Here is a 144,179-nt window from a genome sequence, read left to right on the forward strand (position 1 = left end):
ATCCCAATCAGTGGTGTCACCTGCAGCCATTCAATACCATCAATGTATCTCGTGGAATTACTTCCTCTACTACCCGCACCAGCAGAACATGAGGAGATATTCCATTGGGCGTGACACCTCCTATCACCAGAGCCAGAGAAGCCGCAAACCCTGGCATCTCTTCAAGTGTAACGCCTCCAGCCGTCACTAGAGCAACTGCCGCTCCTCCATCGGAATGAGGAGTTGGAGGAGCCAGAGGAGGACAACCCCCTATTACCATGGTGGATTTGATGGAGAGACAAGAAGTTATCGCTAGGGCCCAAATGGACGTGGCTACAACTCAGAAAGAGGTACTCACTTTTCTTAAGACATTAACTGATCGATTTCCACAAGAGCCGCGACAGCCCCTGGAGCCAACAAGGAACGCATTCGACGCACCCGGAGAAGGTACTTCAGCGGCGCGGGCCTACATGGACCGGATCAAAGAAGCGATGAACGGCATACTCGATCTCCTCAACAAGATGACATCAGATATGAGAGGTCCTGTCATGGAGACTCCTACACCGGGGACTGATCCTCACAACGATCCTTCTCAAGTCAATAGTCTCACTATGAACCAGAGGCCGGTGGATTAGGAAGCGACTTCTCTAGTGGAAATTTTATGCGAACTTTTACACCTCTCGAAGAATTAGCGGGCGGAGACGTTTGCTGCAATAAACCAGAGGAAGGTCACAACCGTGCCATACATGTTACCACACGCATCAAGGATTCAGAGTTCAAGAGGGCTGTCATCGACACAGGAGCGTCTTCGAATGTGATTACTCTCAAGACTCTCAGGACGGCCAAGGTTCGCCCAGGAAAGATCGTACGGAAGCCTACTACAATGACAGACTTCGAGGGAAACCAAACCAACACGTAGGGGTATGTCAACCTGAATTTATTTGTAGGACCCGTCCAATCAAAGGTGAAATTCGAAGTCATAGAAAAAGAGCCAAACTACCACATGATATTGGGGAGACCGTGGCTTCATGACAGTAGGATTGTCCCTTCGACATATCATCAGTGCCTGAAGACTATGCTGAATAAAGAAGTCATTCGTATCCCTGCATCGTTGTCTCCCTATGCACCGATATGTGGAGTGGAATTGTTTGAACCAAGAGAAGCTCCGCGGGAAGGATCGGACAAAGTTCATTGCATCCTACCCCCACGTGGGCGTCAATTCAGGAGGAGGACCGACTCGCATCATTGAGGGATAACCCCCACGATGCATCTTTGCTGACAAGGCGTTCTTCTTCATCCGGTGAAGCCGCAACCCACGCTCACGCTAAGAGGGAACGAACTTTTGTGGAAAGCCGTGACCAGAAAAGAAAAACTGACAGATCGGGTGCTGCGTGGATTTCAGAGACTTGAACAAATGTTGCCCCAAAGACGATTTTCCTCTACCTAACATTGGCATGTTAGTAGACTCTATCAGCGGACACGACATGTTCTTCTTCATGGATGGATATAGCGGGTACAATCAGATAAGGATGTACGAGCATGACGCAAGTAAGACAGCTTTTCAAACTCCTCTCGGAAATTTTTACTATACTGTAATGCCATTTGGTTTAAAGAATTCCGGTGCAACGTATCAACGCTCTATGACGGAAATCTTCCACTGGAGCACGATACCTCAAGGGAAGCAGCCTCAAGAAGATAACGATGTTCGCGCGTCATGTCGAGAAAGATCCGGGCGAATTTACTCTATCAGACAATGGTGCATGTCTATCGTGTTATGTTGGATAATCTGCGCTTTTGGTCATCCTCTGGACTTCGTGAAGCTGTTGAACGCTCATCTACAACAGCATCTGCCCTGATAGAAAGAACCAGCAAAAGGAAAGCCACCGAGATACAACATCTTGCGCGTCCAAAATTGCCAACTTCAACTCTAGTACCACATGCACGACTGCCACAATGTTGAAACAACGTCCAAGAGATTCCATATCTGGATCGATGGTAACTACATCAATAAGAGACGCTTTCAGAATTTGTCTCTCGTAGAAGAAGTAGTTGCGTTACCAAAGGAGATTGCACATGGGACTTGACAGGTACATACAGATCCTCCACGTCAAGAGCTTCATCATATTTGCAGAACCTATTAGTTAACTCATTCGCATGAAGGAACTTTCCTACTCCTCAAAGACACGATCCAAAGATGATAATGGCAAAGGAATATGACTGAGGACTGCTTAGCACTTCCCATCTCAAAGATGGTGAATTTATAGAGATGCAAGCACGCTATCACTATGATTCCAAGATGTCCAAAGACGAGGATATACTCAAGTGAGCATACGTAAAGACGGCCTCATGGACTTAGCGTGACAACATATATCAAGTCGAAAGCTCAGTGGATACTCGTGGGCAGGGGATTGTCTCCCTCTTCTCTATTCCATGAAGAAACATCAAGAAAGCCATCGGTTCCTGCTTCTCCCTTTAATAACGAGACGATCTCTACCATTGTATGAAGGGTGCCAAGTTTGTGCAAGTTTCCACCACGCCTCTCCCTGCCGGTCTCTTATGATCACAGCTGCTGCCAAGAACCGTTGTTGCTCGCCGATTGATACCATCCAGAGCTTCACCATATCAACGACCACTACGTACAAAAGGTAATCTAAACTTCTGCATATTTTCACCCATGGAGAAGTAATATGATTACTAGTACGAAGGCTGGATGACGATACCTTTATTATGGTAGACCCATCGGGCATACAAGATAGATCCACGTAGACCACGCTTGGGGACTGAGGCTCAGCATGAAATTCCTTCGCCGTCAGTCAAGAACTTCTTCAACACAAGAGAAATGGTCAATCAAGAAGCATGTAATTCTCAAGGGGAAACCAAACTGAAGAAGAAGTCGCTTCAACACTCTCTCCAGCAGAAGCCGCTTCAATGCTCTCTCCAGGAGCCACCTCGACGTTCGCTCCAGAAGTTGCTTCAACGCTCCCTCCATCAGAAGCCGCTTCAATTCTCCTTCTCCAGAAGAAGGCGTGTCAGCTCTCTCTCCATAAGAAGTCGCTTCAACACTTCAACGCTCTTTCCGGGACCCGCTTAGACATACGCGCCAGAAGATGCTTCAATGCTCTCCAGACCTGCTCGCTCCAGAAGCTGCTTCAACGCTCTCTGTAGGACCCACATTCACATTTGAGCACACAAGGTTCATTTTTGAGCAAAGCAAGCACGCGGTGGGTCCCACGTTCGAGCGAAGCAGGCAGCAAGGCCGGTGTTTGGTCAAGATAGCAGGGTCGGTGTTTGGTCGAAGTAGCAAGGATGACACTCGAGCAAGCATATCAACCGTACGGGAAATGTTTGAAACATGTACATGGTGGACCCGTGTTTGATCGAAGCATGCACAGCTTCCCATGTTCGAAGCAAGCATGCTCGCATCGGGTCCCACGTTCGACCGAAGCAGGCACGCAGTGGACCCACGTCTAACCGAAGCAGGCACATCAAGCCTACGTTCGATCAAGCAGGCGCATGATGAGTCCCACAGTTGAGAGAAGTAGGCGGGCCCACATGCCTATCAAACAGGTGCAACAGGGTGACGTTTGGTCGAAGCATATACATGGTGGGGTCCACATTCGCCCACGATTACATGCACGGTTTTCTGTGGGAAGAGGAGCATACAAGTTCTATTCCGTTCTTGGCTCAAATACCCGTAGGAGGAAACCGGTCCCACCAAGGTCGTGGTCACACCCAGCATACCCAAATGGATGATTGCAGGGATGGTCAGAACTCCTCCAGGTAAACTTCATTTATCTTGTCTTCTTACGTGCATACTGTCACCATTTCATGCCTACCCCACAATGATGCAACCATTGTGTGCTAGGCAGGGGACTTAATGTTGATGGTGGATTTTTGTTTAAGGCTAAAATTGTAAAAGCCGAATTTTAATAGGCTGGCATCCTGTAAAGGATAAAGGCATTTGAGTGATGAATACTTCTTCGCTTTATTAATTCACCTATAATGGAGCATGTGGCAACAATCCCTGTGAATTAGATACACCCAGAACGGAGCATGTAGCAACAATCCCAATTTTCTGTGGATTTATAGCATTATTAATTAATGCCTTATTAGCCTTGTATTTCATGTGTTGTTCCCAGGAACCCTCATTATTGGTGTGGCATGAGGACTGAGTGTTGCTCCTAACAGAGTAACACGAATATCCGAGTGTCAATAGTGAGGCATGCATGAAATGCCCGTACAGGCTATCTCTCGGTGTGTTATACTAGCCCGATTGAGTAATGTGTCTCGGTGTGTTATACTAGCCCGATTGAGCATTCCTCTCGGTGTGTTATACTATCCCGATTGAGTATAATCTGGATTGCCCGTGCCAGTCTCAGAAATAATCATGACCACGCAGGTTGGCCGCATGATTCGATAGCCTAGACGATTCTCGGCAAGAGCAGGCTATCACCACAATGACCACCAGCGGGCCCGTTTTTGCCTTGGTCGGTCGAATACATACCACGCCCTTCAAATAGCCAACAAACGCCATCCCAGAGTTGGATGTCCAGGCTGGTGTGGAGCAGAAGGATCGTGCGACAAGGGCTGAAAAAGGCAGACTTAAAAACAGTCACGGCCGTCCAACTTCCCCGGCACAGTTGGACGGCGTAGATTGTTCCAAGTCCGGTCGGACAAGTACCATGGTGTACACTGGAGGGCCCCTTCCTACCTGCATAATCGATCCTCCCCTGACCTAGCCACGGAATAACGTGCGGTTGCCTGAAGTTGGGCCGACGTGAGGCTCAAAGGGTCGCAGGAAATTCCACTAAGGGTCTCAAATTGATCACGACCATCCAACTTCACCAGCATGTTTGGATGGCTTAGATCAGGCCTATGACCGTAAGTCAGGTATCACCATGTTCACCACCGTCCCAATATGGGTGCCACGTGGTCGGCCAATCCAAACGAAGAACATAGCATGCAAACTCATCCGGCCAAAGTAGCATGCGCGCGACCAACATAAAACCCTAATTAGGGTTTGCGGCATATTACATGTGTCGTAAATCGATCACGAGCGTCCATTTTCGCCAGCCTGGATGAAGGGTGCAGGAATAGACTAAGGAGGTCCAGAGAGTATCTACATGATCACTGTGGGCTCGTCTACCTCTATGCCCAACCTACCAGAGCAAGGCAGGACCAGACGCCTCGATTCGTGCGCCCTAAAGGTGGCATGCCGCGCCCATTTGGAAATCCTTTGCGGCACAGGATTCCTGCCGCAAATCGATCTCAGCCATTCCTCTTTACCGGTAAACTTGAGTGGCCTAGATTGCATCTTCATGGGGCAGTGAGGTATGGACATGCACACCGGCAAGCCGTCTACACGCCTGCCCGGTCGGTCATGTCAAAAACAGCTCTCATGCTTGGTTTCGACCAAGATGAAGAGTGATGCTTGCGCACCTCTTAAAAACCCTAAAACTTCATCAACGGTCGCAGATGAGCGTCATATATCATTCTATTCGTCCAACTCTACCAGCTTGGTTAGGCAGCCCAGGCTAGGAGTTAAATGGCCAATAAGGTGTCGTGGTGATTACCATCCGTCACTCTACCACATCATGTGATCGGCCAATAAGGTGTCGGCCAAGGGAGGGCTTGCATGTGCAACCTCCAAACTATCATTCGAAGATAGTTAAGCATGCATCTGTTCTACGACGCTTAATCCGCGACTTACTCCGTTAAGCCTTAAAACAACGATGCTTCATACACATTGATTATATTCGATGCATTACATGTATAGAGTACACACGATATTTCATGAGTATCGACTTCCAAAATAACTTAGTTATTTAATCTAGCATCGTATGCTACCTTCTGTGGGTCCCACGATCCACACAATCGAGACATCAAGCATGTCACAAACTGAGGGATACATATTGGGGTATTGGTCTGGAGGTTTACAGCGTGCAGCGTGTTAATAGGTTCTCCTCCATATTTCCAAGACAGACGAGACAGAAACCAAGTGTTAATACAACGTATTCAAACACCCAGAGCTGATTTCTTACATTATTGCAAGTTAGTTCGGTATTCTGATACAAGTCATAAACAACCAACACCTCCACAATCTCAACACCTTCTTCGCTTCCCTCCCTAAAATCAACCCCATCTCCTTCACTTTGTGACCGAAGTAAGTCTGGAACGACCATTTCTTGGTTTAGGCCAGAATTGTACAGATTGATCTCTCGAATCAAAAGCACTCCCGTGCAGTGCATTTGTTTAGGGTTTAGATTCATTTCTCATCCGCACACCCCAAATTACCAAAACCAGCAGAAATACTTTTCACCCATAAACAACTGCGCACTTCATTTCCTTAGCTGATTTCAGCCACAACCAAGAGTTGCTGCAACCCAAAATCACAGACTTGATAATAAACAGATCTGTCTCACACAGAAAAGTCTATAAAAGGATAAATTTATCTCCCAAAGATAAACCCTAGGTTTTGTTCCGTCTTTTGATATGAAATCAAGGTGAACATGAACCAATTGATAATACGGTCTTATATTCCCGAAGAACAGCCTAGATTAATCAATCACCTCTCTACAATCCATCCTGACTACACAAGAGGATTGTCGAGGAATCACAAACAGTGAGATGAAGATGTTTGTGACTTCTTTATCTTGCCTATCGGAGAACTCTCACGATCTCAAGACGATCAATCGATTGTACTCGTACGATAGAAGATGCAAGATCAGATCACACAACTACGATAAAGTAGTATCGGTCTGGCTTCACAATCCCAATGAAGTATTTAAGTCGTTAACCTGATTTTAGAGAATAAAATCAAAGGTTAATGGAGATCGACTCTAGCGGGCGCACTAGTAGCACACAGACGTGTGGGGCTTAGTTTTTCACAATGCTAGATGTCTCCTTTATATAGCCTTCAAATTAGGGTTTTGCCTTAGTTACAAAGCAATCCTTATTCACCGTTAGATGAAAACCTGATTTAGATTCAAGCTAATATTTCTCAACCGTTAGATCGAAAACTTAGCTTGTCACACACACTTGGGTAGACGTTTACTGGGTTCGTGAAGACCATGCCCAAATGTCTACGTGTATGTTGGTTCAACATAGTAACCCAAAAGTTTAACCATATGAGCATTTCATATTAACCTTGTTCTTCTTCAACATAACTAGTTCAATTGAATCAAATGAACTAGTTAAAGAGTTGCTCAATTGCTATGAGATCTTATGTAACTACACAAGACACAATTGAAACAAAGATGATTCGATTCGATTGAATCGGCTCATGAACATTATAGCCATGGTTTGCATAAAGCATTCCTTAGTAATTTAATGTTTCATGTTCAGAGCATATCTTTAGATCATAACCTCTTAAGTTCACAAACAAGTTCGCGGACTTAAGTTAATCGGTTGAGTTTTCCAAACTTAGCAGAAATTCTCGGAAAGAGAACTTCCGCCAGTTCGTTGACTGGGTTCGCGTAATGAGTTCACGGACTTAGCACACAAACGAGTTTTGGAAAATCCAGCAGAAATTCTCAGTCGAGAACTTCCGACAGTTCGCGGACTGAGTCTGTGAACTAGGTTCGCGGATTTGGCAAGCCAATTCCACAATCCTCCCGATTTCTCTTGATCAACAAAGTTCTAAAACTTCGGCTCAAGGAATACATGGTTATGTAATCTAAACTCTTATTTCAATCATTGAGACATTCTCAGAGGATGCTATGTAGCTGTTATTCACAGACCGATTCACGTCAGAGCAATTCTCAAAGTGATTGGAACTTTTCATGACTTTCGTCACTAGGTGAAGATAAACTTGATCAAAGTGAAACGCTTTACCAACACACGATTTCGAGATAAAAGATAAGCAATGAATGCTCAACTCGAAATGTCAAATGTGTATGATCTAGTCTATATAGCATACGACTTTTGTCTCATAAGAAGTAGGAGATAGAAGAGATATACTTTTGAGTGATAGATAAGTTCAAGTCTCCACATACCTTTTCGTTGATGAAGTTCAACGGTTCCTTGTATAAATCTTCGTCGTTGTATGATGAATCGCCATGAAGTCCTTGAGCTCAACTACACTTTTATATCCTAGTCCGAGACTTATCTATGTAGGCTAGAAATCAGGACTTATAGTTTTGATCACTAACATTGACAAACATGCTTGAGATAGTAACGCATGCGAGGTTGACCAAGCTATGCTCTAACAGTCTCCCCCTTTATCAATTTTAGTGACAAAACTATTAATACATATGGAATACAAAAAAGATAAACGTTAGTGGTTCCTATTCCATAGTCTAATCTTCAACGTTCCTTGAAATCTTCATCCTTCCAAGTACTCCAATGATCCCAAAGGTTGTAAGTTTAGCACCATCGTTGTTGAAGATCCGTAGTTATAACAATGAGAGAAATCGAGATTCTCAATCATTATTATACAGTGTCATAGTATTATTATATACCATCAAGTCCAATTGTATCACAACTCTAACAATAATACTACGGTGATATGTATCACTCCCCCTTAGTGAATACTCCATCTCGATCATGGAAACCACTCCCCCTTACACAATGATCCGAAAACCATATGTATTTTTAGTGTGAACTACAATATTTCTCCCCCTTTTTGTCAATAAAATTGGCAAAGGTGCAAGAATGAGATCATAATGAAATTTCCACAAGAGACATTTCATGACCAAAAGAAAAATACATACCAACTTAATTTAGATGCAATCTAATAGCCGAAGCTAACAACATTCATCAAGGAGTTTTAAGATACAAGATAACCCCTATAAATTTCACAGCCGCACTGCCCGCAAGATATTACCATTAATCACAAGTTCAAAATAACTCTCCCCCATTTGATGTCATTCCCGAGAGAACAACAAGAGCGACCTTAATTTCGAAAGAAAAGAAGGATTTTTTATTGGACACCAAAAACCATAGGAATGATTTTCTATATCCAAAGCTCAACCAAATTAACCACAAGTAAACCCATGATTAATTCAATTAGAATACGCAACTAAATCAAACCACAAAAATGATCAATTTAATTGAAAGTGCTCAACATAAGTAAACTCACGGAGCTACGACTAAGTCAATCACACGGAGATGACTAACTTAACCGTTCAAATACTCAACATAAGGAAAACCTTGCGGAATATATGACTACATTAACCAAAGAACATGATAGTGTAGCCTTTCATATACTCAACACAAGAACTTGTGGAATATATGAAAACTCAACTAGATTAATTACAAGAGAACCTATAATTAATCTAATTGGAATACAAACAACCAAACTAATCACCGAAGTAATCAATTTAATTATTTTGGGCTCAACATAAAAGAACTTATGGAACCCCGACTAATTTCATCATAGAATATGACAACCTTAACCGTACATGTACTCGACATCAGAAATAAGACTTATGGAGTACTAACTAAATAACCAAACTAGTTGATTAATTTAGTTCCTAATGCTCGACATATAGCATCTTATGGAACAACCAACAAAGCCAAGGTAAATCGACTTAGTTGTAAGGTGTTCAACATAAGACACAAAATGGATCAATGAAGATCAATACCGTGGATAACATACAAGGATTTATTCTATTTTCCATCATAACGACATAATAGACTTTATCCTTGTCAAACAAAAGATTTTATCCTATTTTCCATCAAATATATGATTGCATAGGCATAACTTTTGTAATTGTCAAAAGTCCATTCGTCCTTTCATTAATACGAATACCAATTCATGAACGACTTTACTTTTGACGGCATATGAGACCTTCAAGTTCACGGACGCAAACAATACATATCCCATAATCAAATTGCAATATCATAACGATCAATACTGCAATAACATCATCCTCCAAATATTTTTAGAATTTAAAAACCAATAAACCTAAAAAACATGAAGATGAAAAAGTTGGACATAACTATGTGTAATCACAATAATGGCTATTCCAAACTCTAGTAATCCTTTTCAAAAACAAGAATAAATTCTCATAAGAAGTTTCCTAGGCATCAAGACAAACTCGTAATGCACATATAAGATGATTTGTCCTTAGAGGGTAGAATCAATATTTTCCACCCATATTTACACCAAGAATAGCTACCCAAGGCATATAAAAATATTTTCACAAAGAAGAACATATAAAGTCACGAACGACCATGCACTATAGTTCACAAAGGATGATTGTGAACGTTCAAGAATCCCATAGAAATGCGTACTAATTTCCATTCTTGAACTTCCTTCTTTGTGATTCACCAACAACATTCTAGTAAAAGCTACAAATTAGCTTAGAAGAGTATTACTCCAAGAATCCAAGTTCCCAAGTCCAAGAGAAGTGGAACAAGTGCGACGAAATGGAGCAAAACACTCAAAAACAAGAGACAGGACAAATACCAATCTTAACTCATCCAAAATCAATAATTCTCATCTCCATTTGAAGAAAATTCAAATAGGAAGAGAATGCAAAAAGAATGAGTTCATTCCGAGTTTGGACGAAGAAGTTACGTCCAAGACAAGTTTACCGAATATCGACGTCAAGTATGCATACGCGTTTGCAAACGAATTTTCATGACAAAAAAAGTTTGCAGACTGGGTTTGCGAACTTAAACCCCTAGATTTTGATTTTAAATGATGGTATGAATCTCTGGAATGTGTACCATGAAGTCCAAACATCCCGAATAACTATTTTCAAACCTAAACATATAAGAACCTTAAACACGGATCAGGTTAGGTAGAAATGAACGATAAGCAAGGTACATGGATCATAATAAGTACTTAAGCAAGTAAAAACACAAATATTTCTCAATTTTATAGACATACCTTTTTATAAGAATTCAATCGAATTCTACATCCTTACTGAACACAATATGTGTGCCCCAATTCTCGTGCTTCCTTTACCGTAACAGGGCATTCCTTGGTGAGGATGCACTTTCAACACAAACAAGTTGTGTTGAGATGAAAATTGTCTTGCTCACCATGGCACCAAGAGAGAGTTTCTTTCCAGCAACTCTTACATCTTGTAGTGTTGAGAAACACCCAAGGAACTGTTTTTATAAGTCTATCAAAGAACTTCAAGAGAACCCAAAAGGATTTGTGTTTCTGATTTCTTGTTTTCCAACTTATAAAAAACAGTTTTTGCAGATATTTTTTAGTACTACGAGGGGAAACTATTTTGATAAACAGAGACATCCTAGCTTCTTCATAAAAGAAGGCAATACTACTATCTTGATATGAAGTATCAGGAATTGAGCAATGAATCAATTCATGCTTTGAGGTGATACACTCAGATGACTGAGATTTAAACTCCTCTTGTAATTCGTTTAGTTTGTTACAACTAATTGGATTACGCATAGGAGGAGCATTGCTCTCACTGATTAGTAAATCAATATCAACCTCAACATAAATATTATTCATCATAACTTGATTTATCCTTTCAAGAGATTCTTGCTCTTTCTGGAGGTATAACTCAACATCAAGAGATAAACTCTCAAGCTTCTTTTCAAGCCCTAAAAACACTTCAAGAGATTTTAAAACTGGTGGAGGTTTAGATAGAATTTCTTTTACAGATTTAATTAAATCATTCATGGAAGAGAATTCTGAAATTCCTGGATCTGGTGGTGCATTTATTGAGATAGCACTACTGTCCATAGAGTCAGATCGCTTACAAACACAGATTTATAAGGTCTTTAATGTGTTTGTCTGCTCTGATACCAATTAAAAAAACGGGGGTCTAACAACACCACCTAATATTTTGCTTAGCAATCTGTATGGATTAACTCTGAAATACTTTGCTAAAGAATCAACTAGACAGTCAGACTCAATCTAGATAAAAGTATCTCAAGGATTTAATATCTCTCTCTTGATTTGATTTTTACTCAAGCTAAAATCAATAGCGATGCTTTATCAAATACAAGGAATAACTTGGACGGTACCAAAGACCAATGTCCAAAGATCAATCAATATCAATCAACAACCAAAGGTTGGATTTCCAATTGATGATCACGAACGCACAACCTGTATTATTTCAATTATATAAAATATAATGCGGAAAATAAATAACACAGACACCAGAAGTTTTGTTAACGAGGAAACCGCAAAAGCAGAAAAACCCCGGGACCTAGTCCAGGTTGAATACACACTGTATTAAGCCTTTACAGACACTAGCCTACTCCAAGCTAACTTCGGACTGGACTATAGTTGAACCCCAATCAGTCTCCCACCGATCTAAGGTACAATTGTACTCCTGCGCCTCTGATCCCAACAGGATGCTGTGCACTTGATTCCTTTAGCTGATCTCACCCACAACCAAGATTTGATACAACCCAAAATCGCAGACTTGATAATAAACAAATCTGTCTCACACAAAAAAGTCTATCAAAGGATAAATCTGTCTCCCATAGATAAACCCTAAGTTTTGTTCCGTCTTTTGATATGAAATCTAGGTGAACATGAACCAATTGATAATCCGGACTTATATTCCCGAAGAACATCCTAAATTAATCAATCACCTCTCTACAATCCTTCCTGACTACACAAGCGGATTGTCGAGGAATCACAAACAGTGAGACGCAGATGTTTGTGACTTCTTTATCTTGCCTATCGGAGAACTCTCACGATCTCAAGCCAATCAATCGAGTGTACTCGTACGATAGAAGATGCAAGATCAGATCACACAACTACGATAAAGTAGTATCGGTCTGTCTTCACAATCCAATGAAGTCTTTAAGTCGTTAACCTGATTTTAGAGAAGAAAATCAAAGGTTAATGGAGATCGACTCTAGCGGGCGCACTAGTAGCACACAGACGTGTGGGGATTAGTTTTGCACAATGCTAGATGTCTCCTTTATATAGCCTTCAAATCAGGGTTTTGCCTTAGTTACAAAGCAATCCTTATTCACAGTTAGATGAAAACCTGATTTAGATTCAAGCTAATATTTATCAACCGTTAGATCGAAAACTTAGCTTGTCACACACACTTGGGTAGACGTTTACTGGGTTCGTGAAAACCATGCCCAAATGTCTACGTGTATGTTGGTTCAACATAGTAACCCAAAAGGTTAACCATATGAGCATTTCATATTAACCTTGTTCTTCTTCAACATAACTAGTTCAATTGACTCAAATGAACTAGTTAAAGAGTTGTTCAATTGCTATGAGATCTTATGTAACTACACAAGACACAATTGAAACAAAGATGATTCGATTCGATTGAATCGGCTCATGAACATTATATCCACGGTTTGCATAAAGCATTCCTTAGTAATTTAATGTTTCATGTTCAGAGCACATCTTTAGATCATAACCTCTTAAGTTCACAAACAAGTTCGCGGACTTCAGTTAATCGGTTGAGTTTTCCAAACTCGGTAGAAATTCTCGGAAAGAGAACTTCCGCCAGTTCGCGGACTTAGCACAAAAACGAGTTTTGGAAAATCCAGCAGAAATTCTCAGGCGAGAACTTCCTACAGTTCGCAGACTTGGCAAGCCAATTCCACAATCCTCATGATTTCTCTTGATCAACAAAGTTCGAAAACTTCGGTTCAAGGAATACATGGTTATGTAATCTAAACTCTTATTTCAATCATTGAGGCATTCTCAGAGGACGCTATGTAGCCGTTATTCACAGACCGATTCACGTCAGAGCAATTCTCAAAGTGATTGAAACTTTTCATGACTTTCGTCACTAGGTGAAGATAAACTTGATCAAAGCGAAACGCTTTACCAACACACTATTTCGAGATAAAAGATAAGCAATGAATGGTCAGCTCGAAATGTGAAATGTGTATGATCTAGTCTATATAGCATACGACTTTTGTCTCATAAGAAGTAGGAGATAGAAGAGATAGACTTTTGAGTGATAGATAAGTTCAAGTCTCCACATACCTTTTTGTTGATGAAGTTCCACGGTTCCTTGTATAGATCTTCGTCGTTGTATGATGGATTGCCATGAAGTCCTTGAGCTCAACTACACTTTTCTATTCTAGTCCGAGACTTAGCTATGTAGGATAGAAATCAAGACTTATAGTTTTGATCACTAACATTGACAAACATGCTTGAGATAGCAACGCATGCGAGGTTGACCGAGCTATGCTCTAATACAAGTGGTTAGCTAACCTTGTGTTAGCATACTAAATGTTCGCATCGACATTCCAAAGTTTTCAACCAACTAAGCAATACAAATGCGATCCCTCGGTCATCACAAGTACCCATGCATAACAACATATATATGCGACCCGTCGGCCATCATACTAAAACTTATGTAATTCGAACTAAAAACATACAAACGCAAGCAACAAATCACACTATTCACTACTTTCACATAAGCAAACCTTAAGCAGTCCACTTAATCCTCTTACCGTGCGTAAGAGAACTAGGTGTTGTCGATCCTAATACAAGATAATAGAGCCATATCTTTTAAGAAACCCCTAGGTCATTGCCAAGCTTATGGGTGTCGAGCCAACTACAGGGAATGAACACGGTATACCAGAAATATCATCTTCACATAGTTTTCATGAAAACTATATTCTCCCTACTATGACTGACAAGAAAAAAAAGTAGTGGCGAACATCAAATAGACCATTACGTCCATCAACAAGGCAAATCCTTTATTTTTCCATAAACTCATTTTGAGTATACTACTATTTAGAGTCATAGTGTGAAAAGATCTCAATACTTATTTAATTACTATAAGTCTCAAAAAGGTCAGTTGGGTATACTTAAGGTTCTTATTGTCAATAAAAATGAAAGGTCAACTGGCATAAATAGATGTGGTAAATCAAGACGGTCACCCATACGACCACTTAATAAAATAGAATCACTGTAAAACGTAACCCCTAAAGAATTTAGCATGATCAAATTATTTTAGTACACATCAGAACAAACAAAAGATTTTACAGTCCAAGTATAATTACTCTAAATTTTAAGTAACGCCTTTATGTCCTCATTCATCCAAGTCTCTAGATAGTACCTAAGAGCAACTGCAGTGGTGCGAGTATAACCAAAGACCAAAGAGGGAAAAAAAGATCAAATTTTGGGTTTAGTATGGTGTGTGACGCTACGGTGGAAAGACTAAATTTGATCAGACGTACATTATACGTTCGCCTGGTGTGGGGCGTAGACTATACCAACGCCTGATTGGGACGTGCACTAAAAAAAAAAAAGAATAATGAAAGAAGTGGGGCGGAGGTATAATGCCCGCCCCACTAAAATGATTTTGGAAACAAAGAATGGGGCGGGGGTATAATGCCCGCCCCATACAAAATAATTAAAAAAAAATGGGGCGTAGACTTTACGTACGTCCCATGTGAAGCGTAAACTATACCAACGCCTGGTGTGGGGCGTAGACTATACCAACGCCTGATGTGGGACGTGCACTATATGTCCGCCTGGTGGTGGGGCGTGAAGTATATCAACTCTCGACTATATCTGGGTTTAGTCTTGGTTCCAGATCAAATATACTCTGGATTTTAGTCGTTGATCAAAATTTGATCGATAGTACGTTCCACTACGTCTGTTCAAAAGACCAAATATTTGGGTTTACTCTCCCACTGTGGACGCTCTAAGAGGTTTTTCAGACTCACTAAACCGACTATAATATTTTAAGAGCTAAAAAAAATGCACATCATTCACATCCTCAAACTAAAAATGACCAACAAGAAACAATCAACACAAAATTTCATAAAAGCCAAAACAATCAATGTGCTCTTAAAATAGTGTCTATGTGGTAAAACAAGACCCTACACCCGTTCCCAAGGAATTACGTTACCAGGGTTCTGATACCACTTTGTAACATCCCCACTTCGATTTCTAGGTCGGCCGCCCTAAAACTTAAAGTGCGGCATACTGATGGATCACTTTACACACTCAAACTGTCAAGCCAACAAATGAAGATCGGGTTATTGTATGGAGCACATTGATAACCATCCATAAATAGATGAATTTATTTAAAGAAGTTGATAAGGAAAGTTATAAATTTAAAATGAATCTTTTAGAAATAAAAAAAATCCTCGACTCGCAAGTCGGTCCCCAAAATAAACACTAAGAATATATTTAAAAGAAATAAGAATATGGTCTTAAAGGAATAAATAAATCATTTAATTAATTGAACACCTTAAAATAATGATGAAGTAGATTTCCGTAAAGGAAACGCAATCTACAAATTAGGTTACTCCACGGTCACGGTCTCCTGAAAAAATGTAAGTTGGGTCAGACTCCAACTAAAAGTAGGTTTTCACACCCTTATAGCCATTATATACGATTTAACAAGGCCTAAATAATTCGTAGGCATTATCTAAAAGTAAAAATAATTTTATGAAATGAAAATATTTATACTGTAACATAAAGAGTAAAGTGAACTAAACGAGAAATAAGTCAGCAGGGATAAAACTAGTTGTTAATTAATACAACCAATTTAGTGATAAAAATATACTTATAAAACTTGTCCATTCCCTGACCCTATGATACTTGTTGACTGCCCCCTCTAATTTCCTAGTCTTCGCCTCGCCGACCAAAAATAAATAAGGTGAATCACCCCTTGTGTAGTCCACCTAGTTCTCCTACCGTGCGCCGAAGAATAAGGTGTTGTCGAACCCATTCAAAGATAATAGATCCATATCTTTTAGGCGACTCCTCGGTCATCGTCGTACTAATTTGTGGGTATCGATCCAACTACGGGCGATATAAACAAAAAGAACCACACCATTCAATCCCACTAAATGATGATAACACGACTGGCCACATATAACTAGCAGTCACCAACTAGCACAACTGTCATCCTCTTTGTTAGAGCATTGCTCGGTTGAACTCGCATGCGTTGCTATCTCAAGCATGTTTGTCAATGTTAGTGATCAAAACTATATGTCTTGATTTCTAGTATACTTATGACTAAGTCTCGATCTAAAATAGTTAGGAATAGTTGATCTCCAGACTCCATGGCGATTATCTTACGAAGACGAAGAACTACTCAAGGAACCAGTGGAACTTCATCTGACCAAAAGGTATGTGGAGACTTGAACTCATATGTCACTTAAAAGTCTATCTACTCTATCTCCTACTCTTGAGACAAAAGTCGTATAAGTATGATAGTTTTCATACATACACATTTTCTATTTCGAGCCGAGTTTACTCGCCTATCTTTTTCTCGAAATATGTGTTGGTAAGCTTTTGCTTTAACCATTTTCATCTTTACCCGTGACGAAAGTCATGATGACGTTTCAATATTGAAAATAGCTTTGATGACGATAGTCGATTCTTTATGTCTAACGACTATTATAACATTATAGAAGAATGTTTCAATGATTGAAATGTAGAGTTGAGATTGCGTAACCAACTATGGATATAAGCATATATAGTATGTTCACACATTAGTGTATAAATCCATGTACCGAAAACCAAGTGTGTGCATACAGTATTGGTGAAGGAGCCAGGTTGGGTACGCGCACCCGTACGCATACTGGCGGAACTTTTCCTCCCGGAAAATTCTGTTGAGTTTGGAGTTTACGAACTCATAAACCAGTCACCTTAGGTATGCATACTGGCGGAACTTTTCTACAGGAAAAATTCTGCCAAAAGCCAACTCAAATCTGGTAGCTAAGGTACGCATACCCGTACGCGTACCCAAGATGGTTATTTATCAAATCGGTAGTTTCATGAACTTAAACAATAAATCAATAAGGAATGCAATCTTTTCAAACCGTGGCTATATTGTTCATGAATTGATTCAAGTGAATCAAACCGATTTTGTTTCAATTGTATCTATGTATAAAGATCTAAGCAATTGAACAAATCTTGAACTAGTTCATATGAGTCATTTGAACTAGTTATGAAAAAGATGAATACGGTTAATATGAAAGTCCTCATATGGCTAACCATTGGTTAACTATTTGTGAACCAACTAAGTGTACACGTTTAGGTACGGTTACTCAAACCTAAATGAATACATTTTATTTGTGTGTGACAAGCTAAGTTTCGATCTAACGGTTGAAAGATATTAGCTTGGATAAATCAGGTTTTTCATCTAACGGTGAATATTGAATGCTTTGTTACCAAGGTAACTTGGATTGGAAACCCTGATTTGAAAACTATATAAGGTAGACGTCTAGCAACTAGAAAAACTAATCCCTACACCTCTTGTGTGATACTAGTTGGTTTGCTAGAGTCGATTCTCCTTTAATCGTAGGTTTCTTCTCGAGACCTTGTCGGTTAACGACTTAAAGACTTCATTGGGATTGTGAAGCCAGACGAATCTACTTCTCTTGTAGTTGAGCGATCTGATCTTGCCATTTTCTATCGTACGAGTTCAATTGTAAGATTTGCTTGAGATTATATCTCTGATAGGGCAAGATAAAAAAAAATCACAAATATCTTCGTCTCATCGTTTGTGATTCCGCAATATCTAGTTTCGCTACCATACGATTTAGATTATTGTGAGGTGATTGATAATTCTAGGCTGTTCTTTGGGAATATAAGTCCGGGTTATCGATTGGTTCCTGTTCACCTTGATTTTATCAAAAGACGGAACAAAACTTGTAGGTTTATATGTGGAAGACAGATTTATCTATTATCGTGGACTTTTCTATGTGATACAGATTTGTTTATTAAAGTCTTCGACTTTGGGTCGTAGCAACTCTTAGTTTTGGGTGAGATCAGCTAAGGGAATCAAGTGCGTAGTATCCTGCTGGGATCAGAGACGTAAGGAAGCAACTGTACCTTGAATCAGTGTGATATTGATTAGGGTTCAACTACAGTCTAGACCGAAGTTAGTTTGTAGTATGCTAGTGTCTGTAGCGGATTAATACAGTGTGGTGTTCAATCTGGACTAGGTCCCGAGATTTTTCTGCATTTGCAGTTTCCTCGTTAACAAAATTTCTGGTGTCTGTATTATTTCTATTCCGCATTATATTTTGTTATACTGTAACATAAAGAGTAAAGTGAACTAACCATAAATAAGTCAGGCAGGGATAAAACTAATTGTTAATTAATACAACTCATTTAGTGATAAAAATATACTTATAAAACTTGCCCATCCCATGACCCTATGATACTTACTGACTGCCCCCTCTAATTTCTTAGTCTTCGCCTCGCCAATCAAAAATAAATAAAGTGAATCACCCCTTGTGTAGTCCACCTAGTTCTCCTACCATGCGCCGGAGAATAAGGTGTTATCGAACCCATTCAAAGATAATAGATCCATATCTTTTAGGCGACTCCTCGGTCATTCCGTACTAATTTATGGGTATCGATCCAACAACGGGCGATATAAACAAAAAGAACCACACCATTCAGTCCCACTAAATGATGATAACACGAATGGCCACACTATAACTAGCAGTCACCAACAAGCACAACTGTCATTCTCTTGACCATCGAAAACACTACGAAAACTAAAAATTTCATGACCATGAAATGAGTACAGAACTTTTCATACACATCACCTAAGTAAGAGAATCAAATCTACTGACAAATCAATCTAATTAACAACAAACATCACACTATTTCGAGACCATGTCCTGTAGCTAAGTCCCATAATGATTCTAAACTTCTAATAATACTTTAGATACATCCATGCATAATCTAAGGGATTAAATCTTTTGGTTTGGTCAAATTAACCAATTGCAAGAGTGGGAGCGCAATACCTCTTGTACATAAATATTAAGATCTCAAAATCTCATTCCAAACAGTCAACAAAGCATATCACTAGGATACAACTTATCACGAGATTTATAGGTATTACCATGGGTATGTAAAGGATAGTCCTAGAAGGTGGGGTAATCACCTAAACCATGTGTACTAATACACGGATTATCTACTCGTTAAATCAAAACTCCATGTATAACCATCTACATCACGTTTTAGTCGCACAATCCGTACTCAAACTCTTATACAATCTTTCTCACAAAAAGATCCTAAGGCTTAAACCAATAGGAATTACAAATATAGTTTGTTTGTTTTTTCTTCTATTTGTTTCTTTGGTTTACAACCAATTTTATAGAACTTCTCTAAACACATTAAACCGAACACAAAAGGTATAAGAGATAGAAAACCTACCTGATATCACAGCAAGAAAAACTCCCCCAATCGTACTAATCTTTCTCCCCGAATAATTGATCGTTGTCGTATGCGTCAAAAATAAATTACACTTTCTCACTACTCAAAATATATAATATAGCAAGGGTAAGAAAGGATCGTTCCCACAGAGAGGACTTGGGTTGTCAAGATGTTTCGGTTTCCTATATAAAACAATGGGGGATTTTCTAATTTTTCTAACTAATTTATACTAAAAACAAATAAAGCAAAGCAAAACACTCAAATCAAGATGTAAAGATATTAGTTAAGGATTTCGTTTTCATTCACTAACACGTTCTTGTCTTAATAACTAGAATTGATATTTAATCTCTCATTATCAAAAGCCCTAAGATATCTAGTCGAAAGAATATCCCGCAATTTCCTGATTTCATCACACATACATGTAAAACGATGCAAGTATGAATTCTACCAAAAGAATAACCTAACGCCTTGCCCTAATCAAGTTAAATTCCCATGGAGCATTAAGATTCATGAAATTAGGCTAATCAATGCAATTGAAATACATTGCGCAAAAAATTCGAACAAAGGTCATGGTTCACATAAGACTATAAGGATAAATCACTACAACCTACAATCATATTTATGCTACTTGTGTTCAAGGATTATCGCTCGATGAAAAATCCTAAACTAGCTATAGGTATGAATATGAGCTCTACCAATTTGCAACTTGACAAAACAAATACTCAAATCATGTTGCAATAATCAATCATGCAAGTATATTTTCAGAGAATCATGAACGATAAATATGAGACAAAACTAATATATTGAATCAAAAAATCATGTTATGTGAAATCCAACTCAAACCTTAAACCAATAATAAAAACTAGTTCATGTTCATAGAGTTCATAACAAGAAGAAAAAGAAAAGCTTTCATGTTTCTAAACCCTAAAACAAAAGTAGAAGAAGAGATTAGCCCCCCCTGGAGAAGTAGTTTCGGCTCCTATATAAACTTTCTCTTATTTTCCAACTTCTAAACTAGGAATTACTAGGTAGTCCAGGAAACCCAGTACCGGTTACTCTCTAATCCACCCCTAGAATAAAATTATCCGCTGGTCCAAAAACATGTTTTGGACCAGAATATTTATTCCCTAGTCCAAAACGTGCGGGTCACACAAGACAAGTTTTTCAAAAGTACCAAAAATACCCTTTCTGCAACTCCACGAAAAAATCAAATTCAGTTTCTTTCTCTTTTTTTTCATCTCAGATTTGTTTCTCTTTGGTTTTCTCTGCTCCTGCGTTTTGGTTCATCACAGTATCTGGTAGCGTCTTTCAATTAGGCTCATCACAGCTATTATCTCGTAAATCATCTGTGCTTCGAAATCAGATTCGAACAAGGTATTTATCTCGTAAATCATCTTCCTCTGCTGTTGTTCTTGGAATGTTGATGAATAATTACGTTTATTATGATCCGATTTCTATCAGAATAGTTGTCTATGATGTACATTGTTATCTTTCTTTTATGATTTCAGTTTTGTGATGATTTACATTGTTCAATTCAGTTTCCGTTCGATTTACATTGTGATTTTTGTGTGTTTCAATTAGGTATCTTAAAATCGAATTAGGTTAATCTCAGATTCGAACAAGGTATGTTACTATAATCACCTTTTCTCTGCTGCTGTTCTGTTTTTAGTTTCTTTGTAATCTGATATAGGTTTGTTTTACTGTAATTTTTGATATAGGTTTGTTTTGTTAGATAGATCGTGTAGTAATTTTGTATTCTCTTTTTGATATAGCTGCAGTTCTTCTATTTATAGAAGATGAAACTCAAAACATATTGATATGTTGTAAAATATATTCTACATGTTACATACCAATACGTACTGCATATAGCCTGCAAATATATCTTACTAAAATACAGTATATGCCAATACATATCAATATGTATAATGTATAGGAATTCAGAGACTTAGTTATTCTACATGTTACATACCAATATGTACTACATATAGCCTGCGCTCTTAGTATGTATCGTGCAATACAGTAGATGCCAATACATATCAATATGTATAACTTATATCCATTCAGAGACTTAGTTAATTTTTTGATCATTTACAGGGTTAACATGTCTGACGTTGCTCCCAAACCAGACTTCTCCATCTATTCTCATGTATACCATAAGCAATATCATTTTGCATATGAGGTTACATCGTTTTCAACTTTAGAGGATTTGAAATTTTGCATCTGTAATATGTGGAGCTGGTTGACTCACCGACAGTATGAACTTTGCATGCAATCTTATCCGACAGTATGAACTTTCTGAAGAATGATTTTGTGTCAGGTATGTATTTCAGTCAGATACATATTAATGTCTTAATTAAGTAAGTTTGATACAATACAATGTACTTTTAAGCAAGTAGTGTTCTGATTTCTCTTTTTCTTTTATCACAGGCTTTAACGTGCAGCAGAATGTTATATCGATGATGTTGCCAGATTCCTTTTCCACAATTCTTTCCTCTAGACCTTGTTCTATTCTACCGTTTTTCTTTTTGATTTTGTCAGTACCAACTGAATTTGGTTAATAAGCATTTCATTTACAGTACATACATTACAAGTGTACTGAAAATACTGTTTTTGTTGTTTCTTAGAACATCTTTTGGTTTTTGAAACATTATAAGTCTATCAAAATGTAGTTATTGTAGTTATTTTCGAATAATGAAATATGTTGTTTAGTCTATCAAAATGTCAGTATCTATCACCAGTAGTGAAGTATTTACATACTGAAGTATTTTCTGGTTATGCATCAGTTTTTTTTAGATGCATAATACATTATGCATTATTTTTGTTTTAGCTGCATAATGTCTTATGCATTACTTTTTTTCACTTTTCTGGTTATGCGTCAGTTTTTTTTAGATGCATAAGACATTATGCATTATTTTGTTTTAGCTGCATAATGTTTTATGCATTACTTTTCTCACTTTTCTGGTTATGCATCAGTTTTTTTTTTAGATGCATAAGACATTATGCATTAATTTTTTTTTGCTGCATAATGTCTTATGCATTACTTTTCTCACTTTTTCTGGTTATGCATCAGTTTTTTTAGATGCATAAGACATTATGCATTATTTTGTTTTAGCTGCATATTGTCTTATGCATTACTTTTTTCACTTTTCTGATTTATGGATTTTTATGCACGTGCATAATGTCTTCTGCATCATTTTGTTTAGTGCATAAGACATTATGCATTATTTTGTTTTAGCTGCATAATGTCTTATGCATTACTTTTTTTTCACTTTTCTGGTTATGCATCAGTTTTTTTTAGATGCATAATACATTATGCATTATTTTTGTTTTAGCTGCATAATGTCTTATGCATTACTTTTTTTCACTTTTCTGGTTATGCATCAGTTTTTTTTAGATGCATAAGACATTATGCATTATTTTGTTTTAGCTGCATAATGTCTTATGCATTACTTTTCTCACTTTTCTGGTTATGCATCAGTTTTTTTTAGATGCATAAGACATTATGCATTATTTTGTTTTAGCTGCATAACACATTATGCATTATTTTGTTTTATTTTGTTTCCCTTTGCTGGTGGTGAAGGAGTAGCAGCCTTTGTCACTTTTTTTCCTTTTGCTTTAGTAGTTGCCGCTGCTGTTTTTCTTTTTCTTTTTGCTTCAGGAGCATCATCTGCTTTCTTTCCCTTGGTTTTTGCTGTTTTTGTAAACCAAAAGTTTTGTACACATTACATATCAGTATGGTACAACATATAACTTGTAAAAATGAAGTACAAATTGCAGACAACATATTGATATGTAGTACACATATAAATTGACATACTAAATTTTAGTATGTATTAGTTAAACAACAATACATTTCAATATGTAACAGTACATATTTTAGGTTTTGGGAATATTGCATGTCAATATGAAGTACATATTAGGCTTTGTTTTTGATTTGATTTACTTTTTTCCTGAGGAACCTTACTCATATAACTTGTCAAAATGAAGTACAAATTGCAGACTACATATCAAAGAGTTTTGTACACATTACATATCAGTATGGTACAACATATAACTTGTCAAAATGAAGTACAAATTGCAGACAACATATTGATATGTAGTACACATATAAATTGACATACTAAATTTTAGTATGTATTAGTTAAACAACACTACATTTCAATATGTAACAGTACATATTTTAGGTTTTGGGAATATTGCATGTCAATATGAAGTGCATATTTGGCTTTGTTTTTGATTTGATTTACCTTTTTCCTGAGGAACCTTACTCATACTTCTTGTTGTTGGAGATTTAGCAGTAGGGGAGGTTCCTGTTGGTGAATCATCGGTAGACTTCCTTCTTCTTTTCACTGGTGTACGAGATTTAGCAGTAGGGGAGGTTTCTGTTGCTGAATCATCGACAGATTTGCTTCTTCTTTTCAATAGTGTAGGAGATTTAGAAGCAGGGGACGCTTCTGTTAGTGAATCATCGTCAGATTTCTTTCTTCTTTTCACTGGTGATGGAGATACTTCAGTAATTTCTTCTGTAATCGTCCTCTTAATTTTTCTACTTGTACCCATTTCTTCTTCAATTGAATTTAATGAAAATTAGGTCAGATACTGAAAGAAGAAGCAGTTTCTGTTTCTGATAATGGTGATTTTTCGATCTTTTTCTGATAATGGTGATTAATTGAGTTAGGTTGCAGAAGAGAGACTGGAGCAGTTTTCTGAATGTGAAGAAAGACGAAGCAGTTTGCGTTTTTCAATTGAGAGTTAGGTTGCAGAAGAGATAGAGAATGCAACTGGAAAAAAAAATGAAAAGAAAACGGACGGAAACTGTACACATCACGTGGTCCAGGGCATATAGGTAAAATAACATGTTTTTAAACTTTATTGGACTAGCCATTAATTGTTATATCCCGCTGGACCAGCCAGTAATCCGGGTCGGGTTTTCTGGACTAAATAGTAAAGATCTCACTTCTAAATCTCGACCAAATGTCCAGCCCATAATCGCAGCTACAACTCTGGCCTCTAACCAAGCCCAAAAGCCCATTAGATATTTGGCCTGCCAGTTCTTTGGAACTGACAGCCTATCCTAGCCTTCAACTGCACCTCCAGGCCACAACAATATTAACTCTTCTTCCCTGTAAAATGCACATACAATCCATTGCAATCACCACATCCGTTCTGCAGCTTCAATCATCAACACAGAAACAACCAAACTGTCACAGCTATCCCAAAACCATCAGCAACATAACCTGCACTACCTCAATCTGCATCATCCACTGCATTCACTGTAGCTCATACATCCATAACCCTTGGCAATCGGCACCAAAATTAATCATTTGCTGTAGCTTCCATCATTCACCAGTACTCTTCCTTGCTGCTCCATCATCAATACCAACTATTACAGCTTCCTGCAAAAACTTCACACATTGCAGTCCATTCAAATTCACAACCACTTCAGACCAAGCCAATTCCATCTCAGTCGCAGCTTCAACAAGATTGTGAAACATTAATTCCATAACCCCAGTTCAAATCACTCATCTATTCGCTTGGCAGCAACACGGAACCCGTAATTCAAACCCATTCTTTCTGTCCTTCTCAAACACCAACAGCACTCCCATTCTGCTCTGTATACCTTTATGAGCTTCTCCCGTCAAACGGCAATCGTACAGCCGCAATACCAGCCAATGTTCCAGACACCAGCAACACCTAGCCTTCATATCTCCATTTCAAGCTGCACTTACTCAGCACAACCTGCACTTCTGCAACATAGCCAAACTGCAGCTTCAACTAATGCTGCACAGTACCAGGTCACAGCCAAACAACCTCTTCCAACCCATTTCAGCTCAATTGCACCTCTACAGTCACCACCAGCACGCTTGAAGCAACAACAATTCTTCAACTTCTTCCTGTTCTTCTCCCTATTATCAAATCCACCTAAACTGCATCTTCTCAAGCTAGTACTGCTTCACCAGCACCACCAGCGTACCTGCAACAGTTGTTTGTCTCAATACATTGGCATGACTGCATCTTCAACTGTAATTCCACACATTCTCAGCTTCAACAGCAGCAAAACTACAGGACTGGGTTTGTTTTATTGGCAGCAACACAGACTCATTCCAGTACCATTCTCTCGGGTCAATTCATTCCCATGACCTCACCAATTCGTGCATTTCTCAATACTGCTCCACAACCCGGTTGATCAGAAGCAGCAACATCACTTCCATCCTCGAGCTCAGCTTCATCTTCTCAGTCACCAAGCCTCAATCCCGATCACCATCAGTTTGAACAGCTGCAATTTATTCCAATTCACGCCTGCACAACAATCACTCAATCTTATCTGCAGCTTCAAATATCATCAAAACCCATGGCAATCCACATCAACAATAGTGCAGTCGACTGCAGCTTCATCCAGGCCTTTTTACGAACACTTCTCGTGCAATTTGCTGGTAATGCAGATACGGAGCTTGCTGGTAATGATACTTTGTAAATCTCCTTTCCTGCAGCAGACACACAAACCCATTCATTCTAACCATTTCAGACTCATATTTATCATCATCGTTCATCACCTTGAACAATGACAACAGAATTACTTTCTTGGTTGTTTTCTCGACCTGTAACCTTCTCAAGTTTGAGTATAAACCCAATTTCTGATCCAATGAAACTCTGAAATACCAGTTCAATTTCCTTCTTCTTACCCAAACCAAATCCACTTGGTCTCTCGGTGATGGTCTTCTCGGTGAGTAACTTGTCTGCCTGAACTTCTAACACTTCTGGAATTCGCGGCTAAACACCCTTTAGAGCTAATAGCACGAATCGAACGATGGCAGACTTGGAACTGGGCTGCTCTCAGTTGGGTACAAGAAGGGCTATGTCGAGCGTGCATAAGCTGGGTGAACTGAATTGGAGAAAACACATCGACCTGGCTAACTTTTAGTTATAAAGGGGAAGGTGTCCCTTAACGAACTTCAGTCTGTCTTTAGAGAATCTCTCAGATGGTTGTCCCTTATCCTCGGAGGGCTCCAACTATCAGTCACCTGCGAAATGACGACTTTGCTCCTTTTAGCTCCAATTGAATGATTTTTCCTTCTTTCGAGTTCTTCCACCAACATCATCCTTTTCTTATTTCTCAGATTCACTTCTTCTCTTCAACGTTTCTTCATCACCAAAGTTGTCATGCTTTTCAGACAAATGATATGCATCACTAAAGCTGACATACTTTTCAGACAGAGATGAAGAAATAAAAGCAAAGAATGAGAAATAATCCGCCTCCAAACAGCATTTGCATCTTTTCGCCTTTTAAGCGACGTTTCCTCTTCTTTTGTTCCAAATGACTCCAAAGTACCTAAATACTCAAAAACAAACATAAGATACATAATTTACAAGAAAACTTAGCAAAGAAAGCATAAACAATAGATAAATATTAAGGTGTTTATCACACCTATCAATAATCATCTTTCGGTTTTCTTTCACAACAGCTAGGTTTCATAGAGAAGGAGGTCTTAGTGCGGCCGTTTTGAGAGAAAAGAAAAGACATTAAAATCCTAGTCTACGGAATATACTAAGTATGCATTTCTTTTTAGTCAAAACTTGCCAAAAATTAGCGATATTTCCAAAACAGCCGAGATTCTCTTCACAAAAAAAAATCTCAGGATATTACTGCTGGTGAGACAATTATGGAAACCCAAAACCAAGGGTATTACTAAACAACATGCATTTTTAGGATAAGGAGATTTTACAAGATATAAACTTAATCTTCAGTACGTCTCTGAAATGGAACATATAACGAGTTGTTGATATGTTAGCATATACTTATGGAATCGAAGAACAAATTATGCAAATGTTATAAAGAACTTTGTGATGTTTATCTTGACTTGTGTCTTACAATTAGTTACTCAACCCTGTTAGAGTTGACCGGGTTTTCAGACTTCAATTTTGCTGGATGTGCGGATTCTATAAAGAAAGAATCCCTTAACACTAGTTCCACAATTGAGTTTGAATATTTATGACTGCGAGGCTTATAGATTTAAGTTTATCTCTATACAGCTGAAATTTATTGCTTCGCAACATTAAAGCATGTTACGGATACAAAGGGAACAAAACACACGAACCTTGAGTATTCATATATGAATTATGAAATTCAGAAATAGAAGTTGTTTATTTACCATTAAGCACAATTAGTTTTTTGCAAATGCAATTACGGAACAGTTACCTTTTAAGACCTCTTAAGAAAAGATTGAATCTTAGGTCTGTGGGAGTAATTGATAATTGAATTCAGCTAATTTATGTGCTTATTTTTAAACACTTATTGAGCTCTTATTAATGTCATTCTAAATTATTTATGTATTCATGTTTAGTATACACTTATGTGAATGGATGAATGTCAACAGAAATAGTCTTTCGTTTGAAGACATCAACGGACCATTATGATATCCCAATTTAAGGCCTGGTTAAGTCAGTTATTTGTGTTGTAGTACATGGAAGGGAAAATGTTGATAACAAGACAATGTGCAACCGCCATGACTCGCATGAGTAGTTTGCTTGATCAAGGTATTATGTTTGAACCATTAAATTTTATTTAGCAATTATGCGCGCTTATGTTTTTTCTACAATTAACTGTTAAATAATTATCACATGGACCAGTGGGAGAATATAATAATATTTATATACATAGGAATATTCCTTTGGTCCATGTAATAATTGTGTTAATTATAGAATATTGTTAAACTATGTCGGTTACCATTTCTGAGATTATTTCCTTTATATGCCTTCTTTGATGGACGGTCGAGATCTAATGATATAACTAAAACCTTAGGAACTTGGTCCTCTCTCTACCTATGAAAGGGAAACAATAACCATCACTATTGTATCCAATCCAAGGAATAACTCATTACGGCTAAGGTCAAGAGAGAAAAACCATGACCTCCACAAGGTATTATTGCTGCTCCAAAGATGATCGGTAACATACAATGGATTAGCGCTACAAGGTATTTCTCATAAACCATTCTTTCATATTGATTGTGTGATTATCATGAAGTTCAACGATCCTCTATTATGTATCTATAAATTAAAACTTATAAGAAGGTCATCATGTAAAGCGCTAAACCGATGAAGCCAGAAGCACTTGCAACCATGGAGGCAATAATTTGGGCTAAAGATAAAGGCATCGATCAATCACATTTGGAGGGAGATAGTATGAGAGTTATCAATGCGATATACGAGAAAAAAAAATGCAGTCAAATAGACCAATACAATCGTAACACAAGCAGTACACGAACCGTCTCCAAAATCAACATAAAAACTACCCTCTCACAAGAGGGTGGCCCCACCCCCTTGGAGTTAGCAGGGACACTTTTGGCCCCACTATCCAAAAAGATGTGAGGGACGGTTTTTATGGAGTCTGTTTCGGCGGTTCGTGTTGAATCTTTGTAATTCAAGATAATATTTGTTTGCTTAGTAGTTTTGTTACATGGAAATGCAGTTTGCTCCAACATGAAGCTACTAACGCAGCTGATTTGATTGCGAAACCCGCTTTATCAAATCCAAGTAGAATTGAATGGAAGAATAATATGCCAGGTTATCTTTAGCTCTCGCTGAAGACATTTTTAGTTTGTAGTGAAAATAAAAAAAACTTAACCTCTGCCGCATGAAACTCCTCTTCCTATTAGTTAAAAGAAAATAACTTAGCCTGTGCCGCCAACCATTAGGCCCAAACCATAAAAACCACCCCACCCCACCCCCACCCCAAATCAATCCATTAAGGTACAGTATTTGATCTGGGTTTTCCATTCTTATGGAAATGGTATTCAAATTTCCAACGGCACTAGGTCATCCCACGAGGTTCATGCTTTGCCTTGTCGGCTCAATCTTGGGTATGTTATCTTAAACTTCCATCTAGAAAAGAAAAGATTTTTAAGTATATCACCTAACACTAATCTTTTTATTTTTTCTACAGAAAGAATGTTATGTTTCTGTCTTACATATACATACATCATCATCGCTTCCTTCACTTATTCTTATTTTCCTTTCTTTTAAACATTTTCACTTGCGAATTAACTTGCCCATATAAATTCGATGAAGATGTTAGGAATAACATTTATCCTTCTAATGATCAATACTGGAACTACTGCAGTTAAGGAACCTCCATTTGCTTGTGATGCATTAAATCCATCAACGAATTCATATATTTTCTGCAACATTTCACTGCCCATATCTGAAAGAGTTGCAAACCTCATCTCGTTTCTCACTCTAGAAGAAAAAATAGGACATCTTGGTAATAAAGCTCCAGCAATTCGTAGACTTGGCATCCCTAGTTATGAGTGGTGGTCTGAAGCGTTACATGGTGTATCTAATGAAGGACAGGGTATTCGATTCGACAGACTGATTCGTTCAGCTACCAGCTTCCCTCAAGTAATCCTTACTGCTGCTTTTTTCGATACCCATATCTGGTATCGAATTGGTCAGGTAAACCGCAAACGAACAATCAAATAATGTTGGTTAAACTTCAACATAGAAACCTAAGAGAATTAGAAGTCAACTAGTTCTAAGAAAAGGTAATACATGTAATAAGGAAATATGATTAGAAAAGGAAGTTCTAGTTCTATATATATGATCACTAAAGTTGTGGTTTGATCATATGAGCAAGATTAGAGCTTGTGTTTAGTTTTGAGAGATTTTCTAAACATTAATAAAGAGAGTTGTCTTTATATAAGCTAAGTTTCATCTTACAGTTTCCATTAATTGGTATCAGAGCTTGTTTCTGAGCCATGGAAAACGAAACCACCATTGTGGGTGCAAAACAGTTCACGCCACCATCAATACAAGTTCCAATCCTCGACGCCACAAACTACACAGTATGGGCCATGAGAATGAAGGTACTGATGAAAATCTACAAAGTTTGGGAAACAATTGATCCTGGTACATTGGACCCAGACAAAAACAATGTTGCCATTGGATTACTCTTTCAAGCAATACCAGAATGTCTTGTTCTACAAGTTGGTGAACAGGAAACTTCAAAGAAAATTTGGGATGCAATAAAGGCACGTAATCTCGGAGCTGATCGAGTTAAAGAAGCCCGTCTGCAAACCTTAATGTCTGAATTTGAAAGAGTGAAGATGAAAGACACTGATACTATTGATAGATTTGCAGGAAAGCTATCAGAGATAGCCTCAAAAGCTGCGTCACTTGGACAATCCATTGATGAAGATAAACTGGTAAAGAAGTTTCTCAATAGTTTACCAAGATCCAAGTATATTCATATCATAGCTTCTCTCGAACAAGTCTTAGATTTAAAAAAGACTAGCTATGAAGATATAATTGGAAGATTGAAAGCATATGAAGAGAGAATCCTTGATGAAGAAAACAATGGAGAAACTCAAGGAAAACTCTTGTACACAAACTCTTACCAACAAAACTCTGCGACAAGAGGAAGAGGTCGTGGAAGAGGTGGTAGAGGAAACAGAGGCCGAGGAAGGGGAGGAAGGTTTAACTCACAAGATAGAACAACAAGTCAGAATGATCAAAACCAAGGGAAAGAAAAGAAGGATAGATCAAACATTATTTGTTACAGATGTGATAAACCAAGACACTTCTCCTCTGTATGCCCTGAAAGAATACAAAAGATGGAAGAAACAAACAAGAATGAAACAAGGGAAGCAGATACAACTCTTTTCAAGCACGAAGTTGTATTCTTAAACGAAGGGAAACTAATACCAAAGAACTACGAATCAAAGGATGGAGAAGAAGGAATCTGGTATTTAGATAATGGAGCCAGCAATCACATGACTGGTAAGAGACACTATTTTTCTGAACTCAATGAGAAAATCAAAGGACAAGTGAAGTTTGGTGATGGATCTTCTGTAGAAATTGAAGGGAAAGGATCAATTCTATTTCAGAGCAAGACCGGAGAACAGAAGCTTGTCACAAACATCTACTTCATCCCAAACTTACAAAGCAACATTCTAAGTTTAGGACAAGCTACAGAAGTTGGATGTGATGTTAGAATGCGACAAGATTATCTAACAGTTCATGACCCAAGTGGAAGACTTTTAGTTAGAGTCTCACGCTCACAGAATAGACTCTACAAGATAAGTCTCATGATTGGAAGGCCATTGTGTCTGAATATGAGACTGATGATGTTAATCAAGAAGAAGAAGAGAATAATGAAAACACTGAGAATAACGAAGAAGTAGAAGTAGAAGAAGAAGAGATCGATGAAATAACTCAACCCATTCCACTGCGAAAATCAACAAGACATATACAAAAGCCACAGTACCTGGAGGATTATGTTCTTCAAGCTGCAGAAGAATGTGAGATTATGCTACTTTCTGTTAATGATGAACCAAGAAATTTTCAGGAAGCAAAGGTCTCACTAAATGGACACAAGCTGATAGACGCATTTTCGTGTCTAATTTGTCCTCAATGTTAAGTATTGTTAGTACTTGTTTTTGTCCTTATTATAGTGTTTTGTGTGTTTTTAGGTATTTTTTGGAAATAAACATTTTTGGAAAAATCAGCTCGAAAAGTTGCCCGGGGTACCCTTGAAGGACAATTGTTATTCGGACTCTCACTATCGGTTAAGGGGCACCTCAGTGGACACCTGCTATGCGCACCCCAGTTCAGGATAGGGGGACACCCTTTCTTCTTCGTTTGAAAACTGTTTTTTTTTGGCGGGAAATGAAATTCTCAACTGGCAGAAGTTTGATCACAAAAATGAAGGGGTTACGGGTCGATTCAATGGCTGAAATTTGATAGAGAGATGTGATATAGGTTAAGGAACACATTTTGGGCAGTGGGTTCGATCGGAATTGACTGGAAAACGCGTGATGATTCACACACCCAAAACAAAGCACGTGTACTGTAACACGAGCAAAATTGAAGTTCTTGTGTGCATGGAGGAGTTCTACTAGCATTGGAAGAGTTCTGAGACGTGGAGAAGGCTAACTAGAGCGTGCATGATCAAATCTAACGCGTGCATGGGATTAAAAATGGAAATTATCGTTATTATGGGCAGCAAGGAATATTCGGATTAAATGGAGAATATACGCAATAAATGAGGGAATTTTTGGTCCTGAAACACTATAAATACAAGGCAAAACAGTTTGGGAAATGTTAGAACGGGATTGGGAGAGATTTAGAGCCGAGAGAATCACCAGAAGAGTCGACAGAGAAAAAGTTCTGCTGCTGTCAAAGGAAGAACACGAAGAACATTGTACAATCCAGGAAAGTCGTTGATTAGTGTCGCATATTTGCGAAAATTCTCAGTTCCTTTCCTGCGACGAGCTTACAGCACTTCTGAAGTGCCGTTCTTCCCTACGTTTCCTGTGTGTCGCAAAGGACAGTCTTAAAACGATTTCTTTTTATTTCATCATTTGTACTCAACTTTTGAGCATTAATAAAATCTTTTGAGTATTTTTCCAACATGATGAGAGGCTAAATTCTTGGTGATTGAGGCAATGGAGGATCTATTCACTCATGTTTGATTGGTAATATTTTTATTTATAATTTCTTTAATTATTTACTTTATTTAATTCACTTGGATAAATATAAAAAAAAGGATAAAATGGTTTTCTTAATTAGTTGTGAATCAGTTTGATGTTTTATGCTTAGAATAATTCTTTGATAAATCATTCTTAAGGATTACAACTTAATATTTGGACACCTTTTAAATTAAAAAGTGATTTAATAAGAAAAAGAGCTTAATAATAATTTCTGAAATATTATTTATAACCAATCAACTTGAAGTGGTAGTGAATCATGAGCCTTAATCCTTCTAAAATCTTGACATTACTATCAAAAAATTAATTTCCTTCATTTATTTATTTATTTAAATCTAAAAAAAAATTACCTTCACAAGTTCGAAAAGAACCAGTTTTCACCACTATCTACAACAACATTTAAAAATACATCAAATTTTTGGCGCCGCCGACGCGGACCTGTGCTTAGGTAGAATTTTTTTTTTTAGGTTTATTATTTTTTTTCCTTTTTACGTTTCTTTTTGTCTTTGATTTGCAGGTTCGAAGTGGAGTACTAAGGACCTTGGAAGGAAAAGCTTAAAGCGAAAGGAGCGAAAGAGGATTTTTTTTTTTGTTTTATATATAGAAAAGAGAGAAAAAAAAAGAGAGATTTTTATATTTTTTTTTAGGTTATTTTTTCTTTTTATTTTGCACTTTACTTATTTGGACTTTGGACTGGACTCTTGGACTTTATTATTATTATTTTTTTTAAAAACCCTACGGAAGGGTAGTTAAATACAAACTGTGTGCAGGGAAGGACGGTGATTACAATATCACCTCGGCCCCTCGGGTTCGCACACGGCATAGGAGTCGTGGCCCGAGTCGACGACAACGGTTCATCCCCCGTCTGGTACGGGAGGTAAGTCCAATCGAAACACTCGCGAATCTCCTGTAAGCGAGTTATTGTATTCCTTAAGGTGATCATTGATTGAGGACGAATTTGGACTGTCTTTATTTTCCTAGTAAAGGGCAAGGCCTGGCCTAAACAAGATAAGGGTTCGGATTTCATCACCGCTCCCTTCTTGCCCGCTTTAGGAGAACAAAACCTAACGCGAACTCAAGCTTTAAAATCTGATTAGAAAGAGACCTATAGGGTATCGAGCTAGTTAGGAAAAAATTTCGAAGGATATTGGTTATTCTTTTAGCATACTTCGAAGTTCATGACGGTTTCTGTGAGTTGAATGCGTGACTGCGCCGCCTTGTACTGCGGTGAGGCCTTGGGTATCAAAGCTCCACTAAGCTTCCCTCGCCTCGATTCAACTTACTTTGACTCGGATTGATTCCAGAGGGGTTTGATTAAATTGTAACGAATTCCCTTTCGAGATATAGAAGCTAGTCTAGAAACAATCTAAGTGAGCCATCATGGTTGTTGTTTGCTAGAAATCTCTAGGTTTGCTGTGGTAAAGTCGAGTCAGCCTGTTGTGTGATTGCTAGAACCTTCCTGTTAGGATTTTTATTTCTTTTTGATTTTTTTAGTGTATGCCCGATTTTGTTAATAGGGCTTGGAAAAGAGATACTCTAGGTCGATTGATTAGCGAAAAACCTAGTAGTTCTTATGATATAAGCAGTGAGCTCGAAGATTGTTCTTTTGAGAGCCCTCTTTTTGGAAACTTCAGTTTTGAGAATCTGCGTCTTTGTGAAGAAAGTTCTCCTAGTCCTTTGGTAGTGCCAGAAATGGCAACTTTAAAAGCTTTATTGAACCCAACTAGGACCTCTCGTCCGTCTTGTATCAAGTTAGCTGAAACCGAGGCAAATTATGAACTCAAACCTGGGACTTTACAGATGCTCCCAACCTTTTTAGGAAAAGAGAATGAGAACCCCTATTTTCATGTTAGGGAATTTGAGGAAGTATGTAGTACTCTGAAAATTAAAAACCTTAGTGATGATGCACTGAAACTTAGGTTATTCCCCTTTTCCTTAAAAGATAAAGCCAAATCTTGGCTGTATAGTTTGGATTCTGGGTCAATTGAAACCTATGAACAACTAACATCTGCCTTTATACATAAGTTTTTCCCAAGGCACAAAACATCGTCTATTAGGACACAAATTTGTACTTTTGCTCAACAAGAGGGAGAATCTTTATATAGATATTTAGAAAGGTTCAATGACTTAATTTCTCAATGTCCTCATCATGGTTTAGAGAAGGTTAGGTTAGTTCAGATCCTCTACGAGGGTTTAGACTATTCAACAACGACCATGGTTGAGTCCTTATGCACAGGTGGGTTTGAGAATAAAACTGTTGATGAGGCGATGACATTTTTGAATGAAATCGCCAATAAGACCCAACAATGGGAAAATAATAGGGAACCCCAGAAAACAATTCTTCTAAGTAGAGGAAATGTCAATTGGGTAGAAGGATCCTATGAGTCAGATGTTAAAATAGCAGTCATAGCCAAAAGGTTAGAAGCGTTGGAATTAGGTCATTCTAGTGGTACTAGTGGTAGAATAGAGACTTTTTGGGAAGACCATATTGTTGAAGAGCAAGCCAATGCTCTTTATAACAGCACTAAATTCGATAACCGTCAGAAGTTTGACCCTTATTCAAAAACCTATAGCCCTGGCTGGAGAAACCATCCCAACCTTTCTTGGTCTAAGGGCCAGAATCAAGGTCAGTCTATTAACTCTCAAGCTCCCACAGGTTTTGGCTATCCTAAGAATTCTTCAGCCCCGGCACAGTTTCAGAACCCTTCGGATAAGAAGATTATGAGTTTAGAAGAGTCTCTTGCTTTGTTAACTCGTAACACTATGCAGTTTCAGCAATCTGTTGCTCAAGGTATAGAAGAAAATAATAGAATAGGTCAGGCTAACTCTCAGGCTATTTCCGAGTTGAAAACCCAGGTTAGTCATATAAATGAGTCTTTGAGGGAAAAAGGTAAGTTTCCTAGTCATACTGAACCTAATCCCCAAGGGGAGAAATCATACAATCATGTGAATGTTGTCACAACCCTTAGGAGTGGAAAGAAAGTTGACAACAAGGTTATCATGCCTGATAGTGAACATGTTGTAGTTCACCCGTCTGAACCAGAGAATGAAGAGACTGATAGAGTCTCTAAAGAGACCAATGAGGGTCCTGTTGAGCCCGTCTTTGTCCCCCGAGGACCCCATTTCCCCAGCTATTAGTACCAAAAAAAAGTGAATCCAACTTTAATGATATAATGGAGGTTTTTAAGAAAGTTACCATAAACCTTCCGTTACTAGAAGCAATTAGGAAACTACCAGCTTATGCCAAGTTCCTCAAAGATATGTGTACACGAAAGCGAAAGCTTAGTGTCCCTAAAAATGCCTTTTTAGCTTGTCATGTAAGTTCGATTATTCAAAACACCACAACTCCTAAGTATAAAGACCCAAGTGCACCTACCATTGCTTGCACGATAGGAAAATACCGGGTAGAATAAGCTTTACTTGACTTAGGAGCCAGTGTGAATCTACTACCATACCATGTGTACTTAAAGCTAGGACTTGGTGAATTGAAACCTACCAAGATAACACTCCAGTTAGCTGATAGGTCTGTTAAAATTCCTCGTGGTGTGATAGAGGATGTTCTTATTGAGGTCGACAAGTTTATTTATCCTGTGGATTTCGTTGTCCTAGATACCCAACCTGTCCCTGACCCAGAGAACCAGATACCTGTGATTTTAGGTCGCCCATTCTTAGCTACGTCTAATGCAATCATAAACTGTCGAAATGGTATCATGAATCTATCTTTTGGTAATACGACTATTGAGCTGAATATTTTTAATATCAATAAGCTACATTCTGAGCTAGATAACACGTGCATTGAAGAGGTGAACATGATAGGAACCTTAGTTCAGGAGCCATTACCAAACATTGTATCGGAAGATCCGTTAGAGAGTTGTCTACCCCATTTTAGCCTGGATTTCGACGATGATAGCAACATTGAACAAGTAAATTCTCTATTGGATTCTATTCCTGTGTTAGATATTGATATATGGAAAGATAGGTTTGAAACATTGCTAGCTTCTAAGTCTACCTTAATACCTTGTTTAAAAGAGCCTCCTGAGTTGGAGCCTAATTATACATTTTTAGGCCCACCCGAGTCTTTTCCTGTGATTATAGCTTCCGATTTGGATAGTGAACATGAGAATAGGCCAGAGACCATGCTTCAAGAAAATAAGGAAGCTTTAGAGTGGACCATAGCAGATATAAACCAAGTAGAGGATGAACCACCTGATCATAACTTAGAGAAAGCAATCGACCTTTTTCAAAAACCCGATGGTCTAGAAATTAGGAATATTGTGACCAGTCTATGTAGAGACAACCAAAATCCTAAGTTTTGGAGTAGAGAACTAGAAGAATCTCTTGAGTATTTTAAGGACTGGGATGATCCGGAAATTCAAGCAATAATCAGAGGTTTGTCTGAGAGTGGCCAAAATCCTAAGTTTGGGGGTAGTGATGATTCTTGTGATCGTCAAGTGTCCCTAATTCGAGTCCCTAACTTGGGACTCGAACCTTGTACGTCTGAGATACTAATAGAGTCTGTTCAGACTCCGCAACCCGATCCTCCTGATACTGTCCAGGAGGTAACCCAGGTATTAGAGACCCATTTTGCGGATGACTCTAGTTATCGAGACACACATATGAAGCTCAATCATGCAAACCCAGTTGTCTTGACAGAAACCTTAGATGAGGACGTGCTCCTTCTTTTCATTTGTCTAAACCAGTGTAGTTGTCTCATACTTGTGTTAGCTCTATTTGGTCTTGTGGATCCACAATTGTTTCGACTATTGGTATACGACTTTGGAAGGTGACAATTCCTTTAGAGGTATTTGATGTCTAGCTAATGACTATAAATTTAGCATTTATTGGGAGGCTCCCGCGCTCATGTGATACGGTAATATCCTTCCTTATTTCTTTTCCCTCCAGTGGTATCAGTTTCTCCTTGTTCATGCTTTTAACTTCATCTTTAGAACATTGAGGACAATGTTAGATTTAAGTTTGGGGGTGGGGAAGAAACTTTTTGTTAGCTTAAACTCCAGAGCCTAGAAATTTATGCTTACTAAGGTTTGCACTAACCAATCTAAGTGGATGGGAACATCTTGGTTGTAGGAGTTGAGGAACCAATCTGAATAGATAGAAACATCTAAAGAGTCTATTCATAAAAGCACAGAGCTCAGGTGTTAGAAATAACATGATAGTTTCACCATATCTCGTTCAGTCCTTTTCACTTCTATTTTTATTTTATTTTATTTTGTTGTTAAACTATGTACTCTATGTGATTAGGTGGGGCTCACCATTCAAGTTGTTACCAATGTTAGGGTGAATTAGAGTGATTGAAATAAAAAAAAATTGAAAAAATGGTAGTTACCAAAAAAAAGAAAAAAAATTGAGACCAGACCATTTGACCAAAAGGAATAAATTCAATAAAGTCGACCACTGGTACCCTTGTATATGCCAGTTGTGTTGACCTAGAGTTAGGTTATCGACCACTGGTTCCCTTGTATATGCCAGTGTGTTGATATTAGTCAGACTAGTATCTCAATCCATTAGGATAGGTTCATTTTGGCGGAGGCCTTCAGATAGATATGGGAAACGCCGTTCACTTAGTAAACATCAAAACCATCTATGTTTTTCTATATCCATCTCTTAATATTTCCATGTGATTAGTTTGACTCCGAATATGATGTCCATAGTGCAACTATCTGAGTAGAGCTCTGTCACTTATATATGAATTTTAGTATGCTTGAGTGCAAACTCGTGTACATCAATTGGAATTTCGCATCAGGGTACTTCCTCTTGTAGTCAATAAGTATGCCAACCAAGGAGATTCTTTAGTGCCTTCCAAGGTTCGTTGTGGATAGCTAGGGTCTGGAGTATTGGTTTTGTGGGTACACCTCTGGTAAACCCTCCTGAGTTTATAAATCGGTCTTTTTATTTTCTAGATTTATTTTTGCTCGAGGACTAGCAAATAATAAGTTTGGGGGTATTTGATAGACGCATTTTCGTGTCTAATTTGTCCTCAATGTTAAGTATTATTAGTACTTGTTTTTGTCCTTATTATAGTGTTTTGTGTGTTTTTAGGTATTTTTTGGAAACAAACATTTTTGGAAAAATCAACTCGAAAAGTTGCCCGGGGCACCCTTGAAGGGCAATTGTTATTCGGACTCTCACTATCGGTTAAGGGGCACCTCAGTGGACACCTGCTATTCGCACCCCAGTTCAGGATAGGGGGACACCCTTTCTTCTTCGTTTGAAAACTGTTTTTTTTGGTGGGAAATGAAATTCTCAACTGGCAGAAGTTTGATCACAAAAATGAAGGGGTTACGGGTCGATTCAATGGCTGAAATTTGATAGAGAGATGTGATATAGGTTAAGGAACACATTTTGGGCAGTGGGTTCGATCGGAATTGACTGGAAAACGCGTGATGATTCACACACCCAAAACAAAGCACGTGTACTGTAACACGAGCAAAATTGAAGTTCTTGTGTGCATGGAGGAGTTCTACTAGCGTTGGAAGAGTTCTGAGACGTGGAGAAGGCTAACTAGAGCGTGCAGGATCAAATCTAACGCGTGCATGGGATTAAAAATGGAAATTATCGTTATTATGGGCAGCAAGGAATATTTGGATTAAATGGAGAATATACGCAATAAATGAGGGGATTTTTGGTCCTGAAACACTATAAATACAAGGAAAAACAGTTTGGGAAATGTTAGCACGGGATTGGGAGAGATTTAGAGCCGAGAGAATCACCAGAAGAGTCGACAGAGAAAAAGTTCTGCTGCTGTCAAAGGAAGAACACGAAGAACATTGTACAATCCAGGAAAGTCGTTGATTAGTGTCGCATATTTGCGACAATTCTCAGTTCCTTTCCCGCGACGAGCTTACAGCACTTCTGAAGTGCCGTTCTTCCCTACGCTTCCTGTGTGTCGCAAAGGACAGTCTTAAAACGATTTCTTTTTATTTCATCATTTGTACTCAACTTTTGAGCATTAATAAAATCTTTTGAGTGTTTTTCCAACATGATGAGAGGCTAAATTCTTGGTGATTGAGGAAATGGAGGATCTATTCACTCATGTTTGATTGGTAATATTTTTATTTATAATTTCTTTAATTATTTACTTTATTTAATTCACTTGGATAAATATAAAAAAAAGGATAAAATGGTTTTCTTAATTAGTTGTGAATCAGTTTGATGTTTTATGCTTAGAATAATTCTTTGATAAATCATGCTTAAGGATTACAACTTAATATTTGGACACCTTTTAAATTAAAAAGTGATTTAATAAAAAAAAGAGCTTAATAATAATTTCTGAAATATTATTTATAACCAATCAACTTGAAGTGGTAGTGAATCCTGAGCCTTAATCCTTCTAAAATCTTGACATTACTATCAAAAAATTAATTTCCTTCATTTATTTATTTATTTAAATCTAAAAAAAAGTTACCTTCACAAGTTCGAAAAGAACCAGTTTTCACCACTATCTACAACAACATTTGAAAATACATCACAAGCATGTAGAGAAGAAATTATTTCAATCAACAGAAACAAGACTTGGTTTCTAGTTGATAAGCCAGGTGGGGTAAAAGTGATTGGTCTTAAGTGGATCTTCAAAATAAAACGGAATGCTGATGGTACTGTCAACAAATATAAGGCAAGACTTGTAGCTAAGGGATACGTTCAAGAATCAGGCATAGACTTTGATGAAGTTTTCGCACCAGTTGTTAGACTAGAGACAATTCGTCTCTTAATAGCAGAAGCAGCATCAAACTCATGGGAAATTCACCACTTAGACGTTAAGACATCATTCTTACATGGTGAATTGCGAGAAGATGTGTATGTTGAACAACCAGAAGGTTTTGAAGTAAAAGGACAAGAGCATAAGGTTTATAAGTTATCAAAAGCTCTATATGGTCTAAGACAAGCTCCTCGAGCCTGGAATACAAAGTTAGATCAAATCTTTAGAGAAATCAGATTTGTTAAGTGCTCTAAAGAAACATCAGTATACAGAAGACAAGAAAAGGGAACGCTTCTTGTGATTGCAGTCTATGTAGATGATCTATTTTTGACTGGCAACTCCCTTAAGGTGATTAATGAGTTCAAGAGAGAAATGTCATCAAAGTTTGAGATGTCAGACCTCGGAAAACTCACTTATTACCTTGGCATAGAAGTCCATCAAGGAGTAGATGGGATTCAGATTAAACAAGAAGCTTATGCAAGGAGAATTCTGAAAGAAGCAGGACTTGAAACTTGTAATCCAACTAAGATACCAATGGAGTTTGGACTTAAAGTTTCAAAGGCACAAGAAGAAGCTGAGATTGATCCATCGAGTTATAGAAGAAATGTTGGATGCCTTAGATAGTTGTTACACACAAGACCAGACTTGGCTTTCTCTGTGGGAGTAGCAAGCCGTTATATGCAGAGTCCACGCAAGTCTCATGGTGATGTAATAAAGCAGATATTGAGATATCTAAGAGGAACAATCAGCTGTGGATTGAAGTATGGTCGAGGAGGATCAAAAGGAATTGTTGGGTATAGTGACAGCAGTCATAATATTGACCAAGATGATGGAAAAAGTACAACTGGTCATATATTTTATCTAGGAGAAGCACCTATTACATGGTGTTCACAGAAGCAAGACACTGTAGCCCTCTCATCCTGTGAAGCTGAGTTTATGGCTGCAACAGAAGCAGCTAAACAATCAATATGGCTTCAAGAACTGTTGGGTGAAATCAAAGGAAGAGAACCTGAAAAAGTTCTCATCAAGATTGATAATAAGTCTGAAATTGCACTCACTAAAAATCCAGTGTTTCATGGGAAGACGAAACACATTCACAAAAGGTATCATTTCATACGAGAATGCATCGAGAAGGAGGTCATTAACGTAGAACACATACCTGGAACTGAGCAGAAAGCAGATATATTGACAAATGCATTAGCTCGGATCAAGTTTGAAGAAATGAGACAACTGATTGTAGTACAAGATATGTCATGAGTAAGGTTGAAGCTTAACGGGGAGAATGTTGGTTAAACTTCAACACAGAAGTCACTAACAAGCTGGTTAGGACAAGATTAAGAAATTGATGTAAACCTAAGAGAATTAGAACTCAACTAGTTCTAAGAAAAGGGAATACATGTAGTAAGGAAATATGATTAGAAAAGGAAGTTCTAGTTCTATACATATGATCACCAAAGTTGTGGTTTGATCATATGAGCAAGATTAGAGCTTGTGAGAGATTTTCTAAACATTAATAAAGAGAGTTGTCTTTATATAAGCTAAGTTTCATCTTTCAGTTGTCATTAAATACAACTTCAATATTTTCTAAAAATGATTCATTTTATGATTTTATTTTTTAAATTCGGCCATTGGAATAGAAGCCAGAGCTTTATACAATGCAGGGCAAGCAACAGGAATGACATTTTGGGCACCAAATATAAACATATTTAGAGACCCAAGATGGGGAAGAGGACAAGAAACACCTGGTGAAGATCGTAAATACGCAGTTTCTTATGTCAGAGGAATTCAAGGTGATTCTTTTGAAGGTGGGAGAATTAATAAACATATTCTCCAGGCTTCAGCTTGTTGTAAACATTTCACTGCTTATGATTTGGATAACTGGAATGGCTCCACACGTTACAACTTCGATGCACATGTGAGTTAAAAGCCTTCTTTGAATCCAAAAATTGAGACTTATTACTGTTATTCATATTCTCATGCATATATCTCAGGTTTCTTTGCAAGATTTGGCAGATACTTATCAACCACCATTTGAAAGCTGCGTCAAAGAAGGCAAGGCAAGCGGAGTAATGTGTGCATACAATCGTGTCAATGGAGTTCCAAGCTGTGCAGATTTCAATTTTTTATCTAACACCATTAGAGGAAAATGGGGTTTCAATGGGTAAGAAGAATTTATTTTGACTACTAAAGACCAACCACTTGAGTTTCAAACTCGACGGCACCATGTTCCTGGTTGGGAACAAATAATAATTCAGTTTACTAGGATCCATAAGGACTTGTTGATATCACCCCCGACGACTTAATTACGTACTGCTTTAATGTTAACAGGTATATTACATCAGACAGTGATTCAGTTTCTACCATCTATACTAATCAAAGTTACTCCAGAACACCAGAAGAACTTGTTGGTGAGGTTCTTAGAGCTGGTATGGATGTAAATTGTGCAGCTTGTGGGGAAGAATATTGCGATTCATTCTTACAAGCACACACAAGATCAGCAATTAATCAGAAAAACGTATCAGAAGTTGACATAAACAGGGCCCTCTCTAATCTCTTCACAACCAGAATGAGATTAGGCTTGTTTAATGGCAACCCAGTCCAACAGCAATTTGGCGATATCGGTCCAAGCCATGTCTGCTCAGCAAACCATCAGACTTTAGCCCTTGAAGCTGCCAGGGATGGCATTGTTCTTTTAAAGAACTCAGACAAACTTCTACCTTTATCAAAAAGTGCAACACAAACTGTCGCTGTAATCGGTCCAAATGCTAACAATGTACAAACACTTACGGGAAATTACAACGGACCTCCATGTAAATCTGTTACACCAGTAGAAGCATTGAAGAGTTATGTCAGGGATACACTTTATCACCCCGGCTGCGATGCAGTCCCTTGTAATTCTTTGGCTATGAATGAAGCAGTTGAATTGGAAAAATCCGTAGACTATGTTATAATGATCATGGGTTTGGATCAAACACAAGAAAGGGAAGAGTTTGATCGAATTGACTTGGTACTACCGGGAAAGCAACAGCATCTCATTTCTAGAGTTGCAAAGGCAGCAAAGAAACCGGTAATCTTAGTGCTTCTCAGTGGAGGCCCAATTGACATTTCTTTTGCAAAGGATGATCATAACGTTGGAAGTATCATTTGGGCGGGTTATCCTGGTGAAGCTGGAGGAATTGCTTTGGCTGAGATAATATTCGGGGACCATAACCCAGGTAAGCCTCCCTGAACGTGCTTTTATTTCAAATCTTTTTATAGTGTATTCTCCTAATTCTTGTGGGACTCTTCTCTGCACTACAATGGTGTGAATGTGTCCTTAATATTGTTTATATTCAATTTGCAGGGGGGAGATTACGGATGACTTGGTACCCCACAAGAATTCACTAAAATCCCAATGACAGATATGCGGATGCGAGCCGATTCTGCAACGGGGTATCCTGGACGGACATACCGATTCTACAAAGCAAGAAAAGTGTTTGATTTCGGTTATGGTCTCAGCTACTCAACCTACTTATATGAGTTTGTTAATGTTAATCGAAAAACAATCTACTTAAATCGATTCACTAACATTTTAGCACTCAATGACAAAACTTCTACTAATTTCTTGTCCATCTCCGAGATTGGAACTGATTACTGTGAGAAGATAAAGTTCTCCGTAACTATTGGAGTCAAAATTCTGGAATAATGTCAGGAAAACATCCGGTTTTGCTCTTTGTTAGACAGACGCAGATTAAAGTTGGGAGTCCAATTGTTCAATTCATAGGGTTTCAAACAGTGAAAACGGATGCAGGAGAAAGAACTGAAGTTGAATTTGTTGTGAGCCCTTGTGAGAACATCTTAGTAAAGCTGATGAAAATGGTCTGATGGTGATAGAAGAAGGTTCTTATTTGCTGGCTGTCGGAGAAACAGAACACGAAATCTCAATCATCTTCAAAACAATATTGGGTAGAAATCACATCTACCGGGGCTGGAATCCCGTGGGATTTCTCGGTAGAGAGAACTTCAGTGGGACCCATGGTGAGTAATGTCCACCCTTGCGGTTCTCCAGGGCCCATGGAGCTGTCTCTCACGAGATTTTTTCCGGGATAAAGTCCCGGTCAACGTAGCATCACTGGGTAGAAATATCCTCAAATGACATGTAGCATTTACTAGGTCAAGCTAAGATTATCAAATCAAATGAGCATCAAGTTCGGTTTCATCGTATTTTACATCTCTTGTTAGTGTTAGATAACGACATACATAAGAGAACTAATATGTGCAAATAACGACGTAACGACATTGATTTGGCCTTGACACAAATAACATTTTGATGTTTAGTGTGTATAGTAAAATATATTCCGATAAATAAATTACATAGTAAAATCAATTCATATATAAACCATCGGAAAACCAACAACGCAACTTTTTTTGGTGGATTTATCGTTCTATAATACTCCATTACAGCTACAGAGCTACTTGACAATACTCGTTAAGAGTTACATTTGAGTATTCTCATAAGTTGTTATCACTACGGGTCTTCAACAACAAAGGTGTTGAATGAATAACCATAGAACATTTTGAAGTACGAAGAATTCGAGACGATGTTGAAGAACTAAGGAAATCAAGCATAGTTGATTTTGAGCCGAAAGATTATCTTAATTTTGAGTCTATATTATTGAATAGTTTTGTCACTAAAATTGACAAAGGGGGATATTGTTAGAGCACCCCTCGGTTGAAATTGGTAGGTGAATATCAGGCATCCCATCGAAGACCGAAGAAACGACGAAGACATTTGGAGAGCTTCTTTAACAAGTTATGTGAAGACTAAACCATTCTATTTACCCACAAACTTTACCAATTTATATATTTGAGACTATGTTGTATGACTTCTAGTATTTTTATTGCAAAGAAATTTTTTTGATTCAATCTAGTCTTGTTAAACATCTCGAAATATGATTCAAGCAATGGATGTTCATTGGTTCTTTTGAAACTTAGTTTGAAACAATTTATTGTTCAAGAACTAATATTTTGGATCATTTGAAAATTTCTTAAGCAATGATTTTATCATTTGGGAAGTTTTAAATTAAAGAGAAAAATTCAGAACTTCTGTAATTTATGCTCAGGTTAGGTTGGCAAATCATCTCGCAAACCCTAGATCTCTGAGTTTCTGGAATATAGGATGGTTGGCGAACCAGTTCGCAACCTTAAGTTCACAATGGGAAAGTTCACCAACCCGGTTCACTAACCGTGGTGATCTGAGTTGATGAAAGGCTCAATGGTTGGCGAACCCAGTTCACGAACCGTATCTCCCAGAGTTTACGAGTTTTTAACGGTTGGCTAACCCAGTTTACGAACCGTAACTCCCGGACTCACGGACCCTTTAACCAACGGTCCCGGTGTAGATTTTTAAAAAAAATAAAAATATGTTTAGCATTGCTGACTCTCATAAACACCTCTAAGATATCTTTGATCCCTGTTCACCAGGTTCTACCAATAGTAGAATGGCAGCTAAAACACTTTGTGTATGTGCATCAAGATTAATTCTTAAGTGTTTAAATGCACACGATATTGCTTAATAGTTTCTAAAGGCATACTTTCCAAAGAACTATTATTATACACGGTTCACGACAAGGACCAGTGTGTATATTCTATTATGTGATTTCGGGACTAACTTCTCACATACATTACTTGAAACCCTAATTAGAGTTTTATCTAAACAGAGAAAGTGTTTGCTTAGATCTCAAGTTATCTTAGCTTGAATTTTTTTTTTTTAAAAACCCAGTCTTCAACATTTATAAATAAAGATGCTCTTTGAACTACGAAATTCAATCCCTAACGCTTTGTGTCCTAGTTGATTGTTAGAGTCGTCCTCTATTGACCTAGGTGTCCTCTGAGAAACATAATTAATTCTATGACTTAAATTCTTCACTTGAGGATTCGTGAAGCCAAATCAAACTATATTTACCTTGATATTTCATGTATCCTGATTTTGCTTTTCTGTTATCAAGGTTCTCGTAATATCTTTCAGGTAAGATAAATAGAAATGACAAAGTTCTCTTTGCCTCAGACTTTGTGATTACTCAATATAGATATCTAAAAACTATTCTTAATTGATTAGTTCAAGATTGTTCTTGATAGGTAGTTAAGAATTCAGAATTCTCATCTAACTAAGTGTAAGTGTTCCGGATTTCTGAAGCTTGCAAGATTTATCTAAAAAAAAAAAGATTTCCAAGCCTTGATCTTTGATCAAAAAGGAAATAAAATAGGCTTATCTGCTAGAGGAATATTAGTATCAAAAGTCTTCACTTAGGTTGAAGCAACCCTTAGGATGTAAAGGACGCCAGCTAAGGGAATCAATTGCGTAGAGCCTTGCGAGGTTCAAGAGACGTAAGGAGCATGATTGTGAAAAAATCACTTGGAGGGTGTGTTTGGTCTCAACTGCATTTCGGTTCGAAGTTGATAATAGGCTAGTGTCTGTAGCGGCTTAATAAAGTTTGATGTTTAAATATGGGCGAGGTCCCATGGTTATTCCGTTATTGTTGTTTTCTCGTTAGAAAAACTTCTGGTTCCTTGTGTTTTTCCTTTTCCACATTATATTGTTTATCTTTATAATATGATTTACACAAGTACTACGTCTTCAATTCTAGTAGATATATACGTTTATATAATTAAGATCGTTTACGAGGCTCATTTCTTATAGAATTTGTATCTTAAAAGATAAACAACAAGTTTCATACTTGCCAGAACTCGATCAGAATATTTGGATACCACTAGATTGATCTTGGATATTGATTTTAAGATCGTCCAAGTACTCTTCTTAACAATCAGGCCCACAGACTCCTTTGTCTAAAACTTTCTGATTGAGAAGAGATAAAGATATAAACTCTATATGCATATTATCAAGGATCATATATCAATTAATACATCAATTATCTAGAGGTACTACATCGAACTCATCATCATCATCGTCACCACTAGGTTGGTTGTTATTAAATCCATCTTGTTGTTCAATCTGTGCTTGAATCCTGTCAAATTCGATTTGACACAGATGTTTTTGCTGGGGGTTCATAATTGAAGTGTCAGCTTGAAGAATGTTATGCTTTTCATAGTAATTCACAATTTTTTCTTGACAAAGGCGATTTTTCTTACTCTCCATGTTTTGAAATTTCCTATCAACCGCTCTTTGCTTCTCGCCGGTCTTCTGATGTTCTATGAACTTCGCCATGTTAAATCCATCGGAGCTTCCACCTTCTTGAGCTGATTTTCTAGCAAGTCTTGCTCTGTTTCTTCCTAGAAGTTTTTTATTAGCATCATCATTATTGAGAACTGAGTTTACATTTGAGTTTCCTGGGGTATTTGGTGAAGAATTTGATGGACCTGCTGAAAATAATGAAGAATTTGGTGTTGAGAGAGAAGAATTGTATGGTGACCTTTCAGGTACTTGTTGATTAGCTGCTAACAACTTTCGAAAGTGAAATTTTTGTCATTTTTTCGCTGCCATTCTGTACGAACCTGTCTTTCAACATCATCATCCATAAGACTACTCTCCATACCTCTCTTGGCTTGCATTATCAATGCAACATAAGAGGCGACTTTCATATTGATTACAATGAAGCGTTTTGACAACGCTTTTGCATCATCACGACTATTGATGTTCATGGTTTGTCCTTCATATTTATGAAATATGTTATCCCACATGGTGTTACTGGTGTGAAAATGGGAAGCACACAAAACACTTGCAAGTATACAAGGTCAAGATTTGTAATAAAAGGGTGAGTAGGGGTTTGTCCACAGGGAGAGGAGCATATAAGAAGTTTTCCTAGGCTAATAAGAGTGGCAATGCACTAAGGCAGTGAGCAAAACATGTAAATGATATGAACCAAGGCTTGGAAAGTAAAGCAGCAAAGAAACAGCTAAGAGGAGCAGCAAATAACCAAGGCTTGGCAGCCAAGGGCAGGGTGAGGATTATGCACTGACTTCAGTGCACAAAAGCTACAAGGTGCAAGAAAATGAAAGGCAAGAAAAGTAACTGAAATACAAGCACACAGGACTGAAAATATAAGAGACTGAAAGGGAATTGGTGGGTAAGCCAAGGCTTATGATCCACCTTGTGTCCTAATCAAGTGACATGTTTCTAGGTTATGTTCATTCCTAAGCATACAACTAGAAATGAAAGAACACCAACTTGCTCACTAGTCTACCCCTAGCATTGGCTGTCTTTTGACAGTACAGCCAATCACAGGCTCTATGAGCATTGGCATCTCTCATTTGCACAATCAAAAACATACAGGGAAGAACTATCCTAGCTCATTTACACTTGACAGTGCACAAGGCTTCACTGAGCCTTGGCCTGAAGCTGATTAGCTCATGCTAACCATGTAGTGGCAACATGCATACACTAACATAGATAATTCATACATAACTAGCAATATATCAGATAATTCAACACATAAGCAACTTGCAACTGTTAACTGAGAAAAACACTGAAATTTGAAGTTCATAAAATTTTAGCAAATTCTCTACTGGCTAGTCCAGAGAGGTAAATAGTGTCTTTCACACACTCCACACAACACCCATTTATACCCAATTACCCATTTAGGGTTTTCCCCCAATTTTCCCCCAAAATCAGTAGAACTAGGGTTTGGTGAAATTGATTTACCTACTGTTGATGAGATACTCGCTCCATCTCGTCGACCCAATCTTCTCCTGCTTCTTCTCGTTCTTCTCGAGCTCCAATTGATGCTTTAATCATCATTTATATCCCCAATTTCTCACCTAGGGTTTCAGGCAGAGAGATGAGAAATTGAGGTTATTAGTGATGCTAAAGAGATGGTACGTGATGGGTTTAGGTAGAATAGAGTTGGGGAGAAAATAGTGGAGTGATTTGGGGTGAGGTGGTGGTGATGGAGACGGACATGGTGGTGGTACGGGGTATGGTGGTTCTGCAGAGGGGGGTGATGGAGGAGATGGGTTCGATGGAGAAAGGGGAAGGGTGCGTTTGTTTGGGGTGTAGGTGCTCGGTCGCTAGGGTGTGAGGCGGGTCCATCAAGAGGTGATGTTTCGTGAGATGGGCCGTGGGATGTGAAGCTGGTAGGTGGATCGGATGGTTCCTCCTGAAGAGGTTGGTAGCGACCGTCAGATTTTTTGATACAACGAAGTTAACGGCTCTAGATGGGGTTAGGTGTTGTAGTGTAAGGCGGAGATATCAAACGTTGATGAATAGCAAGGGAGCGACCGTTGGATTCAACTACCATCTAATCTGAAGGCTTGGAATTTCAGCGCTGTGGTGCTTGGCAGAGACTTCAGATTTTGATGCTCTATGAAGGAGCGACCGTCGGATGCTTCTGAGAACTGATCTGGTGGCTGAGAACGGAGGCGTTTTTGTGTGTAGAAAATGAGGTTGTGCGCACCATTCTTCGCGGCTTCCTTACGTGATTTCTCCCGGCTTTTCACTGCTTTTCTGCTCTTTTCGCTCCGCGACTCATCCAATCTTTATTTACTACCTAAAAAATGCAAAATTAAGTAAGAAAAATATTTATTCTTGAAAACAATGAAAATACAGAATATGGGATAAAATGTAGAATTAATGCATAAAAGATGAGTTAAATTGCCAACAAAAAGGGATAAATATATACATTATTTGGCACTCATCAGTTACCATGTTGTTGTGTACCATCGTGGGTAAAATAAACATAATTATGACAAATGCGTTCATCTTTTGTGATGTTGTATTTTCCACCCGGACTCTGTTCCTCTTACCTTTTCCTTGATTTTTACTTTGAGATTGTGAATCCATATAACAAGAAATTAAGAAGTATAGAGAAGGTGTGATTGTTTTAGGTTTGAAGAAGATTGAGAAATTCTAGAGAGATTGAGAAAATCTTGCGAGAGTTGAAATGAGTTTGAAATTGGGTATTGATAGAGGGGGAAATTATAGCCGTTGGGTGAGGAATTGATGAGCGATGATCAGCCTAACGATCGACAGCATGACTACCGCTGGCGCTGAAATGCAACGAGCGATATTATGACCATATAGCGATGGACACCCTATCGCTCGTTAGAGATTCCCTCGTGTATGTCTAAGTGTTAAAATGACAAAATCAACTGCTTGACATGTGCACAGGAATACGCCTCAGTGTTGTATTTTTCATTTTCTGTTGGGCACTTCATTGCTCAAGATAATTATAGCTTAGTTTAGAAAAGATAGGTAGACTAATTTAGGATTAAAAAAAAACACAGAACTAGAGGTAAAACACCAAGGAGACCAAATTTGGACTACAAAAACTTTGTTCAAATGTTGGGATCCATTAAAACTCCATATTAAACAAAATTGATACAAAAACCTCAAATTTTTAAAAATTGATACAAAAACCTCAAGCAAAATTGTTTTCAGCAAATTCTATGATGAAACCAAATTTGGTTTCAACTTATTTTTACCTATTTTTTATCATAAAACCAAAAAATTTAATGATGAAACCAAATTTTGGTGGTACTGTTTCTGGTTAGTGGTGGTGTTGGTTGGTGGTGGTGCTTTTTATGGTGAAGGTAGTGCTAGTATTTGTTGGTGGATGTGGTGTTGTTGCTAGTAGTGGTAGCTAGTGGTGGCAATGATGGTTATGAAGCTGATGATGATGGGTGGTGCTGGTTGGTGGAGATCGTGGTGCTGGTATATATTGAGGGTTAAAGGACAAAATGCCCCAAAATCGACCCCCTAGGTTTGAAAATGCCCCGGACGTTAGGCAAGAAATCAAAATGCCCCATTCCGTTAGTTTTCTCTATTTTGGTCAAAACGGGGCATTTTGATTTCCTTTGACTAGTCAACTGTTAGGTGAAATGTCTTTTTTGCCCTTTATCCCAACGAAGCGTGTAAGTCTCTTTGACACATGTGCCCCAAAATCGATGACACGTGGGCATCCAAGGTCCCGACACGTGCACCTTAATCGACACCTGTTCCACCCGTGTGGTTCGTACGTGTGCACCAGATCTTATCTTCCTCCTGTCGAACCTAAACCACACAGACCAGAGATAGAGAGAGAGGCTGAGAGAGACAGGCGAGTGAGGAGAGAACCCATGAGAGATTGAGAGGGTGGAAGAAGAAGAGAAGATCTTGCTCGATTAGACGGATTGGATGCAAGGCAAGGTGTTCATGGACAGGTGAAGAACAGGTAAAATTTAACCTAACTTTTGTTTTGTATTTTGATTACGAGCAAGGGTTTTCACCATTGTTCTTCAACGTTTCAGAGAGAGATTGATAGACAGGACGACGATGAGCTTCAGGAAGACGATGTACACAGGAAGACGGTGAGAGACAGGAAGACGGTGAGAGATTGAGAGACAGGAAGACGAATTGGGTAACTTCCTTCAATTTTTTTTGGTTTTACGATTTAGGGTTTGGGTTCTGTAGGATGGGTTTTTCGATTTACGATTTTTTTTGGGGTTTTATGATTTAGGGTTTCTGTAGTAGAGGAAAATTAGGGTTTGACGAATTTGGGGATTATAATTTGGGGGTTTTCAATTTTTAGGGGATAATTGAATTTGGGGATTACTGTAAAAGCCCCATTTGTAATTTTATTAGGGAACAAAATTAAAATTGCAGAGCTATTATTACTGTATAAGCATGAGTTGTTTGAGATAAAATGGAAATTATTACTGTGATGGTGTAAAAGCATGAGCTATTTGAGCTATTATAACTGTAAAATTGATTGATTGTGTGGTGATGTTGAACTGTGTTGTAGTCAGGGTGGAGAAATTGGTTTACTGTATAAGCATGAGCTTCTTGAGCTATTATTACTCTTTTCAATATCACTATGATTGTGAACTGTGTTAACTAGAATGGAAATGGACATTAGCATAGTTGGGTGATGTTGTTGTAGTCAGGGTGGAGTTGAAGTGTTGTGACATGTTGTTTGTTTCATCTTATTGACATGCCAATTTGTTATACTAAAAAATGAACTTGATTGTTATGCTAATCCATATTTGAAGTGCATGGTTTATATGTTGATTAAATGCTTATCCATATTTGAAGCTATATATCCTTGTTCCTGCTGCTTATCCATATTTGAAGCTGAAGTTAGGTGAAATATCTTGTTTTATCAGCATTACCTATGTATTACTTATCCATATTTGAAGCTCAAATACAATGGGCTTATCAGTATTTGAAGCTCAAATACAATGGGCTTATCAGCATTTTGTATGCATTGCAGTTCTCACTTACAATGGGCTTAACCAAAAAAAAATGGGCTTAACCAAAAAACAAAAAACCAGTCTTGTATTTGATGTGTTACACTGTCATCTGCATTGCCATTTGTAATGGACTTGTAAATTTTATACAAGAGCATTGCCATTTGTATTAGATAATGTATATGCCATTTTAATTGATTTGTTTCATTATTGTTAACTGTTTCAGAATGGGGAGTGAGGATAGGAATTTCTGGTTAACAGATATAGGTGGCAGGTTTAAAGACTTGTATTTTCTTGGTTGTAAAGCTGGTACCAGTGGACATGCTTTTATGGATATGGTAAAGAGACATCTGGTGAATGCACATGGTATGAATTCTGCACTTGAAATGTTTTTATTTAATGATGAAGAAGGGAATGCATGTGATAAGTGTGAATCAGAGGAAATGTTTATTTCATTTTGGAACAAAGGTAAACCAAATAAAAATGATTTGGTAAGACTGTGGTTCACTCCAATCATTCCTACTCCTACAGTTAGAGAATGGGGTTATGTTTCTGATGTTGCCAGTGTTAGTGGGGTAAGTGGTGTGACTAATTTTACCAGTCCAGTGAGGAAGAAAACAGTTAGTAAAAAGGTTGAGGTTAGGAGGAGTCCAAGACTTAATAAAACTGCTACTATTAGTGGGGTTAGTGATAAGAGACCAACAAGACTTGATTTTGAGTATGAAGAGTAAGTGGAATTGACACAAGCATCTGTTGCAGACAACCATGATCATGAATCTCAAAGTATTCCTACACAGGAATCTGTTGCAGCCAACCATGTACAGGGGTATGAAGATGACCAGGTGATTTCTTAATTCAGCTCATTACATTGAGGAATACTTCCAATATGATAACATTACATTAACCTTTTCTGACATGAGTTTTGGTTGTGCTTTATCTTCTAAGTGTGCACTTTATCTTTAGTTGTGCACAAATTTGATCTTCAATATTATCTAATTGCTTTTGTTTCTTCATAAAGATTGCATCAGAAACCCATTGGAAATCTTCACATTCTAGGCATTTTAGGTAGCCAATACCATAATTCCATGATGTTTGAGCTATGTTTAAAATCGTCACCTTTGTTGAATTGCATTTGGGGTTGATACATCTAGTCTGTGACCAAGGACAATCAGAAAATTTGTGATCACCAACACAAACTTTACAACCTCCATTGTACTGAGGTGCAATGGATTTAATTGTATCATCAAACCATTCGAAGTATGAACACATGGGATTAGAGCAAGAGAAGAATTTCTTCCCTGAATTAGCACCATCTTTGACCTTTAAAAGTTTACGAATACCATTACAAGGAACTAATTTACACCTTGTGTAGATCCAATGACAATCAATTGATTGATGATTTCTTTCGTTGCACATCTCACATTCCTGGCTTGATGTAGCAGCCATTATGAAGAAAAAAAATTTTTTTACTGATTTTTGGTTGGATCATCTTCACAATTTATAAGTCAGGGGAGACAAAAAAAAATGACCGTTATTACAACGTTCGGAATCTCACAACGGTCGGAAAATCTAGTCGTTGATTAGCTAGGATGTTCCACGTGTCGCGATCCTAGCTAATAGGACACCATGGTCATTTAAAAAAAATCGGTAAATGTAAAACCCAAAATCTCTCGCCGTCCATTTTTGTAATCGACACGTGTCGCAATCTCAGTAAATGACGAAAATACGACCCTAGATTTTCATCTTGGTGGACAGAAGGGTATAAATGTCAATCGATTTCCACGTGCGGGCCACATGCTTACGCATTTGACCACTTAACGCTCTGAAACGGAAAATATAACAGAATGGGGCATTTTGATACGATTTTGGGGCATTTTGATTTCTTGCCTAACGTCCGGGGCATTTTCAAACCTGGGGGTCGATTTTGGGGCATTTTGTCCTTTGGTGGATATGGTGGTGGTGGTGGCAATGATGGTGTTGCTGGATGATGATGGTAGGATGGTGGCAGTGATGCTATTTGTCATGTTACCGTTGATTAGTAATGGTGTTATTGGTTGGCGGCAGATAGTGACACCATTGAGATTATTGTGTTACTTTTGTTATTTGGGGTTTTGGTGTTACTTTTATTTTGATGAGTCTTTTTTTATAGATAGTGGCATCTTTGGGACAATAACTCACGACCCCTAAAAAGAAAATATTCCCGAAAAACTTTATCAAAATTAGATAGGAATAATTTGTCCAAAATCTAAAAAAATGTTTTTTAAATTAAAAAACCACAGTCTTTGAGGCAGAAGATGAGAGAGTTTGTCCATCGTGGGACCTTACCGACCTCCTAGTATTTTGACTATAGTATCAATTGTCCCCTGCACAAAACGGTCCATATTAAGCATAATGTATAAAGGGGATACCAGTTCTACTAAGTGTTGATATCGTTTATATAAGACAAAAAAATACCATCGATTCTGGCCGTTGGTTCGATGAAATGATATAACACTTAGTAGGACTGGTATCCCCTTTTATAAATCGTGACATTAAGAAACGGAACCGAAATACAGATATTCTGATGAAAAGAGTGACGTCGTTTGTCCCTTTGGCGCGGAACATGATTTTCAAGATCGGGCTGTATATCCTTAGTCCTTATCAACCAATAACATCAATGGGTCTGTAATAGTACACTCCCCTACTGTATTAGTATGAAAGATTACCACGGGTACCAAATTTTACGGGATTATCAAAACGACTTCCACCATTGGATTTACTGAAATGAAACTCCCGGTGGACTTCGGTGACCCTGGGCAGTCTTGTTGGTTTTTGGTACGAGACAATTCATTAAGCCACTAACATACTAACATTACGAAATCACGGACCCGGTGCATCGTCTAAAGTTAACATCCCACTTCATCGCCCTAAACAAGACATTAACTCATCAACCAAACAGTAGGTTTTGTTTAGGGAAGGATACTGCCATTTAGTAAGACATTGAAGTTATTTAATAAGACATTGAAGTTAGATTGATTACTTTTGTCTATATAATGAAAGGAGCACAGCACACTGTGTAGCTCTAACCAGTTGAGTAAAAGAGCTCTCCCAACTTCAATCAAGAAATGAACCTCTTAAGTTTTTTTCTACTCACTGTTTTCATTCACATAAATGTTCATTTCATCTCAGTCTCTTCAACTAAACCACCATTTGCTTGTGATTCATCAGACCCATCAGCAAAATCTTACACATTTTGTAAAACTATATCACCCCTTTCTGTAAGAGTTAAAGATCTAATCTCTCGTCTAACATTAGATGAAAAAATATCACAACTGGTTAATACAGCACCAGGGATTCCTAGATTAGGAATACCTAGTTATCAATGGTGGTCTGAATCGTTACATGGTGTTTCTGGTCAAGGACCTGGTATTCATTTTCAAGGACCCATTTATTCTGCTACTAGCTTCCCTCAAGTAATATTAACTGCATCTTCTTTCGATGCACATCTCTGGTATCGTATTGGTCAGATAAATGAACTTTATATCTTATCAATTTTGCTTCAGAAAGATGAAATCTTTAATGGGTTTTCGTTACTTTGTGAAATCAGGCCATTGGAATAGAAGCCAGAGCTGTATACAATGCAGGGCAAGCAACAGGAATGACATTTTGGGCACCAAATATTAACATATTTAGAGATCCAAGATGGGGAAGAGGGCAAGAAACACCTGGTGAAGATCCAATGGTTACTAGTAAATATTCAGTTTCTTATGTTAGAGGAATTCAAGGTGATTCTTTTGAAGGTGGGAAACTTAGGGGAGGTCATCTTCAAGCTTCAGCTTGTTGTAAACATTTCACTGCCTATGATCTAGACAGTTGGAATGGAACTACTCGATATGTCTTCAATGCTCAAGTAAGTAAAATAACGAAAATCAACATTATTTTTATTTCTTCATCTTTGATGCTGTTACTTTTACAGGGTTTTGTTCCTCTCTTTCCTCTGCAACTTTACTTTTTTCTCTGTTTATTTGCTACTTTCGGTATTTTATTTTGTTTGAAAAGCTCCGATGGGGAATTTTAATGGCTTTAAAATAATCAATCAAAATTTGGTTAGCAAATAGCAATGCTCCAGCTCTACACATTATCTTCTCCTATCTCAGCCAGTCAGGGTTTTGGGTTTATGTTTCGGATTTGTTAATCAAGGTACAAAATATCGGTTTCGGACAATGTTTTGGTTGTCCCAAAACCGAGAGTATACTTATTTCAATCTATGAATTACCAATAGGTACTATTATGGTAGTCTTAGTTAGTAGCAGGTCCACCCACTAAAGCCCAGTAACCAGAGGTCCATAATAAAAAGAAAAAGAGGAAATTGGACCAAAATTTTTATCCCCCGGTCCGGTACACGTGCGGGATGTCATAATCCACTTTTAAAAATACCCAAACTACCCATTCCCTGATAATACATATATATCTCTTAAAAAAAATCACCATTTTTTACAGATCTGAGTTCCGCTCTCCTCCTCTCTTTCTTCATCTTCTCAAATTTTGCTTCTGCTTTTGGATTACGAGCTAGAGTTTTTATGAAGATCTCTTTGAAGATTTACAGGTATGTTATGTAATATCTCTTTCTGCTGTTGTTTTTTTTTTTTCAACTGAATCTGTGAAGATCGGATCGTTTTGATTACGTTTTCACTTTCTTGTTTCGTTTTGTGTTTGTTTTTTGCATTTATTTTTGTTTTGGTTTGTTTTTTATGAATCTTGATCGTAATTATTCAATTTTTTGGCTAGATTATGATGTTTTTAACATATTTAAACTTTCGATTTGATTATCTTGTTGTTTTTGCTTCTTCATTTTATTAAAATCGTGCTTGTTTGTTGTTTCAGGGGTATTATCCAACAGTACATATGTTGAATACTGATACAAATTGCTTTTGATTCTGTTTTGTTCTTAGTTTTATCACTTGTTGTTGTTTGATTCATAAGTACATATCTTCGATACTGAAATAAGACGCTCTCGATTATGTTATTTTGATAGATTCTTTACATACAATTGTTTTTAGTTTATGAATCAGCAGTACATATGTGGAATACTGATACAAACTGTTTTTTTTTGGTTGATCCATTAGTACGTATGTGTAGTACTGAATATGTGCTTTAGTTCGTCTATATTCATGGATTCGTCACTTTTTCTTTACATGCAGTTGATTTTTTAGTTCATGAATAGCAGTACGTATATGGCGTACTGATAGAAAGTTCATTTGATTTTGTTTTATTCAAAGTTTTGCCACTGTTTTGGGTTCGATCCATGAGTACATATGTGTAATACTGAAACATGTGCTTTGACTCGGTTATATTCAAGGATTCATCATTTCTTCTTTACATGCGGTTGATTTTTTAGTTCATGAATACGCAGTTCGTATATGGTGTACTGATAGAAACCTCTTTTGATTTTGTTTTATTCATAGTTTTGCCATTGTTTTTGGGTTCGATCTATGAGTACGTATTTGTAATACTGAAATATGTGCATTGATTATGTTATATTCATGAATACATCAATTCTTATTTACATGCAGTTGATTTTTAATTCATGAATACACAGTACGTATATGGTGTACTGATAGAAACTTTTTTTTTAATTCATGAATACGCAGTTGATGCATTGAGGACTGGAGCAGCTGCTATGAAAGCTATGCAGAAAGCAACGTAAGTGGCAGCCTAGTTGTCTTCTCTTCCACTTTGTCCTGGGTAATTAATGTTTAATTCCTTGTAATATTAAAGCGAAATGTCATCTTATTTACAGTAATATTGACGATGTCGACAAGACAATGGATGAGATCAATGAGCAAACACAAAACATGAAAGAAATTCAAAACGCACTGGCAAATCCTATTGGATATGACTTTGATGAGGTAACGTGATATCCCAATAACCTATTTATAGCTTTTAAGAGTCGAAACATCTTATTTGCTGCAGGATGAATTGGAGGCTGAACTCGAGGAACTAGAAGAATTAGAGTTGGAGGAGCAAATTCTTGATACAGAAACAACTTACCATGTACCTCCAGTCCATGTCCCACAAGTAAATCAACCAAATCGTCGTCCTTTTAACAAGAACTCCAAGGAAGAAGACGAGTTCGCCACATTAGAGAAAGAGATGGCAATCTAAACAGGTAGTGGTCTCTAATGTTTCTTTTGCATTTTATGAAAGAATAAAATAAAAATTGTTCGTTGGGGTCCCAGTAAAATAGTGAACTGGGTTGATGTTAATTGTCACTCAATATTTTTATGAACGTTATGATTAATAAAATAAACTGGTTTCTCATTGTCATCACAACCTTTCCCCTTAGAACCCATCTCTGTTGTGGCCTTCACCACACCTTTATCTCAATATAAACTTTGGTGCTATGATAGTTTGATACCAAAAGATTAAGATTAAGAATAAGGACACCTTTTTATACAGACAGCAGGAACAAGTTATGGCAACTGATAATCAATAATTTAGGTGTATTGAAGAATATATTTCAAGAAGTTCGGTTTTATTATCCTAACTGGGATTGAACAAATTCTAATTTTTAATTTAAGAAACGGTTGTCATATATTGGTTAGCAAGGAACTCCTGGATTTTGCTTTGATTGCTTTCAGTAATGCCCTTTATTTGTATTACACCTCCTAACCAATTGTTTTGGTTAGTGTTTGCAGATCAATTGCATTTTACTTTTGATGAATTCTCGTTGCTTGACCAGCTCTACTCCATTTACAGGTTTATGTTTCTGCGGTGTGCAGCAAAATTTGCTGGTTAGAAAATATTTGTATAGGTGGGTTATAATATCCAAAAAAGAAGACAGACTTTCTCCCGTTTCAAACATGTAATCTAATTTCTCATCTTGTTTCTCAATTTTTTCTGTGATTACCGATTGCAAGTATAAGTTTCATATCATCAATTGAATAACGAAAGTACATAATAGCTTATTTGCCACCATTTTTCAACTGCAACTGCATTGTTTATTTGTTTTGCCAGTACCACATTTAGTGGTGTCTTGAAAATATGATGTAATAGTTTTTCTGTGTTTACAGTGCATATAAAGGTTTTCCTTTATTTTTCCTATGATTTAATACTGTATTAAAGAAATATTAGAGATTAATTGGCATGATCCTACAGTATATGTGATGTAAAACGTTGTCTAGTTCATTTATCATTGATTCTAACAAACATGTACTTTTCCTGTAAGCAGTGCAGCAAATACATACTCGAATTCATAAGCAGCAGATATATACTCGAATTTGTAAGCAATTTAGCGGATACGTGTTCTATTTGTAAGCAAAGCGACAGATATGTACTCAGATTTGTAAGTAGTGTAGCAGATATGTACTCGAATTTATAATCAGTGTAACAGATATGTACTTGATATAATGAACGTGTAAACACACACGTTTGGTAACAATGGGTATTATGATCATTTCCGTGTTTTAATTAATTTTGGACCTCTCAATAAAAAAAAAATCCGGTTGGACCCTACTATAACTAACTTTGTGAGCTTAGGACCAAACACCAAAGTTTCCTATTTCAATATTTTACAGTCACAGTGTGTTGAATTCAGGAACACTCACTAGTCACAACCACGATGTACAAATTCTTTGGTACTTGGTAATCTAACTTTGACCAACTCAATAAGAAAAGAAATCACGCTAGTTGTAAAAATTTGTCTTTGGATATCGATGGACATAAAAATTTGAAACTAATACTTGGGGTCTTTATTGTTTTGTAGGTTACATTGCAAGATTTAGCAGACACTTATCAACCACCATTCAGAAGTTGTATTACAGAAGGCAAAGCAAGCGGGATAATGTGTTCATACAATCGCGTCAATGGAGTTCCAAGCTGTGCAGATTATAACCTCTTGTCAACCACAGCCAGGGCAAAATGGAGCTTCAAAGGGTAAGAATATTTTCTGGAGTGGATTTCAGAAGGAACATTATCATGAAAGTTTACTGAGAATGTGATCTTTTTGTGATCAGGTACATCACATCTGATTGTGATGCGGTGTCCATCATCCATGATGCACAAGGATATGCCAAAATACCAGAAGACGCGGTGGGTGATGTTCTGAAGGCTGGTAATGTTGGACTTGGACCCGCTGTTGCTTTTAATTTATTATTATCTCTTTATTTGCTTGCTAGTTTTAGAAGATAAGGTAGGGACCAGCTTTATTTTATATTGCGCGTGCTTTGTATAAAGTGGATCTACTAAACTGTCCAGATCAGTTTTTCTCACATCCCACGATTCCCATCTATTGTTAGCTTGTCGTAGGTCTAGTCAATACCAGCTGACCATAGTCTTTTTCCTCGAAAAAAAATGCGACTTTATAGGGGAGCCCAGAATTGATGACTTGGGAATGCATGATCAAATGACTTGTCACCTCAGCTCAAAGACTGTTTTGAAATCACAATGTGTTGCCAAAACTTGTCGGTAGAAATTAAGATGGTGGCCTAAACTAAAACAATTGAAATGGCCTCCAGTATTAGTGAAATACTACTAATGGCGTTGTGTTTTGTAAAACAATTCGACTCCGTAAGGATCTATATGCTTGTTTTTCTTTCATCTTATATGAATATGGACTTAGGTTATTGTTTGCATCATGTTTACTGTTTAGGCTTGTGGTAGAGAGAGAACATGTATTTCATAAAGATTAAGAGTCAATAGAAAACTTAGAATTTGAGTGTTTCAGAGCTCGTGAATTGGTTCGGTGACAAATATAACACAAGAATCATACCTGGGCTTCGTTTACACCTTCTTCCATGGGATATAAGAATAGGCACGTCTAATTCTACAAGAGCTGACATCTTCTTGTGGAGTTGTTGAGCTATTATACTCATTCGAATTCATTATTATTCTTACAAAAAATCAGCCTTTTGAAAATTAGTGCGGGAGCAATGCCATGGATCATCTAGTGACTGGATGATGCAATGGCCATTTGTTTTACGGGAGAATGATCTGCATAATAAGTAGATTATCCGTACCTGAAATCACCTCTTGATTCTGTTTTGTGAGCTCCACAATGCTCAGCGATATGTACCTATATTTCCCCTATGACTTAGGGTATGACGTAGATATCATGAATCTTTTGCAGCTCTTCATTTTCCTTACCTGTTTTAATTTTTGGATGAACTTTTGGCAGGTATGGATGTTAACTGTGGTTCATACTTGCAAGAGCACACGAAATCAGCAGTGCAGCAGAAAAATGTTTCAGAAACTGACATAAACAGAGCTCTCTCTAACCTCTTTACAACTAGAATGAGATTAGGACTCCTCAACGGCAACCCAACTCAACAGCCTTTCGGGAAATTTGGTCCGAACGATGTCTGCTCGAAAGCACATCAAGGTCTTGCTCTTGAGGCTGCCCTTGACGGCATTGTCCTTTTAACAAACAAAGCCAAACTACTCCCATTGTCAAAATCTAAAACCAAAACCATTGCTGTCATTGGTCCAAACGCCAATGTTGCCAAAACACTTCAAGGGAACTATTTCGGACCTCCATGTAAAACCATTACACCTTTTGAAGCATTGAAGGGTTATGTTAGGGATACATTTTATCACCCGGGTTGTGGTTCAGTTGCATGTAATTCTTCGGTTTCAATAGACCAAGCAGTGAAATTGGCAAAATCTGTTGACAATGTCATTATGGTTATGGGTTTGGATCAAACAGAGGAACAGGAAGAACTTGATCGAATTGATCTCTTACTTCCTGGGCAGCAAAGAGCTCTTATTACAAGTGTTGCAAAAGCTGCAAAGAGACCGATAGTTTTGGTGATTCTCAGTGGAGGTCCTGTTGATATTGCTTTTGCTAAACGTGATCGAAAGATAGGAAGCATTATATGGGCTGGTTATCCTGGTGAAGCAGGTGGAGCTGCATTGGCCCAAATTGTCTTTGGCGACCACAATCCAGGTAAACTTTTCATTTCACAACTGATCCTCATCATCATTTATTACATACAAGTGGAGCTTCTTTTGAGTGCCTAGGTTAGGGTTTACGTATACTTCCCATCTGTTGACAAAGTTCTGTCGCATGTACCTTAGTTGTATCATCCGTCTAAACTGCTACGCCCCAAACCGACAGTATATTGGATCTGCAAAGCAGTTGCGACTATATTTATTAAAGATAAAAGTTTTCTAGAAACCCATTTTAGGGTCGAGAGGATTATGAAATGTTTGGAGAGGGTGTTCACTATTCCCTATGCATCTAGAAAATAATTGTTAATAAAGATAAAAAAATAATTGTTAATAAAAGTTTTCTGGAAACTCATCTTGGTCGTAAAAGAAAAAAATTACAACCAAAATGAGTTTCAAGGAAACTTTTATCTTTATTAATATGATTTATGCAAAGGGATGACGAGTCTAAGAAGCTGTATTGCACATTTACTAATGTCCTTCAGTCTGTATACTCAAACCTATGAGTTTTGAAGACCTTTAGCTTTGATACTATGTCGAATTTATAATAACTTGTATACTCAGCACTTGTCCCATTTGAACGATACAAACTTGTAACAGCCCAACTTTAGGAACTTCTAGCTTCAAATACCATCTCGTCAATTAGTCTCTTACCAGGAATAGAACCAACCCCTTAAGAGATATACTAATCAATGTAATATGCTTTGAGGCTATAATTTGACCTAGTTATTATTATTTGCAGGGGGGAGATTACCCATAACTTGGTACCCACAGGAGTTCACCAAAACTCCAATGACAGATATGAGAATGCGAGCAAATCCTGCGACTGGGTATCCAGGACGTACTTACATATTCTACAAGGGTAGAAAAGTGTTCAAGTTTGGTCATGGTCTCAGCTACTCAAAATACAGGTACAAATTTGCAAAAGTTGATCAGAACCAGATCTCTCTGACTCAATTTAGCAACATTCAAGCACTCGTGAACAAAGTGCCATATCTTTCTGTCTCTGATGTTGGAACTGAATACTGTGAGAAGCTTAAATTTTCGGCAACTGTTGGAGTTGAAAATTCAGGAGAAATGTCCGGAAAGCATCCTGTTTTGCTTTTCATAAGACAATCCGAGACCCGACATGGAAGTCCAGTGAAGCAGCTGATAGGGTTCCAAAGCGTGAAACTGGCTGCAGGAGAAAAAGCTGATCTAGAATTCACTTTAAGCCCCTGCGAACACCTTAGTAGAGCAAATAATGATGGTTTAATGGTGATGGAAGAAGGTTCTCATTTCCTGGTTGTTGGAGACCAGGAGTACCCAATTTCAATATTGATGTAACTCATAGTGAGAAGAATTTACTATCAAAATTTTAGGCAGCTCTGAGCATCAGATAGTCATTTTTTTTTGCAAGAATGTACTGTGATATTATTGAAATTCAATTAAATCAAAATAATATACTACAGTAGTATGTAAGTAAATTTGAATTCAACTTTGTTTCTTCTTGATATTATGGTTTCATAGCTCCCATTCCACTGCATAGGAACAGGCTGCCCAACACGGTAAAATTGTAATCCCTAACACCATACTTCTTGATATTTGTTTGAATTCATGTTAAGCCCTTGTGAACACCTCAGTAAATCTGATAAAGATGGTTTAAGTGGAAGACCAGAAGTACCAGACTTCAGCTGTGATTCAAATCATGCGAGGAAGTAGTAACATTGACTTGGAAGTCCTTTCGCAACTTGCCATATATTTTTGTAGTTTTTATATATGCCATAACCCATTCAGATCATTTAAATGGTTACTGCATTCCCAACACCATAACTAATCAATTGACCACACCATGTACGTGAAGACACTCGTAACCGCTGTTTTGTAACACTTGCTTAACATATAATGCACAGGTTCTTTCCACTGCCTCTCTTGCTTCTCTGTGGTCTTTAGGAGAAAGCAGTTCAATTTATACCTCTTGCAGTCAATTAAAAACATGCCATGACCTCTGCACTAGATTAAGCAAGAACCCACTTTTGTTCCTGAAGTGCATAACTACTGCAAGCATTATCTGTTTAGACAAAACTTAACCCTGGTACCTTCCTCAGCACAACTTCCCCCATCTTCCTTCTTATCGTCTCCACATCTTCCCACCGTCCATTAGAAGCATAAATATTGGACAAGAGAATATAATCTGCAGACTGATCAGACTCTAGCTTGAACAAATTTTCAATCGCAGCCTCAGCCAATTTGACGTTAGAATGCACTCTACAAGCACTTAAGAGTGCCCTCCAAATAATTGGATTTGGTTGGCTCTTCATAGAGCGGATGATTTCATATGCTTCGCTTAGACGACCTGACCTGCTAAGGAGGTCTATGATGCATCCATAATGCTCAGCCGTAGGAGAAATCTTATAGGTATTCATCGAGGACTGAAAATAATGCAGCCCTTGGTCAATTAATCCAGCATGGCTACAAGCACATAAAACACCCACAAATGTGACACCATCTGGCCTCAAACCAGTACCTAACATTTCTTCGTATAGATCAAGTGCATCTTGTGCATACCCATGAACAGCAAGACCACAAATCATGGATGTCCAGGTCATTAGATCCCGTTTAGGTGTATAATTAAAAACTTTACGTGCCTCACTGATGCACCCACATTTTGAATACATATCAACCAAGGCAGTCCCCAATATTGAATTAAACGTACTGCACTTCTCTTCTATGCATTTGTGAATCTTCTTTCCAACATTCAGATCTCCCATATGCCGGCAAGCAGTTAATGTGCTAACTAGTGTTGTTTCGTCCGGATCGAGCCCATCCATTTCCAAGTCTTGGAACAAGTCCAAGGCTTCTCTATAACACCCATTTGATACATAACCTCCTATAAGTGCATTCCAAACCCCAATATCTCTTCTTCTCAAATTATTAAAAACCTGTCTTGCTAAATCCATCTGCTCGCATTTTCCATAAAGATCTATGAATGCCGTCCAAACATTCAAATTCATCCCAAACTCAGCTATATTATCACCAACATAACCATGAAGCCATCTTCCTAGCTCGAGCTCCTTCTTTTGAGCGCATGCCAAAATCACACCAATAACAGTCACATCATCGGGTCTAATACCCTCAGTACGCATCAACTCGAACACCCTCAGTCCCTCATCAGCGAGGCCATTCTGTACATAACCCGAGATCAAAGCATTCCACGTCACAGCATTTGGTTGATACAATTCATCAAACAACTTCCTTGCATAACCCAAATTTGCACACGAAGCGTAAAAATGAATCATAGTATTAGCAACAAACAAATGAGATCCATACCCACTCTTTAGTACTAAAACATGAACAGATATCCCCGTCTGAAACGCACTCATCTTCGCACACGCTTTAAGTACAAAAGCGTATGTAAAGCTTTCAGGCTCAATAGTTTTTCTAAGCATTTTGATAAATATGTGAAGAGCTTTTTGTGGGTTTTGGCTAATCGAAAATCCTCTAATGATGGTATTCCAAGCGAACTGATTAGGATTAGAAGAATGAGTGAATATCTTCATTGGTAGATCCATGTTGTTATTATTTTTATGGAATTTAATGGCTGAGATTTCTATAAGTTTTCCCATCAAGATTTGATTGTTGCTCAGACCTGAAATTGTGATGTGCGCGTGAACTTGATTGAATTGTTTCAGAGATGAACTTTTATTTAGAAGGAGAAGAAGTTGTTGGGGAGTAGAATTGTTGTAAGAGTAATTAGGGTTTGTTAATGTTCTGAGAAAGGAAGATTGGACGAAAGGGTTTAAAGATTTGAGTTTCATGTAATTTAGAGTTAAAAATTGCATTTGGAGAAAAATAGGTGTTTGTCTTTCGCGGGGAAATTAAAATCTTATCAGGTTGACCAAGTCGGTCTTTTTTCGACGTGATATACATCGTTAGCGCATTCGTCATGTTTAGCAACTCTGTATCAAGGTCATCATCGATGTCGTCACTGGCATCGATCTCAAAATTGTCACTACCATCAATATCATCATTGGTCAAAATAACATCAAAAGTCGATCTTGTATTAGTTTAGATTTTTGTTAAAGGGAAAGCTGAAATGTTTATGGGGAAAGCTGACTTCCGGTCAAATAAAGTTGATTATAGATAAATAGGGCGGAAACAAACAAGCTTAAGAAAGACCTCGATTATCTTCCATCTTGTTACTTAGAAACAAAATTTTTAATTCTCCTTCGATTAACTTTAGGTCATTCCCGATTGGAACGATTTATCTTCCATGATAAACGTTGTAGCTTTATATATGTGTTTGTGGGTGAAAACCGTTTCTGCTGATTTCGGTAATTTCGTGTGAGTGCAAGTGACAAACAAATCTAAACCCAAAACAATATACTGCACGGGAGTACTTTTGATTCGAGAGATCAATCTGTACAATCCTGGCCTAAACCAAGAAATGGTCGTTCAAGGCTTGCTTCGATCACAAAGTGAAGGAGAAGGGTTGGTCTTAGGGAGGGAAGTGAAGAAAGTGTTGAGGCCAGAATAGTTGATTCTGGAAGTGTGGGTGTTTTGCGACTTGTATCAGAAAATTGAACTGGTGAGCTGAATGGAAAACTACCAGGTGATTTCTGGACGTGGTATTGTACTCCTGACCAAAACTTGTAGTTTGGTGGAAATAGGTGAAACATATTTATACAAGTCGTAATAAAACGTACCCTGGCCTCGTAAGAAGTGGAAGCGGTTGAGTGGTGGATAAGTGGTAACGGTTAACGCCTGGAATTGATGTCTCCATAATGAAGTTGCGTTTCACCACTTATTTCTTGCCATTACTAACCACCTCACTCTTATGACACTTTCTTGTAACGGGCGTATTGCACACCGCACGCTATAAACCGCCATACCAATACCCTGATGAGCATCCCCCAGTTTGTGACATGTTTTGATGTCTCGAGTGTTTTCATGAAAAACATGTAGCAATTTGCTACGTGTGGGAAGTTAAAATTGAGAGGCTTGCCGTAGGTAAATAGCATATGTGATGCTAGGCTCGTTTTGGCTAGTAGTTGTGGCATGGTGGCATGCCAGTGACCGTGGCATAGCGACCTGCTAGTAGTTGTGGCATGGTGGCATGCCAGTGGCCGTGGCATAGCGATGTGCTAGTAGCCGTGGCATGGTGGCATGCCAGTGGCCGTGGCATAGCGACGTGCTAGTAACCGTGGCATGATGGTCTGTCAGTAGCCGTGGCATGATGGTTTGTCAGTGGCGATGGCATGCGCGTCTGGCATGGGCGTCTGGCATGCGCGTCTGGCATGCGCGTCTGGCAAGCGCGTCTGGCAAGCGCGTCTGGCAAGCGCGTCTGGCATGCGCGTCTGGCAAGCACGTCTGGCATGCGCATCTGGTAAGCGCGTATGGTAAGCGCGTCTGGCATGCACGTCTGGGAAGCGCGTCTGGCATGCGCGTCTGATAAGCGCGTCTGGCAAGCGCGTCTGATAAGCGCGTCTGGCAAGCGCGTCTGGCATGCGCGTCTGGTAAGCGCGTCTGGTAAGCGCATCTGACATGGGCGTCTGGCATGCGCGTCTGGCAAGCGCGTCTGGCATGCGCGTCTGGCAAGCGCGTCTGGCAAGCACGTCTGGCAAGCACGTCTGGCATGCGCATCTGGTAAGCGCGTATGGCATGCACGCCTGGCATGCACGTCTGGCATGCGCGTCTGGCAAGCGCGTCTGGCATGCGCGTCTGGCATGCGCGTCTGGTAAGCGCATCTGGCATGCGCGCCTGGCATGTGCGGCATGCGCGTGCGGCATGCTGGCATTTTTTGGGAAGCTAGCGCGTTTTTTTTGGGAAGCCAACTTAGCATGGCGACCTTTTTGAGGCCGTGGCAGGTTTGAAGCGACCTTATTGGTCGACGGTGATAGACACATTTTTGTGTCTAATTTGATCTCAATACTATATATTGTTGGCACTCGATTTTGTACTAATTTTGTTATTTTATGTATTTGTAGGTATTTTTTGGAAATAAATATTTTAAGAAAATTCGGCTCGAAAAGTTGATTTTGGCACCCGGAGGGCACGTGTTATTCGGACTCCCGAGTTTGGAAAAGGGGTAACCTAATTACTAAGGGGCACCCCAGGTCACCCCCAAGGCATCTGCTATTCGCACCCCAGTCCAGGATAAGGGGCACCTTCTTCAACAATTCAAATTCTCAAAATTGGCGGGAAAAATGTTCACACACAGGAGAATTTTCGATCAAAGAAATGAAGTAGTGGTAGGTCGATTCAATGGCTGAATTTTGGTATAAAGATGTGATTTAGCCTAAGGAAGATAGTTTGGGTGTCTAATTTGATCGGAATTGGCTGGAAATATCGATTTGATTCTCGAGCTCAAAACAGAGCTACACGGAGTGAACACGACCTGTACACGGTGTTGTGTGTGTTTTGGTTGTGCATGGAAGTGTTTTGGAGGAGTTGGATGACTTATGAGGCATGTATAAGCCTTACTAGAGCGTGCAGGATCCAAGTTTACGTGTGAAATTCTAAATCTGGTAAGAAAATATTCAAAAATAATGTTATTCACTGCCGAGTAAAGACGAATTATTTGGAGTTATGGCGAGGGATTTCAGCGTGTCTTTGAGTATAAATATGATCTTTAGGTCTACTAGAATGTCTGTCGAGAGTTTGGGGAGGTTTGGAGGCGAGCAGAGAGGCGCAGGAGGAGTTGCAGAGAAGTTACCTGCTGCTGCTGCTGCCATTAACACGCCTGAAGAACACGAAGAACGGACTCGCAGCAGCAGTCGTTCTTCAACAGTGAAATCGACTGTCGTATGTGTGTCGTAGTTCTTCAACGACAACAGCACCTCAGCTCTGTCGTTGATTCTGGACGCCTTCTGTGGGTCGCAGAATCCTGTTTTAGAACATTTACTTATCTTTCTCTTCATTGTAAAACACTTTTGAGCATCAATGAAATATTTTGAGAGGTTTTTCACCATGATGAGCTAAACCCAACACTGGGACGACGGAGGAGGCCGTGTTTCATCCATGTGGTAATTTAAATTAATTCTTTATTTACTTTTTGCAACATTTTTAATTGAAATAAGATTTTAAATTAATTACTTGTGATTTCATTTGATGGAGTATGCTTAGTCCTAGGAATTTTTGATATTCCATGCTTAAGAAATACAAATAATATTTTATAAAATCTATCTTGGCAATAAACTAGAGTTAATATTTGTTTTGTTTTGAACTATAATCGCCTAGAATTAAATTCTGAACCACTTGAAAATGAAAAATGGCCGAATCTTTAGTCCCAGTAACTCTCTACCATTGTTAATATTTTTTTGTATATAATTTTTATTAAATCTAAAAAAATCTGCTTTCACAAGTCTGAAAAGAACCCTATTTTATAACCACTATTACTACAACCACACGAAAATTTTTAAATCATTTTGGCGCCGCCGACGCGGACCTGTGCTTAGGTAGAATTTTTTTAGGTTTATTATTTTTTTTTCCTTTTTACGTTTCTTTTTGTCTTTGATTTGCAGGTTCGAAGTGGAGTACTAAGGACCTTGGAAGGAAAAGCTTAAAGCGAAAGGAGCGAAAGAGGAATTTTTTTTTTTTGTTTTATATATAGAAAAGAGAGAAAAAAAAAGAGAGATTTTTTTTATATATTTTTTTTTTTAGGTTATTTTTCTTTTTCTTTTGCACTTTACTTTATTTGGACTTTGGACTGGACTCTTGGACTTTATTATTATTTTTTTTTTAACCCTACGGAAGGGTATTTTTATTAAAAAAAAAAAAATTATTATATAAACTGTGTGCAGGGAAGGACGACGATTACTATATCGTCTCGGCCCCTCGGGTTCGCACACGGCATAGGAGTCGTGGCCCGAGTCGACGACAACGGTTCATCGCCCGTCTGGTACGGGAGGTAAGTCCAATCGAAACACCCGCGAATCTCCTGCAAGTGGGTTACTGTCTGCCTTAAGGTGATAATTGTTTGAGGACGAACCAGACTGTCTTTATTTTCCTAGTAAAGGGCAAGGCCTGGCCTAAACAAGATAAGGGTTCGGATTTCATCACCGTTCTCTTCTTGCCCGCCTTAGGAAAACGAAACCGAACGCGAACCTAAGCTTAAAATTTGGAATAGAACGAGACCGATAGGGTAACGAGCTTAATAGGAAACTCGTTCGAAAAATATTGGTTGCTCTTTAAGCACACTCCAAAGTTCATGATGGTTTCTGTGAGTTGAATGCGTGACTGCGCCGCCTTGTGATAGCGGTGAGGCCTTGGGTATCAAAGCTCTACTAAGCTTCCCTCGCCTCTATTCAACTTACTTTGACTCAGATTGATTCCAGAGGGGTTTGCTCAAATTGCAACGAATTCCCTTTCGAAAGATAGAAGCTGGTCTAGAAACAATCTAAGTGGAGCCATCATGCTTTTTATTTGCTAGAAATCTTTAGGTTTGTTTTGGTGGAGTCGAGTCGGCCTTGTTTGTGATTGTGTAGAATTCCCTTGCAACTAAGAATGTCGAACTGGTATGATAGAAGCCAATACAATGAGTATCGACCTGAATTTGAATATGGACATCATCAGTTTTATGACCATGGTGGGAATAGTAGTTGGGAACGCCAACCTTTTCAAGGTTATGGTTCATACCATAGTGAGCCCAATTATTATCCACACACGAATTGGTCTTACGAGCAAGAAAATCAGGAATATTATAGTACTAGTCATGCGTTTTTGGAAAATTACTTAAAAACTAGTCCTGATTATGACATTTCTAAACCTGTTCAATCTTTAGAAGAAACCTACCAACAAATTCGAAGGGAGTATGAACGTGCAGTTAGTTCAAGAGAAGAGAGTACACAGCGGTCTAAGATATTCAATGAGACTTGTGAAAGTATAAGTGTTACACTCAGTGAAATTCAAGCACGTTTAGAGGCAGAAAATGAACAGTTAGCTAATGCTGCTCGAAATAATCTAAATTTCCAAAATAGTGCTTCCAATTTTACCCTTGATGTAAATAGTGAATATTTGCCTAATTTAGAGGACGAGGTTAGAATAAAAGACACTACTTATTTAGATAAGGTTCAATCATTCTCGTACTATGATGATGAGGATAGCAGTAATGAAGAATCTGAAATATGTAGGCATAGTGATCAGGAGTCTAGTAATCCAATTGAGTTGTATAATGATTATATTATTTCTAGTTCAAATCCAAATAATTTTTATGATTATTCACCTATTCAAAAGGACGAGGATTTGATTAGGGATACCACCGTTTTAGACGACGTAGTATTTCCTGTTTACGAAGCCGATAGTGGTTTAGAGGAACGGGTTCATTTCGAAAATACTGTTTTAGAGTCTAGCGACTTAGAAACAATAGTCTTGGAAGAAGAAGATAGACCCGTAGATATGAGTAAAGATGCACTACCTGATAATAACTTAGAAGAATCTCTTGAATATTTTAAGAACTCTGAAGATACGGAAATTCAAGACATAATTAGAGGTCTATCTAGAGACACTGAAAACTCTAAGTTTGGGGGTGATTATCACTTCCCTAGTGCCTTACCTTTAACTCTCAGAAAGTCCCCACACTTAGGACTTGATATCTCTGCCTCGACCATTTTACAAGATTATCTTCATACACGTTTTCCCGAACCTAATGATGTCCAAAAAGGAGTTCAGTCGTTAGAAACCCATCCTCTGGTTGATCTGGTTTTCCCAGGCTATGATACCCAGATTGACTTTGTTTTCCCACCAAATAGTTTTCTTCCAACTGTGGGAACGTTTCAAATGAGTCGAATATTAAGTTCTGAGACTAAGCCTAAGTACTTTAGGTTAATGGAATCGACACATTTTCCTAAGAATGACCACTACTCTCACTGTGGTCAACTATGTAAGTCATATCTGATTGACTTAGATGATCCGCAATTATTTAGGTTATTACTTCGTGATTCTAAGTTCGTATTTGAGTTTTCACAGACTCTAAGACCTAGTGATTCGGATCCCATCTATGAAGAAACGCAGCCAATGAAAATATTCTATTTAGACCCTTTCATAGAACCTGAACCTGAACCGCAATTAGCGATAGTTTTCAGGAAACTAGGTAAGGGCATGCTATTCTTGTCCATTTTCTTGGTTCACTGCAGTTTCCTTTGGTCAGCTCTATTTGGTTTTGAAGACCCACAGTTATTTCGACTGTTACTTTATGGTTCGAGTTGACTAATCCTTTCCTAAGTCTGGCTGAAGACTTTAAACTTAGCACTTCTTGGGAGGTAACCCAATATTCTTGTGACACGGTAATATCCTTCCTTATCTCTTGCTTCAAGTGGTAACAGTTTCTCCTTGTTCATGCTTTTAGTTTCATCTTTAGAACATTGAGGACAATGTTAGATTTAAGTTTGGGGGTATGGGAGAAACTTTTTAGTTGCAATAAATAAACTCCAGAGCCTAGAAATTTATGCCTATTAAGGATAGCACTAACCAATCTAAGTGGATGGAAACATTTTTGTTTTAGGAGTTGAGGAACCAATCTGACTAGATGGAAACATCTATAGAGTCTATTCATAAAAGCACAGAGCTCAGGTGTTAGAAATAACATGATAGTTTCGCCATATCTCGTCGAGTCCTTTTCACGTTCTATTTTTTCTTTTATTTCAAGTGATTTGGTGGGGCACACGATTCAAGTTGTTACCTTTGCTAGGGTGAAATAGAGTGACTGAGTTACCTTTTCCAAAAAAAAAAAAAAAAAAAAAAAAAAAAAAAAAAAAAGACCGGACCAGTTAGACCAATCGGAATAAGTATTAACACTTGGATAGCAATATGCGTGTGTTCTCCCTGTTTCCGTCGCCTAAGCAAGCGTGGAATGCAGGACCCGTGGGAACTATCGTGTAATCTGCTGACAAGAAGCATGCGCTTGGATCAAAAAGATCTATGCCATGTTAAGTTAAAAAAAAAAAAAAAAATTATTGTTATGTGTAGTCAACTGCTGGTTCCCTTGTATTTGCCAGTTTGTTGATCTAGATTTAAGTTATTGACCACTGGTTCCCTTGTATATGCCAGTGTGTTAATATTAGTCAGACCGGTATCTCAGTCATTTAGGTTAGGTTCATCTTGGCAGAGGCCTTCAGACAGATATGGGAAACACCGTTCACTTTTCAACCATCTACATTTTTCTTTTCCATCTTCTTAATCTTTTCATGTGATTAGTCTGACTCCGAGTATGATGTCCATCGTGAAACTATCTTAGTAGAGCTCTGTCACTTATATGAATTTTAGTATGCTTGAGTGCAAACTCGTGTACAGCAATTGGAATTTCGCATCAGGGTTCTTCCTCTTAAATCAATAATTGTATGCCAACCAAGGAGGTTCTTTAGTGCTTTCCAAGGTTCTGCGTAGATAGCTAGGATCTGGAGTATTGGTTTTTTGTGGGTACACCTCTGATAAACCCACCCGAGATTAACTCGGTCACTTTTCAAGAATAAATTTTGCTCGAGGACTAGCAAATAATAAGTTTGGGGGTATTTGATAGACACATTTTTGTGTCTAATTTGATCTCAATACTATATATTGTTGGCACTCGATTTTGTACTAATTTTGTTATTTTATGTATTTGTAGGTATTTTTTGGAAATAAATATTTTAAGAAAATTCGGCTCGAAAAGTTGATTTTGGCACCCGGAGGGCACGTGTTATTCGGACTCCCAAGTTTGGATAAGGGGTAACCTAATTACTAAGGGGCACCCCCAGGTCACCCCAAGGCATCTGCTATTCGCACCCCAGTCCAGGATAAGGGGCACCTTCTTCAACAATTCAAATTCTCAAAATTGGCGGGAAAAATGTTCACACACAGGAGAATTTTCGATCAAAGAAATGAAGTAGTGGTAGGTCGATTCAATGGCTGAATTTTGGTAAAGATGTGATTTAGCCTAAGGAAGATAGTTTGGGTGTCGAATTTGATCGGAATTGGCTGGAAATATCGATTTGATTCTCGAGCTCAAAACAGAGCTACACGGAGTGAACACGACCTGTACACGGTGTTGTGTGTGTTTTGGTTGTGCATGGAAGTGTTTTGGAGGAGTTGGATGACTTATGAGGCATGTATAAGCCTTACTAGAGCGTGCAGGATCCAAGTTTACGTGTGAAATTCTAAATCTGGTAAGAAAATATTCAAAAATAATGTTATTCACTGCCGAGTAAAGACGAATTATTTGGAGTTATGGCGAGGGATTTCAGCGTGTCTTTGAGTATAAATATGATCTTTGGGTCTACTAGAATGGTTGTCGAGAGTTTGGGGAGGTTTGGAGGCGAGCAGAGAGGCGCAGGAGGAGTTGCAGAGAAGTTACCTGCTGCTGCTGCTGCCATTAACACGCCTGAAGAACACGAAGAACGGACTCGCAGCAGCAGTCGTTCTTCAACAGTGAAATCGACTGTCGTATGTGTGTCGTAGTTCTTCAACGACAACAGCACCTCAGCTCTGTCGTTGATTCTGGACGCCTTCTGTGGGTCGCAGAATCCTGTTTTAGAACATTTACTTATCTTTCTCTTCATTGTAAAACACTTTTGAGCATCAATGAAATATTTTGAGAGGTTTTTTACCATGATGAGCTAAACCCCAACACTGGACGACGGAGGAGGCCGTGTTTCATCCATGTGGTAATTTAAATTAATTCTTTATTTACTTTTTGCAACATTTTTAATTGAAATAAGATTTTAAATTAATTACTTGTGATTTCATTTGATGGAGTATGCTTAGTCCTAGGGATTTTTGATATTCCATGCTTAAGAAATACAAATAATATTTTATAAAATCTATCTTGGCAATAAACTAGAGTTAATATTTGTTTTGTTTTGAACTATAATCGCCTAGAATTAAATTCTGAACCACTTGAAAATGAAAATGGCCGAATCTTTAGTCCCAGTAACTCTCTACCATTGTTAATATTTTTTTGTATATAATTTTTATTAATCTAAAAAATCTGCTTTCACAAGTCTGAAAAGAACCCTATTTTATAACCACTATTACTACAACCACACAGAAAATTTTAAATCATTTTGGCGCCGCCGACGCGGACCTGTGCTTAGGTAGAATTTTTTTTAGGTTTTATTATTTTTTTTTTTTTTTTTTTTTTTTTTTTTTTTACGTTTCTTTTTTTTTGTCTTTGATTTGCAGTTCGAAGTGGAGTACTAAGGACCTTGGAAGGAAAAGCTTAAAGCGAAAGGAGCGAAAGAGGAATTTTTTTTTTTTTTTGTTTTATATATGAGAAAGGAGAAAAAAGAGAGATTTTTTTTTATTTTTTTTTTTTAGGTTATTTTTTTCTTTTTCTTTTTCTTTTGCACTTTACTTTATTTGGACTTTGGACTGGACTCTTGGACTTTATTATTATTTTTTTTTAACCCTACGGAAGGGTATTTTTATTAAAAAAAAAAAATTATTATATAAACTGTGTGCAGGGAAGGACGACGATTACTATATCGTCTCGGCCCCTCGGGTTCGCACACGGCATAGGAGTCGTGGCCCGAGTCGACGACAACGGTTCATCGCCCGTCTGGTACGGGAGGTAAGTCCAATCGAAACAACCCGCGAATCTCCTGCAAGTGGGTTACTGTCTGCCTTAAGGTGATAATTGTTTGAGGACGAACCAGACTGTCTTTATTTTCCTAGTAAAGGGCAAGGCCTGGCCTAAACAAGATAAGGGTTCGGATTTCATCACCGTTCTCTTCTTGCGCCGCCTTAGGAAAACGAAACCGAACGCGAACCTAAGCTTAAAATTTGGAATAGAACGAGACCGATAGGGTAACGAGCTTAATAGGAAACTCGTTCGAAAAATATTGGTTGCTCTTTAAGCACACTCCAAAGTTCATGATGGTTTCTGTGAGTTGAATGCGTGACTGCGCGCCGCCTTGTGATAGCGGTGAGGCCTTGGGTATCAAAGCTCTACTAAGCTTCCCTCGCCTCTATTCAACTTACTTTGACTCAGATTGATTCCAGAGGGGTTTGCTCAAATTGCAACGAATTCCCTTTCGAAAGATAGAAGCTGGTCTAGAAACAATCTAAGTGGAGCCATCATGCTTTTTGTTTGCTAGAAATCTTTAGGTTTGTTTTGGTGGAGTCGAGTCGGCCTTGTTTGTGATTGTGTAGAATTCCCTTGCAACTAAGAATGTCGAACTGGTATGATAGAAGCCAATACAATGAGTATCGACCTGAATTTAAACATGGACATCATCAGTTTTATGACCATGGTGGGAATAGTAGTTGGGAACGCCAACCTTTTCAAGGTTATGGTTCATACCATAGTGAGCCCAATTATTATCCACACACGAATTGGTCTTACGAGCAAGAAAATCAGGAATATTAGTACTAGTCATGCGTTTTTGGAAAATTACTTAAAAACTAGTCCTGATTATGACATTTCTAAACCTGTTCAATCTTTAGAAGAAACCTACCAACAAATTCGAAGGGAGTATGAACGTGCAGTTAGTTCAAGAGAAGAGAGTACACAGCGGTCTAAGATATTCAATGAGACTTGTGAAAGTATAAGTGTTACACTCAGTGAAATTCAAGCACGTTTAGAGGCAGAAAATGAACAGTTAGCTAATGCTGCTCGAAATAATCTAAATTTCCAAAATAGTGCTTCCAATTTTACCCTTGATGTAAATAGTGAATATTTGCCTAATTTAGAGGACGAGGTTAGAATAAAAGACACTACTTATTTAGATAAGGTTCAATCATTTTCGTACTATGATGATGAGGATAGCAGTAATGAAGAATCTGAAATATGTAGGCATAGTGATCAGGAGTCTAGTAATCCAATTGAGTTGTATAATGATTATATTATTTCTAGTTCAAATCCAAATAATTTTATGATTATTCACCTATTCAAAAGGACGAGGATTTGATTAGGGATACCACCGTTTTAGACGACGTAGTATTTCCTGTTTACGAAGCCGATAGTGGTTTAGAGGAACGGGTTCATTTCGAAAATACTGTTTTAGAGTCTAGCGACTTAGAAACAATAGTCTTGGAAGAAGAAGATAGACCCGTAGAGATGAGTAAAGATGCACTACCTGATAATAACTTAGAAGAATCTCTTGAATATTTTAAGAACTCTGAAGATACGGAAATTCAAGACATAATTAGAGGTCTATCTAGAGACACTGAAAACTCTAAGTTTGGGGGTGATTATCACTTCCCTAGTGCCTTACCTTTAACTCTCAGAAAGTCCCCACACTTAGGACTTGATATCTCTGCCTCGACCATTTTACAAGATTATCTTCATACACGTTTTCCCGAACCTAATGATGTCCAAAAGGAGTTCAGTCGTTAGAAACCCATCCTCTGGTTGATCTGGTTTTCCCAGGCTATGATACCCAGATTGACTTTGTTTTCCCACCAAATAGTTTTCTTCCAACTGTGGGAACGTTTCAAATGAGTCGAATATTAAGTTCTGAGACTAAGCCTAAGTACTTTAGGTTAATGGAATCGACACATTTTCCTAAGAATGACCACTACTCTCACTGTGGTCAACTATGTAAGTCATATCTGATTGACTTAGATGATCCGCAATTATTTAGGTTATTACTTCTGATTCTAAGTTCGTATTTGAGTTTTCACAGACTCTAAGACCTAGTGATTCGGATCCCATCTATGAAGAAACGCAGCCAATGAAAATATTCTATTTAGACCCTTTCATAGAACCTGAACCTGAACCGCAATTAGCGATAGTTTTCAGGAAACTAGGTAAGGGCATGCTATTCTTGTCCATTTTCTTGGTTCACTGCAGTTTCCTTTGGTCAGCTCTATTTGGTTTTGAAGACCCACAGTTATTTCGACTGTTACTTTATGGTTCGAGTTGACTAATCCTTTCCTAAGTCTGGCTGAAGACTTTAAACTTAGCACTTCTTGGGAGGTAACCCAATATTCTTGTGACACGGTAATATCCTTCCTTATCTCTTTTGCTTCAAGTGGTAACAGTTTCTCCTTGTTCATGCTTTTAGTTTCATCTTTAGAACATTGAGGACAATGTTAGATTTAAGTTTGGGGGTATGGGAGAAACTTTTTAGTTGCAATAAATAAACTCCAGAGCCTAGAAATTTATGCCTATTAAGGATAGCACTAACCAATCTAAGTGGATGGAAACATTTTTGTTTTAGGAGTTGAGGAACCAATCTGACTAGATGGAAACATCTATAGAGTCTATTCATAAAAGCACAGAGCTCAGGTGTTAGAAATAACATGATAGTTTCGCCATATCTCGTCGAGTCCTTTTCACGTTCTATTTTTTCTTTTATTTCAAGTGATTTGGTGGGGCACACGATTCAAGTTGTTACCTTTGCTAGGGTGAAATAGAGTGACTGAGTTACCTTTTCCAAAAAAAAAAAAAAAAAAAAAAAAAAAAAAAAAAAAAAAAAAAAAAGACCGGACCAGTTAGACCAATCGGAATAAGTATTAACACTTGGATAGCAATATGCGTGTGTTCTCCCTGTTTCCGTCGCCTAAGCAAGCGTGGAATGCAGGACCCGTGGGAACTATCGTGTAATCTGCTGACAAGAAGCATGCGCTTGGATCAAAAAGATCTATTCATGCCGTTAAGTTAAAAAAAAAAAAATGATTATTGTTATGTGTAGTCAACTGCTGGTTCCCTTGTATTTGCCAGTTTGTTGATCTAGATTTAAGTTATTGACCACTGGTTCCCTTGTATATGCCAGTGTGTTAATATTAGTCAGACCGGTATCTCAGTCATTTAGGTTAGGTTCATCTTGGCAGAGGCCTTCAGACAGATATGGGAAACACCGTTCACTTTTCAACCATCTACATTTTTCTTTTTCCATCTTCTTAATCTTTTCATGTGATTAGTCTGACTCCGAGTATGATGTCCATCGTGAAACTATCTTAGTAGAGCTCTGTCACTTATATGAATTTTAGTATGCTTGAGTGCAAACTCGTGTACAGCAATTGGAATTTCGCATCAGGGTTCTTCCTCTTAGAATCAATAATTGTATGCCAACCAAGGAGGTTCTTTAGTGCTTTCCAAGGTTCTGCGTAGATAGCTAGGATCTGGAATATTGGTTTTTGTGGGTACACCTCTGATAAACCCACCCGAGATTAACTCGGTCACTTTTCAAGAATAAATTTTGCTCGAGGACTAGCAAATAATAAGTTTGGGGGTATTTGATAGACACATTTTTGTGTCTAATTTGATCTCAATACTATATATTGTTGGCACTCGATTTTGTACTAATTTTGTTATTTTATGTATTTGTAGGTATTTTTTGGAAATAAATATTTTAAGAAAATTCGGCTCGAAAAGTTGATTTTGGCACCCGGAGGGCACGTGTTATTCGGACTCCCGAGTTTGGAAAAGGGGTAACCTAATTACTAAGGGGCACCCCCAGGTCACCCCCAAGGCATCTGCTATTCGCACCCCAGTCCAGGATAAGGGGCACCTTCTTCAACAATTCAAATTCTCAAAATTGGCGGGAAAAATGTTCACACACAGGAGAATTTTCGATCAAAGAAATGAAGTAGTGGTAGGTCGATTCAATGGCTGAATTTTGGTATAAAGATGTGATTTAGCCTAAGGAAGATAGTTTGGGTGTCTAATTTGATCGGAATTGGATGGAAATATCGATTTGATTCTCGAGCTCAAAACAAAGCTACACGGAGTGAACACGACCTGTACACGGTGTTGTGTGTGTTTTGGTTGTGCATGGAAGTGTTTTGGAGGAGTTGGATGACTTATGAGGCATGTATAAGCCTTACTAGAGCGTGCAGGATCCAAGTTTACGTGTGAAATTCTAAATCTGGTAAGAAAATATTCAAAAATAATGTTATTCACTGCCGAGTAAAGACGAATTATTTGGAGTTATGGCGAGGGATTTCAGCGTGTCTTTGAGTATAAATATGATCTTTGGGTCTACTAGAATGTCTGTTGAGAGTTTGGGGAGGTTTGGAGGCGAGCAGAGAGGCGCAGGAGGAGTTGCAGAGAAGTTACCTGCTGCTGCTGCTGCCATTAACACGCCTGAAGAACACGAAGAACGGACTCGCAGCAGCAGTCGTTCTTCAACAGTGAAATCGACTGTCGTATGTGTGTCGTAGTTCTTCAACGACAACAGCACCTCAGCTCTGTCGTTGATTCTGGACGCCTTCTGTGGGTCGCAAAATCCTGTTTTAGAACATTTACTTATCTTTCTCTTCATTGTAAAACACTTTTGAGCATCAATGAAATATTTTGAGAGGTTTTTCACCATGATGAGCTAAACCCAACACTGGGACGACGGAGGAGGCCGTGTTTCATCCATGTGGTAATTTAAATTAATTCTTTATTTACTTTTTGCAACATTTTTAATTGAAATAAGATTTTAAATTAATTACTTGTGATTTCATTTGATGGAGTATGCTTAGTCCTAGGGATTTTTGATATTCCATGCTTAAGAAATACAAATAATATTTTATAAAATCTATCTTGGCAATAAACTAGAGTTAATATTTGTTTTGTTTTGAACTATAATCGCCTAGAATTAAATTCTGAACCACTTGAAAATGAAAAATGGCCGAATCTTTAGTCCCAGTAACTCTCTACCATTGTTAATATTTTTTTGTATATAATTTTTATTAAATCTAAAAAAATCTGCTTTCACAAGTCTGAAAAGAACCCTATTTTATAACCACTATTACTACAACCACACGAAAAATTTTAAATCAGACGGGAAGAGGGCCGGCATGCTAGGGCGCGGCCGCACTTTTAGCGATGTGGCGGATTTGGTTGCCTAGCTTGTTTAAGCATGGTTTCAACCAACGGGGTCTAGTATACTGCGCGGGGAGCGAAACCCTAATTTGCAAATTAGTTGGGTTTATGAGTTCTTTGCGAGTTATCACAATAATTAGCTGGATTTTGTATGCTGCCACACAAAATCTTTATCTACAGAATGCAGTGTGCTTTCTGTCTGAGCATTTCGTGCAATGGCCTTAACTTTGGTACTTAGAGCTTCATGATACTCCGCTGCGAGTGAACATAAATCCGTCATGCCATATCGATTAAGGGTTCTGCTGGGGAACATAGCACAGGAAAGTACTCAGTGAATCTCGTATTGGCGAGGTGCCGAAATTTACAGAGTGTTATGGATAAAAGTATATTGAGCGGCTCAATAAATGTGTCGGTGGAGAGGTTAGTACTCGCAGCACCGTTTCCTTGCAGAGTGACGTCACATCTGATGCAAGGTTTTAGGATTTTAACCCTAAGCTAAAAACCACCATCAACATTAAGTCCCCTGCTTATCACATAAAAATGACATTATTGCGGGGTAAGCACGAGATGGTGACGGGCGAGAGTAAAATCGAGAGAGCAAAACGTGAAGAGATCGTCAAGGAAATTCAACTAACCTTTAGTGGAAGGTATAAGAAATCTGTGATCCTTGTGCTGGCGAATTTTGCATAGATTCGTCTTGCCGCTGGCACCGGTGCTAGCTTGACTTGGACGCGGCTTGGCTTGGCTTGGTTTGGACGCGGCTCGACTTGGCTTGGTTTGGGCGCGACTCGACTTGGCGCGGTTTGGACGCGGATTGGCTTGGACACGGCTCGGACGCGGCTTGGGATAGGAGGATGGAGCGGGCTAAGTCAGAATGACTCGGACACCAAACCCTAATTGTTATGTATAAAGAAATATCTAATCCAGCTGGTATCACGCGTGTGAAGCCTTAATTCACGGCTGGTAAAAATTTTTTATGTTGAATATAAGAGGTGACCTCGAATCCTTCGCCCATACAAATCATCATAAAAATCGCGTCCATCTTTCCCACAAGTATTGTACCGTGTTTCTTCCCCTAGTTCTATTTTGTCTTCCTCGTCATGTAGATTGCTGGTACAAACGTGGTAATATTTTTTGTAGCATATAATGGGATCTTCCAGTGATGATCGTACCTCTTCGGAAAGAAATTCTGAACCCGACGAAAACCAGTCTTCTTCTCATGAGGAGGTATTAGACAGAATTGATTCTCTGTTCCGTGAGGCTTACGAGATTATACGATACATGTCTCACGCCCATTTATGCAGAGTGCGGATGTGTGTTCAGACTCTCTTTGCTTCAGTGGACATGGAGAAAAGGTGGAGGCACGATGAAGAATCCCGGCTTTTCGGGAGATCTCAGAGCAACGAAGCTTTTCTACAACCTAGTGCTAGGGATGAACGATTCTCCTCTCGGTTGAAGTGGCGGAAGACTGAGTCCATGAAACTTTTAGGTGAGTACCAGTTTAATTACCCTGTCCATGATGGTATCGTAATCCTTGACTTTGATGCGGACGAACCGGGACATCCTCAAGAAGTAGTTGGAAAGGCTCATGGGGAAGACGTCGACACGATTTACAAAACTGAAACAGTTTCTGGAGTGGACGCCGAAACTGCTGTCATGGGTGTTGACGCAAACGTTGAGGATGCCGTCAAGGCGGACGAGGAGGCGGAGTCAATGTATGTTGGAGCAACTAGGGAAGCTACGGAAACATACGCTGGGACTGCTGTTGAAGCAAACGCCGGACAGGAAGTGGAAGCTGCTGCTGAGGTAGCTTCTGGATGGGACGCTGCGGTTGCTGCTGTTGAGGCGGCTTCTGGATGGAACGCCGAGGTTGCTACTGCCAAGGAGGCGTTTGGATGGAACGTTTTCTGTCAGAATGCGTGCTGGGGAGAGTGCTTGAAGAAGCTCTGATGAAGGCGCTATTGATCCAGGCGTCTGCCGTTAACGACCAATTTTTCCACTTTTGCTATTTCTTCTTAACGTGTAGCCTCATTTGACTTTCCAGAAGTTTGATTTTACTTTCTTGCTTTCATGGTGGAGTTAGGGTTTCGTCAAGTAACATTCCGTCATTCAGCCTTTATGGTTTCACATCTTTGAATGAATTAATAAAACCTTCATACTGTTTCTGAGATTTGGAGCCGAATATCCTTGAAGAAGATATTTGTTCTGCCGCCTGATGATCGTCTTCCTTGTATATTTCCTTCTTGAGTATTTTTGGATAGGTATTTTTGTGGTGGTTTGATTTCTATGGTTTTCAATTGACGGATAATGACTCTGTGAGAGTTTTAGGTTTACTTGGTATTTTTCCTTTAAGGGGAAAACTTTTCAAGGAAAGATGTTCTTTAATTGGAATTGAAAATTCTACTCATGAATGCAAGCAGTGCAATCATTTTTGAGGAGTTACAAACATTGCATGAAAAGGAAAATGCTGAAAGAAATGTTGAAGGAGAACGCTGGAGGTGAAGGTAGCACAGCGTTTTAGGTATTGAAGGGTTTGAGACATCGCGAGCGAATCATGACACCTTCCAATTTGTCGGTATTGATGAGCTTGCAGTAACCACCCAAGATAACATCTGCCACCAGATATGGCTCGTCTTCCTTTTCTTTAGGCGGACCGGGTCTAGTGGCCATCTTTACTGTTATGTTCCCAACTTGAAACGAGGTCATCTTGACTACTACATCTCCAATTTGAAATGAGTTGGAGCGTTGCGCAACCACTTGATTGAACTCGTCATGTTTGGCTGTGACAACTTCCAAATTTCTTATAAAGTACTTGAAAGGCCCAACATCCCATTCACATCTCTTAATGACGCCTGGGTTGGTAATCGTACCGAGTCCACATGCTTGGCCGAGAGGAGAGGTGACTGGGTGCAGAAAGGGTTTTTTAACCAGACTTACTTGTGTTCGGAATCTGCGGATGAACGTCGACGGGCTTTCTCCAGGAAATTGAGTTACAATGGCAAGTTGTTGATATGGCAGCATGTAATCTTCAAAGATGGACGACTTGTTGGAAATTCTTTCGGGTATCGACATCGGCAGAGGGGATACCCCTAACTTCGCTTTGTTACCGTGTACCCACGTGCGCCCCAGAATCATGTCGTAGCTTGAGAGTTCTTTGACAATGTAGAATTTTCCATGTGTTAGAGTGTCTCCCACCTTGATTTCAAGATTGATGTAGACATACGCGTCTATCACCTCTCCTTCCAAGTTTTTGACCATGGTTGGGGAATGGGTAGCCTCCTGCTTCAAAACTCCCGCAGCTCTCAGAGTTTTGATGGTAATGATGTTGAAGTCAGACGCCATGTCGATGAATATGTTATCGAGCTTGGCGTTCCTCAGATGAACCGTGGTCAGCAGTCCCCAGTTGTATTTTCCAGCAACGCTTCCTGGGAGAGTTTGGAGTTCTGGTGTGGTTTTTTCAGTAGGAAAGAGTCGCTTTCCCGATACAACACGATTAAGGGTTGTGAAGATGTCTTGACGCTGTGCCTTGGAGAGGTAGAGAATTTCGCACACATGTTGCATCATGGATTGCACAGTTTCGTGTACGGAGTCCCTAGAGACCATGCAACTCCTGACTGGAAGTGGATCTCTGTGAACTCTTTCATTGTCTAGTCGAAGCTCCCCTGCCTCTATCTTTTCTTTGAAGATATGCTTCAGCTTGTTGCAGTCACTGGTCGGGTGGTGGACAAATTTATGGTAGCGGCAATATTTGGGGTTCACCATTTCCGCTTCGGTTGGTGGGCGCCTGATAGGAGGTAGCTTGATAGCGTCGTCTTGGATCCATGCTTCCAAGAGTTCAATCACTTCTTCGATTGGGAACGGGAAATCCAAGACACTTTCTCCAGCCTCTTGATGTCGCATGGGAGCTTTAGCGGTGGTCTTCCGTGACAGAGCTGCCTGTCGTGCTGGCGCTGCGTACTTGGATGGTTGTTTTGCTGTTGGAGCCTTCCTTTTTCCTCCTTCGTCTACCACGCTCACAGAGGAGAGACCAGTGTTGTATTGCTTATTGATGAGGCGTTTATTTCCTCGAGTTTCGCATGCGTCCTCGCTTCTAGTTGGCATGGTTCTTTCTAACAACACTGGTGCTGTTGTGGCTGACCGTTTTGCGGCTTCATGAAGCTCAGAGAATGTCTGGAGTCGCAAATTCTCTAGTAAGGTGCGGTAGATGGGAATCATGCCATTGATACAGGAGTCCACCAATTGTTGTTCGGTCACATTTGGGTCATGACAATCGAGCGCTTGAATTCTGAACCTTTTGACAAAATCATTCGGATGTTCGTTGTTTCGTTGAAACATCCTTCCTAGATCTGAGAAGGTAATTTGCTCAGACACAAAGAAGTATTTCTTGTAGAAAGCTGCAACCATGTCAGACCAGTTGGAGATGCTGCATGGCGTAATGTTGTTGTACCATGTGTATGCTCTTCCAGTAAATGATTTCGAAAATTCCCTCAAATGGAGAACGTGATTATATTCGTGTTCCCCCAGGGACTCCAAGAATCGAGAGACATGTTCACGCGCATTGTCGGTACCGTCGTACAGAGAGAATTGAGGGGAAGATTACCCCATTGGAAGAGGAATTCTTTGTACTTCAGGAGGATACGGGGGATGATGCTGATGCATGTCCATGAAGTCGCTTTGTCTCGGTTTCGGATAAGTCGTTCCAAATCTTCTCTCGTGACAAAATTGGGCGGTTGATTTCTTTCAGCTGAAGTTCCCGGGCGAGTCTCTTCGTCTACAAAAGTGTGCCCTGTTGAGGTGCTAGCGCCAGGGGTATTGGATGTGTTCCTCATTGGCTATGACTGGCGTGATTCTTGTGGTAGCCGCTCTGTCAGTGTCTTGAGAAAAGAAAGCACCTCCTTCTGGGTTGAAAACCGTTTCTGCTGATTTCGGTAATTTCGTGTGAGTGCGGGTGACAAACAAATCTAAACCCAAAACAATGTACTGCACGAGAGTACTTTTGATTCGAGAGATCAATCTGTACAATTCTGGCCTAAACCAAGAAATGGTCGTTCCAGGCTTGCTTCGGTCACAAAGTGAAGGAGAAGGGTTGGTCTTAGGGAAGGAAGCGAAGAAAGTGTTGAGGCCAGAATAGTTGATTCTGGAAGTGTGGGTGTTTTGCGACTTGTATTAGAAAATTGAACCAGTGAGCTGAATGGAAAGCTACCAGGTGATTTCTGGACGTGGTATTGTACTCCTGACCAAAACTTGTTGTTTGGTGGAAATAAGTGAAACCTATTTATACAAGTCGTAATAAAACGTACCCTGGCCTCGTAAGAAGTGGAAGCGGTTAAGTGGTGGAAAAGTGGTAATGGGTAACGCTTGGAATTGATGTTTCCATAATGAAGATGCGTTTCACCATTTATTTATTTCCATTACTAACCGCCTCACTCTTATGACACTTTGTTGTAACGGGCGTATTGCACGCCGCACGCTGTAAATCACCAGACCAATACCCTGATGAGCATCCCCTAGTTTGTGACATGTTTTGATGTCTCGAGTGTTTTCATGGAAAACATGTAGCACTTTGCTACTGTGGCAAGTTAAAATTTAGAGGCTTGTCGTAGGTAAATAGCATATGTGATGCTAGGCTCGTTTTGGCTAGTAGCAGTTGATAGATGTCTAAAACACCTTGATATTTATCTATTGTTTATGCTTTCTTTGCTAAGTGTTCTTGTAAATTATGTATCTTATGTTTGTTTTTGATTATTTAGGTACTTTGGAGTCATTTGTAACAAAATAAGAAGAAACAACGCAAAAGACTCATCTCATGTACAACTGCTTTTGAAGGTGGATTATTTCTCATTATTTGCTTTTATTTCTTCATCTCTGTCTGAAAAGCGTGTCGGTTTTAGTGATGAAGAGACATTAAAGAGAAGAAGTGGATCTGAGAAGTAAAAGACGGTTGTTGTTGGGCGAAAGCATTCATTTGGAGCAAGGAGGGTGAAAGTGTTCAACGGCGAGTGCCATGCGGAGTCAAGTCAACGATAAGGGGCCGCTAGTTCTGGTTCAAAGGAAAGCTAAAGGACTGCCAGATGGTGGTTTGTATTAATCTGTTGGGTGCCTATAACAATTCTTATCACTACACCTATCCCTAAAAGCGAGAAGGAATGTATTTTCTCTTCTCATTACCTACCATTTGCCTGAAATTCAGAGAGATACACAGAAAGTGAGATGTGAAATTCAGAGGAAATTCGGAGAGGTACCGAAGCAGAAGAAGGTGGTGAATCAAGGGTCAGAAAACGAAAGATATTGCTGCTCGAATAAGGAAGTTAGGGTTCTTCTGGAATTGATTTGATTGGGAGAACTGAAGATGGAGATTAATTGAAGAAATTTCTTGCAGTTCAATTGATTGCCACATGAATATTTAGGGTCCGAAACTCTGTAACTGAAGGTGAAAGCTTCGATTCGAGACAGGGAGGAAACTCGGTGGAATCTGATGTATCTGGTGATGAAGTTAATGGCTGCCGGAGATCGACGGAGTTTGGCTGCTACTGTTGTTTTCACCTGAGAAGAACGAATGATGGCAGTGACGGGAGAACAGGGAAGTCTATAATGATTTTGACTCGAATCTTGGTGCACTGATGATGCTGGTTCACTGTTAAAGTCAGGCTGGAGTTTATACAGGGAAGAATGGTGTGCTCCCGTTGCTGCCATTAATGATTATAAGATGGTGATTTACGAATGGCAGAGAGCTTGGTAGTGATAATGGGTTGTCAATAGAGCTGACTGAGGCTGCGGAGAAGGTGAACTGAATCTGGGTAGATGAATGTCTAGGTATAAGATTATGGAGTTGATGATGCTGGTGCTTCAGGTGTTGGCTTGGGGTGTTGTTGAATTAAAGATGTTAGAAGCTAATGGAAGAGATGGCCTGAGCCTGGTGGGTGTTGCTTCTATGACAGTGATATGGAACTGAGACTGCAATGAATTGCAATCGCAGGTACCTAAACGGGTTTGCTGAATGTTGGTGTTTGAACTCAGGTGATAGAATGAGTCTGTGAAGGGTTGGAAGTGGTTGGTTGGCTGTGCCTGTGACAGAATGGCTCAAGGTAGATGGAATCAATAGTGTTGAGAGATGGGTTTCACTTGGATTTGGTTTTTACAGCAAGAACTGGTGCACAAGAAGGAAATGGAACTGAGCCGAGGCAATGGAACGGTGTTGTTGCTGCTGAGAGAATGGAATAGCAGTTGCAATGCAACTGGTTCTGGTGGGTTGAGTTGTTTGAGCTGATGCTGCAATGGAATGTGTGGACTAATGGCTTGAAGCAAAGATGCAACTGGTGTTGGCTTGGGTCTGTGAAGCACAATGGGTGTGCTGATGGAGATGCAGTGAAGAAATTGAGCAGTGTGCTTGCTGCCAGGGATTTAGTAGAGCTACAGTTTATGGTGGTACTTAATTCATAGAATGGAGAGAGAGAGAGCAGGGAGTGAAGTTGAAATAGATGTATGTTAGGTTGCAGGGAAGCTGCAGAAATTGTGCGAAAACACAGCGAGAATGGTGAGCTGGTGAGCATAGGCCGGGATGTCAGATTTTGGAGCTTGAAGCATGGATCATAATGTTTCACTGAATCATGAAAGGGGTATGAGTCGGATGCAAGAATCGACTGCCGGATATATGAGCTACGAGTCACGCTTTTGACCACGTTTTCGCAAGAACAAAGAATTGGCTTAGATGGTATTTTGTGAATGTTTGAACTGCAGAGAAGTAGAGTTGAGGTGCTGGAAGGATACAATTGCCTGGTGACAGTTTCAGATATCTCACGTGGCCTGAGTAGTTTTTCCGATGACGGGAAACCGGATTCCGGCGATGACGTCAACAATCCGGCGACCAATTTTGGACCCAAAATTCCAGAGACATATTTCTCACACATGGGCTTGGTGGACCATTTGGAGATGGGTTTTAGAGAAGACCTAATATTGGAAAGAGTATCCTTTTGAATTGAAGAAGCATATAAATAGAAAAACTCTTTCTCTAAATCTAAGATATATCTCCATATCTTATCCTCTCTTCCATATTACTAATCAGAAATCCCCCCTTGCGTCAAAAATAAATTACACTTTCTCATAACTCAAAATAAATAATATAGCAAGGGTAAGAAAGGATCGTTCCCACAGAGAGGATCTAGGTTGTCAATTGTTTTGGTTTCCTATATAAACAAGGGGGGATTTCTGATTTTTATGTAAAGGAAAATAAACTAAAAGCAAATAATGAAATAAACAAGCAAATCAATAAGATGAAGATATTGGTCAATGATTAGTTTTCATTAACGAACATGAATTTGTAACAATAACTAAAATTTATATTTAATCTCAATTTATTAAAAGTCCTAGGATATCTTGATCGCAAGAATATCCCGCTAATTTCCTCTTGTCATCAACAAACACATTAAAAGATGCGAATGTGAATTCTACCTAGAAAGCAACCTAAAGTGTAAAAGCACAATTAAGTTTAACTCCCTAAGAGCACTAAGTTCTATGAAATAAGACTAATCAATGCAAACGAACGTGTAAAAGCACTAATCCGTTTTAACAAAGGTTATGGTCCACTTGTGACTACTAAGATGTATCACTACAAGCAATACTCACAATTATGCTACTTGCAATCAGGAATTATCACTTTTGCGTATAATAACCCTAATCTAGCAATAGAGATGAAAACTAATTCAACCGATTCGCGACTCGACTAAACATGCATTCGAATCATATAACAATATTAATAGTGAATCATAAGCAACAAAATATGGAGACAAAACTAATTCATTGCATAAATATTATGGTTGGAACTCCAACTTATTCCTTAACACACAAAAATTCCTGAAATCGGGTTGTCGTGAATGTCATTTAAGGGCAAGTGCATGCCCGGAAAAAAAACGTGCTAGTATAACTTAAACGAATGGGAGATTAAGTGGTAATTGTTTCTCTCATAGAAGATTGGTGTTAGAGCATTGCTTGGTTGAACCCACTGGCGTTGGTATTTCAAGTCATTTGTCAAATTTAGATGCCAAAACGCATTCTTGATTTAGTCACTAAAGTCAGTTTCATATTATATTAGGTTTAAGTAGTAACGTAAAGAATCAAAGCTATCCTTGAAGAATGAAGATTGAAGACTACAAGAATACATCTTGGAGAACTTTATTAAAGGTTAGTAACAAACACTTGATTATCTTGTTTACTCTACCTCCCTATCTATCAAAACAAGTGCTCACTCTATGGAATAATTCTTGTGATGGTAAATATACATTTATATATACACTCGAGGATATTTGATCCTAATACTTTTGTGAGAATGAAATTTTTCCCTAAAAAGGTCCTCATGTTGTAGTGAATGAAAAGACGAGTCCAACGAGTCGAGAATCACTCAATTCTGAGTTATAACGCAGAAGTTATAAGTGATTTATTATAACAATACATTATATGCGTGTCTAAGGTTGATTTCGTGAATAAAAAATTGTACACGAACTCTTGGCAACAGTTCGCGAACTACAATCGTGATTACTTGAATAAAAGTCTATTTCAGTCAAGTTACTTGGTGTTTTTTTTCCTAGACAAGGTATATTTGTTTCCAAGCAACCTAGCCTTGATCATTCACTATAAATAGAGGTTTCATATAACCACATAAACCATCCTTTGCATATTGTGTGTGTGTTGTCTAAGGTTGTTTTCCATATCTTTGTTCTTCACGAACAATAGTGAGATTCCAAAAGACTTTACTTGGGGATCGTAAAGCACGAGAAAGCTATCTTCTTTGATAATTACGGAACCTGTTTCTAGGTGTTTTTCATAAACCTTAGATTTGATAGATCAAAATATCTCAAGATATTCTAGATGATCATGTGAGGAAGAATCAATAAGGTCACGGAACGTGTGAACCATAACTGTTGAGGAGCATCTTCAAAAGATAATTGGGGTACTGCTAGAAGATTTACAAAAGCAATTCCCAAAGAGAATCGGTGTTCTGATAGGAGTTCTACAGGTGCATGAATACAACTGAAGCAGGTATTACATCTAGTCTGAAATCAGGTAGTAGGCAATCGGTATAACAGCTTAAATCAGTGTGTTCTCAATCTGGATTAGGTCCGGTAATTTTTTTACAAGATTGTAATTTTCCTCATGAACAAAATATTGGTGTTTGTGTTATTTCTTTTCTGCATTACATTGTTTTATATTTATAATGAAATATCACAGGTTGTACGTATTTAAACCTAGATAATATTAAATCAACTGTAAAGAACCTAAAAGACTCTTTCTTGTGGAATTTGTGTCTTGACATATAGATTAAAAGACTTGTTCTTGTTGGAACTCGGTTCGTGAACAGTTCGGGTATGTACTAGGTTTACCTTGTGTTAATGGTGGATTTTCAACAAGGTTTGAAATAATAAAATTACAGTTTCCGACTCGACTTCAGACGAATATATGAAATTCATATTTTATCATTTAGAGATGAAAGCTCATGTTGCGATGATCTCTGACTGGTCAGGTAACCTCCTCAAACATGAACATATGACCTGTTAGAGCATTGCTCGGTTGAACCCACCAAGCGTTGGTATGCCAAGTTTGGTTGTTATATTTTAGTATCAAAACTCAATTAGAGTCGCTTGACTAAATGTACTAGAGTCAACTTCGTTTAGGTTAGACTAGAAAGTCTAGAAATGTTGAGACTACAAGTTGTTAGAGCATTGCTCGGTCGAACTCACAAATGTTGCTATCTCAAGCTTGTTGTCAAATTCAGTTGTCAAAACTATATCTTGATTTCTAATCTACAATTAGTTAACTCTCGTATTAGGATAGAAGTGTAGTTGATAAACGAACATCATGGCGGTCATCCCTGCGTTCTACCGTTTGAAAGAGAAGATCAACCGATGCTTTTGGAAGAACTTATTCAACAAAAGGTAAGTGAAGACTAAACCACCTATTTCTCGAGTTATATTCATCTTTCTATCTAGAATGTAGTTGAGCCCCAACCAATTCTCACACCGATTAAGGTACAGTCACGGTCCTTACGCCTCTTGAATCCCAGCAGGACACTGCACACTTGATTCCCTTAGCTAATCCCACCCACAACTAAGAGTTGCTACGACCCAAAGTCGAAGACTTATAAACAAATCTATCTTCCACATATATGTCTATCTTTTTTTTTTGGTTCCGTCTTTTGATACAAAGATCAAGGTGAACAGGAACCAACTAAGAATCCAGTCTTATACTCCCGAAGACCAGCCTAGAAATATTAGTCACCTCACAATAACCTAACTGATTAACAGAAGAAGTTATTGCGGAATCACAAGAGTCTGAGACGAAGAACTGTTGTGATTACTTTTTATATCTTACCTATCGGAGATAATTCTCGAGTAAATCTTAGAGAAGATAAAACTCAATAAGATAGAAGAAGTAAGATCAAAATACACAACTACAAAGAAAATAATTGGATCTGGCTTCACGAATCCCAAATGAAGTCTTCAAGTCGTTAACCTAATAATGGTTTTGGAAAACCTAGGTTAAAGGAGAATCGACTCTAGTTTACAACTAGGACACACGAGCGTGTCGAGATTAGGTTTCCCAGCTGCTAGAGTTCTCCCTTATATAGTCTTTCAAATCGGGGTTGCTTACAATCAAAGCTAAGAAAGCTTAGTAACAAAGCAATTGATATTCACCGTTAGATGAACTCCTGATTTAAGATTCAAGTTAAGTCTGCTTAGAAACTAAGCAATCAATCTCTACCCGTTAGATGGTATTAGCTTGATACATACAAATGAAATATACCTATATTTAGATATGGATGAACCGTACCTAAACGTGTATACCTTGTTGGCTCAGTAAAAGTTAACCGAAGTTAGCCATATTAACACTTTTAACTTAGCCATATTCATCTAACACTTCTAGATCAAATATGATGATCAATCAATCATGATAGTTAATCAATTGAATTTAAATGTGTTCCAAGAGAGTTGTTTAAATGTTCATCATCTCATAGAAATATGTATATGAACCATTTGAAACAAAAATCGGTTTGGTTTGTAATTATACAAGTACTTATACAAGAACTAATTCATGAACATAATACCACGGTTTGTAATACTAGTTCACATACCTTAATCATTAAAGTTCCAGGGACTTTAGTTCGCAAACGAATCTGAGTTCATGAGTATGAAAATCACACTTTACCGATTTTACAACTTGACCATTGTGTTCGCGAATTGAGTACTCGAACAACAGTTCAGGACTTTGGCTTTGTCCAGCCGTTCACAAACATGGTACGCAAACAACAGTTCCGGACTTGGCCTTTTTCTAGCCGTTCGCAGACAGGGTACGCGAACAACAGTTCCGGACCTTTTCACAGGTAAACCAGTTCGCAAACAAGGTTCGCAAACAATAGTTCCTGACCTGAACTAGACTTCCACAGTGCACATACAAAATATACATATTGTGATATATCCAGGTATAGGTAGTCGTTTTAAACTCTCATTTAATCGTTGAAACATTCTTAAAAGACAACAATGGTAATCTTACACATACCACTAGCTTCAAGCAATTTTCAACTAATTAATCGATCAATGTGAAACTTCCCAAATTAACATCAAATGACTGTCTCGCACAAATCATGTAAGATATTCAAGGTAATTTTCACATGATCATCTTTGACTTAATATTTAGTTTTCAACAAATAAATTGTTTACAACTAAACTCGGCAAGTATACGATGAACTTAGCTAAAGCTAAAAGCTTCCAACACATATTTCGAGAAATAGATAAGCGAGATAAACTCAGATCGAAATATTAAATGTGTATAATGTAAAATTCTATATAGTTATATGACTTAGTCTCTTTAGAAGATAGAATAGAATAGACTTCTGTATAGATAAGTTTTAGTCTACACATACCTTTTGTTGATGAATTTCCTCCAAGCTCTTCAGTAGATCTTCTTCTTCAATTGGTGAACGCCATGAAGTCTAAAGCTCAACTACACACTTCTATCCTAATCCGATACATAGACATAAGTAGACTAGAAATCATGTATATTTTTTTATCAACTAAACTTGACAAACAAGCTTGAGATAGACCGATCAGTGCTCTAACAATCTCCCCATTTGTCAATTTCAGTGACAAAACTATTAATGCATATGGATTATAAAATAAATAAACTTTGTAGCTTCTGATCCATCATGCTTGATTTCCTTGGCTCTTAAACTTCCTTGAATTCTTCGCGTTCTCCATCGATTCTGAATGTGTTCAACTCAGCATCATTTTTGTTGAAGATCCGTAGCCATAACAACATGAAACGAAAGTTCTCAAACGTTTTTATATAGTGTCATAGTATTATTATATATAATCAAAGTCCAATTGCATCACAACTTTGAAATAATACTATGGTGATATGTATCACTTCCCTTTAGTCAATACTTCCATCTTATAATGAAAACCACTCCCCCTTATATAATGATCCGTAAACCATATGTATGTAGTGTGAACTAATAAATAATTCTCCCCTTTTTTTGGCAAAGGTACGAAAACTATGGGATCAAAATGAAAATTCTCAAAAGATAATTCATTACTAAAAGAGAACATATAACCTCCTACAAAATTCCACAACCAATCTCCCCACAAAGATATGGCAATTAAGAACAAGTTTGTTTAAGAACTCTCCCCCATTTGATGTCATTCCCAAGAGAACAACATGAGCGACCTTAGTTTTACAAGAAAACAAGGATTTCTTTGGACATCAATAAATCGCATGGATTTGTATCCAGTACTCGAATAAATTAACCACAAGAAGATCTTATTGTTAGAGCATAGCTCGGTCAACCTCGCATGCGTTTCTATCTCAAGCATGTTTGTCAATGTTAGTGATCAAAACTATAAGTCTTGATTTCTAGCATACATAGCTAAGTCTCGGACTAGGATAGAAAAGCGTAGTTGAGATCAAGGACTTCATGGTGATTCATTATACAACGACGAATATTTCTACAAGGAACCGTATAACTTCATCAACAAAAAGGTATGTGGAGAATTGAACTTATCTATCACTCAAAAGTCTATCTCTTCTATCTCCTACTTCTTATGAGACAAAAGTTGTATGCTATATAGACTAGATCATACACATTTGACATTTCGAGCTGAGCATTCATTGCTTATGTTTTATCTCGAAATCGTGTGTTGATAAAGCGTTTCGCTTTGATCAAGTTTATCTTCACCTAGTGACGAAAGTCATGAAAAGTTTCAATCACTTTGAGAGTTGCTCTGACGTGAATCGGTCTGTGAATAACGGCTACATAGCGTCCTCTGAGAATGTCTCAATGATTGAAATGAGAGTTTAGATTACATAACCATGTATTCCTTGAACCGAAGTTCTCGAACTTTGTTGATCAAGAGAAATCGGGAGGATTGTGGAATTGGCTTGCTAAGTCCGCGAACCTAGTTCGAAGACTCAGTCCGCGAACTGTTGGAAGTTCTCGACCGAAAATTTCTGCTGGGATTTTCCAAAACTCGTTTGTGTGTTAAGTCCGCGAACTCAGTCCACGAACCCAGTCCGCGAACTGGCGGAAGTTCTCTTTCTGAGAATTTCTGCTGAGTTTCAAAAACTCAACCGATTAACTTAAGTCCGCGAACTTGTTTGTGAACTTAAGAGGTTATGATCGAAAGATATGCTCTGAACATGAAACATTAAATTACTAAGGAATTCTTTATGCAAACCGTAGATATAATGTTCATGAGTCGATTCAATCGAATCGAATCATCTTTGTTTCAATTGTGTCTTGTATAGTTACATAAGATCTCATAGCAATTGAACAACTCTTTAACTAGTTCATTTGAGTCAATTGAACTAGTTATGGTGAAGAAGAACAAGGTTAATATGAAATGCTCATATGTTAACCTTTTGGGTTACTATGTTGAACCAACATACACGTACACGTTTGGACATGGTTTTCACGAACCCAGTAAACGTCTACCCGAGTGTGTGTGTGACAAGCTAAGTTTTTGATCTAACGGTTGAGAAATATTAGCTTGAATCTAAATCAGGTTTTCATCTAACGGTGAATAATGATTGCTTTGTAACTAAGGCAAAACCCTGATTTGAAGGCTATATAAAGGAGACATCTAGCATTGTGTAAAACTAATCCCCACACGTCTGTGTGCTACTAGTGCGCCCGCTAGAGTCGATCTCCATTAACCTTTTATTTTATTCTCTAAAATCAGGTTAACGACTTAAAGACTTCATTGGGATTGTGAAGCTAGACCGATACTACTTTATCGTAGTTGCGTGATCTGATCTTGCATCTTCTATCGTGCGAGTACAATCGATTGATTGGCTTGAGATCGTGAGAGTTATCCGATAGGCAAGATAAAAAAGTCACAAACATCTTCGTCTCACTGTTTGTGATTCCTTGACAAACCGCCTGTGTAGTCAGGAAGGCTTTGAGAGGTGATTGATTAATCTAGGCTGTTCTTCGGGAATATAAGACCGGATTATCAATTGGTTCCTGTTCACCTTGATTTCTATCAAAAGAAGAAACAAAACCTAGGGTTTATCTGTGGGAGACATATTTATCCTTTGATAAAAAAATTTGTGTGAGACAGATTCGTTTATTATTAAGCCTGTGATTTTGGGTTGCAGCAACTCTTTGTTGTGGGTGAGATCGGCAAAGGGAATCAAGTACGCAGTGTCCTGCTGGGATCAGAGGCGTGGGAGTACAATTGTACCTTGTATCAGTGGGAGATTGATAGGGCTTCAACTATAGTCCAGTCCGAAGTTAGTTTGCAGTAGGCTAGTGTCTGTAGCGGCTTAATACAGTGTGTATTCAATCTGGACTAGGTCCTGTGATTTTTCTGCATTTGCAGTTTCCTTGTTAACAAAATTTCTGGTGTCTGTGTTATTTCTTTTCCGCATTATATTTTATATAATTGAAATAATACAGGCTGTGCGTTCGTGATCATCAATTGGAAATCCAACCTTTGGTTGTTTATTGATATTGATTGATCCTTGGACATTGGTCTTTGATACCGTCCAAGTTATCTCTCTTTGATAAAGACTCGCAAATTTCTATTTGCTTGAGTAAAGATCAAATCGAGAGATTGAGGTAATAACTCCTTGAGATACTTTCTATCTAGATTGAGCCTGATTCTCTAGCAAAGTATTTCGGAGTTAGTCCATACAGATTGCTAAGCGAAATATTGGGTGGTGTTGTTAGACCCCCGCTTTTTCAATTGGTATCATAGCAGGCAAACACGGTAAACCTAATAAGTTTGTGTTTGTTCGTTCCATATAAATTGCCCTATGGGAAATTTCCTTGGAAAACTTGCTCCTGGCATCTGTAACGCACGCCAGAATTCTGTAATGATTGTTCAAAGATTGTTATGGTTAAAACCTCTGGGTTCTCATGATAATCTTACTTCATCTGAAAGGGGAGATTTAGATGTTAAGAAACAATCTGAAGGAAAAAATAAAAACAAGGAACAATTGGGAAAACGTTCAATACGCTCAAGGATATGGAAGCTCACTAGATTAACTCTTGATCTCTATGAGGAATACTATCGTGATGGATCAATTGACAAAGATCTGCTTAAAGCGTTCGAAGGCGTTTTTAAATTCTTAGAAAAACTTAATTCTGTTAAGTCTAAGAATCATTCCAAAAAGGGTTTTGTATGTATTAAATCTGTTGATATTGTACAACCCGAAAATCGGAAGAATCCTTCTTCTAGCCAGAATAAACGAAGGCTAGGAAGCTCTAACTTCCCTGACTATCATCATTATTTTGATTACTACAGAGACTGTTCACACTTATCAACCAGACATATCGCATGAGAACTCCTCTGCGCATTATGCCTCTTGGTAACAAGATTGGCATTTACCCCATTTGTACATATATTGAAGTGGGGCAAGAAATTGTTTGTGTTGTGTACAGTTGTGTTTTGCTTAGTTAGATTTCTATTGCTTCTGTTAGATATTGGTTGCATACCTTTAATGTGAAAAGGGATAAGAATATCCCCTAAGTCTTGTGGGTCTCCATTCGTGTATAGACCAAGCCCATGAATGAGGGATATGTACATGTTGGTGGTCCGCGAACCTTCTTATCTCCCATCTTCCGTCCGCGTACGTGAACTAGGGTTTGTACTTCTCCACCATTAAAGCTTCTTTGAAGAAATCAAAAGGAAGGGTGTTTGAGGTTCTCTTCAAGTAAGTAATTTTCTCTTGTATATCTCTTTATGATGGGTTCTAGAAGCATGAAAAGAAGTTCTAAAATCTCAAAATTCTCTAGCTTGAATCCTCCTTGTGATCAAAATTCTCTTAGAATTAAGTTTGTGAATGATTCTTGTGCTAGAACTTTTGATATAATTCCTTCCAAAGGTTTTATTCTAGAAAATAAGTTGGAAACCTTTAGTGGACATGAAGAGGATTTAGTTTGCTTCAAAAAGTTCAATCTTGGGAATATCTTTAATGGCCTTGGTGAAGGTTTTGATTCTCTAACAAGGATTTTCTATGCAAACATTCATGATGTTGATTTTAAGAAGATGGAATTCAAATCCATGATAAATAGAGAAAGGTTCCTCGTTAATAGAGTGTTAGTTTCAAGGGTCACCAAAATACCGTTGGGGAACGTACAGTTACCTAAATCAAGTGATGAACGTCCATCATATGATGATATCTCTATTGGACTTTGTGGAAAGAAGGTTGTTTGGAGTCAAGGGAAGTTTCCTACTAATGATATTAGTATTGCTTTAATGGCGTTTGGAAAACTCGATATCTCTAACCTTTGTCCCTCCACAATTGAGAATTCTTGGTGGAGTTATGAATTTGCGGAATTAGTCTACTTCCTTGAATCCGGCAACACAAATCTTGACATTTGTGGTTTTATCATCTTTCAAATGATGACGATTACTTTTCACATCAAGATGTTAGGCTATCCTTGTTTGATTAGCCAAGTTTTCCGTGATCGTGGACTTGATTTTATTGGAAATTCTCTTGGGGTCCCCAAACTTGTTCGTCCTACCTTTCGGCGTATAAGGGAAAATGTTCACAAGCGACAAAGAGGTACTCCTCTTGATGTCGAAGACCCTAACTCCTTGAGGCTTATTCAAAAAGTTTACAAGGGTGTGTGTAAGGTAAATGCAAGAGTAAAGTGCTTAAAAGATCAAGTGTCGTTAATTGGAACCAAGTGTCCCGAGCTCAAGGAAGAGTTGGATTCAATTAAAGCTACTTGGAAATTGTCCGATGATGAAGGTGATGAGTAATGCATCTTCTTATATGCCTAGTAAGTCTTTTGTTTGGATTAGTTGGAAGAATAACTAGTGCTTTGAATAGCGATGATTGTGACTACACATAGCTATTTTTGCTTTCATCTTCTTATGTTATTTTTTAGGTTTATTGGTTATTAAATTCTAAAAATATTTGGAGGATGATGTTTATTGCAGTATTTTAATGGTTTGTGATATTGCAATATTTTCATGGGATATGTATTGTTTACGTCTGTGAACTTGAAGGTCCCATATTGCAGTTAAAAATAAAGTCGTTCATAAATCGGTATTCGTATGGATGAAAGGACGAATGAACTTTTGACATATACAAAAGTTAATCCTATATAATCATTAATTTGAAGGAAAATAGGATAAAATCTTTTGTTCAACAAGGATAAAGTCTATTATGTCGTTATGATAGAAAATAGAATAGATCCTTGTGTGTTATCCACGGTATTGATCTTCATTGATCCATTTTATTATGTTTTACCGTGAAGGCTCCATTGTGTGTCTTATGTTGAGCACCTTACAACTAAGTCGATTTACCTTGGCTTTGTTGGTTGTTCCATAAGATGTTATATGTCGAGCATTAAGAACTAAATTAATCAACTAATTTGGTTATTTAGTTTGTACTCCATAAGCTTTGTTTCTTATGTCGAGTACATGTACGGTTAAGATTGTCATACTCTATGATGAAATTAGTCGGGGTTCCATAAGTTCTTTTATGTTGAGACCAAAATAATTAAATTGATTACTTCGGTGATTAGTTTGGTTATTTATATTCTAATTAGATTAATTATAGGTTCTCTTGTAATTAATCTAGTTGAGATTTCATTAATTCCACAAGTTCTTGTGTTGAGTATATGAAAGGCTACACTATCATGTCCTTTGGTTAATGTAGTCATATATTCCGTAAGGTTTTCCTTATGTTGAGTATTTAAACGGTTAAGTTAGTCATCTCCGTGTGATTGACTAAGTCGTAGCTCCGTGAGTTTACTTATGTTGAGCACTTTCAAATAAATTGACCACTTTTCTGGTTTGATTTAGTTGCGTATTCCAATTGAATTAATCATGGGTTTACTTGTGATTAATTTGGTTGAGCTTTGGATATAGAAAATCATTCCTATGGTTTTTGGTGTCCAATAAAAAATCCTTCTTTTCTTTCGAAATTAAGGTCGCTCTTGTTGTTCTCTCGGGAATGACATCAAATGGGGGAGAGTTCTTTTGAACTTGTACTTAATGGTAATATCTTACGGGGAGGGCGGCTATGGAAATTTATAGGGGTTATCTTGCATCTTAAAACTCCTTGATGAATGTTGTTAGCTTCGGCTATTAGATTGTATCTAAATTAAGTTGGTATGATTCTTTTGGTCATGAAATGTCTCTTGTGGAAATTTCATTATGATCCCATTCTTGTACCTTTTCCAATTTATTGACAAAAAGGGGGAGAAATATTGTAGTTCACACTACGAATACATATGGTTTTCGGATCACTGTGTTAGGGGGAGTGGTTTCAATGATCGAGATGGAGTATTGATTAAGGGGGAGTGATACAAATCACCGTAGTATTATTGTTAAAGTCGTGATACAATTGGACTTTGATGTTATATAATAATACTATGACACTGTATAATAATGATCGAGAATCTCGATTTCTCTCATTGTTATAGCTACGGATCTTCAACAACGATGGTGCTAAACTTACAACCTTTAGGATCATTGGAGTACTTGGAAGGACGAAGATTTCAAGGAACGTTGAAGATTAGACTATGGAATAGGAGCCACTAAATTTTATCATTTTTGTATTCCATATGTATTAATAGTTTTGTCACTAAAATTGAAAAAGGGTAAGATTGTTAGAGCATAGCTCGGTCAACCTCGCATGCGTTGCTATCTCAAGCATGTTTGTCAATGTTAGTGATCAAAACTATAAGTCTTGATTTCTAGCCTGAATAGGTAAGTCTCGGACTAGGATATAAAAGTGTAGTTGAGCTCAAGGACTTCATGGCGATTCATCATACAACGACGAAGATTTATACAAGGAACCGTGGAACTGCATCAACAAAAAGGTATGTGGAGACTTGAACTTATCTATCACTCAAAAGTCTATCTCTTCTATCTCCTACTTCTTATGAGACAAAAGTCGTATGCTATATAGACTAGATCATACACATTTAACATTTCGAGTTGAGCATTCATTGCTTATCTTTTATATTGAAATCGTGTGTTGGTAAAGCGTTTCGCTTTGATCAAGTTTATTTTCACCTATTGACGAAAGTCATGAAAAGTTTCAATCACTTTGAGGATTGCTCTGACGTGAATCGATCTGTGAATAACGGATACATAGCGTCCTCTGAGAATGTCTCAATGATTGAAATGAGAGTTTATATTACATAACCATGTATTCCTGGAACCGAAGCTCTCGAACTTTGTTGATCAAGAGAAATCGGGAGGATTGTGGAATTGGCTTTCCAAGTCCGCGAACTGTCGGAAGTTCTCGACCGAGAATTTTTGTTGGGATTTTCCAAAACTCGTTGGTGTGCTAAGTCCGCGAACCCAGTCCGCGAACTGGCAAAAGTTCTCTTTCCGAGAATTTCTGCTGAGTTTGGAAAACTCAACCGATTAACTTAAGTCCGCGAACTTAATTGTGAACTTAAGAGGTTATGAGATAAAGATGTGCTCTGAACATGAAACATTAAATTACTAAGGAATGCTTTATGCAAACCGTGGCTATAATGTTCATGAGCCGATTCAATCGAATCGAATCATCTTTGTTTCAATTGTGTCTTGTGTAGTTATATAAGATCTCATAGCAATTGAACAACTCTTTAACTAGTTCATTTGAGTCAACTGAACTAGTTATGGTGAAGAAGAACAAGGTTAATATGAAATGCTCATATGGTTAACCTTTTGGGTTACTATGTTGAACCAACATAGACGTACACGTTTGGGCATGGTTTTCACGAACCCAGTAAACGTCTACCCGAGTGTGCGTGACAAGCTAAGTTTTCGATCTAACGGTTGAGAAATATTAACTTGAATATAAATCAGGTTTTCATCTAACGATGAATAAGGATTGCTTTGTAACTAAGGCAAAACCATGATTTGAAGGTTATATAAAGGAGACATCTAGCATTGTGCAAAACTAATCCCCACACGTCTGTGTGCTACTAGTGCGCCCGCTAGAGTCGATCTCCATTAACCTTTGATTTTCTTCTCTAAAATCAGGTTAGCGACTTAAAGACTTCATTGGGATTGTGAAGCGAGACCGATACTACTTTATCGTAGTTGTGTTATCTGATCTTGCATCTTCTATCGTACGAGTACAATCGATTGATTGGCTTGAGATCGTTAAAGTTCTTCGATAGGCAAGATAAGGAAGTCACAAATATCTTCGTCTCACTCTTTGTTATTCCTTGACAAACCGCCTGTGTAGTCAGGAAGGCTTGTTAAGAGGTGATTGATTAATCTAGGTCGTTCTTCGGGAATATAAGACCGGATTATCAATTGGTTCCTGTTCACCTTGATTTCTATCAAAATACGGAACAAAACTTAGGGTTTATCTGTCGGAGACATATTTATCCTTTGATAGACTTTTCTGTGTGAGACAGATTCGTTTATTATCAAGTCTGTGATTTTGAGTTGCAGCAACTCTTTGTTTTGGGTGAGATCAGCAAAGGGAATCAAGTACGCAGTGTCCTGCTGGGATCAGAGGCGTAGGAGTACAACTGTACCTTGTATCAGTGGGAGATTTATAGGGGTTCAACTATAGTCCAGTCCGAAGTTAGTTTGCAGTAGGCTAGTGTCTGTAGCGGCTTAATACAGTGTGTATTCAATCTGGACTAGGTCCCGGGGTTTTTCTGTATTTGCGGTTTCCTCGTTAACAAAATTTCTGGTGTCTGTGTTATTTCTTTTCCATATTATATTTTATATAATTGAAATAATACAGGTTGTGCATTCGTGATCATCAATTGGAAATCCAACCTTTGGTTGTTGATTGATATTGATAGATCCTTGGACATTGGTCTTTGGCACCGTCCAAGTTATCTCTCTTTGATAAAGACTCGCAGATTTCTATTTGCTTGAGTAAAGATCAAATCGAGAGATTGAGCTAATAACTCCTTGAGATACTTTCTATCTAGATTGAGTCTGACTGTCTAGTTGATTCTCTAGCAAAGTATTTTGGAGTTAGTCCATACAGATTGCAAAGCGAAATATTGGGTGGTGTTGTTAGACCCTCGCTTCTTCACTTATTGATTAATTTAGCCGTAAACAATCAACATAAGAAAACTTACGGATCATATACAATACTTTCACATAATAGTGGATCAGGGAAAGATCAATACCACGGAATTTACTCAAAATGTTCATTCTATATTTTATCAATATTTGCATACAGACATAATAGACTTAACTTTTGAGAATATATGAGATAATCACAGTTCATGAACGTAAACACATATATATCTCATAAGATATTTTCAATATATAAAACCAATAAGATTAAATACTGCAAGATCATCTTCCAAATAACTTAGAATATAAATAAATAAATCTAAAAATATTGCAAGATGAAAAATGTTGGAAATAGCAATGTGTAATCACAATAATTGCTATACCAAATCCTATTTATCCTTCTTAAACACAAGAATAAATTCTCATAAGAAGTTTCCTAGACGACAAAACGAAGAGACAAACTTGTAAGAAACAAACTCGTAAAGAACATACAAGATGATTTGTCCTTAGAAGGTAGAATCAATATTTTTCGCACGGATTTACACCAAGAATGGCTACCAAAGGCGTATAAATAGATTTTCTTAACAAAGAAAAAAATACAAAATCATTAACGACCATGCACCGTAGTTCACATAAGAGGATTGTAAACATTCAAGAATCCCAGAGTAACGCGTACTACTGCCCATTCTTGAACTTTCTTCTTTGTGATTCACCAACAAAATTCTTGAAAAAGCTACAAATGAGCTTAGAATAGAAGTACTCCAATAATACAAGTGCCCAAGTCCAAGAGAAGTGGTACAAGTGCGAAGAAACAGATAAAAACACTCAAATTTAGGAGTTCTCATCACCATTTTAAAGAAAATTCAAAGAGGAATAGAATGCAAAAAGAATGAGGTCATTCCGAGTTCGGAATAAGAAGTTACAGCCAAACCAAGTTGTCAAATATTGACGTCTACAGGCCAGTTCGCAAACGGTGTTCGCGAATTGAAGTCCCTGGATTTTAATTTTAAATGATGGTATGCATACCTGGTATGTGTACCATGGAGGCCAAACATCCCGAACTACTATTTTCAAACCTAAACATTTAAGAACCTCAAACACAAATCAAGTTAGGTAGACATGAACAATACACAAGATACATACATCATTGTAAGTACTTAAAGAAAATAATAAAAACATAAATCTTGCTCAAGTTTATAGATATACCTTTTTAGAGGAATCCAATCGAATTCTATAGCCTTACCAAAGATTCAAAATCTTACCCAACATAATATGTGCGCCCCAATTCTTGTGCTTCCCTCACCGTATACATAACATGACATTTCTTGGTGAGGATGCACTTCCAAAACAATCAAGTTGTGTTGAGGTGAACAATGCCTTTCTCACCACAGGCAACATAAACCGGCTTTTCTGCAACTATGGATTTTTCACAATCTATAGTCTTTGGCTTATTTCGTTTCTTCTTCCACCAACTATGGTGTTTCACTTTTGAATTATCATGAAAGAGATCACTTTTAGAACCTTTCATATCCAAATTCATTTTCCCCAAGAAATTTGTAACTTCCAATATCATGGATTTTGCCTTCTCCATAGTCATGGAATTTTCTGGGAGATCATTGCATCATTGACTCTCTTTGGTACCCATTGCTTAGTGCGTTTAGGAACAACCGAAACCTTCTTCCCATTAATCTCTTCTATATTTCTTGGAAGAGAATTGGATTGACAATTATTTTGCAAGTTAGCTTTTCTCCAATTAGGAGCATCGGATCTTGTCTTCGTCTTTACAAAGTTATCTTTTTGATAGCCATTACGATTGTGAAAAGGCTTTGTATGACGTTTATAGGAAAATCTAGGTTTATCACAGTGTTAGAGCATAGCTCGGTCAACCTCGCATGCGTTTCTATCTCAAGCATGTTTGTCAATGTTAGTGATCAAAACTATAAGTCTTGATTTCTAGCCTACATAGCTAAGTCTCGGACTAGGATAGAAAAGTGTAGTTGAAATCAAGAACTTCATGGTGATTCATCATACAACGACGAAGATCTATACAAGGAACCGTGGAACTTCATCGACAAAAAGATATGTGGAGACTTGAACTTATCTATCACTCAAAAGACTATCTCTTCTATCTCCTACTTCTTATGAGACAAAAGTCGTATGCTATATAGACTAGATCATACACATTTGACATTTCGAGCTGAGCATTCATTGCTTATCTTTTATCTCGAAATCGTGTGTTGGTAAAGCGTTTCGCTTTGATCAAGTTTATCTTCACTTAGTGACGAAAGTCATGAAAAGTTTCAATCACTTTGAGAATTGCTCTGACGTGATTCGGTCTGTGAATAACGGATACATAGCGTCCTCTGAGAATGTCTCAATGATTGAAATGAGAGTTTAGATTACATAACCATGTATTCCTTGAACCGAAGTTTTTGAACTTTGTTGATCAAGAGAAATCGAGAGGATTGTGGAATTGGCTTGCCAAGTCCGCGAACTGTCGGAAGTTCTCGACCGAGAATTTCTGCTGGGATTTTCCAAAACTCGTTTGTTTGCTAAGTTCGCGAACTCAGTCCGCGAACCCAGTCCGCGAACTGGCGGAAATTCTCTTTCCGAGAATTTCTGTTGAGTTTGGAAAACTCAACCGAGTAACTTAAGTCCGTGAACTTGTTTTTGAACTTAAGAGGTTATGATCTAAAGATGTGCTCTGAACATGAAACATTAAATTACTAAGGAATGCTTTATGCAAACCGTGGCTATAATTTTCATGAGCCGATTCAATCGAATCGAACCATGTTTGTTTCAATTGTGTCTTGTGTAGTTACTAAAGATCTCATAGCAATTGAACAACTCTTTAACTAGTTCATTTGAGTCAATTGAACTAGTTATGGTGAAGAAGAACAAGGTTAATATAAAATCCTCATATGGTCAACCTTTTGGGTTACTATGTTGAACCAACATACACGTACACGTTTGGGCATGGTTTTCACGAACCCAGTAAACGTCCACCCAAGTGTGTGTGACAAGCTAAGTTTTCGATCTAACGGTTGATAAATATTAGCTTGAATCTAAATCAGGTTTTCATCTAACAGTGAACAAGGATTACTTTGTAACTAAGGAAAAACCCGGATTTGAAGGCCATATAAAGGAGACATATAGCATTGTGCAAAACTAATCCCCACATGTATGTGTGCTACTAGTGCACCCGCTAGAGTCGATCTCCATTAACCTTTGATTTTCTTCTCTAAAATCAGGTTAACAACTTAAAGACTTCATTGGGATTGTGAAGCCAGACCGATACTACTTTATCGTAGTTGTGTGATCTGATCTTGCATCTTCTATCGTACGAGTACAATCGATTGATTGGCTTGAGATCGTGAGAGTTCTCCGATAGGCAAGATAAAGAAGTCACAAACATCTTCGTCTCACTGTTTGTGATTCCTCGACAATCCGCTTGTGTAGTCAGGAAGGATTGTAGAGAGGTGATTGATTAATCTAGGCTGTTCTTCGGGAATATAAGACCGGATTATCAATTGGTTCCTGTTCACCTTGATTTTATATCAAAATACGGAACAAAACCTAGGGTTTATCTGTGGGAGACAGATTTATCCTTTGATAGACTTTTCTGTGTGAGACAGATCTGTTTATTATCAAGTCTGTGATTTTGGGTTGCAACAACTCTTGGTTGTGGGTGAGATTAGCTAAGGGAATCAAGTGCGCAGTATCCTGTTGGGATCAGAGGCGTAAGAGTACAACTGTATCTTGGATCGGTGATAGACTGATTGGGCTTCAACTATAGTCCAGTCTGAAGTTAGTTTTCAGTAGGCTAGTGTCTGTAGCGTCTTAATATAATGTGTATTCAATCTGGACTAGATCCCGGGGTTTTTCTGCATTTGCGGTTTCCTCGTTAACAAAATTTCTGGTGTCTGTGTTATTTCTTTTCCGCATTATATTTATATAATTGAAATAATACAGGTTGTGCGTTCGTGATCATCAATTGGAATTCCAACCCTTGGTTGTTGATTGATATTGATTGATCCTTGGACATTGGTCTTTGTTACCGTCCAAGTATTCCTTTTATTTGATAAAGACTCGATATTGTTTTTAGCTTGAGTAAATATCAAATCAAGAGAGATATTAACTCCTTGAAATACTTTTATCTAGATTGAGTCTGACTGTCTAGTTGATTCTCTAGCAAAGTATTTCGGAGTTAGTCCACACAGATTACTAAGCGAAATATTGGGTGGTGTTGTTAGACCCCCGCTTTTTCAATTGGTATCAGAGAAGGAAAACACGTTCAAGACCTAACAAGTCTGTGTTTGTAGCGATCTGACTCTATGGACAGAGGTGTTATCTCTATTAACGTACCACCTGTCTTCGATGGCTCCAATTACTTATGGTGGAAAATTGCTATGCGAGCTTTTCTTCAATCGCGTGATTTTCAATCATGGGTATATGTGGTGAATGGTTATGATGCGCCCGTTGTTGCAGCTGGAGACGGAACTGTTCCCAAGAATATTGGTGAATATAATGCGAGATTCTTGCTGCAAAGCAGAATTCTGAAGGGTTAAATGCTATCATACATGCCATTGCCCCAAGTCTTCAACACCATGTGTCTAATTGCACTAGGTCTAAAGATGCTTGGGATATCTTAGAAACCGTATTTGAAGGAAACTCCAGTGAAAAGGAAGCTAGGCTTCAAAACCTTAATTCCGATTGGGAGAACCTTCGTATGGCAGATGAAGAAACATTTGATGAGTTTAATCACAAAGTGTCTGAAATTGTTAATGCATCTTTTGCATTGGGTAAGACTATTCCTGAAAAGGACATTGTGATGAAAATTCTCAGATCGCTGCCATCTAGATACGAGTCTAAGAAGCATGCCATCGTTGAGGGGAATAACCTCAATAATCTTTCCAGAAACACCTTGGTTGGGAAGCTAAAGATCTTTGACCATGAGCATACATCCAAAGTCGGTAAGGATGTTGCCTTTAAAGCACAGAAGAGCACTAAATTACTTGCCAAAGGTAAAAGTGTTCATGTCTCTGAGGATGATCAGTCTGAGAATGATTTTTCAGATGAAGACCTTGACAAGTCGGTCTCCTTGATCACAAGACAGTTTAGGGATCTTCTGTTGAAGAGAAGTAAACGGTTTTCAAGAGACAAACCTAGGTCATCAGACAAACCTCACGGTCGCGTACCTCCTAAAAACAGGGATGCTGACGAGGCTGATGACGAGGACATGCCTCAGTGCTTTAAGTGTAAGGGTTTTGGCCATTTTGCTAACGAATGCCCAAATCGTAGAAAATACACTGGGAACAAAGGTCTAGCTGTAACACTTGATGAAATGTCTGAAACCTATGATTCCGATGAAGATAGGAAATCAAGTGTAGGGCTCCTTGGTGAAAACATCGATTTTGATACTTGTAGCAATACATATATCAACCTCAATGGGTTCGGAGAAGAAGGAAACCCAATCAAGCTGGAAGATTCTCTAACTGGAAACCCTGTCAGTAATGTTTCAGGATCTACTGTATGTCTAGCTGCTTGCACATCTCAGATGCCTGAATACTATCCAAGTTTGACGTGCTCGTTTTGTTCGATGAAGGGACACGAACTATCAAGGGTGTTACAAGTACAAGCACCAAATAAGGCACGCCAGCAAACTTCAACGAAGAGCAGATCGATTAGCAAGGAAGCTGAAACTTGCTCAGAAGACCGCCGAGGTATGTAGGATCTTATCTTCGTCTAAGAAGTTGGTTTCCAGGGATAGAGTAAGACCATTTGAAAAGAAAGTATGGTCGAATCGTTTTGATAGACAGAAGTCTGAAGATTCCTCCCTTGAGGAAAAAGATGGACAAATCGTTGTTCATCGCAACACAACTTGATTGTGTTGTTGGGAAAATCTTGTCTCATGTGCCTGATCGAAAAGAGACAAGATTGAGTGTGATTCAGGCTTCAGTAAAGTTTTTCCTTCTTTTCTTAGATTTGTTATTTTGTCTATCAAATAAAATAAAGGGTTATTATCGACAATTCTACTCTTTATAGGGTTTTAGAGTTGGGCGTATACGAACCTGTCAATAGGTTTCGAACCCTACATTCCTTTTTCCTTTTTGACATCCTATATAAGATTGCTTGTTGAGTTAAGTGATTCAATCACACAAATCCAGTTGTTTATAACTGTTCTCAAAGCACCATGTCAGATGGAAAGGATGTCAACATGATTGTTAAATCTTCAATCAAGGAAAAAGAAAAATCTCCTGTTTCTAAGTCCCTGAAAAGAAAAAGAATACAAGAAATCCCAGGGTGTGCCTTCTAACTCTCAGAAGTTTTCCGATGTTCTTGATGAGTTGAAGGAAGTAAGAAAGGAGATTCGTGAAATAAAGGCTTTTGTGTCAAAGTCCTTAGAAATTCAGAGAGCCTTGGTACGACATAATCAGCCAAGACAGTTCGTTGATATAAACTCCTATCTTCGTGAACCGTATGTTCCAATGGTGTTGACAACAAGGAGTTTGGGAATGATGCTGAATTTCTCAAAGGCATTGTCGCCTAGGATGTCTTCTTTTTGGATTAGTTGGAAGAATAACTAGTGCTTTGAATAGCGATGATTGTGACTACACATAGCTATTTTGTTTCATCTTCTTATGTTATTTTTTAGGTTTATTGGTATTAAATTCTAAAAATATTTGGAGGATGATGTTTATTGCAGTATTTTAATGGTTTGTGATATTGCAATATTTTTATGGGATATGTATTGTTTACGTCCGTGAACTTGAAGGTCCCATATTGCAGTCAAAAGTAAAGTCGTTCATGAATCGGTATTCGTATTGATGAAAGGACGAATGGACTTTTGACATATACAAAAGTTATGCCTATGCAGTCATGTATTTGATGGAAAATAGGATAAAATCTTTTGTTCAACAAGGATAAAGTCTATTATGTCGTTATGATGGAAAATAGAATAGATCCTTGTATGTTATCCACGGTATTGATCTTCATTGATCCATTTTATTATGTTTTACCGTGAAGGCTCCATTGTGTGTCTTATGTTGAGCACCTTACAACTAAGTCGATTTACCTTGGCTTTGTTGGTTGTTCCATAAGATGTATATGTCGAGCATTAGGAACTAAATTAATCAACTAGTTTGGTTATTTAGTTAGTACTCCATAAGTCTTCTTTCTTATGTTGAGTACATGTACGGTTAAGGTTGTCATATTCTATGATGAACTTAGTCGGGGTTCCATAAGTTCTCTTATGTTGAGCCCAAAATAATTAAATTGATTACTTCGGTGATTAGTTTGGTTGTTTGTATTCCAATTAGATTAATTATAGGTTCTCTTGTAATTAATCTAGTTGAGTTTTCATATATTCCACAAGTTCTTGTGTTGAGTATATGAAAGGCTACACTATCATGTTCTTTGGTTAATGTAGTCATATATTCCGTAAGGTTTTCCTTATGTTGAGTATTTGAACGGTTAAGTTAGTCATCTCCGTGTGATTGACTTAGTCGTAGCTCCGTGAGTTTACTTATGTTGAGCACTTTCAATTAAATTGATCACTTTTGTGGTTTGATTTAGTTGCGTATTCCAATTGAATTAATCATGGGTTTACTTGTGGTTAATTTGGTTGAGCTTTGGATATAGAAAATCATTCCTATGGTTTTTGGTGTCCAATAAAAAATCCTTCTTTTCTTTCGAAATTAAGGTCGCTCTTGTTGTTCTCTCGGGAATGACATCAAATGGGGGAGAGTTCTTTTGAACTTGTGCTTAATGGTAATATCTTGCGGGGAGTGCGGCTGTGGAATTTTATAGGGGTTATCTTGTATCTTAAAACTCCTTGATGAATGTTGTTAGCTTCGGCTATTAGATTGCATCTAAATTAAGTTGGTATGTATTTTTTTTGGTCATGAAATGTCTCTTGTGGAAATTTCATTATGATCCCATTCTTGTACCTTTGCCAATTTTATTGACAAAAAGGGGGAGAAATATTGTAGTTCACACTACAAATACATATGGTTTTCGGATCATTGTGTAAGGGGGAGTGGTTTCCATGATCGAGATGGAGTATTGACTAAGGGGGAGTGATACATATCACCGTAGTATTATTGTTAAAGTCGTGATACAATTGGACTTTGATGTTATAAATAATACTATGACACTGTATAATAATGATCGAGAATCTCGATTTCTCTCATTGTTATAGCTACGGATCTTCAACAACGATGGTGCTAAACTTACAACCTTTGGGATCATTGGAGTACTTGGAAGGACGAAGATTTCAAGGAACGTTGAAGATTAGACTATGGAATAGGAGCCACTAAAGTTTATCTTTTTTGTATTCCATATGTATTAATAGTTTTGTCACTAAAATTGACAAAGGGGGAGATTGTTAGAGCATAGCTCGGTCAACCTCGCATGCGTTGCTATCTCAAGCATGTTTGTCAATGTTAGTGATCAAAACTATAAGTCTTGATTTCTAGCCTACGTAGATAAGTCTCGGACTAGAATTTGAGCTCAAGTACTTCATGGTGATTCATCATACAACGACGAAGATCTATACAAGGAACCGTGGAACTTCATCAACAAAAAGGTATGTGGAGACTTGAACTCATCTATCACTCAAAAGTCTATCTCTTCTATCTCCTACTTCTTAAGAGACAAAAGTCGTATGCTATATAGACTAGATCATACACATTTGACATTTCGAGCTGAGCATTCATTGCTTATCTTTTATCGAAATCGTGTGTTGGTAAAGCGTTTCGCTTTGATCAAGTTTATCTTCACCTAGTGACGAAAGTCATGAAAAGTTTCAATCACTTTGAGAATTGCTCTGACGTGAATCGGTCTGTGAATAACGGCTACATAGCGTCCTCTGAGAATGTCTCAATGATTGAAATGAGAGTTTAGATTACATAACCATGTATTCCTTGAACCGAAGTTTTCGAACTTTGTTGATCAAGAGAAATCGGGAGGATTGTGGAATTGGCTTGCCAAGTCCGCGAACCCAGTCCGCAGACTCAGTCCGCGAACTGTCGGAAGTTCTCGACCGAGAATTTCTGCTGGATTTTCCAAAACTCGTTTGTGTGCTAAGTCCGCGAACTGGCGGAAGTTCTCTTTCCGAGAATTTCTGCTGAGTTTGGAAAACTCAACCGATTAACTTAAGTCCGCGAACTTGTTTGTGAACTTAAGAGGTTATGATCTAAAGATGTGCTCTGAACATGTACATGAAACATTAAATTACTAAGGAATGCTTTATGCAAACCGTGGCTATAATGTTCATGAGCCGATTCAATCAAATCGAATCGTCTTTGTTTCAATTGTGTATTATGTAGTTACATAAGATCTCATAGCAATTGAACAACTCTTTAACTAGTTCATTTGAGTCAATTGAACTAGTTATGGTGAAGAATAACAAGGTTAATATGAAATGCTCATATGGTTAACCTTTTGGGTTACTATGTTGAACCAACATACACGTACATGTTTGGGCATGGTTTTCACGAACCCAGTAAACGTCTACCCAAGTGTGTGTGACAAGATAAGTTTTCGATCTAACGGTTGAAAAATATTAGCTTGAATCTAAATCAGGTTTTCATCTGACGGTGAATAAGGATTACTTTGTAACTAAGGCAAAACCCTGATTTGAAGGATATATAAAGGAGACATCTAGCATTGTGCAAAACTAATCCCCACACGTCTGTGTGCTACTAGTGTGCCCGCTAGAGTCGATCTCCATTAACCTTTGATTTTCTTCTCTAAAATCAGGTTAACGACTTAAAGACTTCATTGGGATTGTGAAGCAAGACCGATACTACTTTATCGTAGTTATGTGATCTGATCTTGCATCTTCTATCGTACGAGTACAATCGATTGATTGGCTTGAGATCGTGAGAGTTCTCCGATAGGCAAGATAAAGAAGTCACAAACATCTTCGTCTCTCTGTTTGTGATTCCTCGACAATCCGCTTGTGTAGTCAGGAAGGATTGTAGAGAGGTGATTGATTAATCTAGGTTGTTCTTCGGGAATATAAGACCGGATTATCAATTGGTTCATGTTCACCTTGATTTTATATCAAAAGACGGAACAAAACCTAGGGTTTATCCGTGGGAGACAGATTTATCCTTTGATAGACTTTTCTGTGTGGGACAAATCTGTTTATTATGAAGTCTGTTATTTTGGGTTGCAGCAACTCTTGGTTGTGGGTAAGATCAGCTAAGAGAATCAAGTGGGCAGTATCCTGCTGGGATCAGAGGCGTAGGAGTACAACTGTACCTTGGATCGGTGGAAGACTGATTGGGGTTCAACTATAGTCCAGTTCGAAGTTAGTTTGCAGTAGGCTAGTGTCTGTAGCGGCTTAATACAGTGTGTATTCAATCTGGACTAGGTCCCGGGGTTTTTCTGCATTTGTGGTTTCCTCGTTAACAAAATTTCTGGTATCTGTGTTATTTCTTTTCCGCATTATATTTTATATAATTGAAATAATACAGGTTGTGCGTTCGAGATCATTAATTGGAAATCCAACCTTTGGTTGTTTATTGATATTGATTGATCCTTGGACATTGGTCTTTGGTACTGTCCAAGTATTCCTTGTATTTTATAAAGACTCGCTATTGTTTTTAGCTTGAGTAAAAATCAAATCAAGAGAGCGATATTAACTCCTTGAGATACTTTTATCTAGATTGAGTCTGACTGTCTAGTTGATTCTCTAACAAAGTATTTCGGAGTTAGTCCATACAAATTTCTAAGCGAAATATTGGGTGGTGTTGTTAGACCCCTGCTTTTTCACACAGTACCGATTCCTTTGCCTAAGGGTTGGACGTTCATAACCCGTTATGTCAAGGGTGTTAGCCTTAACATATAATATAGGTTTAATCACTTCTTTTGACACTTAAACAAGAATATCATAAAGTTTTTTATTCCTTATACAAAAATAACATCTCCTTTCCAGGTGACTTTTGTTTCCGCAATAATGACAAATATAAGGAACGTTCTTACCCAGATTCATGTGTGCTAGTTTTGGAGATTGATATACTTTGCTCTTTTGAACCTTAAATTCCGGTGAAGCTATTTCACTTTTGCCATCATTAGAACATTTTGTTCAGAAGAATCACTAGCATTGACAAATGTTACCTCTTTGCTAATACATGGAGCATTTATTCCCTTATAGCCCGATCCTCGTGTATCATGATGATTTTTACTTGCTCCTAGCATTGTGGTTAATTTGCTAGAACTAGTATTGAATTTTTTCAAGTCATCTTCCAACATCTTGATTTTATCAAGAGCAGTAATTAAATCAGCCTCAAGGTGTTTTTCTTGATCGAGATAAGCGCTTTCTCTTTCTTCAAAACTTGTTTGCTGGGAGTTAATCATTGCCTCAGTTGATGCAATTTTTCTTCCAACTTAAAGAAATCTCTACAAAGATTATCACATTCAAGTGATTTTTTACTTAGGTTAATCTCACGATCTTTGAGGATCGAATCGTTAGTGGAATTCCATATATAACGACCTTGATAAATTCTTCTCAATTTCTTGTTTTTACGACAAAGATTAGTCAGAAAAGGTATGACATGAGAAGTTGTCATCTTTTTATTTTCCAACAAATCCAATAGCTTAACATACTCTGAGACTTCCTCATCAACATCTTTATCAATATCTGAGTCACCTTCGTTAGGAAGTTCATCCAACTGTTCTTCTAGGTGTGTTTCCCAGTTATCAACAGTTTCTACATCAAGAGAATGTTTTAAATATTGACTTAGATGTGACAGTTCTCTCAGGAGAATCCAAGCTTTGGAAAACATATGGTAATTTCTGAACTGGTACGTTATTAGAGATAAACTCGTCCATAAAGATCAAATTGCTTCAAACACGTAATTATGAGGTCTTAGCGTGTTTGCCTGCTCTGATACCAATTGAAAACGCGGGGGGTATAACAACCACACCCAATATTTTGGAAATATGTATGGACTAAAATCCAATATAATTTCGAGAGCACCAACTTAAAAGTGAGACTCAATCAAGAAAGATATAAGAGAGATTTATCTCTTTCTCAATATTATCAGTAAATCAACTAGATAGAATTCTGTGAAACTGATTGATATGACAATTGTTAGAGTATTGCTCGGTCAAACTCGCATGCTTTCTATCTCAAGAATGTTTGTCAATGTTAGTGATCAAAACTATAAGTCTTGATTTATAGTCTACTATAGCTACGGTCTCGAACTAGGATAGAAAGTGTAATTGAGCTCAAGAACTCCATTGCAATCATCATACAAGACGAAGGAATACTCAAGGAACCGGTGGATCTTCATCGACTAAAAGGTATGTGGAGACTTGAACTTATCTATCACTCAAAAGTCTATTTATCTCCTATCTTGAGACAAAAGTCGTTTTGCTATATAGACTTAGATTATACACATTTGCTATTTCGAGCCGAGTTTAACTCGCCTATCTATTTCTCGAAATATGTGTTGGTAAGCTTTCGCTTTAGCCAAATTCATCTTTACCTAGTGACGGATGTCATGTTATGTTTCAATCACTTTGAAAATTGCTCTGACGATAAATGGTCTGTGAATAACGACTATATAACGTTCTCTGAGAATGTTTCAATGATTGAAATGAGAGTTTAGATTACATAACCATTGGTAGGATATAAGCATTATTGTGGAAACACATATATGTATAAGTCCTTATTCCTTGAACCAAAGTTTGCGAACTTTGTTGATCAAGAGAAACGGAATGTGGTGTGAGCCAAGTCCTCGAACTGGCGGAAGTTCTCGACCCGAGAATTTCTGCTGGAGTTTGTGAACTCCTTCCGTGAGCTTAAGTCCGCGAACTCAGTCCGCGAACCTGAGTAGGTTATATCTAAAATCGTTTGTTCTTGAACTCATGTTTATATAAACTAAGGAATGCTTTTGCAAACCGTGCCTATAAAGTTCATGTACCGATTCGAGTGAATCAAACTGTTTTTGCTTCAATTGTGTCTTGTGTAGTTACATAAGATCTAAGAAATTGAACAACTCTCTAACTAGATCATTTGAGTCATTTGAACTAGTTATGGTGAAGATGAATGTGGTTGATATGAAAGTGATCATATGGCTAACCATTTGTTTAACTATTGTTGAACCAACAAATGTACAAGTTTGGGTACGGTTACACAAGCCTAGAAACGTGCATTTCATTTGTGTGTAACAAGCTAGTTTTCGATCTAACAGTTGAAAGATATTAACTTGAATCTAAATCAGGTTTTCATCTAACGATGAATATTGAATGCTTTGTTACCAAGCTTAAATTGATTGCAAACCCTGATTTGAAAGACTATATAAAGGAGAACTCTAGAAACTGGAAAACCTAATCCCCACACCTTCTGTGTGATACTAGTTGTGCTAAGCTAAAGTCGATTCTCCTTTAACCTTTGGTTTCTTCTTCTAAACCAGGTTAACGACTTAAAGACTTCATTGGGATTGTGAAGCCAGACCGATACTACTTTCTCGTAGTTGTGTGATCTGATCTTGTTGTTTCTATCGTACGAATACAATTGTAATAATTGGCTTGAGATTGATATCTCCGATAGGAAAGATATAAAAGAAATCACAAACACTTCGTCTCATCGTTTGTGATTCCACAATATCTTTTTTCGCTACGTCGATTAGGATTATTATGAGGTGATTGATAATACTAGGATGTTCTTCGGGAATATAAGTCCGGTTTATCAATTGGTTCTTGTTCACCTTGATTTATCAAAAGACGGAACAAAACTCGTAGGTATATTCGTGGGAGATGTATTTATCTATTACCGTAGACTTTTCTGTGTGATACAAATTTGTTTATTAAAGTTTTCGACTTTGGGTCGTAGCAACTCTTGGTTGTGGGTGAGATCATCTAAGGGAATCAAGTACGTAGTATTCTGCTGGGATCAGAGACGTAGGAGAATAAGTGTAACTTGGATCAGTATGAGATTGATTGGGGTTCAAATACAGTCTATACCGAAGTTAATTTGGAGTAGGCTAGTGTCTGTAGCGGCTTAATACAGTGTGTGTTCAACCTGTACTAGGTCCCGGGGTTTTTCTGCATTTGCGGTTTCCTCGTTAACAAAATTCTGGTGTCTGTGTTATTTCTTTTCCGCATTATATTTTGTTATATAATTGAAATATCACAGGTTGTGCGTTGTTCAATCAATTAGAATATCCGTCCTTTTGGTTGTTGATTTAAATTGATTGACACTTGGATATTGGTCTTTGGTACCATCCAAGTTATCTCTCTTTGATAAAGACTCACAGATTTCTATTTGCTTGAGTAAAGATCAAATCGAGAGATTGAGATATAAACTCTTTGATATACTTTTTATCTAGATTGAGTCTGATTGTCTAGTTGATTCTCTAGAAAGTATATTGGAGTTTGTCCATACAGATTGCTAGGAGAAATATTGGGTGTGGTTGTTATACCCCATTTTTTCAACAATAACTAGGATGGTACCAAAGTCCAATGACCAAGTGTCAATTAAGTTCTATCTAACATTCATGGTCGGATTTATCAACTGAATGAACTACGCACAAGCTATGATATTTCAATTATATAAATAAATATAATGCGGAAAAGAAATAACACATACACAAGAAATTTTATTAACGAGGAAACCGCAAATGCAGAAAAATCCCAGGACCTAGTTCAGATTCGGACACCACACTGTATTAAGTCGCTACAGACACTAGCCTACTACAAGTTAACTTCGGACCGGAATTTCGTTGATCCATAACCAAGTCTCACACCGATTAAGGTACAGTCTCGTTCCTTACGCCTCTTGAATCCCAGCAGGACTCTCCATACTTTATTCCCTTAGATGATCTCACCCACAACTAAGATTTGCTACGACCCAAAGTCGAATACTAATAAAAAAATCTGTCTCCCACAGATATGTCTATCCTTTATTATTTTTGTTCCGTATTTTGATACGAAGATCAAGGAGACCATGAACCAACTAATAATACAGTCTTATACTCCTGAAGAACAACTTATAAATATTAGCCACCTCACAATAACCTAACTGATTAACAGAAAAAGTTATTGCGGAATCACAAGAGTCTGAGACAAAGAACTGTTGTGATTACTTTTTATATCTTATTAGAGCACTGCTCAGTCGAACTCGCAAGCGTTGCTATCTCAAGCTTGTTTGTCAAGTTTAGTTGCAAAAACTATAAGTCTTGATTTCTAGTCTACTTATATCTAAGTCTCAGATTAGGATAGTAAGTATAGTTGAACTCTATACTCCACGACGTTCATCGATTAAAGACGAAGAACTACTCAAGGGAACTTGTGGAACTTCATCAACAAAGAGGTATGTGGAGACTTGAACTTATCTATCGCTCAAAAGTCTATCTATTCTATCTCCTATTTTGAGACAAAAGTCGTATTGCTATATATACTTCGATTATACACATTTGCTATTTCGAGCCGAGTTTATCTCGCTTATCTATTTATCGAAATATGTGTTGGTAAGCTTTCGCTTTGGCCAAGTTCATCTTTACTCGTGACGAAAGTCATGTTGATTATTTCAATAACTTGAAAATCGATTTGATGAAAAATAGTTTGTGAATAACAACTATATAACATCCTATAAGAAAGCTTCAATGATTGAAATGAGAGTTTAAAACATGTAGCCATCTTTGGATATAAACATAGTGTGTTCTCACATTTGTGTAAAAGTCCAAAACTGGGAACCCAAAGTATGCGTACCCGTACGCGTACTGGCGGTTGTTGCAAATCCGAGTAGGTATGCACGTCCGTGAAATTCTGCTGGAGTTTGAAAGTGAAAAACAAACTCAATCCGGTTACTTAAGTACGCCTACCCGTTTGCATACTTAAGTAGGTTACTTTCTAAAATTGGTTTGTTCATGAACTAAAACATTTATATAATAAAGAATGCAATCTGTGCAAACCGTGGCTATAATATTCATGAATCGATTCGAGTGAGTCAAACTGATTTTGCTTCATTTGTGTCTTGTATACTTATATAAGATCTAAGCAATTGAACAACTCTCTAACTAGTTCATTTGAGTCATTTGAACTAGTTATGGTGAAGATGAATAAGGTTGATATGAAAGTGCTCATATGGCTAACCATTAGTTAACTATTGTTGAACCAACTAAGTGTACACGTTTAGGTACGGTTACCCAAACCTAAATAAAGTTACATTTTATTTGTGTATAACAAGCTAAGTTAGATCTAACGGTTGAAAGATATTAGCTTGAATCTAATCAGGTTTTCATCTAACGGTGAATATTGAATGCTTTGTTACCAAGGTAACTTAGATTGCAAACCATGATTTGGAGACTATATAAAGGAGAACTCTAGCAACTGGGAAACCTAATCCCCACACCTCTTGTATGATACTAGTTGCATAAACTAGAGTCGATTCTCCTTTAACCTTAGGTTTTTCATGAAACCCTGTAGGGTAATGACTTGAAGACTTCATTGGGATTGTGAAGCCATACCCAACTATTTTCTCTGTAGTTACGTGATCTGATCTTGCTGTTTCTATCATGTTTGAGTACAATCGTAAGATTGTCTTGAGATTTGTATCTCCTATAGGAAAGATAGAAAAGTAGTCACAAACACCTTCGTCTCATCCTTTGTGATTCCATAATATCTTGTTTCGCTCATCGATTAAGATTATTGTGAGGTAACTGATAATTCTAGGATGTTCTTCGGGAATATAAGTCCGGGTTATCGATTGGTTCCTGTTCACCTTGATTTATCAAAAGACGGAACAAAACTCGTAGGTATTTCTGTGGGAGAAAGATTTATCTATTCCTATAGACTTTTCTGTGTGAGACAGATTTGTTTATAAAGTCTTTGACTTTGGGTCGTAGCAACTCTTTGTTGTGGATGAGATCAGCTAAGGGAATCAAGTGCGTAGTATCCTGCTGCCATCAGAGATGTAAGGAACGCAACTGTATCCTGAATCAATGTGAGATTTATTGGGGTTCAACTACAGTCCAGACCGAAGTTAGTTTGTAGTAGGCTAGTGTTTGTAGCGGCTTAATACAGTGTGGTGTTCAATCTGGACTAGGTCCCGGGTTTTTCTGCATTTGCGGTTTCCTCGCTAAAAAAACTTCTGGTGTCTGTGTTATTTGTTTTCCGCATTATATTTTGTTATATAATTGAAATATCACAGGTTGTGCGTTGAATCGATCAATTGGTATATCCAGCCTTTGGTTGTTGATTGAAATTGATTGATCCTTGAACATTGGTCTTTGGTACCGTTCAAGTTATCTCTCTTATATTCAATCGGACTCGGAAATTATTATTTGTTTGATTGCGGATTGAATTGAGAGTATATTGGAGTCTGACTGTCTAGTTAATTCTCTTGAAAGTATATTGGAGTTAGTCCATACAGATTGCTAAGAGAAATATCGGGTGAGGTTGTTGAAAATGCGGGGGTCTAAAAACCTCACCCAATATTCCAATTAGCAATCTGTATGGACTAACTCCAATATACTTTCTAGAGAATCAACTAGACAGTCAGACTCAATCTAGATAAAAGTATATCAAAGAGTTAATATCTCAATCTGCGAGTCTTTATCAAATACTAGAGAGATAAACTTGAATGGTACCAAAGACCAATATCCAAGTGTCAATCAATTTAAATCAACAACCAAAGGTTGGATATTCTAATTGATTGATCTTAACGTACAACCTGTGATATTTCAATTATATAACAAAATATAATGTGGAATAGAAATAACACAGACACCAGAAATTTTGTTAACGAGGAAACCGCAAATGAAAAAAAATCCGGGGACCTAGTCCAGATTGAACACCACATTGTATTAAGCCGCTGCAGACACTATCCTACTACAAGATAACTTCGGTCTGGACTGTAATTGAACCCTAATAAATATCACACTGATTCAAGGTACAGTTGCGCTCCTTACGTCTCTGATCCTAGCAAGATATAAAAAGTAATCAAAAACATCTTCGTCTCATCGTTTGTGATTCCGCAGCATCTTGTTTCGCTACTATACGATTAAGATTGTTGTGAGGTGATTGATAACTCTAGGCTGTTCTTGGGGAATATAAGACCGGATTATCAATTGCTTCCTGTTCACCTTGATTACTATGAAAAGACGGAACAAAACCTTTTAGGGTTTATCCGTGGGAGACAGATTAATCCTTCGATAGAGTTGTCTGTGTGAGACAAATTTGTTTGTCATCAATTCTTCGACTTTGGGTCGTAGCAAATCTTAGTTGTGGGTGAGATCAGCTAAGGGAATCAAGTGTGTAGTATCCTGCTGGGATCAGAGGCGTAGGGAGTACATTTGTACCTTGGATCAGTGGGAGACTGATTGGGGTTCAACTACAGTCCAGTCCGAAGTTAGCTTGGAGTATGCTAGTGTCTGTAGCGGCTTAATACAGTGTGTGTTCAATCTGGACTAGGTCCCGAGGTTTTTTTCTGCATTTGCGGTTTCCTCGTTAACAAAATTTCTGGTGTCTGTGTTATTTCAGTTTCCGCATTATATTGTTTTATCTTTATAATTGAAATAATACAAGTTATGCGTTAAATCATCAATTAGAGTAATCCAACCTTTGGTTGTTGATTGTCACTGATTGATCCTCGGATATTGGTCTTTGGTACCATCCGAGTTATTCCTTGTATTTGATTAGGACTCGCTGATTTCTATTAGCTTGAGTAAATCAAAACAAGAGAGAGATATTAACTCCTTGAGATACTTTTACCTATATTGAGTCTGACTGTCTAGTTGATTCTCTAGAAAGTATTTCGGAGTTAGTACATATAGTTTGCTAAGCAAAATATTGGGTGGTGTTGTTAGACCCCCGCTTTTTCAATTGGTATCAGAGCAGGCAAACACTTTGAACCTAACAAGTTTGTGTTTGTTCGTTCCTTAAAAATTGTCCCATGGGAAATTTCTTTAGAAAACGTGCTCTTGGCATCTGTAACGCATGCCAGAAATCCTTAAAGATTTCCTTAAGATTATTATGGTCAAAACCTCTAGGTTCTCATGATGGTCTCTCTTCATCTAAAAGGGAAGCTTTGGATGATAAGTATCAATCTAAAGGAAAAAATAAAAAGAAGGAAAGAGTGAGTAAACGTTCGTCACGCTCAAGGATATGGACCCTCACTAGACTAACTCTAGATCTCTTTGAGGAATACTATTGTTGATGGTGGATTTTAGTTCAGGGCTAAAATTTTAAAACCAAATTTATGTGCTGACATCCTGCAAAGGATAAATCCATTGATAAGTGATGAATACTTCTTCACTTTACTAATTCACCTAGAATTGAGCATGTGGCAACAATCACAGTATTCTGTGAATTAAATACACAAAATTCATCCAGGTTGGAGCATGTAGCAACAATCCCATATACCCTGTGAATTTATAGCATTATTAATTAATGCGCGATTAGCCTTGTATTTCATGTGTTGTTCCTGCAGAATCCTCAGCAGAGTGACACGAATCTCCAAGTATCGATAATGAGGCATGCACAAAATACCCGTACAGGCTACATCTCTCGGTGTGTTATACTAGCCCAATTGAGTATCTGGGCTGTCCATGACAGTCTCAGAAACAATCACGACCACGCAAGTTGGCCGTATGATTTAACCAGCCTAGACGATCCTCAGTAGGAGCAGGCTACCACCTTTAATGACCACCATCGGGACCGTTTTTGCCCTGGTCGGTCGAATACATACCACGCCTCCCAAACAACCACCGAACGCCAGCCTAAAGTAGGATGGTTGGGCTGGTGTGGAGCAGCTTGGAAAAGCTTGTACACCCAAGGCTGCCAATGTCGGTCTCAAAACAGATCGTGGACGTCCAACTTCGCCCGCATGGTTGGACGGCATAGATCGTCCCATAACCGGTTGGACAAGCGTTGTCCTGCACACCGGCGGGCCCCCTTTCTACTTACTTGACCGACCTTCTCACGACCTAGCCAGGGAGGAGCAAACACTTGCTCTAAGTTCGTCCGGCGTGATGCTTTAAGGGTCACAGGAAAGTCCACTAGTGTCTTAAATTTATCACAACCATCCAACTTCACCGACATGTTTGGATGGCTTAGATCAAGCCTATGACCGTGGGACAAGTACACACGTGCTCACCACCGGCTCAATGTGGGTCCCACATGGTCGGCCTCCCCAAAGGAGGAGCATAACTTTCCAAACCGTTAGGTTGAAGTCGTGTACAAAAGACCGATCCAAAACCTTAATTAGGGTTTGCGGCATGTTACATGTGTCGCTAATTGATCACGAGCGTCCATCTTCGCAAGCATGGATGGAGGGTATACTTAAAAGGTCCCGCGCATGTCAACATGATCACCGTGGTACCATCTACACGCATGACCGATCGACCAAGGCCAATCATGGATGAACGTCTCGAAACGCGCTCCCGAAGTGGGCATGTCGAGCGGCTTCCAAATCCTTTGCGGCAACGGATTTATGCCGCAAACCGATCTTAACCACTCAACTTTGCCTGAAAAATTGAGTGGCTTAGATCACATCTTCACGGGACAGTGAGGTACGGACATGTACATCGGCAAGCCGTCTACACGCATGCCCGGTCGGTCCTGCCAAAAAGGTCTCCCATGCTTGGATTCGACCAAGCTGAAGAGTGATGCTTGCGCACCTCTTCAAAACCCTAAAACTTCATCAACGGTCGCAGATGAGCGTCATATATCATCTCGTCCGTCCAACTCTACCAGCTTGGTTAGGCAGCCTAGGCTAGGAGTTAGTTGTCCAATAAGGTGTCGTGGTGATCAACATCCATCACTCCACCACATCATGTGATCGGCCAAGGGAGGGCTTGCCTACGTAGCCTCCAAACGAACACTTGAAGGTAGCTATGCGTGCAGCTGTTTTGAGACGCTTAATCCGCGGCTTACTCCGATAAGCTTTAAAACAGCGATGCTTCATGCATATTGAATATATTCGATGCATTACATGCATGAAATACACACGATATTTCATAAATATCGGTTTCCTAAATAACTTAGTTATTTAACCTAGTACCATATGCTACCTTCTGCGGGTCCCACGATCCACACAATCGAGACATCAAGCATGTCACAAACTTGGGGATACTTACTGGGGTATTGGTATGGCGGTTTACAGCGTGCAGCGCGCAACGCGCCATCACAAGAACGTGTCAGGAAGACATGGACGGTTAGTAATGATTGGAGAAGTGGGCGAAGACTGATCGTGTGACACTAACACGACTCCACTACTCCATCACTCCACTTCCTCCACTTCCCACGAGAGATGAGGGTTAGGCTCAATGACTTGTATAAATAGGTTCTCCTCCCTATTTCCAAAATACAGACAAGACAGAAACCAAGTGTTGATACAACGTATTCAAACACACAGAGCTTTGCTTACATTATTGCAAGCCAGTTCGGTATTCTGGTACAAGTCAAAAACAGCCAACACCTTCACGATCTCAACACCTTCTTCGCTTCCCTCCCTAAGATCAACCCCATCTCCTTCACTTTGTGACCGAAGCAAGTATGGAACGGCCATTTCTTGGTTTAAGCCAGAATTGTACAGATTGATCTCTCGAATCAAAAGCACTCCCGTGCAGTGCATTTGTTTAGGGTTTAGATTCATTTCTCATCCACACACCCCAAATTACCAAAACCAGCAGAAATAGTTTTCACCCATAAACAATTGGCGACCACAGTGGGAGGTTAATCTCTCGGTTGTGAAGTCAATATCTTCAATACCCAATCCCATTCGATTGATTTCAAGATGGTTGGTCTTAGGACTTCCTCAACAACCTCAAATCCTGATGATTCCTCCAACGGAGATACCCCTCCTCCCAACGGTATAATCAGGAGACTTCCAACATTAAGTGAGCTAGCACGGGTGCAGGAGATTCACACAAAGAACATGGAGCTAATCAAAGAAGCGATAAACGGCATACTCGATCTCCTTGTCAAGATAACATCGGAGGTGAGCGGTCCGGAGACTTCTATGCCGGGGACTGGTCCCTCTCAAATCAACAGCTTCACTACGAACCAGAGGCCAGTGGATCAGGAAGCGGATTCTCTAGTAGAAAGTTTGTGTGAACTTTTACACCTCTCAAAGAATCAGCGGGCGGAGACGTTTGCTGCAATTAACCAGATAGCCCTGAACGTGCACCTGGATCCTTCACGTCCAGAAGTCTTGTACGCATCAGAAACATCTGTGAATAATGTTACATTCACAGAGGACGACATGATGGCAGAAGAAGGTCACAACCGGGCCCTACATGTTACTGCACGCATCAAGGATTCAGAGTTCAGAAGGGCCCTCATCGACACGGGAGCGTCTTCGAATGTGATTACTCTCAAGACTCTCAGGACAGCCAAGGTTCGCCCATGCAAGATCGTACAGCAGCCTACCATAATGACAGACTTTGAAGGAAACCAGATCAACACATACGGGTATGTCAATCTGAATTTATCAGTAGAGCCCGTTCAGACAAAAGTGAAATTTGAGGTCATAGAGAAGGAGCCGGACTATCATATGATACTAGGGAGACCATGGATTCATGACAATAAGGTCGTTCCTTCAACGTATCACCAGTGCCTGAAGACTATGCTGAATAAAGAAGTCGTTCGTATTCCTGCATCATTGTCTCCTTACGCACCAATATGCGGAGTGGAACTGTTCGAACCAAGGGAAGCTCCACAGGAAGGATCAGAAAAAGTCCATTGCATCCCACTCCCCACATGGGCGTCAATCCAGAAGGAGGACCGACTTGCATCATTGAGGACTGATCCCCACGACGCACCTTTGCTAACAAGGCATTCTTCTTTATCCAGTGAATCCGCAACCCATGTTCACACCAAGAGGGAACGAGCTTTTGTGGCAAGCCGTGACCAGAAAGGGAAGACGATATACCGACGTCGTTGTTAGCAATTAGCAGGGGAGACTGGTACCCAGTCTTTCCGCCCAGTTGAAGGCTGCAAAAGCGACGAGCCACAAGAAGAGGTATTGGACGCTCCGCGACAGCTGCAAGATGGCACCAAATCCACGACCGATGAGCTCGAGCTCGTTAACATCGGAAATGAAGAATCTCTCAGGCCTGTCTCTATAAGTTCGACTTTGTCCACGGATGAACGCACGAAGCTTGTCCAACTTCTAAAGGAGTATCAGGATGTATTCGCCTGGACATATGAGGAAATGCCTGGTTTAAATGAAAAATTGGTCACCCATCATCTACATGTCGCACCCGGATCCAAGCCGATCAAATATTCTCCGAGGTAATTCAGACACGAAGTGGAAGAGCAAATCAAAACCGAAATTCAGACGTTGCTAGCTGCCAGCTTCATCAAACCTCACCATCCAACCTGACTAGCTAACGTGGTTCCGGTAAACAAGAAAAACGGACAGATCCGGTGCTGCGTGGACTTCAGAGACTTGAACAAGTGCTGCCCCAAGAAATATTTTCCTCTGCCTAACATCGACATGTTAGTGGACTCCACCAGTGGACACGACATGTTCTCCTTCATGGATAGTTATAGCGGCTACAATAAGATAAGGATGTATGAGCACGATGCAATTAAGACAGCCTTCTGAACCCCTCTTGGAAATTTTTACTATACTGTTATGCCATTCGGTTTAAAGAATGTCGGGACAACGTATCAACGTGCTATGACGGAAATCTTCCACGACATGATGCATAAACAAGTAGAAGATTACGTGGATGATATTGTGGTCAAGTCAAGAGCTCGAGCGGACCACACGGGAGTATTACGACAAGTGTTCGAGAGGTGTCGTGAATACAAATTGAAGATGAATCCTTTGAAATTGCGCTTTCGGTGTCTCTTCAGGCAAATTTCTGGGATTCCAAGTGACTGTTGAAGGGATCAAAGTGGACCCGTCCAAGACTCAATCCATCCTCACGATGCCGCCACCACGAACTGTGAAGGAACACCAAATATTCATGGGCAAGGTGAACTACATTCGACGTTTTATACCTGGCCTGGCCCATCTTGTTGCCTCATTCACCCCCTTGCTGAAGAAGGGAGCAAGCTTCATCTGGACCGCAACCCAACAGGAAGCGTTTCGAAAGATTCAACGAATATTGTCATCTCCAGCCATCATGAAGTCTCCCGTCCAAGGAAAGACACTATGTCTCTACACCGCTTTCAGTGATACCGCCGTCGGGGCTTTACTCGCTCAAGAAGACAATGAGGGAATTGAACGTCCCATATACTACTTCAGTCGAATATTGAGAGATGCTGAACTCAGATATCCCAAGGCGGAGAAAGCATGTTTAGCTCTAATCCATTCCGTTCAGAAGTTCAGACGTTACCTGTTGTCCAACAAGGTGGTACTCATATCTAAATCCGACCCTGCGAAGTTTTTGCTTTCAAAACCGGTCCTGATGGGAAGGACGGCCAAGTGGCTTCTCCAAATGTCAGAATTAGACATAACGTGTGCATCACCTAGAGCTATCAAGGGGCAAGCAGACGCAGACTTACTAGCAGCATTCCCTGGGGAAGGCACTACGGGGCTACACGAGGATCTTCCTGGAGAATTTCCAGACATCTCTTTTGTCGAAGAAGAAGTGTGGTTTTTGTATTTTGACGGCTCTGCCACCCCTAGCAGTAACACTGGAGGAGCAGGCATAGTCTTAGTATCTCCGACTGGGGAAGTATTCTCACACTCCTTCAAGTTGGACTTCCAATGTACCAACAACTCAGCAGAATATGAAGCCTTCCTCATAGGGTTGTCAATAGCCAAGTAAGCAGAAGTCACGCGCATGGAGATAAGAGGTGACTCCAAGTTACTGGTGAATCAGATGAATGTATTATATGCATTGAAGGAAGTGACGCTATCTCCATACCGATCAGAAGCACAAAGGTTACTAAACTACTTTGCTGATGCAACCATAACCCATGTTGGTCGCAGCAACAACAAACACGCCGATTGTCTAGCAACGCTGGCGTCTAAATTGAAGTTCGAAGGTTTAGAAGAAACCCTGACAGTGAAGAGGAGAACCGTAGAATCAACATGGCTTTCACAATACAAAGACACCGATATTTGCGATTGGCGAACTCCGATCATTCAAGAACTCAGCAGCTCACTTTCTCAAGGAAAGGTCAGTCTCAAAACCCTGCAAAACTTCTTCATGCTTCATGGTGTGCTATATCGTTGAAACCCGGACGGTTCCCTATCAAGATGTCCTGGGGATGATGAAGCACAGCTGCAGCTTAACCGCGTTCACGATGAAATTTGTGGACAATCACTGGTGGTAACGCTTTATCGACGACTTCAACGCCTGGGCTATTACTGGCCAGAGATGGAGACTCAATCCCGACTACTTCAGAAGTCCTTCTCAAATTGTCAAGCGCCACCACACCAATTAGAGGTTTTTAGTGTGAGCCACACTGGGGACTGGAGAGAGCCGGACATTAGCTATCTTCGCGACGGGGCAACTCCTGCTAGACAAAAGGATGTCTTCAAGATGAAGCAAAAGTCCAAGCGGTTCGTGTTTCACGAAGGGATCATATATCGCAAGAGCTTAGGAGGCGATCTGTTGCGGTGCCTGGCTGGGATAGAAATCCCGGTTATGCTAGAGGAAATGCATGCAGGGGAACACTAAGGGAAGAGGAAACTGTTTCTCCAGATACACGAGAAATATTATTGGCTGACCATGGAGGATGATGCAGCCGCATTTGTTCAAAGCTGCCACAAATGTCAAATCCATGGGAACCTTCTTCACACGCCTTCCACCCCTTTACACTCGATAAGCAGTCCATGGCCATTTTACAGTTGGGGACTGGACATTATTGGGAAAATCAATCCGCCGTCATCAAAGTAGCATGAGTATATCATAACCGCGAAAGAGTACTTCACTAAATGGGTGGAGGCCATTCCTCTGCGAGGAACTACATGTAGCGCCCCCTAAGCTAGCTGCTGACTAATCCAAGAGATTAACCATAAAATGAGGCACTAACGATTTATAACATCTATTAAAAACACTAAGAAAGAAGTTCTAAACAAAGATTAACCTGAATCTAAACCCTCTCTAAAATAAATACAAAAACTCCTCTCAAGTGATACATATTTCATAATGAGTTGGTTTAAAAATATAATATAAACACGAAAATAAACATAGAGGAAGCTAACCAACTAACGAAACCAACCCCTCGAAGCTTTCGTCGCCACGTGCATAACTTGATCTGAATCTGACTCTGAAACTGAAAGTGGGAATGGGTGAGCACATCATCCCTTAAAGGGGTGCCCCGTAGAAATAACAACTAACTTTCAAGTAATCACTAGAATGATTTAAAGACAATGCAGGTTTTACTGAAAACCGATAAAAACAGAAAGATTGTAAAGCATATTAAAGTAATAAGTAGTACTGAAAATATAAAGTTTACCAACCAATAAACCGGCACACATTCACAACATAAATAGTAGTTGAGCGACGTCTTCCTTCGGAGTAGCAATGCATGACTGTTGCGGATTCTTCAAAGATCATTAAAGCGCCCATGAGGTTTCCGTCCTCAAGACATAAACGATATGTACCTTACCAGTACCTTATTCTACACGCACTCTAAATATCAAGTATTCAAAGACAACAAATGGTAACAACATTATATCCGACCGAAGTGCTTACACAGTGGAGAGCCCACAATCCGCCCACGTGTAAATCCAACAATCTTATATAATATTCTCAACATCATTCTCTCTAAACACCAAAACATAATATAATAACTTTTGAAAGTAATTTAAAAGAACAGTAAACATCCATGTATGAGACATATTTGTTATGCATTTATTCCTATTTAAAAGAACATAACAAATTTGTTTTCACGTAAATGTATAATATCTGATATTTTAACTTACTCTTATACTATATATAGATTTTCCAAATATTATTATCTACTTTAAATTTTCTATTAAGAAAATTATTGAAATACTATTATCAGCAGTGTTACAATTTTATATATCTTTATTATTATCGTTATTAGTTTGTTTATAGTCTCGTTGGTACACTAAGTCTTAATTTTCTAAGCATGACTATGGTTAATTTTACCTAATCATATCGAGTTTGTGTACTATATATATCATATTAAATATTAGCTTTGGTAACTTAATATTATTTCAATCTGAGTCTGCATAAAATTATAATGTATTCTAATAGTCTTTAATGTAAAGTATCCTATTAATATAAGAATTTATTTCCTTTCAAGTTTATTTTTGTACTAAGCATTAAAATACTATAATTGTTTCTTCATGCATATTTGTTTAATTTATAATGGTCAACTAAATAAGTTATTGAACTAAAGAAAATTTGGTTATAAAATTATTAAGAATTTTAGTCTTTTTATTTTATGTCGTATAACCGCACGTTCTTAGGTCTAATCTAACAAGTCTGATATTATCTATCTGGTCTCAATGCACAAGAATGTATTTCTAATTTTATTTAATTTACAAAAATCTGACCGTTGATAATTACTAACAATTTTGCGTATCTACTTGATCCTAATTATTACTTTCATCGTTATACATTTACTAATAAGATTTTAATTAAATAAAGTTCAATACAATACTATTTTTAATAAGTGTTAATATTACTTCTATTTTGATGATTATTAATGATCATATTATCATTTATTATTACTATCACCAAAGGTCGAACTATTATCTTAATTAAATTTACAATTTAACTTCATTTATAATTTACTAGATTAATGGTTCTAATAACGAGAAAAGGTACTCTATTATTTTCTAAGTAAAATTTGGGATCTATCAGTTTACTAATAGAAGCAAGTTTTCCTAACATGAATGGTAATCCATGCTTGTAGTTGGCCTGTCCAGGTTAGCAAGACCCGACGATGGTTTCCTACGAACAAAGACAACACAAACACACCAGAATTACAAACCTCACTATTCTCCATTGCTAGATTATTTAAGTATTATTCAATTGAGACTAACTAATTTCTAGTTATCTATTGAAATTTCTAAACTATCATGTAACTGGTTTCAACCTACAATTTTTACTTTAAAATTTATACACACAATACAAGAAACAAGCAATCATCATGCTGAACAAATCAAACAATCAATTCAAAATATTTTAGTTCTTGATTGCTTTTAGTGATTAAGATTTATCTCACAACCCAACCCAGTTCTAAACTAATTTCATTTACTAACTGGTACTAGCTATTCCTATTGTTCCCATGTAAGATCTAATAGTGAGCTCTGATACCAACTTTGTAGCGCCCCCTAAGCTAGCTGCTGACTAATCCAAGAGATTAACCATAAAATGAGGCACTATAAAAACACTAAGAAAGAAGTTCTAAACAAAGATTAACCCGAATCTAAACCCTCTCTAAAATAAATACAAAAACTCCTCTCAAGTGATACATATTTCATAATGAGTTGGTTTACAAATATAATATAAACACGAAAATAAACATAGTGGAAGCTAACCAACTAACGAAACCAACCCCTCGAAGCTTTCATCGCCACGTGCACAACTTGATCTGAATCTGACTCTAAAACTGAAAGTGGGAATGGGTGAGCACATCATACCTTAAAGGGGTGCCCCGTAGAAATAACAACTAACTTTCAAGTAATCACTAGAATGATTTAAAGACAATGCAGGTTTTACTGAAAACCGATAAAAACAGAAAGACTGTAGAGCATATTAAAGTAATAAGTAGTACTGAAAATATAAAGTTTATCAACCAATAAACCGGCACACGTTCACAACATAAATAATAGTTGAGCGACGTCTTCCTTCGGAGTAGCAAGGCATGAGAGTTGCAGATTCTTCAATGATCATTAAAGTGCCCATGAGGTTTCCGTCCTCAAGTCATAAACGATATTTACCTTACCAGTACCTTATTCTACGCGCACTCTACATAGACAGTATTCAAAGACAACAAATGGTAACAACATTATATCCGACCGAAGTGCTCACACAGTGGAGAGCCCACAATCCGCCCACGTTTAAATCCAACAATCTTATATAATATTCTCAACATCATTCTCTCTAAACACCAAAACATAATATAATAACTTTTGAAAGTAATTTAAAAGAATAGTAAACATCCATCTATGAGACATGCGTTGCCCCCGTACAGAAATAGGGAAAATATAATGGCCAAATTAAAACCATACCTATATAATATTCAACCCAACGAGGCCTAACTAGGTTTGCAATAAATATATATAACATTTGGGAGCACGCATCTCACACCAATCAAAAGGAAACCTTCTCCCTTTCATGCTAACAAAAAATAAAGATTGTAACCACTTTCCAGTCAATGGAAAGAATCACATTTGAAAATAAGTAAAAATACTCCCAAAACACATATATTAGTTGTTTCTAAAGATCCAAGCCGATCCCAAAATTTAAAAGAAAAATAGTTTGTATTACACACAGATAATACATGCATACACTATCATATAGTAACAAAGATATGCATGGTTTTCACAAAAGATAGATTTATAAAACAATAATGAATACAAGAGAGTTCGTTATTGATTCCCACCTCTTTTGATGACAAGTCTCGCCTACCTCGAGATGTTCAATCCACTGGATCATCCTTTGAATCGATCGTTGTTAATAACGACTAATTGTTAATCACATAAGCACTCTAAGAATTAGCCAAAAGGCTCATACAAGGCTCAAATCATAATCTCGTACAATTCTCTAATATTAGGTTAAGTGAACTATCTAATGGTTCTAAGCCCATTAATGGTTCTAGACATTTTCATTATCTATCTTTAGTACATCTATAGGTTTACTAATTCAATTAGGTAGAATCTATAGTCCACTAGATATGTCTTAAGAACATCTACAACTTAAAAGAAATATTAGGTCTAAGCCCATGTCCACTAAACTCGGCCCATTACACAAAGCCCAGTCAAACTGGTCAACTGACAGTTTCTAACGGTCAATGGTTCAACCAACAATCAACGTAAGTCAAAGTCCCGGGTAAAGGTCCAACTCGGTTTACTGAATCAACTCAGGTCAAGATAGGTAACTCGGTGAGTCAACACGGTTCAGCTGAGTCAGATAAACTGAGTCAGCTAAGCTGACTAGGATGACTAACAGGTCTCAAATCAGAATACCAGAGTCCATACAATTATTATTACTAACAACAATTTCAGCAATACAATTCTAGTGGTAAAACTTCTTAACTGAAACGTACATTATTTCTAACTGCAAATAATACAGTTCACCACTATCTCCATCCCTAACACCTCCACAGATCATACATAATCCTTAACTGCAACTCCTTATGACACTAGTATTCTTCGGAACTATATCTTCAAACACCAAACCCTGTAACTTCAATTTAAACATCATAGCATCAGCACGGTTCCTCAATTAAAACCATGTTCCTGTAGTCCAACAATCCTAGTCAATCCTCTAAACTTCAGCTCAGTTCTTGTTCTTGTACTTGACAACATCACCGTACTCAATTACAACCACCCAACATGTCAATCTCATGACTCAAAATCACTTCAGCTTGCATCCCAGATGATCTACAACTCATATAAACCACTTCATTACAAATTCAATAATAACACCATCTTTCCTTCCTCCCTGTGATCTAACACAAACCCAACAAACAATTACAGCTTCATATTATACTCAACTCAACTTCTTTGCCTTGTCCTGCACCAATAACCAATTTGGTATCAACACCATTCACTTCATATTTCAACTCAGGCACACTTAAACTTCAATAAGTAAAATCCTCATTGTCAGTTAAACAAACTCAACTTCAAATTCATATCTTAAATGAAATCAAATCCATTCTAACTCATTTCAATCTCTGTAATCATTTCTCTGTAATTCAACCTACAATCATCAATGATAGACGCATTTATGTGTCTTATATAATCTCAATTGTATATATTATTAGTGCTCGATTTTATATTTATTATGGCTTTTTATGTCCCTGTAGGTATTTTTGGAGAAATAAGCTTTTGAGGCGAAATTGGCTAAAAAAGTGGTTTTTGCACTCGTGGGAGAAAATTACTATACGGACCCTCACTTTGGATAAAGGGGAGGTCACTTTCCTTCCCAAATTCAAAAGAAGAAAATTGGCTGGAAAACTAGCTTTCAAGCCTGGCAGATTTAGGGTTGGATTATTGGACGTGTTTTAACGAGATTCAATCGCTGTAAATGATTGGGCTGGACTTGTATTGATCAAACAAAGTTAGTTTGGGCAGTTTAACTAATCAAAATGGGCTGGATAATCTGTTGGAGGAAGACAGCGTCAACAGCAGGAGCGTGAACATATTTCGAAGATATGGTGATTAATCAGCAGAAGATATCATAAGATTTGCTTCTATCCTATCTTAACAAAGTTTGGAAAGTTATTAAAAACCAAATATCTGCTATTAACGAGAAATCAGAGTCCACAGGGAAAGAAATAACGGACGAGGCCGTGAAGAATAATAGAAGATATTCGGGATTAAACCAAGAGATTTTTGGGCCTGTCGAGTATAAAAAGTCCTGTGGGAGTTCAGAGAAGCTTTATCAAGAGTTTGGGGAAGGTTTGGGACGCAGAGGAGCGATGAAGAAGGATTAAAAGCAATTCCCACCTGCTGCTGCTGCTGCCATTAGAGGACCTTGAAGAACACGAAGAACAGACTGCGCAGAGCAGTCTTATTTTCCGCAGCGTTAACAGCAGCAGCTAAGTATCGTTGTTTTACAACAGTGGTATTCTATCGTTGATTTCTGGACGCCTTTTGTGGGTCGTAGTTTCACTGTTTTATATTTATCACTCTTTTAATCATATTTTGAGCATCAACTATGTATTTTGAGAACATGATTATTATGAGTAGCTAAACCCCAATACTGGGATGATGGAGGAAGCTGTTTTTCAGCCATGTGGTTATTTAAATAATTCTAAATTCACTTTTTGCACCGATTTTAATTGATTTATGATTTCAATTAATTACTTGTGATTTTGTTTGATGGAACATGCTTAGTCCTAGGGATTCTTGATGTGCCATGCTTATAATATACAAGTAATATTTTATGGAATCTAATTTGGCAAAGATACAGTTAATATTTGTTTTATTTTGAGTTATAATCGCCTAGGATTAATTTCTGAGCCACTTGAATATGAAACACATTGGAATCCTGAGTCCTGGTTCCTCTTGATCTCGTGACATATTTTCTGTATATATCTTTATTTTTAAATTTTTACAAGTCCGAGCAACGAATCCTTATTTACCTCGCACGAAAAATACTACAACAAAAATGGCGCCGCCGACGCGGACTTGTTTATAGATTTATTTTTATTTATTTTTTTAGGTTTATATTTTTTTTCATTATTTGTTCCTTTTTACTTTGTCTTTTTTTCTTTGATTTACAGGTTTGAAGTTGAGCACTAAGGACTTGGAGAGGAAAAAGCTTAAAGCGAAAAGCGAAAAGAGAAGAAAAAATGACAATTTTAGGATTTAATTTTTAATTTTTAATTTTTTTTAGAGTGTGTGAGGAAAACTGTAATTCTTTTATTTATTTTGGACTTTGGACTTTAAACAATTGGACTTTATTTCTTTTTTTTAACCCTACGGAAGGGTATTATTAAACAAAAAAAAAAATTATATAAACTGTGTGCAGGGAAGGACGACGATTACTATATCGTCTCGGCCCCTCGGGTTCGTACATGACATAGGAGTCGTGGCCCGAGTCGACTTCAACGGTTCATCCCCCGTCTGGTACGGGAGGTAAGTCCATCGAAACACTCGCGAATCTCATGTAAGCGAGTTATTGTATTCCTTAAGGTGATTCATTGATTGAGGACGAATTTGGACTGTTTTTAATTTCCTAGTAAAGGGCAAGGCCTGGCTAAATCAAGATAAGGACTCGGATTTCATCACCGTTTCCTTCTTGCCCGCCTTAGTAAAACGAAACCAAACGCGAACCTAAGACTAAAATTTTGAATATAACGAGACCAATAGGGTAACGAGCTTAATAGGAAACTCGTTCGAAAAATATTGGTTGCTCTTTAAGCACACTTCAAAGTTCATGATGGTTTCTGTGAGTTGAATGCGTGACTTCGCCGCCTTGTGATAGCGGTGAGGCCTTGGGTATCAAAGCTCCACTGAGATTCCCTCGCCTCAATTCAACTTACATTAGCTCGGATTGATTCCAGAGGGGTGTGCTCAAATTGTAACGAATTCCTTTTCGAAGGAATAGAAGCTGGTCTAGAAAACAATCTAAGTGGAGCCATCATGCTTTTTGTTTGCTAGATTCTATAGGTTTGATTTGGTCGAGTCAGCCTTGTTTGTGATTGTGTAGAATTCCCTTGCAATTAAGAATGTCGAACTGGTATGATAGAATCCAATACAATGATTATCGACCTGAATTTGAATATGGACATCATCCTTTTTATGACCATGTTGGGAATAGTGGTTGGGAACGCCATCCTTTGGAAGGATATGGGTCATACCCTGGTGAGCCCAATTACTATCCACACATGCATCAGTCTTACGAGCAAGAAGATTATAGTACTAGTTCTTCGTCTCTAGAGGATACAATCAAACTATTGAAAAGTAGTCTTTTTTATGATCCTTCTGATAATTCCTCTTTACTAGAGTCAACACGTAAGTTAGCTGAGTCGACGCGTAAGTTAGCTGATATGAATAGTATAATTATAGACGAAAGAACTACAATAATGAGTGAACCTTCTTTATAAGACCACCTCAAGCGGATAGCTGAGACGAACGAAATAATTGCTCCAAATTACTTGAATTGCCAATATAGTGTATCCAATAATACCCTTGAGAATGAAGATAGTTATTTACATAATCAAGATAACAAGGTTAGAATTGGTAGCACTACTTGTTTTGATGAGGTTCGATCTTTTTCATGTTATAATGATGATTATGATGAGGATAGTATTGATGAAGAACATGAAATATGTAGGAATAGTGATCAGGAATCTAGTAATCCAATTGAACCTTATAATGATTATATTATTTCTGGTTCAGATCCTAATAATTTTAACAATTATTCACCTATTCAAAAGGACAAGGATTTGACTAGAGATACCCCCGTTTTAGACGATTTAGTATTTCCTTTTGATTACGAAGCCGATAATGGTTTAGAGGAACGAGTTTATTCTGAGAAAAATATTGTAAAGTCTAGCGATTTAGAAACAATAGTCTTAGACGAAGAAGATGAACTCGTAGAGCATTTAAACATGTGTGAGGAGGCATCACCTGAGTATAACCTAGAAGAAGCAATTGACCATTTTCATGATTCTCATGATCTAGAAATTAGGGAAATTGTAGCTAGTCTATCTAGAGACACCCAAAACTCCAAGTTTGGGGGTGATTATCATTTTCCATGTGATTTAACTCTTAGAAAGGTCCCTCACTTGGGTCTTGACATATCTGCCTCAACCATTTTACAAGATTATCTTCATACACGTTTTCCTGAACCTAGTGATGTCCATAACAAAGTTCAGTTATTAGAAACCCATCCTCTGGTTGATGTGGTTTTCCCAGGCTATGATACCAAGATTGACTTTGTTTTCCCACCAAATAGTTTTCTTCCAATTGTGGGAACGTATAAATTTCAAATGTGTCACTTATTAAGTTCTGAGACTAAGCCTAAGTACTTTAGGGAATTAGAATCGACACATTTGCTTCAGAATGACCACTACTCTGACTGTGGTCAACTATGTAAGTCATACCTAATTGACTTAGAGGATTCTAAATTATTTAGGCTATTTTGTGATTCCAGGTTCTTATCTGAGTTTTTCCAGACTCTAGGACCTAATAATTTGGATCCTACCTATGAGGAAATGCATCCGAGGAAAATAGTTTATTTAGACCCCTTCATAGAACCTGAACCGCAATTAGCGATAGTTATCCAGAAACTAGGTAAGGGCATGCTAGTCTTGTACATTTTCTTGGTTCACTGCAGTTTCCTTTTGTCAGCTCTTTTTGGTTTTAAAGACCCACAGTTATTCCGGCTACTGTTATACGGTTCGAGTTGACTAAACCTTTTTTATGTCTGGCTGAAGACTTTAAACTTAGCACTTCTTGGGAGGTAACCCAATCTCATGCAACACGGTAATATCTTTCCTTATCTCTTTTGCTTCAAATGGTAATAGTTTCTCCTTGTTCATGCTTTTAATTTCATCTTTAGAACATTGAGGACAATGTTAGATTTAAGTTTGGGGGTATGGGAGAAACTTTTTAGTTGCAGTATGAATAAATAAACTCCAGAACCTAGAAATTTATGCCTATTGAGGATTGCACTAACTAATCTAAGTGGATGGAAGCATTTTGATCGTAGGAGTTGATGAACCAATCTGATTAGATGACAACATCTAGAAGAGTCTATTCATAAAAGCACAGAGCTCAGGTGTTAGAAATAACATGATAGTTTCACCATATCTCGTTGAGTCCTTTTCACTTCTATTTTTATTTTGTTTTGTTTTTAAACTATGTTTCTCTAAGTGATTAGGTGGGTCTCACGATTCAAGTTGTTACCAATGCTAGGGTGAATTAGAGTGATTGAGATACCATAAAAAAAAAGTTGAAAAATAAAATAAAAAAAAAAAAAAAAGAGATGAAAAAAATGGTAGTTACCAAAAAGTTGAAAAAAAAAATTGAGACCAGACCATTTGACCAAAAGGAATAAATTCAATAAAGTCGATCACTGGTACCCTTGTATATGCCAGTTGTGTTGACCTAGAGTTAGGTTATCGACCACTGGTTCCCTTGTATATGCCAGTGTGTTGATATTAGTCAGACTAATATCTCAATCCATTAGGATAGGTTCATTTTGGCGGAGGCCTTCAGACAGATATGGGAAACGCCGTTCACTTAGTAAACATCAAAACCATCTATGTTTTTCTATATCCATCTTCTTGATCTATCCATATGATTAGTTTGACTCCGAATATGATGTCCATAGTGCAACTATCTGAGTAGAGCTCTGTCACTTATATATGAATTTTAGTATGCTTGAGTGCAAACTCGTGTACATCAATTGGAATTTCGCATCAGGGTACTTCCTCTTGTAGTCAATAAGTATGCCAACCAAGGAGATTCTTTAGTGCCTTCCAAGGTTCGTTGTAGATAGCTAGGGTCTGGAGTATAAAGGTTTTGTGGGTATATCTCTAGTAAGCCCTCCCGAGACTATAACTCGGCCACTAGGGACACCTAGGGGTTTAAAGGCTTATTGCATACGCTAAATGCAATCGACGATGCCTGCGACAGTGAGTCAGGATTTTATTTTTTATTTGATTTGCTCGAGGACTAGCAAATAATAAGTTTGGGGGTATTTGATAGACACATTTATGTGTCTTATATAATCTCAATTGTATATATTATTAGTGCTCGATTTTATATTTATTATGGCTTTTTATGTCCCTGTAGGTATTTTTGGAGAAATAAGCTTTTGCGGCGAAATTGGCTAAAAAAGTGGTTTTTGCGCTCGTGGGAGAAAATTACTATACGTACCCTCACTTTGGATAAAGGGGAGGTCACTTTCCTTCCCAAATTCAAAAGAAGAAAATTGGCGGGAAAACTAGCTTTCAAGCCTGGCAGATTTAGGGTTGGATTATTGGACGTGTTTTAACGAGATTCAATCGCTGTAAATGATTGGGCTGGACTTGTATTGATCAAACAAAGTTAGTTTGGGCGATTTAACTAATCAAAATGGGCTGGATAATCTGTTGGAGGAAGACAGCGTCAACAGCAGGAGCGTGAACATATTTCGAAGATATGGTGATTAATCAGCAGAAGATATCATAAGATTTGCTTCTATCCTATCTTAACAAAGTTTGTAAAGTTATTAAAAACCAAATATCTGCTATTAACGAGAAATCAGAGTCCACAGGGAAAGAAATAACGGACGAGGCCGTGAAGAATAATAGAAGATATTCGGGATTAAACCAAGAGATTTTTGGGCATGTCGAGTATAAAAAGTACTGTGGGAGTTCAGAGAAGCTTTATCAAGAGTTTGGGGAAGGTTTGGGACGCAGAGGAGCGATGAAGAAGGATTAACAGCAATTCCCACCTGCTGCTGCTGCTGCCATTAGAGGACCTTGAAGAACACGAAGAACAGACTGCGCAGAGCAGTCTTATTTTCCGCAGCGTTAACAGCAGCAGCTAAGTATCGTTGTTTTACAGCAGTGGTATTCTATCGTTGATTTCTGGACGCCTTTTGTGGGTCGTAGTTTCACTGTTTTATATTTATCACTCTTTTAATCATATTTTGAGCATCAATTATGTATTTTGAGAACATGATTATTATGAGTAGCTAAACCCCAATACTGGGATGATGGAGGAAGCTGTTTTTCAGCCATGTGGTTATTTAAATAATTCTAAATTCACTTTTTGCACCGATTTTAATTGATTTATGATTTCAATTAATTACTTGTGATTTTGTTTGATGGAACATGCTTAGTCCTAGGGATTCTTGATGTGCCATGCTTATAATATACAAGTAATATTTTATGGAATCTAATTTGGCAAAGATACAGTTAATATTTGTTTTATTTTTTGCTATAATCGCCTAGGATTAATTTCTGAGCCACTTGAATATGAAACACATTGGAATCCTGAGTCCTGGTTCCTCTTGATCTTGTGACATTTTCTGTATATATCTTTATTTCTAAATCTTTACAAGTCCGAGCAACGAATCCTTATTTACCTCGCACGAAAAATACTACAACAATCAACCCCATTGAAACAACAACAGACCCATCTTCATATCATCTAACCTTAATTCGATTCAAATCTCAATTCTACACAAAACAAACTTCTAAATTCTAAACCCTAACTTCCGATTCTTCTCTGCAAGATCCTGAATTAAAATCCCAACTTCAATAAGTAAAATCTTCTTCATCAGCAGAAACCTACTCAATCACCCTAATTCACAAGAACCCTAACTTCTGGTTGATTTAGGAAAGAACAGAAACCCTAACTTTCTATGAAATTGAAATTAAACTTCATAAACTCATCTACACTTCAATTAACAGCAAACCCACTCTATAATCGATCAAAACAAACAATTTCATAAAGAAATTTCAATCAAAAACGAAACCCTAACTCTGCTTACCAGAATTCTTCTTTTCCAGAACTCAAACGACAGCAGCAACATCACCTTCTCCCTCAACTTAACAACTACAAGATTTCTAAGATCTAATTTCGAGAGACTCAAGCTCAAACCACTGAGAATAAAATCGACAAAGATGAGGAGAAGAGAAACAGAGAAGAAGATGAAAGAAGAAGGAAAGGGAATAAGAAAAGAGAAATGATTTTCTCTCGACACGTTTGGTGATGATAAGGAAACTGAAATTATAAAGGCACCCATTGAATTGATAAGGGAATCCAGGCGGTCTAGATGTAGAATGATTATTTTCCCTTCATACTAATCCAGTGATATCTTCTTCGTCCGGTGTCTGAAAGACACGTTCGAATAGTCTATCTCGCATAACTTTTCGAAACCTATCTAGTGATAATAATTTTGTAACTAGATCGTTGTTAGATTAATTTCTATTAACTTACGTTTGTCTCTAATTATTCGGGTCAATAACGGCTTAGTCGTCTCATGACTGGTCTAATCGCGTTGACGAGCTTGAGGCTCGTTAATTCTCCCCACCTTATATCATTTTCTTCCTCGAAAATCGATCCACCATATAGTCTTCAAAACTCCCCACCTTATAGAGAGTTACTATCTCTCGACTAAATGCAAGTATTGCTCATACTTACAAACGCGCAAAAACTAACTCATTTCAAATGAGTTCGAAACAACAAGAAATGAAACATAAGCCTATAAGATTCTCTACAACTAGAATCTAAAATTTGTAGCTCTAAGTTCACTAAGCTAATTTTTTCTAATTTATAATATGATTGTCTCTAAGTTCTTTACACCAATTTCTATTCATAAGATGATAATCTCTAAGCTCACTATGCTGAATTAAATTCTATCAAATAGGAATGTCTAAGTTCTACGCGCTAAAATTTAACGTCTAATATTTATTAATTCATTAATTTGAGGTAGTTCCATTTTTGTTATACATTTATTCATATAGCTAATCCAAATTTGTTTTCACGTAAATCTATAATATCTGATACTTTAACTTACTATTATACTATATATAGATTTTCCAAATAATATTATCTACTATAAATTTTCTATTAACAAAATTATTGAAATACTATTATCAGCAGTGTTACTATTTTCTATATCTTTATTATTATCGTTATTAGTTTGTTTATAGTCTCGTTGGTACACTAAGTCTTAATTTTCTAAGTATGACTATGATTCATTTTACCTAATCATATCGAGTCTGTGTACTATATATATCATAATAAATATTAGCGTTGGTAACTTAATATTATTTCAATCTGAGTCTGCATAAAATTATAATGTATTCTAATAGTCTTTAATGTAAAGTATCCTATTAATATAAGAATTTATTTCCTTTCAAGTCTATTTTTGTACTAAGTATTCAAATACTATAATTGTTTCTTCACGCATATTTGTTTAATTTATAATGGTCAACTTAATAAGTTATTGAACTAAAGAAAAATTGGTTATAAGATTATTAAGAATTTTAGTCTTTTTATTTTATGTCGTATAACCGCACGTTTTTAGGTCTAATCTAACAAGTCTGATATTATCTATCTGGTCTCAATGCACAAGAA

At 38.1% G+C, this 144,179-nt stretch overlaps 3 protein-coding genes and 2 pseudogenes across 6 annotated transcripts; 3 read left to right on the plus strand and 2 right to left on the minus strand.

Annotated features, from left to right (window-relative positions):
- Positions 1–30,097: 30,097 nt before the first annotated feature.
- On the plus strand, positions 30,098–45,258 carry LOC113332118 (annotated as a pseudogene).
- On the minus strand, positions 35,576–35,675 carry LOC113332144 (annotated as a pseudogene).
- An 11,153-nt stretch (positions 45,259–56,411) lies between the features above and the next one.
- Positions 56,412–64,722, plus strand: LOC113331830 (probable beta-D-xylosidase 7). Its single transcript, XM_026578471.1, has 6 exons — positions 56,412–56,898; positions 56,979–57,281; positions 61,137–61,306; positions 61,387–61,484; positions 62,547–63,314; positions 64,059–64,722. The coding sequence occupies exons 1-6, from the start codon at positions 56,497–56,499 to the stop codon at positions 64,640–64,642; spliced, it is 2,325 nt and encodes a 774-aa protein (XP_026434256.1). The 5' UTR covers positions 56,412–56,496; the 3' UTR covers positions 64,643–64,722.
- Positions 57,874–60,349, plus strand: LOC113331831 (vacuolar protein sorting-associated protein 32 homolog 1-like). 4 transcript variants are annotated; one of them, XM_026578475.1, is made up of 5 exons: positions 57,874–57,977; positions 59,023–59,074; positions 59,172–59,280; positions 59,345–59,540; positions 60,070–60,349. In XM_026578475.1, exons 2-4 carry the CDS (start codon positions 59,052–59,054, stop codon positions 59,534–59,536), a joined length of 324 nt encoding a protein of 107 aa, XP_026434260.1. In that variant the 5' UTR covers positions 57,874–57,977; positions 59,023–59,051; the 3' UTR covers positions 59,537–59,540; positions 60,070–60,349. The 4 variants fall into 4 exon arrangements, with proteins under 4 accessions (XP_026434260.1, XP_026434258.1, XP_026434257.1 ...); XM_026578473.1 differs by lacking the exon at positions 57,874–57,977 and having other exon boundaries at positions 58,259–59,074; positions 60,061–60,349; XM_026578472.1 differs by lacking the exon at positions 57,874–57,977 and having other exon boundaries at positions 58,259–59,074.
- Positions 64,723–65,370: 648 nt separating the features above from the next.
- On the minus strand, positions 65,371–66,867 carry LOC113332119 (pentatricopeptide repeat-containing protein At1g08070, chloroplastic-like). The gene has a single exon (XM_026578795.1). The coding sequence runs from the start codon at positions 66,865–66,867 to the stop codon at positions 65,371–65,373; it is 1,497 nt and encodes a 498-aa protein (XP_026434580.1).
- Between the last annotated feature and the right edge of the window lie 77,312 nt (positions 66,868–144,179).

Source organism: Papaver somniferum, unplaced genomic scaffold, assembly GCF_003573695.1.
Source record: "Papaver somniferum cultivar HN1 unplaced genomic scaffold, ASM357369v1 unplaced-scaffold_128, whole genome shotgun sequence".
In the NCBI taxonomy this organism is placed as follows: domain Eukaryota; kingdom Viridiplantae; phylum Streptophyta; class Magnoliopsida; order Ranunculales; family Papaveraceae; genus Papaver; species Papaver somniferum.

Excerpts from the sequence above, each read along its gene's own strand:
- LOC113331830 (XM_026578471.1), top strand. The coding sequence starts at position 56,497 with ATGAACCTCTTAAGTTTTTTTCTACTCACTGTTTTCATTCACATAAAT. Across the intron at positions 61,485-62,546 it reads GGGTGATGTTCTGAAGGCTG|GTATGGATGTTAACTGTGGT; the intron begins GTAATGTTGGAC and ends AACTTTTGGCAG. Across the intron at positions 63,315-64,058 it reads CTTTGGCGACCACAATCCAG|GGGGGAGATTACCCATAACT; the intron begins GTAAACTTTTCA and ends TATTATTTGCAG.
- LOC113332119 (XM_026578795.1), bottom strand. The coding sequence starts at position 66,867 with ATGGATCTACCAATGAAGATATTCACTCATTCTTCTAATCCTAATCAG.
- LOC113331831 (XM_026578473.1), top strand. The coding sequence starts at position 58,959 with ATGAATACACAGTACGTATATGGTGTACTGATAGAAACTTTTTTTTTA. Across the intron at positions 59,075-59,171 it reads AAAGCTATGCAGAAAGCAAC|TAATATTGACGATGTCGACA; the intron begins GTAAGTGGCAGC and ends TCTTATTTACAG. Across the intron at positions 59,281-59,344 it reads TTGGATATGACTTTGATGAG|GATGAATTGGAGGCTGAACT; the intron begins GTAACGTGATAT and ends TATTTGCTGCAG.